Below are 139,910 nucleotides of genomic sequence, written 5' to 3'. Positions count from 1 at the left end.
AGTGTTTAAGAACAACCATTTTGCTGGTTTTGGGATATTTCTTCTGGGCAGATTGCTGGGTATGGAAAAAAACAAAATACATATTCAAACTGATTATTTGTGGTCTAAAATAAATGCAGCCCAATGATGATGTAGTCTAAAATACCCTGAGGACTATGATTATGTCTACATGTAATGTCTTTACCCTTTAAAGAAAAGCATGAACAAAACCCTGTTTCTATCAATATGTGAAGATGTACTTTTTCAATTTTTCCAAAATATTCAGGGGCTGCTGGGATCAGTGAGCTCTCCAATACAAATACTCAAACCATGGAGCCGCAAAATTGTTGTTGTTCATGGAAAAGCTCTATGCCTTGTTGAGTTACATCTAAAACCAGTGAACAATTCAATTTAGTCAGAAAGGAACAATTTTCTGCAATCCCTCTATTTCTGTAGAAATCTCTGTGCTCTTCTCTCTTCCTATTGAGTGCACACTCCCTCGGCTATCAAAAGAAAACAGGAACATATACATTTGAAGGGGTAGACCACTTAAGGAGATCTTATTAATGTATTTCTCTAATACTACTCTCTCATCTAGAATCCACATTAGTGAAGACACGAAACAACAAGGAACAGGTTTTCTGGTTATTGGATCAAAATGAGTCGACAGGTTGAAACTACAACGCATACTCTCAGACACTTATGCAACCAGCTGTGTAGTTCAGACAAAAAGGAATAAATGTGTGCATCTGTCATATCAGATTCAAAGCAAGAACTGGTGGAAAAAAACATTCTGTACACAGGTGATTTCATCCAGCTTTGCTGCATTGCTCATCCGCACACTGGCTGTCTGATAATCAATTATTTGTAACACCGGAGGAGTTGATGGAGGCCCCTACAGATATTAAGTAACACATGCTAAATCAATACCAACCGAGCAGGTACACAATACAGGTACATAGTGCTTCCTTAAGGTGCTTTGGCACATTCATTTTTGCACTTTTATTACAAGAGAAGGAACACTTTTTTTATCTGAGGACCTACATCAGGCTGACAGTCTGACAGGCAGGCAGGAGATATCCATCAGTGCCAGATTGAAAGAGGGAAATGTTGTCAGCAGCACATAACTAAAGCTGTGAGTAGGGTCCAGGGGGTAATATGTGTGATCACAGCAATGACTGTTGTTCCCATGTTCAGGAAAAAGTAAAGCGATGATAAAACTGGGAGAGCAATAGAAATAGCGCCTATACGTAAACACATAATATCTAACATCTGCTTGACTCTTTCTCAACAGATGTCTGCCGCTTCTGCAGAACTTGTTTACAGGTTGCAGCTTGATTGGATAACTAGGTCAAATAAACTTACTTTACTATGGGTACATAACAGTCTCCTTTTCTTTGGACAATTAACATATATGACACGGCTTATATTCATAACCAAGTATACAGATTAAGATGTAGAAGCTTATCATATTCCTTAACATATTTGTCATAGACACACTCAAAGGAGAAATGCAAATCTATCATCTATGAGAGCGACGACGTTCTGTTTGAGAGGAAATCCAATGTTCTGCCACTGGAGCTTCAACCTCCAGGCCAAGCTTAGACTGCATGTGTTGGCAGCATCAGTGGAGTTATGTTGATACGACAAAAGCATTATAATAATAAACAACGTTTTGAAACACATTTGGGAGGCATTTTAAATGTGACTGCTGCAGCAATCCTGCAAAAAAAATTAAATGTGTTTGATGACGTCATCATAAATATTAAAATCACAGAGAAAGACGTGTGCTCGGACCTGTGACTAGTATGGTGACAGTTATTGTTAGAAAGATAATAAGTGATTAAAAGATTTTCAGTACACCTAATTTGATATTACCATCCGCTAAGTGTACAGTGGAAGAGTCTAAGAATAGACACATGTTTTCTGTCACTTCCTTCAAGGACATCACCAGAAATACAGAGTCTCACAAGTATTCATCCACATCCCTTAGCTGTTTAAGTATATTAAACAGACAAATGTCAAACGTGCATCAAGATACTTTTTATTGATGTCAAGGATGGTTTTTCACCACTGGAAGAGTCCACCAAAGCCTGATTTAGATTTTCTTACTGTTCTTTTTTTTTTTTTAAAGTCTGATACATCTTACTTATTTCCACCAGAGAGCCCTGTTGTTTTATAATGGAGTACAAATATGCCAAATTGTTAAACATGGTAATATTATCTTTTGTTACGATGAACATGGGCGATGTCTACATAGTCAATGTCAATTTTGATTCCCTTAAAAACTGTCCTCAGGTTGCAAATATGAACCAACGCATTACAGGTCTATTAATCCACAGCTGAATATAGTCCCTAATAAGTGCGCTAGTGTTCTTTAGTTTAAGTGAATTAAATATGATTTGGTCTCTTCTAATGTTATGATAAGGATGTGGTGCCTAACTTTCCTGATAATTGTATGTTTATTATTTGAATATTTGATCTATTAGCTCCTCTGCCCAGATTGTCCAGAATAGTGCTGTTTGTTATCGTTAATGTTGTCTTTTGTCATATTTGTTGGAAATGTTCATTAAAAACACATCTATTTATATGTAATGAAAATCACAACATTTGAGAAATAGTTGTCACGTCCATCATTATTTCTGTAAGAAAGCAGCGCCCGAGACTTCAGAGGGTTTCCTGAGTCACCCAGATGACAACATGGTGCTCGGTATTCTCAAACAAAGTCCTGACTGTCACAGAGAAACCTTTAACTGTGCGTCAATCTTGGCCATTAAAGCAGAACACTCAGGAGTCTGCAACCAGAAACCACTTGAGTATTGACTGAGATTCTATATAAGCTGCCTTTCTGATGCACTGCAGGGGATCCAAGTGAGAGAGTCCAAGAGAGTCTCTCACTTGGATCCCCTGCAGTGCATCAGAAAGGCAGCTTTTCTCCGTCAGATATTCCTGCGGCTGGTGGGGGAACCAGTGACCTGCCTGACTGATGGTGAAGCGACATTGATCACTAAAGTACTCCTGCAGCCCTGAAGTCATCACTTATGCACTGTTGTGTTTTACCAGTAGTGAAAACTGTAGTGTAATAACTTTAATCTCGGCTAAGAGCTCATTATATGTGAAGTGGGAGCAGGTAGGAATCAGTATGTGAGATTGTTGCAAGGAGGAACAGCTTGGTGGAAATGGCAGGAGGTTTAGTGTAATGTGGAAGCATCTTCTTCATAATTTCAACTGGATCAAGTGGATTAGATGGAGGCAAGACTGAAAAGCACAAGGGAAATGTTGTCAATTTGTATTTCACTCTTAGAGAGGCTGCCAGGTGGGAAGCAATGTGAGCATTAAATGACCTGTGAAGATGTTGCCTAGCTGTAAATAATTCTCTCGCTGAGTGAGGTTGATGACGACAGCGTCACAGGTGGTTGGAAGAATTGCACTCAGTACATTCCTGTTTTACCACGAAGAACAGATCACACTGACAGCTGACATTTAAACAATGCTGCAGTCAATCAGGAAAGTTTTGTCTGGAAATGTAAAGGTCACATCATGCAGGGTAGGCAGAAAATACCAAAGATATTCCAGATTGTATTTTTAAAGGAGATAACGATAACCAGACTCTGGGGATTTATTTAGTTGAATCTTAGTTTAAAGGGACAGTACACCATCAAATCTAAAACGTTGTGCTTAGCTCTTAACAAAATATAAGATGTTAAAGGTCACCTATTATGCAAAATCCACTTTTTCATGTCTTTTATACATCAACATGTGTCCCCTCTGTGTAAAGAGATTCTGAAAGTTTCAGGAAAAAAGATTCCCTCTCTTTTTGTCCTGATCCATTTATATAAAAACCTGAAAATGAGCTGATCAGATTTTGGCCACGTTATGATGTCATAACGATTTTTTGGCTTGTGTAACCATTAGCCAATAACCAACCAAGGTAACCCCCCCCACCTTATCACCTGAATCTCCTCCTATAGCACCATTGTGTTCTTTTTAACCAAATATCTCTCAGAGGGGCGTGGGGAGTGGCTCCTTATTTTCATCTAAAGTAACAGACAGAGAATCAGCACTTTTGAAACAGGGCTGAAACAGAGGGGATTATGGGATGCTACAATGATCTGTTTGGTGTTTGGAGCCAAACACTTCAGAGACATGTTTTGTACATACAGTATCTGAGACCTATAATATATTGGTGAAAAACAGTATAATAGGGGACCTTTAATCAGAATCAGAATACCTGTATTAGTCCCACAGAGGGGAAATTTGCACTAAGACAGTCGAAGACAGTCTAAGGCACTAAGACAGTCTCATTTCTTAATCACTTACATCTGGCCTGCTGTATGTTCTTGCCTTTGTTGTTCCAGTCAATATGATGGACATAGAGATCCACTGATGGCTGGGAAACATCCTCCCTGCTCCCAGAGAGGAGCGTCATGGTCCTGAGGGACGGATACAGGCGGCGCTCAGGTGGATCCATGCATGTAATTACAGGAAACAATCACTTAATGTACATTTTATGCTTCATGGTAGACAGGACAGCTGTGAGCTATGGGAAGCCTGAGGTGAAGAAGACATTTGTATACAGGGAACAACAGGAAGTTAGTTATTACTACGGCCTGTTGATCAACACTGACAGCAGCAGCAACAAATATATGGAGGCAGTTAGCTTAAGGTAATTATAAAACTCTGCTTCTGATTGCAGGATTTTTCCAAGCATTTTACGATGATATCATTAAATCCAATACCCTGCTGTGATAAAAATGTATAAATCATAGAAAAGATACGCTCTTTACTCCAATTATGGCCATAAAAATCCTCACATTTGAAGTGATTTTCAGTAATGAAGTAATATTTTGAAAGCTGTCTGTATATACATGGATACTTTGCAAACAGAAACTGCTAAGAGCTAATTCTGCATGCTTTTAATTTGCCAAAATGTACCAAATCCAGGCAAAAAAAAGCTGCAGCCTACTATGTGTCTTTCTGTATTAATTAGCAACATTATATTTCCTGTTTACATCCCCCAGAGCATTATAGAAACTGCAGTTGTGGATGTTGTCTCGAGGGGGATGGGACTTAATGAACCTCTGACTCAATTTAACCAGTGCTTTTTTTTTACTACACTTTGCTTTTAAGTTTTAACAGGATATTTTGAAATATCTTTTTACAAAATCAGGACATGAAATAATACTGTATCTTTTTTAGCCAAGAGCAAATGAGACAAAGTGCCAACATTTGATATGGACTGGTTTAAAAGCTTGCAAAAAGATAAAGTGATCAGCACTTTTAGTTTTTGTGTCTTTATCTGGAACTAGAATATGAAGCTGCTGTCGGCGCCTGGCACTGTTTCAATGCTGACAACAGCTAGAGGAGACAGTTGGTGATGAATACCCTCTGTAGGACTGACCCATGTTCTGTGTTGTTCAACCCTAACAATGAATGCTGGCTTGAATTAATGAGGGAGTCAATTGAATTTACTGGGACCTAATTACCGGCCTCTGTTTCCGAGTACAATTCTCTGAGAGTGTTGGTTCATTTCCTCTCTTTCTTTCTTCAAACTGCTATATTCAGATCACATTTCTGAAAATAGTGCTGTTACAGGCCATGTTTTGTTGGTATTGTAGCCATGATTCAAAGAGCTTTTGCATTATAGAAGTGAAAATCTATTTTCTTTCATCTAGACGTGTTCAACCAGGATATCCTTTGGTCATATCGTTTCAACTAGAGGAAGTCTTGATCCTTCATACCTTTCAACCATGAAATATTGATTGAAAGTGGCAGAGTGATAAGCCATTGATATAACTTTGAAATGCAGAGGTGGCTTAAGATTCATTACAGTGAATCATCCAGGACCAAATCCTGTTTCGGCTCCATGATTATCAGCAATGTGCCATGATGTCAGACCTTTTTTAATTTCATCACGGTAGGTTATTTATGCTGATTTAAATTACAGGTATAATAAGAGCTGCCTGGTGCTTGGCTGTCTGCTTGGCTCCCACTCTTATGATACCATTAGAGCACAAGAACAATTACATAATATAGAAATTATGTAATGACCTAATGGCATCAGCCAGCAAATAAGGAGACCAATTGACAATCTCATCAGCGCCTAAGAGCAGTTAAAGTGCAGTTTGGGCACATCTACATTCATACTGGATATTGATTAATATACAAAGCCATTGTTTATGAACATGACTGATTAATTTATTGACGTCATTGAGGTCTAAAGATAAAAGAAGAGTATTTTGCCGCTACAGGTGAATAAAAGGAACCCCACTTTAGGTTAATCTAATGTGCCTCTCTCTCTCATAACAGAGAGCAGATGTGTCTGTTCACTCAAACTCCAGCTGTGGTCTAATCTCTTATGGTAGAAGGCGAGCAGGGCAGCAGGTTTTCCCATCAGCCCTTACAGGTCTGAGCTAATCAGAATAAGATTTCTTGTTATTGTAAGTCAGTGAGTGAACACAGGAATTTGCTTTGGTGTATATGAGGCTTACATACACACAGTGAGTGATTAAGTTGTAAGAAAAGGACAACAAATAGAGCACATTTTAAATACATAATACTTACTAGAAAACGTACACAACTTTTTGTACGATCAAACAGTAAAATATATATAATATACAGTAAAAATATGACATGATGCTCTGAATAATAAAACATGTATGTAAGTGTAATATCAATAATTATTATGTGTCTATAGTGGAAAGCTGTGCAGAACATATATGTATTGCTATTCTCTACATCCATATTATACTTAAACCCATATTACACATTAATTCATTCCTTTAACATCCCTATTACATAGTCATTACACCCATATTATACTCAAGTTACACCAATGCTACACTGTTATTAGGCCCATAACCCCCCCCCCCCCCTCCCAACACCAATATTACACCCATTTTCTATATGGACAATGCCTGTGAAAGGACTGTATCAACCTATTATGCAAAATCCACTTTTTCATGTCTTTTATATACACGTGTCCCCTCTGTGTGAAGAGATTCTGAAAGTTTCAGGGAAAAAGATTTGCTCACTTTTTGTCCTGATCCATTTATATAAAAACCTGTCTGAAAATGAGCTGATTAGATAACGTTTTTTTGGCTTGTGTAACCATTAGCCAATCACCAACCAAGGTAACCCCCCCCCACCTTATCACCTGAATCTCCTCCTAGAGCACCATTGTGTTCTTTTTAACCAAATATCGCTCAGAGGGGCGTGGGGAGTGGCTCCTTATTTCCATCTAAAGTAACAGACAGAGAATCAGCACTTTTGAAACAGGGCTGAAACAGAGGGGATTATGGGATGCTGCAATGATCTGTTTGGTGTTTGGAGCCAAACACTTCAGAGACATGTTTTGTATCTGAGACCTATCATATATTGATGAAAAACAGTATAATAGGGGACCATTAAGGGTTAATGTAATGCATGGTGTCCATGGAGGGGTTAGGAATCAGTGTCAGTGGGGGTACCAGGTCTTGTTGATGAGGCCACTAACAGATGGGAAGAAACTGTGCCACCATCTTCACCCAGGGAGGGTCTTCTGCCTCAACCTGCTCACTTAGCCAGCTAATATCCCCCTACCTGGGCAGCCATTGACCCAATGCCAGTCGTTATTTAGGCAGGATAAGGCCAGTGGGATAGCATATTATTGGTATTGATTACCTTTAAGATTGGTTTGTCAGGAAGACGGAGGGTGGTGTTTTGAAGGAAAGGCAGCCTACAGCAGCTGTGATCCAGCTGGTGAATCACTGGCAGGTCTCTGCTTTGACATGACCTACAGTTGAGAAGAAAAAAAATCATTCCTGTCAAATCAGAGTTAAATCTATTTCCATAGTAGAGGTCAACAGCTGCCACTCTTCACTCAGGAAATCGAGCTGGCTGGGAGAGATTACAAAAGGGCACAGGAGGATTAATGAGCACACAAAAAAGATGTGAGATAAACCAATATTCAAACAGGAGAAACACACTTTCTTTCTTTCTTTATACCACCTTACATTTTTAAGCTTTGCTAGTATAGGCACGTTTATTACTTTAACTAATTATTATGGAGTAAATGTTTGATTGCAAATGTAATGGCTATAATGACACCATCATAATTTAAATTGGTCTCCTATATAAGCCTCACTTTCACTGTGCAAGTCTGACACTGGGCGGTCTCCAGGAAAGGGCTTGATTAGGGGCACAACACCGCTAAAAACAGGTGCTGCCAACTTTTTCCCAATAGAAATAGCTAGCAATAGTTAGCTGTGGGTTGAAAGTTCCCTATTGCCACTTCAAAGGGATAGTCTTGCTGCATAATACCTTACTTAGTAACCTTCAGTTGATGGCAGCTGGCACAACCCGAGTTTGGAGAAACAGACAGCAGCAAATAAGTGGTTGACCAATCACAACAGAGCTGGCCAGCTAACCAATCAGAGCAGACTGGGCTCTGGTTTCAGACAGAGGGTGAAAAGAGGTGCTGCAGCACAGGCAGTATGAGACAAATAAAGACCTCATTGAACATTTAAGCATTTCAACATGTCACAGTTGAGGCACACAATACAATAAACCTGAATATGAGCATAAAAGGCCCAAAAGTTACTCAAACTACAGTAAGGCAGAAAATGATGTGTGATCTGTGAATAAGAGTTTTAGAGAGTGTTTAGTCTTTTATTGTTTTAAAATATGAGAAAAACATGCTGGAAATGTAACTACTGTAAAGTGAGGTTTAAAAGCTTGAATTCATTCACGGTATGATTCATGTGAAGCCATGTAGAGCCGAAGCCCTTGGAAATCAATCAGTGGTTTAGAGAAACACACTCTGTCTCACATCCTCAAGAGGCTTGCATTACAATGAGAAGCGGGTGTTTATCAAAAAATAGATGCCTGGCTTAGTGGCGTTGTTAATTAAGAAAAGGGATTATTCTCCAAAATAATTTGAGCAGAGCCATGGGAAAGTCGCACTAATATCCCAAGAAGAGAATTGATTGGCAGCTGGAAGATGTTTGGGTTTCCAGATTGTCAGACGACTAGGTTTGTGATTACTGAAGATGGTGTTATTGCAACAAAAAAGAAGACAAATCTAATCGGCTTCCAAGAATAAAACGTTTAATCTGTGGTTACCATGGCAACAATATGGAGCAAAATGAGTGTTAAAGCCTCATAGACACGAGTAATGACAAGAAGAAGAGAAAATACCTTTAGGTCACTATCAGTGTCAAGGAAAAAAAGAACATAATGAAATGTGTCAAAAGTGACATAGGCCTACATGTGTGAAATGTAACACGGATAAATTCAACGCAGAATGAGAAAATGCGTCCATCCAGCAACCGGTATGGCAACAGAAATGAGTATTACTTATTTTATCCGAGCCTATATGGAGAGATCAGCTTATCAAATCAACAAAAAGTGTAATGAAACAAGAGCCTTCAACTCAATGCAAAATAAATATCAAAGACGTAAAATGTCACCGAAACCTATTGATCGCCACTTAAAATCCTATTTGTTTAAGTGGGCAGGACACAGTTAGTACAGAACATAATGTGCAGTTTTACTAAATATAGCCACTGGAATACTTTATTCTGTTTAAATTGTTAAGGATATTAAAGAAAGAAGTGACATGGATACCCCAGCAGCAGATCTCTTTTAGGCTCTAAATGGTCTTAAACCCCTGACAGTGAGATTTCCATTGTTTTTTGTTTCCTGAAATAGTTTTCTCTGGAAAGACACAGTATAAAGACACATGTATGATGTGTGACGCATGGACGATCCACTCTGCACAAACTGCCTCATATCTTCTCTTCCCCGGGACATAAAGCATCAGCTCAGGAGAGCATGAAATTGGGTTTAAAAACAAATGGGTATAAGTGACTTTTTTTTGTAATGATAACCCAAAGCAAACACCCAGGCCATTAGCAAGTTAACAAGACAAACACTCCAATAAACTCGCATTTTTCTCTTTGCTCTGTGTTCAACTCGGTATAGCACTCACAGGTTTAAGGATGAACAGAGATAATGGCTGGATTGCAAACAGACAAGAGAACAGCCAACTGGTGTCTGAACTCTGTTTCCCCACAGAGGCATTTGTGTTGAATCCACAAACAGGAAAGCAAAAGGGAACATGGTAGAGAGGTTTGTACGTTAATCAATGTTTCATTAGGATATTTCCATATGAGGGACCTGAGTTCACCCAAGAGTATAGTTTGAATATGCACAGTCAGACTTTAATTTAGAGAAAGAAAGACATTTGGCTAATAAAATACAATGTAAAGCAAATCATTTACCTTTGCCTCTAAGGTGGAAAGTCTTTCATTTAGCCACGGGCGATGGCAAAGGTTTTGTATTTATAATAAATTAACAAGAAAATGAGAGGAAATTGGAATTTAATTTCCTATATCCACAGAGAGCCTTAGAAATGTGAATACAAATGACGTGCAGTCATCCAAAACAAACAAATAGTCAAACGTGAAGACTCAGGCTGGACTCCCTGAGGGTCGCCCTGCTCCAGCTCGGCTTCATTCCCCCCAGACCGTCAGTCAACTATGAAAAAAGATAACAGCTGGCGTATCAAAACCCCCGTATGCCCGGGACTTCAGGGCAAAAGCCTTAGTAAGTAAAACCAACCCATTTGCATCCTTAACATCCAAATGTAATTATTAAAATTCTGACAGTGATGAATCTGGAGAATACTTGAACACTTACTTGTTTTAAATAATGTGTTAAGGCTTACTTCCATCCCATGGTACAGCGTGCAGCTGATATCTGCTCTTTCTCAGCCTCATCGTCACACTGAGTGCAATGTCGATTCTTCAATATGTCAGAAAATGAAAGGACTCTTTTCCTATCCAGAAGTCGTATTGATATCAATTCTCAGCCTTTGTATATACATGGCACAGGGACAAAACCTTCTTCAGCGTTGCTATCATGAAAATGGTTAATATCAATATATTGACAATAGCTCAGCTCCTCTGTTGAAGCACGAACAAAACAAGGAGCTAACAGTGCAGGAAATGATGGGTTCTGGAAAGCTATTCACCATACAGTAATTACAGCTCTGCAAGGGAGATAATGATGTTGAATGGACATCGAACAAAAGATTGGACTTTTAGCTTCACGTTCTAGTGCTGCTTTTCCGATGAAATATTGCCCGCTTGCTTCAGTGGCGACAATAAAGTCCCATTTTCACTGGTTCAGGAATCAATTCACTCCACAGTTGCATGTTTTTCGAGGACACACAAAGTCAGAGGGATACATTCTTCACCTAAAGAGGTTGAGGATGAGGAAGAATCTGTGCTTTTATCTGCACTGACATGTTTATGAATGTAAATCTGAACCTGGCAAATGTCCATACAACTTTTATCAATCACATAATGGCATGACAGATGTTTGAAATTCAAACTGCACTTATAATAACAGCATATATGTATGTCAAGATGCAATACAACTGTGTAGGCCAGCACTAAGAGGACACTAACGATAACAACAATAGTTAAAATGGCTTTACAAGAGTTTAGCTTGTTTCCTTTTTTGGTGGTTGGATCTTTCCGCAAGATAGACAGGCAACAGGAAAAAATAAAACTGTTATTTGAAACAGGAAATTATTATTATTTGTCAGAGGAAAGAATACTCGAACCAGGAGGGTATCAAAAAATTCACACCATGACCAACCATGAGTCAAAACACACACTTTGAGAGCATTAATATGTTTTACAAATGTCTGACACAGAAAAGCAGATAACTGACATCAGTCAAAGTCAACACCTGATATACTATAAGTTTCAAAGTTTCATGTCAGTCTATGGGAGAACTTTATGTTGCTGTCTAAAACATACACACACATGGAGAAGACATCCCATCAAGCAGCAGAGTCGCTGTCAGCCACATAAAGTGCTGCTTTGTCTAAGTGACGTCTGCTGCTCGGGGAAGATGCACTGACAAAAATATGCTTCAAACTGATGTGTCATGAGTTTCGTCTTCTCACACCATCAAAGAGACGTTCCACACAAACTAGAAGCCTAAAAAACAAGTTATTTCAATCCCGATTTAGGAGCCAGAGACAAGAAGAAATGCAATCTGATCTATTTTCTGCTTCAACAGCAAATCCAAAATATAACAAGACCCTCTATTTAGTATTTTTTGTACGTCGTCCAATGTACTGAATTATCTTTCACAGAGAGTGGCTGCAGGGATAATCCTAAATGCTGGTCTAACTGAGCTGTTGAAAGAGGCATCTGACTCAGGATTGAGGGATTGTTCTTATGTGGAAAGGGCAGCCAACTCCACATAAATATGTTTTTATTATGGCAGTTAAAAAAAATTGAGAGACATTAAAGAAGATACGTTTGGTTTGTGCTTGTATTAATGAATGTGGCTATACAGTATGTTGAGCCTCTGAAACATAACATTGAGGTATGATGGCATTTTCAGCTGATATGGCGAGTCAGCTAAATGTTTATGTACACATCCAGCTGTAAGAGAGCGAGTGAACTGTGAGTACAAAAGAGTAAAGTTGCCAGCTGGAAACAGTAAGCCGAAAACTTGCTTCCAAGCTCTGTAAAGCTGAACACATTTATCACAGCTGATTTAACATGTGGATATAAAAAGACTCTCCCTCTCTGTGTTTTTGTGTGTAAGTCTGCAGCTCTTTATATCTGTATCAAAGGATATTTCTGCAGTAACATGACCTATACTGCATTATCTGTGCTGTCAAAACTTGCCAACCGAATCCTGTGATACATTGAACTCAACATGAACCATAACATAATCTGCAAAACGCTGTTCTGCCAGAAATGGTTAGGGATCAACAAAACGGTCCTATTTTAGGCAAAAATAAATCGAAGCAAATATAAGAAAAAAATTATCTGGATAGGGAACAATTACAACAGCTTGCTTTTTAATTGGCACTAAATTAATCTAAAAAAGAACATCCTTAAACATATCAAAATGAGCAAAACACCATACTTCACTCACTGTCATGATTCATGCTCATGTGTTGCATAATCAGATGAAACAAAGACAGTGAGAGGTTTTGCTGTCAGTGTGTGTTAATCTGGCTGTTATAGTCTCAGGTTGGCTTTAGTCTTTCCAGAGGATTACTGTGTCGCCCATATAGGACACTAAATGACAAAGAGACAGAGAGACAGATGAGAGACAGAGAGAGAGAGACAGAAGCACGGCTGGGTCCTGGCATTATTTCATCCAATGGAGAATGAGCAGCACTCATGCAAACACAAACTCTCTCCACAGCTCCCTTTAGACACATAGTGACACTGTCCTCCAAGATATTTGTTTAACACGCAGACCTACGCACATAATCGAACTGCACAGTTTCCAAACAGACATTTTGTCTTGTACATCCTGTTTCCTGTGTCACTGTTAGACTCCACTTTTCACGCTGCAGAATGAATGACAATATGTCAAGGACTCTGAAGGTCTCACATTTATTCAGTAAATCTTCCTGCAGTTTCTTTTTTGCAATACACATTTTATTTTGACCATGTCTCTATTCATTGTGATGAAGTGTGAAACCATGCCTCAGTACCTACAGTATATTATCCAAGCTTTCAAATTAGGACATTATTATAAGCAACTTGAGATTGCATTGTAACCAGCGGGCTGCTGACATCATGCAGTTTAACTTTCTCTTCTTCAGACACGGTCAGGACAATTTCATTTAAAAAACTTGTATTAATTACAATTTTCATTCTTTGTATACATGGTATAGGGACAAAACCCTCTTCAGTGATGCTATAATGAAAATTATTATTATTATTATTATTATTAAATGTTACTTGTTAGACGCTTTTATCCAAAGCGACTTACATACTCAATACTGTGGCCAATCCCCACAGGAGCAATTTGGGGTGAAGTGTCTTGCCCAGGGACACAACGACATGCTGACTGCAGTGGGGTTTGAACCTGTGACCCCCCTGATCCGAACACCAACGCACAATCCACTGCGCCACACACCTCCAAAATGTTGAATATCAATAAAATGACATTCAAATGTGGACATGATGGGTTTGATAAGCAACCTAAGATTAACTCACATGTAGTCTACCCACTCATGTGTTTTCATTTACGTCGCCTTACCTCTCATTGGGATGTAAAAACACGTCTTGATTGACATCTCACTGACTCTCCTGTTCCTGATAGGGCGGGACAAATTGCTCTGTTATCTTTGTTATTGGTCAATAGAGATTTGTGTTAAAGAATACAAACAGGAGGGAAGAAGTGAACATGCTTACCTTTTGATAATACATGTAGAACACATGGAAATAAAGGAGCTGTGAGTTTTGAAGAGTAGAACTAGGAAGTAATTAATATGCAACGAAATCTCTAATGTCACAATTTAATGCTGGCACATTTTTTTGTATCCTAATTGGATCTTCTTAAGGGCACAGTGTTTAAATAAAAGGAAACCAAATTGATATTGTAATCATGCAGTAACATGCTGATCAGGTTTGTGATGGCAAGTGGAGTTTATCCCAAAACCACCAAAAAATAATTGACAATTAACATTTTAATACTAGATGATTTAATTCACATCCACCAGTTAACGCTGATCCTGGGTCTGGATGCAGCTCCTGCGTTTGTCTCTCCTGGTTTTTGCTGCTCTTTTGTTTTTCCTAAGCTAAACCACATGGGGATATGATAAGATAGATTACATTTCTCATGGAACAATATATAGGGCTTCTTACTTTCATTGTTTTCCATTCTTCCCTGTCCATTGTAATCTATTTGATCAAATGCCCCTGTGGTTTGGGATTTAAATTAAACACAAAGAGCAGTAAAATGAGGATAGCAGAGCTCAGAAGTGAAATCCTAAAAGATGAGAGCATCCCAGTAGCAGAGCATTTCATAGTTGGATCACTCTGTGTCCGATCAGATACATTGGCATTGAGCATGTTAGATTTCAGAAAGAAGGAGCAGATTTAAATACATTCTTATTTCAAAGAGAACATTTTTATATTTTCACTTTTCAGATCCACACACCGAGGTTCTGAATCAAGAGTGTAAGATCAATAAGCTAAGGATCAGAGAGTGGGAGTTTGTAGACACAATTTCATGACAAGAAATCAAGAATCCTTCATTCCTCTTTTAATCTAATTCAATAAAATGTAGTTGATGAAGATTCTGATGAATGTGATGATGAATCAGATACATGTTTGAATGGCTTTCTGCACCACAACCATCATACAGCTTGTCTCTAAATGTCACTTTTGTGGCATTGAGTAAGTGTGCAAACGTACCTTTATCCATTGACACTGTTTTCTGATAACCTTGCTCGCAGGTGACGCGTGTCCTGTTATAACTCTCCTTTAACTATTTGATTTAGTTTTATTTCTCACGTGTTATGTAAGATTGGTGTATTCAGTGCTTCTTGTGCCAATGTTGTAAAATCAAAAGATAACAATATAATGACATTTAAAAGCCATTTTTTCCTCGGCTAATGTATGAAGGTGGCAGGTTCAAACAGAGCCTTCATCATACCTCCCTCTCTGTCTTTGTAGAGATGTGTGCACAGTGCAAACATCAAAATGAATCACCTGACATCAAATGAAGGGCAGGTTTGAGAGTGTAACACCCTCTCTTTTAAGTTTTCCTCTGATAAAATTCCAATTAACACCAATCCTGGGTGACAAGTGAGCAGAGGCTAGGGTAAATGGGGTGACATATGAGGTGATGAACTTCAATAGACACCTCTGTCAGTTTGTGACGGACAAGCATTGCTTTTCCCATCTGTGGACTTTCCAAGCCGACCACTGTGCCTGCTGCTGCAACTCATAAAGTAAATTCCACTTTGCTTAGTGTGACTGAGCTAAACTGGAAGTGACATATGCAACCATTTGGTCCCTGCGTCCGCCTTTGTCACACATCTGTCTGCATGTTGGGATGTTTGATGTAGCAGACTGCCAGGTACTGCTGCTAAAATGAATTGCTAACGCTGCAGATTGAAATGATGAGCATCAGGCGGCGTGTGGATACATCTGAAAGTATTCAGCCTCAGGAAATGACTGCTCTCATCCTATTCACCTTCCCTTGTTTGAAACACATAGCAACATCCGCTAAAGAGTGCTTAACTGAGAATCAGTATTCCAGCTCATGCTCTGCATATACGACTGAAGCAGGATGAATTCAAATGAGGACAGAAAATGTGGTCCCATGTCACCCCGGGTATAATGCAGTCTCAAGCATATCAGGGTGCCCCAGCTGTGACCATGCAGTCTTATCAATTCAAAGCCATGTAACCCTTTCTACACACTTTTGCTCTTCCCCACAAACTGGAAAAATAAATGCCAGCGATACTTTTCCTTCCTCAGACACTAAGTAGAGAAACGAAAATAAATCGCAGTTATCTTTAAGGTCACAGCAAGAAATCACAGATGTTCCTGTTCCTGATTGTAACATGGCTGCATGGAGTCTTCTTGCACACACAGATAAAAAAAGATTTTTTTTTCTGCACTTGGATAAACATTCTCTTGGTTGTTGGACCTTTTTCCTGCAGACACGCAGTTCTTTTGAAAACATAGGAGAGAAATGTCCTCCTTTGTCAAAATGTTATTATTTGAGTCGGAGAAAGGAGGACGGCATTACTCATGATGACTCATGTTTAATGATTGTAGAACAAATCTCTTGTGAATATGTCATTACTTTAAGCCTCCAGTCTCCAAATGAATCCAGCGTTATTTAACAAACACACCTCTGCTCCAGAGTAGAATCCTTTCGGCTTTGCCCTTTCATGAGTCAAGGATTAGAGTCAGCATTCATAATGAGAACAAGTAGGGATCCAGGCGGATCATTTCCTCATTGCACAAAAGGTCACAGATCAATATCTCTGTACAAGTTTGAAAAAGGGATTTTACCTCTGCGGAAGAGAGGGGTGATTATCTGTTGATAATCAATAATGGATAACCACCTGTGCCATGCAGCCATAAAGGACACTTTTAACAGCAAGCAGAGATGAAACAGGTGACCCTGACATTGTTTCACAGCGCACCCTCTGAAAATCAAAGGAGCTCGTGCATAAACAGAACACCTGCAAAGACCATCTTAAATTGAAAACCTTTTAGTTTTAAAATTGGCAATAAGATACAGAATTCAAACTAATGCTCGAACTGTGAGAATGCATATGGATAACATGCTGTGAGCAAACATCTTTACACTTAATGACCACCTTAAACTCCCTATATTGCATGTGAGCTGCATTACATTTACATTCACAGCATATTCAGCTCCACCTATTACATTTTTTATTAGAATTTGAATAAGCATGTGAAGAATTAAATTAATCATGCACCTCATAATTTACTGTAATTGCCAAAGTAATTACAGTTTACCTGAATACAATTACTATTCCAGTTCTAATATCATGTTAAATGTCTCCATATATGTGACAGCACTGCCTGACCATACTTTTATGGACGTCTGGATATAAGGGATTTCTTACAAATGTGCACCTTTTCCAGGATAAAGGTTCTCCATTTAATTCTCCATTTAATTTAATACTATGCTTTCCATAAAGGGAAAATCCACTCACAGGTTCGTCCTAATCTTCTGGGAATTCACAGGTTTATTTAAAGTCAATTTTCTTTAATCCCTGTAGGTAATTGAAGGTATAACAGCTCTTTAAAATGTACGCATGTTGCCTGCAAGCCATGGCAACAGGTCTGGTGAGACGGTATCTGCAATTACATGACTAATTATAGCATCAGTTGGAGCTGGAGGTGAATTAATGCCTGGTGGCTTTCTCTAAGGGTGAAAAGCCGTTCCTGTGCTGTAGGAAGTCTTTTAAATCAAAAATAAAATCCTTCTAGGTCAAAAGTGAGTCAAAAATGTGGTTTAAACTTTCTACTGAACAATTCGACTTAATTAAGAAAAATCTATGTCACTTATATTTAATTTTCAAATGTAACCACACAACCGTTTGGCATATTCCATAGGACAATAAGCTTATAAACTACTAAAGCTTAATTCAGAGGATAAAGCATATCTACTTCTCATAAAGATTAGTGTGCAAACAGTAGCTGTTACCATCCAGCTGCAGCTGAAGCATCATATCAGCGCATCTTCGTAAATAATGTTAGATCACAGCGCCCCCCTCTGGTCAAAGCTTAGTGTGTGGACATGGAGAATGACGATTGGACTTTGTGTGTTGATTGTAAAATGACAAATCATCCACAAGAGTCTGACTGTAAATCTCCGGGAACATTTCATATATGTTCTTCTATAGGGAGAGAAAAAGCTGACAGTGTGTTGTTTGAGTTGCAAATGAGTTTTTGATGGAGGGATGAGCATGCATATCTAAACTCCTTGTTCCATCTTTATATACAGAACATATTCTTCTGAGCATCCAAGTGTAAATACACACCCAAGTAATCTGATTATCCACGCCAAAGCCTTCTATAAAAACAGTTGTGGCCCAGGTTTTGGAGGGAAAAAATGGCACATTTATCCCGGAAGGTTTTATGTTTCTCAGCTTTCTGCCATTCAGGCCGCACTTGTTTTCAGGCATAAGGATTAAAATCTCTCTCTCCCACGTGGGTGCCGAAAAAAGAAAAAAAAAAAAAAAAAAAAGGGATCTAGGAATCTGAGATGTCTGCCTCCCGGGGCTGTTCGTGCCAATTTATTCCGGGTCCATCTTATTTCCATATATTGCTTCAATTGAGCCTATTTCCAATTTTTGGGGAAATGAGGACAATTTCTTACCTGGCTGCTGAAATCCATTTGGGAGCTGCAGACTGAACAACCAACAAACCCTGCTCGTATGAATATTCAATATATGTTTATGCAGATATGATTTCATGGAACAGCCGAAATGACAGAATACATTCAGAAAATAGCTTATCAAAGTGTACTCAAATGTGCATGTGCAACGAATGAAATATGCATGACAAATTGGCTTCAGAGCACACAAAGCAGGCAGGTCCTCTGAACCTTTGCACAAAAGCTCATTGAAATTCCTTTCATTATGACTGTGGCACTACAGAGAAACAGAGAATGAGAGGGACGGACAGAGAGAGATGAGTATAATGATTTCTGATTACAGAAGCAGGGAAAGCTTTGCACCATGTACCGGAATATCATTACAAATAATCATGCGATTTCACAGCTGAAAAAAGTAAACAAAAACACCGGAAATGAGCATATAGTCATTTTATTTACAAATGTTACGGTTTGCCTCAATGCCATTCAGTATTATATATTCTTTACACGAAAACCTGCTTGTGTGTACAATCCTCTATCTATCAGTGAAAACTCCAGACAAGTGCTATCCAAGCAGACGGTTTTAAATAGGTTTTGCAAGAATGCTAATCGAGTCATCTTAATTACTTTTCCCTGTTACAAACAAAACAAACATGTTAATACCACAAGACTGAGCGGAAATAAAAGCATGTGTAAGAGGAAATTGAAACCTTTAAAACTCTCTCAAGATCTCTAATATCTTTATAAGCGAAGGTCATAACAAAGATCATAAACAATCTTACAATTGAACGTATTGACTAGTTTTGTGGCTTAAACATTTAATAACTCTGGCGCATGCGGAACCCTTTCATTTTGTAATACTTAATATGATATAAACATTAAAGTAGATAACTTCTTTGCAAGCTTACCCTCTCCATCACACACGAATATAATTCTCATCAGCGAGGCAACTGAGATTTTCATTAATGGAAATATGTCCATACCAAGTGTCCCAGCTATTTGCAATGGCTTCAATGTTCACTTAAATGTTCATGGGTTGTTGTCACAAGTAGTCTCTTCATCGATCTGCTGGAGGACAGTCACGTCACATAGAGGTTGGCTGGCCTGAAAGGAAACAGGGATATTACACGTAAAGGAAGCGGAAAATAAAACGTCATGATGTCGATCAGATTGATGCTGGACTCACCTTTATGCCGGATGTAGCAGGAGTTACAGTGGAGCTGTTTGTTTCGTATTCTGACTTCAGCCCCAGCCTCCGATCCCCCGAGTTCAGACTTACAGTCGATGCACTGAGGGAGTTCAGGAAAGGCAAAAGTTTAAGAGCTATTCAATAGATTTAAAGCTAGACCAAAGTGACCAAGTCCAAAGGCGGAGGGATGACAGAAGCCCCTTGATTTCATGTATAGAAAGAGAAGAATTGAGGAAAAAGAAGAAATGACAGTCACAGATTTGCAGGAGGGATCTCTGGAGACCAAACGCAAGAGAAGACCAGCGTTCTGGGAAGAATCAACAATCAAAGGTTGGTAGTAAGAGACAAAGTGAGGGAGGGGTTGATTAGTTTGGCTTGCAGGATTTGGCACAGACAATCTACTTTGCTCAGCTGAAAACGGATCAAGACCTTGAGGATCACCAGGTTAGTCATAAAAGGAAAAGAGTGATCATGTTAGCGCTTGAGGATCAGCCGAGGAACCCAGCTCTCACCTTAAAACAGGTCAAATGATAACAGAGCCCGAGGGACTCGATGATCATGGCTGCTCCCTTTCCCAGCGGGGAGTCACAGAACGTACAGATTTTCTTGCCACTCACTGACCTGGATTACAGAACGCACAGCTGTGATTTGAGAGCGTTCCACACATGCATGACGCATGTATGTATGCAGACACACACGCAAAACTCATGTTTACACATGACACGGCACACAAAAGGGTTACAATGAGAATTCATCTGTTTGCTTTTGATGAATATTGATGTTGATGTTGAGGGCCAATCATGTCCCCCGCTAGAGGAAACAGCTGCTCGTTGACAACAGCTCCATTTGAAACATTGTAAAGAAATACGTAGATATGTTTTTCATTAAATAGATTGTTCAGTCACCTATTAAAATGCATCAATTATGTGTCCTATTCTTGTTTACAGGAATAAAACTATGATGAAGTTATTATTTCAAATGTTGATATTTAAAGATCTGGCAACCAAACATTGGATAGTATGAGCCGCTGATGCTATGCAACACATGAACACAAACTCAAATTATTACTGTACTGTAAGTATGAACGGAGTTTCTGTAAATAAAAACAGGATTGTAAATGATTGTCAACCTGTCAACTGTAAAATGGAGGGTAAATGTAAGAAGGACATGAAACATTAAAAAAAACATAATATTGTAATACATTAAAAAGTAGAACAAGTGAAATCAGATGAAGTTCAGTTCCCCTTTCCCACCAATTACTTCCCCATACACAGTTATGTTTTCACAACACCACCTGGAGTATGAATATGGAACCCAGAATACCAGTGAGAGTTTAGAGGCAGCTGTTGGGGGGGGTTAGGCGAAGCAGAATTGTTAATTTTACCTGCTGCGCTGCTGAGGGGCGCCTGCCTCTGACGTGGGCTCTGGAGAAGTGGCAGGTGACGGAGAGGAAGGAGAAGGGGAAGAAGACTGCCGGGACCAAGGGGACGAGGGGGGTCCTGCCCCACCTCGGAGGGAGCCCATGGAGTAGGAGGAAGGCAGGGTGGAGGAGACAGGACGCTGGGCCCCAAGACCACCACCATAAAGGGAAGGGCCACCAGAGTACGGCGCAGAGTAGTTTGGGACGTGGGAGGCGCTTCTGGGAGTCCATGAGGAGCGCCAGGAGTTGTAGGAGGTGTCCAAATTGTCAAGAGACTCACCTCTGCAAAGCCAACCCACACCACACCCACGTTAGCCCATAAGAGGCATTTAAAATGTCTGGCTACAAACTTTGGAATTTATTTGAATGTTTATATATTTTAGTAATGGTCAAATTTGCCAAATGAGTTGTAGCCAGACTTCTAAATGTTTTCATCCTCACACATTATCAGGACATTAGTGAAAGGCCAACCACCATCATAACACAACAGGGTTACTTTACTCTCATACACGGTGGGGAGACTTTACCTGCGCATTGAGGGTGCGTCGGACTCCTGGGTGGTGCCGATGGCGGCTGAGTTCTGGCGGATCCAGCTTTTGTCCCTCAGCATCGGAGTCTTCTTCTTCATCTCGTTCAGGATCTGCTGGCGCTCCAGCTCCGACTGGGACTGGTTTCCCATCCTGTCCCCCACAACACCGCCTGTCACTGCACCCAGAGAGGAGAGATACACTTTAGAAACTGAAAAATAAATCATCACTGGTGGAGAAATTGGAGAAGGAACAAGATTGTGATGATGTTGATACGATTTCCCCAGTCTTGATTTGACCTTTTTTTTTATTAAGTGCAATGAAATTATGGAAGCAGGCTGAGAGAAATTACCCTGCAATCAATGAGTTAATTTTTTTCGCTGCCTGTAATTTTCTTGTTGGCCGAACAATTGATCTACCAAATGATTGTTAATCAAACCGTTTTGATTCGGTGAGATTTCATAATTGACTGGTCATGATAATGAGACCTTTCTCCGGCTCTCTGTATCTCATGGCATTGAGGATGTTCCTCCTCTCCATCTCCAGCTCTGATGCAGCCCGCTGACTCTGGGCCTGTTGACTCGCATTCCTCGCCTGCTCGTCCAGCAGCCAGTGAGCCATGCCCCCCCGCTGCATATAAACACCTACAGCAGATTACAGCCCACATATACTGTATAATATGTACACGTATGTGCAACAACATGCATACATCGAGTCCTTTTTATAACAACCAGCATAAAGAGAAACACATTTGAAACCAACATTTTAATGTTCTTATATTCCTGGTCTCATGTTGTTGTTGCATTTACATGGAATTCATCAGTTTATAACTAATGGAGAGTATATTAAATCAAGAAAAGGTACCTTTTTTCTGAGGTTTTTCCTCTTCATCGAGCTGGGGAGATGATTGAGATTTCGTCCTGTCAAACAAAGGAAAATACCAGTTGGAGCCAGATTTTAATAAATAAATAACAAATAAATCATTTTGTAAGAAGCCATATATTTTCCAAAATGTTTGTTGCCTCAAGTTCCCAAGTGTTTATGAGAAATAGCACAGTTAATAATGGTTATATAAAGAAACTGCAGACCAATCACAGGCAATTTTCATCTCAGCTGGAGACCCAACCACTTACTAGGGGACTTTGAAATGTAAGAAAGTCTACACAGAGACATGTTTTTGAATGATTTGGTTCAAATAGAGCCAGAAATAGAGTGTGGTAAATACTTTGACACATCAGCTATGCAGTAAATAGTTGCCAATTTGTATATGTACTGAGAAACGTTTTGTAAATATAACAGACGAGAAACAGGATTTACTACCTGTGATGTTAAATGATGGACCTGCTTTATGTGTTTGTCCGACTTGTTCTTGTTTGACGTTTTGCAGTATCGAATGCTTGTGAGAAACCGTTTTGGTATACAGAACTTAAAAAAGGTGAACCTGGAGCTAAAAATGTGGACATTCTAACATGAAGGCAACATGAATTAGTTTAGATATCAAATACAACTATTAACATTGAATCACCCCTATCAAGCAGAATACAGACATTTATTAATTGGGTTATAAAGTAGTTGTAAGCAGATTTAGAGAATTGTATGTATAATATAGATAAGACAAGATAACTCTATCCTATGGTATGAAGACATATTTGTATGTATAAATTACAACTGTGTTTTACCAGATCGTTATACATTATACAGCAGCCTCCAGTGTCCACAGAAGGGGTTTTGGTTGGTGACAAATACATTAAATAACACTTATATCTGCTTAAAACTACCATTTATTAAAGTATCATATACTGTAGTGCTCATAAATACTAAACTTGAGGACCTAAATTAAAGTGTTGCCAATACAACCTGTTAAAGTCATTATTCAGACATGTTATAATACAATGTAAGAGATAGTTGTTATGCATTTTTTATTATAAAACAGACAAGTCAAATCAAGCAATCTGATTGGTTCTTAGCCGTGATATACTGAGCGTATACCACGGGTAGAATTGTAAGTTACTTTTCACAACAAGTCAGTATCCCTCCGCGTCTGAGAAAAACAGTATACAGTTGGGCTGAAAAGCAAACTGCTTCGCGTCGGGCCGAACCACGCCCCTTAACTGTGATATAATGGCCATATACCACAGCCTGTCGTGAGCTATTGCTTAATTATAATATGGTATGAAGCAAGCAGGTAATATTAGCACAAATAGCTGAATACAGAAAGTAGCATTATGTTATGACTGCAGATGCACTTTGACAAAGGCAAACACAGTCCGTCCTGTACAGTACTGACCTGTCTGTAAAGGACAGAGACGGCTGGACATTGGCAAAGCCATGGGAGTCACCAGCCCTTTGGTAGTGTGAGGGAGGGGTGAGACGAGGGTTACAACACAAAGCACATGCAAACACATTAGTTGCACTTATGTTAATGCACAGACAGAAAGCAGGTTATGTTTTCTACTTAAATGTGTTATTATCAACATGATGGACAGACGAGTGTTAGTGTTTCCAGGAGGAGCGGTGTCTCTACTGACCACTGCTGCTGCTGCTGCTGCTGCTGCAGGGCTCTCTCCCGCTCTCTGCGCTGATGCTCTGCAACTTCCTGCCGCCTCCTGTCCTCCTCCCTCTCCTCCTCTCTCCTCTTCTGCCATCTCAGCTCTTCCTCCTCCCTCATCTTTCTCTCCTCTTCCTCCTGTCTTTCTTTCTGCTTTCTCTCCTCCTGAAGACGCAGCAGCTCACGCTCCTCCTCATCCCTCTTCCTCCTCTCCTCCGCCTGCCTTTGGCGCTCCTGCTCCTCCGCCTGTCTTTGGCGTTCCCGCTCTTCCTCCAGCCTTTGGCGCTCCTGTTCTGCTTTCCTCGTTCTCCCTTCCTCCTCCCATGAAAGAAAGGCTGGCTGGTTGAAGGGGGAGACGGGTGAGTGTGGGCTGAGGCTGTGTCTGTCCACCACCAGGCTCTCTGGCTCCTAGGGAGAAGGAAGGACGGAAAGAGGAAGCACATGAAGTCGTTTAACCTCCAGGAGGAACTGCAACAACAGCGGAGAAACTCATGTCACCTCTTGAGGTGACAAACCAGCCTGTTTTGAAATTCAAATTTAGGGGGATTTTTGTTGCAAAACTATCAGCGGGAAATCTTTTTACCATTTTGGGAAGTATAGCCAGATATGTTGTAAGTTGAATCCACATGACTATACATTGTTCTGCTATTTATTGACTTGTCTTGACAAAAAGGACATTTTCAGGTTTTGTTAATTGTGGCTCCACTGTGACGTGCGTTAATGTTCAAAAAGTGCTATATTTTTCTGAAATAAACAAAGGAGACCAATCGAGGCGTCTGGTGCTTTTGGATTTTAGCCTTTGCAGGCCATTTACATGCACACAAACCTATATAAGATTATACAGGAAAGGGAAAACCCCAAAATGCATAATAGGGCCTCTTTGATGTGAAATCAACATGCTATTTACAAGCCAAAAATAATTGCTTTAGAAACCCCTCTGTGGTTTTTGATGTTAGGCCGTCATTTATACACGATAACATGTTTTCCTTACCTCTTCTTCTTCTACGCTGTCGGCCACCTCCTGCTGAGCCTTCATCCACTCCTCCTGCATCTTCTCCTGGTCGCGCTTATATTTCTCCTGGATAGGAAGAGCAGGAAGGGAGGTCAAAGGTCATCCACATTGAATATACATGAATAGTCGCACACACAATAAATAAAGATAATTATGGCCATATTGTACAGCAGGAAGAAACAGTCATACAATAGAAACTAAAAATACTGTAGCTGTATTAAATTCAAAATATTCCAAGCTACATGTTATGTAACCACACTAACAAGTTATAAACCTAGTGAAGCTTGCCCAGGGCAGGAAGTCTCCCTGGCTTCATGAAATCAGGCCGTGTATTCAACAGGGATTTAGATCGGAGGAGTAACAAGCCTTCCCGGCTACAGCGCTCTGTTTGGACAACTTTGATCTCCATCCAGAAATAGACCCTCCGAAAATGTTTTGACAGTATTGTACTACATAGAAGTTGGATACTCTACAGATGCTTTACTTTCAGCTGCCAAAGCCCCGTAGGGTTTTCTGTTTTGTGCCTATTAGGAGCCGCCAGCTTTGATTGTGAGGACTTCCTAGCATTTCAAGCTCTGTGTCTCGTCCCTTTTTGTCGGATAAAGGGTTTGATCAACTTCAGTGTCATTTAAGTGGGTGTCGTTTTTGGTGCTGCTAAATTGCAGTCCCACAGACTCGATATAGTGCTGTCCTTGTAATCAGAAAAAGATTCTTGCAAAATGCAAAGAAATGATAATGTGTCTTACACGGGTATACATAAAATAAAACTAAAAAAGTTATTTATTTGATTGTTTAGTTGTTTTGGCTTTAATTGGGGGTAGTGGTGGTCTAATGGATAGTGAGGTGGGCTGAAGATCGCGAGGTGAGGTGGGCTGAAGATCGCTGAAGATCGGAAGGTTGTGAGTTCAAATCCCGCCTGGAACACCACCACTAGTGTGCCCTTGAGTAAGGCACTTAGCCCTTAGTTACTCCACGGAGAATGTCCCTGTAATTGGTAATTGTAAGTCGCTTTGGATAAAAGCGTCAGCTAAATGTAATGTAATGTAATTGTATTTTATTCCAAATATTCACCTTGAGTATTTTTATTTCATTGTTTGGGGATTTTACACAACTTTTAAGTGTCTCTCCCTCAGTATAACACATTACATTCATTGCCCTGCATTCATTTTTTAGCAAGTTGTCACATATAAAGTGGCAGCTGAGTGCACATTGTAACATACAATGATGTCGTTCTATACGAGTCTGTCTTTGTGTACCTGAAGGAGGCGCTCCTGCTCCTTCTGCCATTTCTCCTGTCTTTTGCGCTCCTCTTCGGGGTCCCAGGACCAGCGGCTGGAAGGAATGATTGGGGGAACAAGAATCTGCAGACACAGAAAATAAACATGCAGTATAAATGCACTTGCTTGTATTATCAATAGGGCATCAATCATTGAGGCTTGTGACGTCATCAAACGTATCTATGCAACTGACCACGGATACAAACCGGGTGTATACTAGATGTTTCCTAAAACCTCTAACTATAACCTGATTATGGCTTTAAAGCAAAGAAAATATTCCTGTTATTTTAATACAACTGCATCCAGTGGTGAAATGTATTTACTTATGTACTGCCCATTAGAACAATTTTGAGATACTTGTACTTTACTTATCTCCATTTGATTAAAGCTTATACTTCTACTTCACTACATTTTGTCAAAAACATATTGTAATTGCATCTTCACTACATTTTCTGAAAGCTTTAGTTGCAAGTTCTTTGCAGATTTATACTGTTATTTCAAAATCTAACATCAAATAATATATTAGTATGACATTTTAAGGGTTAGGGTACCACACAGTATACAAAGTAATCATATGATATATTTAGATCTCAAGTAATTCTGTAAATTGGATACTTTTGCTTTTTGTTAAATGTATGGTTCTTTAGATGATTACGTGTAGCAGAGTATTGTTAAACTGTAGTAGTAATTTTTACTAATGTATACGATCTGACCCCCTAACTGACTTTGCATTATTGTCAAATCTATGGGATCAATTCAGCTTGAAAAGGCTTTACAACATACTTCACAACATATTTTGTTCTCAGACATTTGAGTATTCAAGCTTCCTGCAATCCAAGATGATTATTGGCTGACTTAAACGCTTGAGAAGCAAAGTGAACCAGAAGCAAAGTGGTGCACATGAGATTATAAATAATAGGTCTCGAATTTGAAATAACTGTGGGTTTAAGGATAGTGTTCTGCTATAACAGAAAGCAAATCAAAAGAGACAAAACTTCCATTCATGCACTGATAATACTACTCACATCTGGCATTGCAGACTCTGATCCTCCTTGAAAAGAGAACAATCATGCGATCAATACTTCTGACATGGACAGACAGAACAAAAACGATAAGGTTCACCTGAAGGTCAAATACTGTAGCAACACAGAGTTGACAGGCCTATGAAAAGTTTCTTGATTTGTAAGTCAATTCAACATTTAAAATCAAATGTAAAACAACACAATTGATGTTTTCAAAAGGCATCATTTCACCCACTTCAAGTTATTGATTTTCTAAATTCAAGATCAACCACTTGTTGACATTGAGATTGAATTTCAGCCCATACTTGCACATATAGGAACAAGAGCAAACTAACTGGAAGAAAAACACACACACATGAGCAGCATGCATACTTAGGATGCATACAAGTACAGCGCAGACAGTCTGAAAGGCTAACAAACAGTTCAATACATGCATGCTGAAAGAGCAACAGGAATGCTTTTAACTTCATGCGCAGCAGAGTGAAAAGTGTAACCATGTGTTAAACCTGGACACCATCATAAAAACACCACAAACACTAGAGCATTCAAAGAATGGTATTTGTGGTTGGTACGCTGGCCTGATGTCTGACATGCTGTCCAACTTTTGGAGCTGCATATGTTGTTGTTGCATAGTGTTTTATATTTTCTTCTATACGAAACAAAAACGTAATGAACTGATGGTTTTATACCTTCATCTTGAAACAAATAAAGCTAAGCAAAGTGTGTTTGGTTTGTAAGGAGAAAATTGCCCCAAATATCACTAGACTCCCTTGGTTTGAAAAGCATGTCAGTGTCCCAGATTGTACAAAGCGAAGGTGAGGAAGTCACTGCACACTACACCCTTTTTACCACAGAGGTAGACCAGCGCACTGACACTGGACCCTGAGCCACCTGAAGGAGGGAAGTGGCACAGCACAATGGTTAAGCTCTGGCACCAAACAGAGCCATAGAGGAACCTATTTTAATCCCGACAGCTCATGATCAATTGATAATACTTATCAATTGATCATGAAGCTGTTACTGATAAAATACATGCAAAACTTCCCTGAGAATCAGAAGAATTTGAGACAGTGAGACAAAAGCACAGAGAACCCAGCCACCAGATTACACAGATTACCCATTATCATTATTATTAAGAGCCACCCGCCCCCAATCTTTTTTTCTTTTTTTTTTTACCTTTTTCAAAAAACTCTGACCTCCGTTTTAAGTTTTTCAAAGATATGGGTTCTGACTCTAAATGAGAGATGGAAAACAGTGAGGAGAAAAAAATGTTTTACCAGGGGATAACATCTTATCTTACTAATAAATAGATTATACAAGTGTTGCTCAAGATGTCAAATAATACATTTCAGTTTATGGTGCATCATGTTGTTACACAACACAGTAAATGTCATCATTTCTATCTATTATAATCCAGTGTCTGCAAAAAGTTTCTCCCCGAACTTAGTCAACAAGATTACATCAATATGTGTTCTTGTATTCAGGTCAGAAATAGAAATCCATTTCTGACCTTTCAGATTGTGTGCTCTGCTCTTTACCTTTGTTCCTCATGGTCACCGGCTGCTCACGGAAACCTCCATTAACTCTGTTTGAAGCCACATCCTGCAGGGAGACATGGCAGGGCGCACGCTCATTAAAGGGGCACGACACAGAAATAAAACTTGATCAAACCTGAGTTCATTCTGGGTCACTCACGATGACGGGGTAGGCGGGGGCCTCTTTGGTTGCCAGCTTTTCCATGGAAGTGCGTGAGGTGAAATCCAGGCTGGAGCTGACAGTGTTTGAGTCAGAGGAACCTAGAAGTGTCGGATGATCCATACTGGTCAGATTGATGATCTTATGGCTTTTATATGGCAGGGAAGGTTGATCTGTGTCCCAGTCTGCATGCAGACAATGCAAGAGCGAAAAATAGCATGTGTTTGTTTGCACCTAAAACAAACTTTTCTGGGAGTGCAGAAGTCGTTTGTATATGTGAAACTTTGACACAGAATTGTCTATTTACATAAAAAGTCTATAAAGCAAAGGACAAGGTTGTTGTTATGGTGTTATTATAGAGAGCAGCAGGGTGTGACAGAGAAACCTTCCCCAACCATGCAGCCTATTAAAGCTTCCATAAACCCACACAGTGTTTCTAACAGGCTCACAACCACTGGGCTTCACTAAAGTATTTTAACAAGTACAGTGTGTTAGTGCAAGTGAGCTACTCCGGTGGTTTATTATTATTTGGAAAGTGACACTGACGTAGTTGGATAAGTAAGCCTGTTATACTAACACTGTGAAAACAGAACACTCAGAGGACCTAAACTGGGTTAGTTCTCAATAGGGAAAACACCACAAGAGGAACGTTGATGAAACGGTAGAAGTAGGAGAAAAGGAAAAACATGACAAGAAAAACACACACAGGGAAAAAATGGGAATAAGAACCGCTGAAGTCAACACAATAACAGCCTTCTCTCGTCAGATGAGAAAAAAAAGTTACAGGTCCTTCTCCACTTAGCTGTCAAGAAATCATTCATGGATGATTTCACAATGGTTTACGGACCAATTTAAAATGTCAAAACTGTTTAGCAACGCTCAAAGCATAAGCAGTACTGTCATTCCAGGAATTCAACCCTTAAAGTGGTTCAATAGATTCTCACACCAACAAACACCACACCCACTCACACACTCAGACAGACAGTGTTAATAGGACTCACTGTTCTTGCCATGATGGCGTATATCCATGACCAGACTGCCCTCCTGAAGAGCCTCCTCCATGCTGGACTTCCACGCTCTGTAGCTCATTTCTGCCACCTGCTGCCCGTTCACCGCCAACACCTCGTCTCCCACCTGAAGCGGGCACATCTCCGCAGGACTGCCTGCACGAGACAGAGCAAAATGGTATCAGCAACAAAGAAAGTGCACAGTTTTATCATTTATAAGAGGTCAATGTTCGTGCATAAAACAGTGCTTTACAAAATATTACAGTTTTCAGTCTCACCAGAGTAATCCTTCACATATAGAATTGACAGTTAAAAAATGCGATTCTATATCCACAACAAACATATTTGACCTGACATGAAGGTCTTTAGAGATTCACTTGTGTAAAAATAATTCGGATCACTTCAATACAACAAGAAATGTAATGCAAATAAAAATGTTTTGTTATTTAAGATGATGTAAGATGGACATGTGTGGTCCTCTTCTGCCTTGACCAACATTACTATATTTACTTTTTTATTGACAGCCGTCAATGTTTTGTTTCTTACTAATGCTATTTTGATCTTATTCGTGCATATGTTACATATTTTGTTGTCTTTTAAGTGTCTTATAGCATGTTTTCTCTTAACCTCTACATCACAACACTGGCACACTTAGAGAAATTGTGATAAAAGTGCTTCGTCCTTATGGATAAAGACATGAAAATGAAATGAAACATAACACAATAGCGGGTTTTTCAATGTACATACATCTGTAGTGAACAAATTGACGCTTCAGTACGGTCTAGGTTCAAACAGGTGTCACACAGCTACTGTTGTGTTCATGCATTATTGTTTGGTGTTACAAGTATTAGTGGAACGTAACTAGATTACATGAGATACTGTGAAGGTGGTGCAATCTCAGTAGAAAGAGAGGCTCAGGCCCTGCAGATCTGACCCAGATAGATGCTGCCCTACATAGGTCTGGCGACGCCACTAAAACAGACCTACAAACCTGCTGACAACTACCCAGCAGGGATATAAAGTATAACAGATCCAACATTATATATATCCTATCTGTGTTTACCATTATCAGTCAGATAAGACTAATGCCTGCTTCATCTCGCCTTTGTATCACTGGGAATGTTGGTTGCCAGTTTGGCTGACCAGTACTCGTAATACTGCCTGTGAATAAAGCTCTACACTTAAAATAAAACGTGTTTGTTTGACTGTTTTTCTTTCAAATATCTCTGTTGTTACCTGGCTGGATGGTGGTGACACGAGCTCCTGTCGAGTCCCACACTGCCTGGAAGCCAAAGTCTTTGCTGCTGTTAGGCTTCTGGTTCAGGCTGATCCGCATCTCAGAGTAGTTCTCCTAGAAACCAAACACCAACACAGATGAGAAGAGATGGACAACAACGTTCACACATAGTGTAGAAATGTGGTCCAGACTTTCCATCTCTGGATAGCAGCATGTCAGGTTGTGTGTCTTTGTGTGAACCTGGCCAGCGTTGGCAAGAAAGCCTTGTATTAATCATTTATGGCTGTTCATCAAATGCCTACCTGTTGCTATTTTTTTTTACAGAAATTACCTGGCTAGTTTCTTTGGCAGGAGCAGGACTGACTGGAGTTTCACTCTTGAATTGAGGAGGGACAGGTGAGACACTCTTAGTAGAGGTCATGCTCTTCGCTGTGGTCTTCTCCTCTTCTTCTTCCTCGTCCTCCTCGTCCTCACTGCTGTGGACTGAGCTGGACTGAGATTGAGCCTCGTCCTCAGAGGTCATGAACTGTTGATAGCGGCTCGGCACCGACGGCTTCTTAGAAACATCTGCGCTGCCGTTGACACGCTTCTGAGCGGTGTCCGTCTGTCCGGCCTGAATGCAGATTTTCAAAAAAAGAAAGGAATGATACAATATTGTAAAAATATATATTTGATTAACTCACGGCTTTTAAGTGCAAAATAAACAATTCAAATATGAAATAGATCAGAAAACTGGGAGAATATATTTTTTTTTAAATAGATTTCCACAATCGTCACCTGCGGTCACTAGCTGACCTGAAAGCGCAGTAACAGTAATGAATGTGAGGAAGGATGAACATAGCAGCTCTGTCAGTCGAGTTAGCCTTACACTAGCTTCATCCATTATTCACCAGGTAATCAGATCGGACTCTTGGATAACATTGATGCACTCAAAACAAATAACACCGTACCTGACGAACAACATTTAATCCTGCCAAACAAACACTGTCCCCTCAAGCCCTCAAATGTCATCCAGCCCTTTCTCCTGTACTGGTAGTTTGTTTTTAGTTGTATAAATGTCTAGTACTCACTATGAATGGACGGGACAGGGAGCTGAGGCGGGACGACTGGGTCCCGAAGGGCCTTGCGGTGACAACTGAGGTTATACGTGCGCTATCCGATTTCTGGTAGCTCCTGGGGAGGGAGGCGGAAACATGAGACACCCCGGGAGGCTTGGGTTCCATCGAGCTGGTCTGTGGTTGTTGTTTGTACAGAAAACCAGAGGAGGGGGCCCCCACCTCAGTCTGTATGCGCGACAATGGGCGCCTAGGCTCCGGCACCTTTTGTACGGAGCTAGAAGAGGAGATGACTGTGGTTGTGGTCTCCTCTGTCTCGACTCTGCCTTTGCGTTCTGTGACTGGACTCCACTTTAAAGGTGCAAAAGTTGGAGAATGCGATCTGCGGATACTGGGAGTGATGCTGGGAATCAAAGAGGGGATGAAGGTGGTTGTGGTCTCCTCTGTCTTGACTGTGCTTTTGCGTTCTGTGACTGGACTCCTCTCTAAAGGTGCTGGAGAAGGAGATCTGCGGCTGCTGGGAGTGAAGGAGGGGGTGAAGTTGGTGGTGGTCTCCTCTGTCTTGACTGTGCTTTTGCGTTCTGTGACTGGACTCCTCTCTAAAGGTGCTGGAGAAGGAGATCTGCGGCTTCTGGGAGTGAAGGTGGGAGTATTGGTGGTTGTGGCGTAGCTGCCTGCAGATCTATCCACAATGTCAACTTCCCGTGAGGTGGGAGGGGAGGCGGCCCTGCCAGTAGCTGGGGAGGCAGCGGGGGGTTCGACCTCTTTCAGAGAAGGCTCAGAGGAATGGTAAGGAGTGTCAATAGTGTAGCTCCTGGCAGGAAGGGCTCGGGTACGTGGGGAAGTGACAGGTTTATCAAAGACTTCGTCGTCGTCCAGGTAAGACAGAGATGATATGCGGCTGCCGATGCTGTTCCTTTTATTTCCTCTGTGGCCCAGACAGAGGAGGAGAAAGGAGAAGAGGTAAATAGGAAAAAAGTGGACAGTGATGGGTGAAATAAAGATGAGAAGGGATAGAATTTAGAAAATAAAGAGAAAACGTGACATGAAAATTGAAAAGAGGAGAGGTGGGGCAAAAAGAAAAAAATAAGACTGGTTATAAACCATGATTAAATTACACTTTCACACCGACTGAAGGCACAACGACAGTCTCCTCCATCACTCCTGCACAATAATACTGTGGTCTCTATCTTATACCACAAAAGCTATAATACAAACCTTTTTATTTTATTACCTTAGCAAAGGATCCCCCTCCGAGGGTAAACAAATAAATATTGGAACAAGTTATTTAATACAAATGTAAATTCTAAAGCATTACATCTATCAATAACATATCCTTGCCCTCAATAGCCCCTATGAAGGAGTGCTTTCTCTTACCTCTCCTCTTGCATCTCCTTGAGGGTCTTGGACCTTCTGTTGCCGCTGCTGCTGCCGCTGCTGTACGTAGTCTCCTCTACCTTCTCCCTTTCCTCTTTCTTCTTCACGATATCAGAGTTGACACTCCTGCGTCGGTTCTTCCATTTGCTCAGGTCCTGCAGAAAAAGTAAGCCCAGATCACCTCATGCACCATTTTGTAACAATTCAGCGTCAGAGTCAAGTTAAAAACAGACTTGTTGTGTTGCATGGCTGACTGTACAGCAGGAGGGAGTAAAGTTAAGAAGGAGAGAGAAAGACAAAAAAAACAGAAAGGGCTTCATTTGAAGGTGTTCTATTTGTGTGCTTTAGGCTCCTCCCGGCTCACTTCCCCTGTGTATTCGGGACTGTGTGACCTAAATGCTGCTTAAAGACTCTATTATTTAGCCATGACACTTATTGGACAGTTGAAAGACACACCACTGTCAAAGCAAGTCACATAAATATAAATAACTTTATGTTTCTTTGAATTCATATACCTAGAAATGATCAAATGTGATGGAACACTGCTGTTTAAAACTGGAGCACCACTTGCCCTTTAAAATGTTTTTTTTCCCAGGACTAACTTTCACTGTCAGGTCAAATTAAAATGGATTAATATATTTATTTAATTATTTTGAGGTGTCTGTCTTACATCATCCGTCTGTATAACATCTTAACACTATTTCACATGAATTACATTATTAGTATTTACAGGACGTGGCGTTTCCTGCCTCAGACACTGATTTGGAAATGAGGGCAGTCCAGAGCCAGAGGGCAGTGCTGCACCAATCACTGTCTATCTCCGTCTCTGGCTTCTATCTAAACGGCTCTCTTTTCCCCCTGCAAAGAGAGCTGCAGCACAACACCTGCTCTCTGATCAGCGCACAGATCCTTTCAGATCATGTATCTTTCACTAACAACAAAACTTTCTTTCTGCCAGAGTCAGCTTGTCTTGATTCAGATAAACACAATGGCGGAAACATAAAAGGTAATACTCACATCCTGCCACTTATCATCACTTTCCTTTGTCTTCTCACGAACCTGCTGAAGCTCTTCGTATCGAACCTGCCTGTTGACGCTGGGCTCAACCTGGATATCACTTGTTGATTTACTCCTGTTGAAAGAAAGAGTTGAAACGTTTTTAAAAACAACTAGGATATCAGCAGCTCAAGAGAGAAGCGATAGGGATGTTTAGTATGGATATCCTGGCACAAGCTTCACAAACGGTTAAATAAAAGTTAGCAAAATTCAATAAAATATCCAAATGTCCAGGTTGAGTATGCATGCACCTTGTCTAACCATCACATCAAACTGTACCAAAAAGAGAACACCATTTGAAACAGAAATAATCAAAATAATTCCCACCTTGTACCTCCCATCCATATTTTTGGATAGTGATAATTAGACATTTAACCTGTAACCAAGTGTTAGTTGAAAACACAGCACACGGGTCAACCACAACAAACTGTGGAGGGATGTAAGCTCAGTGGGTTAGTAACATATCGCAGCCCTTCCCCGTCAAGCAAAGATAGCAAAGTCACTCACTGCCGTAAAAAAAAAATGCTCTTTGTCCCAACTCACCTAATAAGGCCTTTTATAATTTGTTATCAGGGTGCTCAGACCAGTGCTCAGTCATAACTCTGAGTGGGACACACTAGTCTAGGTAGATGACCCTGCGTATTGCTATTGTACGCATCTTTTCACTTGATTGTGTTGTCAATAGATCCCTGCAGAGCAATGAATCCCGCCCCCCCGCCCCACCCTGAACTTGGCCTTGTGCCATACAATACCCTGTGTTGTGTGTCAGCATTTAGCAGCTAGTGAGTGAGAACAGCAGCACAAAAGCAGGGGGCAGCGAGGTGCGACTGTAAGAGGCCAGAGCAAATGCAAACGTGCCACATTCCTGGGAGCCCGTATCAACTCACCCGTCGATACTCTCTTGCATTTGGTGCTGTCTAGGGAACCAGAAAGAACCACACACAACAAAGTCACATTTTTGCAAAAGAGGCTAAGTCTGAGAGGGGTCTGGTCAAGAGCTTTAGACAATTACTGACTTTAATATCAACTTGTTCCTAGCTGGTGTGATACAAATTAATATAAAGCCAGCTAAAACATGACTCAGCAGTTTTTTTTTACATTATACACTGAAGGGATTACAGTTTAAGGTGTGTAGAGTAGGCGTGCAGCACAGTATTACCTTTCCTTTTCCTGACATTCAGTGTATAGACACTTATATTTCCTTAAACAAAGCTGTCTTTCTGCAGACTGCGACATGATGTCACTGGAAACATGGCTTTACATATGGAAGTGAAGTAAATCCAGATGGCGTTGACTCCAGGTTAAATGGTTGCTTTGTGTGTGCTTGTGTGTGTCTGTTCATAAGCAAACACTAGAGTACAGACTTGTGTTCAGGTTACTATGGAGTCCATGAGTCACGTCTTCATATCAGAGCTGTGGGGAATTTCTATAGGCTTTCATGCCGGCTTAACAGGCAGGACTACATTAGTTTGCCCCGCTTGGTGCTGTCAGTGTGTCCAGGAAGTTATGTTTGGATATTACTCAGGATTGAACGCTTCCACACTCTCGTGCTGCTGCACTTTGAGCTTTACATATCAGTGTGAAGTTCCCTCTGCTGAGGAAATCGACATCGAACTCTGATCAGATCTGTGTTACTGTATGTGTTCAATGAGGTTAACAAAGGGCCAATTCAATCCATCACAAGATCATGAAGTCTAAGATTTTCTTTATTAAGCTTGCAATATTTTTTCATTCACAGAAACTCGGTCTGATAGGAAAACAAAACCAAAGATACAATTCTGATTTCAGAAGACAATTCTGAATTCTCTTCAACAGTTCTCTCGATGAACCAATCACATTTTGATTCATGATGTTGTAGATTTCTGTTCTAAAATCACACTTCAAAAACACAGTACCAGTAGGTATAATTTCCACGTTAAAGTCAAATGAAGCTTTTGCCATCATGCAGAAAGCTACACCAATGGCCCCATGCTTACAATGTCATAGGGACTTTATTACAGTTTATTTCTGACTGGAAACATTTTAAACATGAAATAACAACCAAACATTTAAAACACAAAAAGTCTGAGCTGTTGCTGCTCCTTCATTGCAGTTTATTTGACAGACCCAGTGAAGTCTAAATGCACCTATCAGATTTTACAATGAAGACTTGTTATTGATATCCTATCTATGACAGCCTTCAAACCAATCGTTTAACAAGTGGGATCAACATGGAGGCGTGTGGTGCAGTGGGTAGTGCGTTGGTGTCCGGATCAGGGGGTCACAGGTTCAAACCCCACTGCAGTCAGCATGTCGTTGTGTCCCTGGGCAAGACACTTCACCCCAAATTGCTCCTGTGGGGATTGTCCACAGTATTGAGTATGCAAGTCGCTTTGGATAAAAGCGTCTAACAAGTGACATGTAATGTAATAATGTAACATGCAGTCTAGACCACTTCACTATCAGACAGGGTAAACAAATCAAGCCCCTTTCACGGTCTCCAAGGTGAGGAGAAACCAACAGGCACTGTTACAGAAATCTTCTCCTTCAACCTCAGAGCAGCCAGCCTCTCCACCATGAGCCTCTTCCTATGTCTCAGCTGACTGGCTTCCCTGATCGCCTTCCATTTCTGCAGGTCACCTTCACTACAGAAAGAAGGCACTGAGGGCATCATCAGAGAGCTCTGGCTCTGATCAGAACAAACTCCACATTTCCTGACCAGCATGTCATCCGTTTTAGGACGCATCTCATTCGCATCCTCATTCTGTTTGTTTGCTGCTACCTCCTGGATCAGAGGACATGGGGGGCACAGGAGACGGGCTTTGAGCTCAGGAGGCAGATCCCATGGCTCTGGGATGGACATAGGGGCGTAGTTGTCAGGGGCTCCGGAGAGGGGCCGCTGTTCCTGCTGAGATTTCTCCTTACGGTAAACAACATCGTCCAGCTCGATATCAGGGAACTCTCTCTCCTCTGTGATGCCGTGTCGCTGGGTGATGATGTTGAGTTGCGGCTCAGAGGTGTAGAGACGACGGTGAGCAGACAGCTGCGTCTTCATCAAAGCCATGTCTGTGTTGGACTGGAAGGTAAGGGTTCGCCTGGTAAACATGTCATCATTCTCCAAATCAGGGATTAGGCTCTCATAATCAAAGATATCCGGGGGCTCCCTGGGGTCTTGGCGCCCTAAGAGGGGCCACCTCTCACATTTGACCAGCCTGGGACCCGAGGTAGGGTCCACTGGGGCAAACACCAGAGGGGGGGTCTCTAACAGAGGGGACTGTATCTTGGGGAGCTGAGGGAGAGTGTGTGCTTGAATATGAGGACTGCAGGTTGGGCAGAAGAAGAGAAAAAGGACAGAGAGGTGATGAGTGCATGCATGTGAAATGGATCAAAGAGCAAGAATAGGAGGAAGAGATACATTAAGCAGCCACAGTAGTGATATTTGATTCAAACTGATTTTGATCACTCTGCTAAGAAGTCAAACTGCGATGCGTGTCAAGTCTTCACTAGAATAGATTGTCATAAAAATAGGGTAATGCTGAGAAGGATTATTTTCTATTTTAGTGCTATAAAGCGTGTTAGGGCAATTTCAAGTAGCTTTAAAAAAAATCATTAGTACATTAGAAAGCAGCTCATCCTAAATTCAGCGTCAAAAGGAGCACAGTATAGTTCTCCTAGAAATTCTGGATGATCTAAATCATTCCTTCATTGTCACAATCATGCAGCTTTATCGACCTTTTCCCCACAACGAGGGTGGTGTGAGCCGAGGCCTCGTGTGTGTGGGAGTGAGAGGGGGAGGGGCCGGAGTGAGAGGGGGCGGAGGAGAGCCAAGGACTGGTGTCACAGTCCGAATCATCTGACGAAGAGCCCGACTTCTTATGGCTACAGCCGGGTTGGACGGAGGATAGAGAAGGAGCAGAGAGAGGGGAAAAAGGGAGGTGAAAGATAAGAGAGCAATAGCAGGGGAAAAGAAAAAGAAGTAAGTGGGAGGAATCTTTAAAGAAAATGCAGTGAATGACAGAAAACCCATTTCTGAATTAAAGGATTTTAAAGGTTAAATTGGCATGCAATCATTATTTAAAGATTGCAAAGTGTCTGGCAGAACAGTAAGAAAAGATTATGCAAGAAGCAAGGAATTAACTTTATCCATGATATTGCTACTGAATATATTTGAAATATTTGTTTAAATATATATGAGATAATTCCACTGGATTTGAACGCCCCACACACCTGAAGCCTTGTATCTTCTTGTACCAGGGTCTCCTCTGAGAGCCCATTTTAATCTTCTGTATGTGAAGGTCTTCTTCAGGGCTCCAGAACTTTGGTAAAAACTTGTCATAAGACACTTTGGCAACAGGCTGAGGTTTGATGCCCATCTTGCGGGAGTAGAGGTCATCTTGGACGGGGTCAGCATAGCCCTCCTCCTCGTCAGAGTCGCCAGAGTCACCGTAAATCTCCCTGAACAGGCTGTCGGTGGACACGGGCCGGCGGTGGTCCTCCCTCTCGGAGCCCTGCCGGGGGGGCTGCATTTCCCCGCTGTTGACGCCGCTGCTGCTCAAGAGAGACAGCCGAACACACGTGTCAAAAGAATTTTTTCAGCAGCAGCACAGCACGCCAGTCACGCAAAGAGTAGCATAATGAGATGACGCAAGGATTAGCAAACCAATGCAAGCTTGAAAACAAACTATCAAGGAGGCAAAACTTGATTTGAGGAGTTACTGTATGTTGCCAACTCAAATCACTCCTCCAAGCTCAAATACGTGCTGCAGATAAAATCTCAAACCAAACCAAACAGAAACCAACAAACGACTTTAGAGCACTGTTAGAGGCAGCATACTAGAACCAAGGAGGTTGATCATGGTTACAAATAACCATGCAAACTGAGGGTAAGAGAAGCGTTTTGGTTGGCTCTCATCAGGCAGGCACATTAAAGTCACACGGTTGCTTCATGTTCTCTGACCTGAGGCAGGTCACATTCTGTGGAGGGGCAACATTGGGGGTCATATTGACCTTAGGCCAGGGGCCCCCGCTACCGGCAGGCGCCCTTCCTGCTGCCAGGGGGGTGGCGGGCAAGGCGAAGTTGGTTGGAGGAGCCGGGGAGGGGCTGTGGAAGCGTCTGCTGGCCAGGTCGTCCAGAACAAGGTCGGGGTCCGGTCGTTCTGCGTCAGAGTCGCTGCCGCTTTCATACTCGTAGGCCAACGGTACATGAGCCGCAGGCAAGGCACTCTGGGATACTTGACCTTGGCCATGGCAGTCGCTGAGGACGTCATTCCACAGCAAATGAAACACAACACCAGGACACAACAACATCGACCATATGAGACAATACAACCGCAACACAATGGGAGAGGAGACAATGTACATTTTAGGCAATTTAAGCACAACTGGGTTAACTTGATTTCTATATTTGTTATGGTACGTTGCTCTTAAGAAAGAAAAGAGAAAAACCTTCAATCAAATCAAAGTGTTTACTGTTGTGTGTGACAGTACCTGGTCAGTGCGCCTTCATCCTCTGTGTATATGGGGTTGGCCCAGCTGCGCCGGTGGTCCTCATTGCGCTCGGCCCGTTTCTTCCTCAGCGGAGCCGGCACGTAGGCTGACGCTTTGTCTTTACTGGGAAGGAACTGGTTGAACTGGGCGGTGGCCTTGGGTTTGATGACTACTGACCGCCGGTAACTAAGACCGTCCTTGTTCTCAGCCATCCTGAAGGCAGAGTCTACCTCGGTGTCACTGCAAAAACCTGGAGCTAGAGGAGGGAGGACAAACAGTTTTAAAAAAAATGTGGGAGATAATAAAGAAAAGTGTGAGAATAGAAGAGAAGAAGGAGGTTTGATAAGTGTAATGAAGTAGCAAAAAGGAATAACTATGTGAAAGAAGAGAAAAGAGCGAGGAGAGTGTGTTGTGTGTTCTGGCGTGACTTTAGAGGACTAACAGAGGGGTGCAGGGTGGGGAGCGGAGGCCTCCTCATTTACAAGCTAGTGTGGATGGCTGAGGAATGTCTCACTGCCTTTTCCTACAGGGGGGACAACACTCTGCGCTCACTGACCAGCACCTGACCCTCTCTCATGCATACCACACTTTGGTCATGAAACAAGATCACATACTGACTTCAGCATTGATATATAATGTCTCCTTCGTGGGGGACCTTTCAGTGAAAACATTCACTTTTAAAAGCACACCACTAGATGGCAATAGGCATTTGTTTTCACAGATGGGAGGCAACTTCTTTCTGGCTCAAAAGCTGCATATTTCTCTGTTCACAAATATTTGAAGTTCGTGACAGATGAACCTAATTGTAAATATTCATGCAGAGAAAAGATGTGAGAAAGTCTGGACACTTTATTGATCAAAAACCAGGCTGTGAAGAGGATTAAACATAAAACAATATAAAGAAAGCATGCTCTGAACTCTTATATGGCATAAAGTCAGCATTAGAAGGGTGAAAAGAAACAGCAGTCAAGAACAGCAGGTTTTACACGTTTTGTCAGATTAGCACATTATATTTGGGTATAGATGCAAATGACATGATGTCTCCTACCCTCGACGCTGCCTTTAAGAGTGATCTCAGATGAGATGCTCTGGGGTCGGGAGCCCAAAGAGTCCAAGCTGTCCAGGGAGTCGTCTCTCCGGTGTCCGTCTCGTCGTCCTCCTCCTCCTCCTCCTCCTCCTCCTTCTCTCAGTTGGAAGAGCTCCTCTCTCTCTGAGTACCAGCTATCTCCAAAACCGCTGTCTCTGACACTGCTGCCTTTCTGACTGGGCGATTCCTGCAGAGCCTTTCATACACACACAAACACACACAGTCAGATAATAGGGTAACACATTATATTATTTAGCTCCACTGTGTGTGTGGTGCGCCAAAGAACACCCAGGTAGAGTGGGAAGTCTGTATCTGTTGGCCCTTTTTTCTTACACTCAGTTACTGAGAACACACACACCTATACTGTGTATCAGGGACGGTGCATCACATTTAAAACAGATTTAATGAACTGCCATCTGTGTCAAAACAAACAGTGCCATCGTTCATGTACCCTTGATGACAGTTTACTGCATTAATTTTTGTTTTATTATGTGTAAACACAAAGGCTAGCTCCAGAGGCACTTTAAAGAGCGTGGTTAAAAACAAGAAAAAACTTGTCAGCCACTTAAAAAGAAAATTATTTTCAGATCTGTAATCCAGCAAATCCTACCAGACAATACAAGTCCACAAACTAAATCCAACATCACCCCCGCGCCAGTGCACTTGGATTATCATAGCTAAATGTACAAAACGAGCACAACCCAACTGCTATTATTTAAAATCCCTTTAGTCTTTTGAATTACAGAGGACTTGCACACCACCACCTATAAATCTATGTGAAAACAAAGTGCCACACTCAACACTTAAACGACTTAAGGCCTATTCAAGAAACAGAGCATCTATTTGATTTGTTCACTATGCGAACTTGGTGCCGTGCTGTAAACAAGATTAGAATAGTTGTATCAAGGAATCAGGTCATTTATGACTTAACGTAGCTTTGGTTTTAGTGGCCGGCAATCTGAGGCCCCCCAGTGTTTAACAGCCATTCTTCTGCACATAGTCTACATACCAGGGAGGAAACAGAACCTTACTGTGCAGTAAGGATTTCTTTCATGCCATTTCTGGTTTCCCCAAGAAAATTAAGCTTTTGTTACATGACGACACAGGTTAGACAGCTCAGAGTGCACAATGGGATAATTATCCACTTTGAGGGTTTACCTTGTATAGCGCTGTGCCCAATAAGCCCTCGAATGCCTTGAAATTCAGGTAAGGTCCATCATAGATACGGTCACACTGAGCTCTTCTTCCCAACCAGTATATGGTGATCAAAACCTGGAGAGAAGACAACATATAACTCATTAGACAAACCATAGAATATATGTGAGAATAAATTATTGTTTCCACATCAGATGACAGCTATACTTCGACCCTAGCAGATGAATGTTCTATGCCGTGCTAAGCAGGTTATTGTTATAATAGTGACAGTGAAAGAAGGTGATATCCGCTGGTGGCCTGCTTTTGTTTCCAGCCTCATCCAGAATACTCTGTTGTTGTTTGTGTGTGCATTATCAGACTGGGCAGGTAAATGTGCTGCACCAAAGCAAACAATCATCGCCACATGGACGATGCTGGTCCCCCATTACGTGATACGCAAACTGACACGTCAGCTGTTTGGTTTAATATCACGAGCCACATGCACAACAACAATGCCGAAATAATATACACGATGAAGTTGTGATGACAAATACTATGCTTTAACTTGCAATAAACCTAAATCCACAAAAATATGACTAGCAATGTTATACATAACATGTCAATGCAAAAGTCTTGTTTGTTTCTGGTCGCTGTGCTGTTCCTTTCATCATCCCCTATCCCTCTCCTTATTTTCATTCGGAAAAACGCCTCAAATAAAAACTGTTCAAACTATTTAGCGAAAACGTAATATAACATGTTGGTTGTTTCACCTCAAACAGTTAGATATTACCTTTAATATCATCTTAAAAATTATTTTAAAAAGGTTAGGTGTCTGATGTCTTAAAACATCAGACACATTCTTCTTCCTTGTCAAAACCTGGTATCACATTACCCACAATGCTCAGTACATATAGCCTCCAGCAGCTTGCCTCAAGTTGAGGAGCTCACTTTTTAAATGGTACTGCAATTTATTCGATTTTTAACAGAAGTCAATACAACAACACATACTAACATACTTTAAAGTTTTAATCCCTTTATAAAAATGCTAATCTCCAGTCATTTCGAATAACTGAAGCTAAATCAAGTTATATTATTGTCAAATGACATACAAAGAAATATTTCTTATATTTTTCCACTTACATTTTTCAGTCTCCTGTTGGTCTCTTGATGCCTGCGAGAGAAAGAGCAGAACACAGAGGTGTATGTGTGAGAGAAATGACAATAAAAGAACAGAGGGCATGCTTGTTGGGTCTGTGTGTTGGGCAGTGAAAGAGCTGGAAAGAGAGCACAATCCCGACTACTGCCAGCCCTTCACTCTCTCACTAACAATACAGAGGCTGAGAGAAAAACAAACACACTTTTCTGGAAAATATAATTGTACGCCAAAAAGTAAAGTGTTTAAGGTGTGTCTTATTTTTTAACTCTAATCACACAATCAAGCAGCTGTAAAAACATCTAGTTAAAGTTGAGGGGCACAAAAGGGGTTTTTGTTTCTGATTTCAAATAATGATAATACTAATAACTGATGATTGATCATCCAACAAGGCTCTACTGTTGGAGCTACAAAGCCCCTCACATGCCGCACAGGTCATCGGGAATTTCAGTCATATTTCTGGGGTTTGACAGTTGACCTGGCAGTTAGTAAATCACTTTCACAGGAAAATGTCAGCTCCCTCTCGCTCCTGTGAAACCAAACAAAGCCCACAGTGTCAGCCTGCACGCCAGATATTACCCTTTTTCACATGTACCTGTCACCTATGTAGCGTCTATTTAGGGAGCTCAATAAACCGTTATAAACCGCCAAAGTACGGTAACCATAACAGTGAATATGGGAGATATACAATCTGCTTCACATCCCATGTACATGCTACACATTCCTGCTATCATGTGGTAATACAATAGTCACACATGCCTTTCAAGCCACGAACACTTGGATTCCTTAAAGCCCCTTCCCAGCATGCAATGTAACAAATGCACCTGCTGAGCATTAATGCATGTGTGACGTTCACACCTGAGATGCCTGTCAATCAAACGTGGTCAGGCCCATATGGTAAGGGGAGGAAATTGAGTAAACATTTTTGATTAAACACATAATTCACACATAATTTAAATGCATTAAAATCAGGGGACCTAGCTATATGGGGAAAACTGAACTGACACATTAGCATTAAATTATATAACATTCAGTGGTACAAGTATTTCAATTTGAGGTTTTTGTGCTTGATCATTTCCATCTTCTTTTACTGTGTTTACATTTTATTGCATTACAAAGAGACTTCTATTCAGAGAGAAGAATGTTTTTACTACACAACATTTATCTGAGATCTACAAACAGTCTTAGCTTTTACTTTCAAAATAATTAGATTTGATCAAACTGTTGAAGATTAAACCATTGGGAAGAACGTCAGTGGAACTTTCTCAGCCTCATGTCACACCAGGGGAATTCAACAAGCTAATTCGCCAACAGTGAAATCTGAAATGGACGTTTACCAATTTGGCATAATGCACATTTATAGGCCCAATAAAAAGGGAAAGAAATCCCTCTCATGGGTGGCTTGGAACAAAGTCACAAAGGCTCAGATTATAGCAGTGAAAGACAGCAAAAAAAGAGCTTTGTACCAAAACTACCACCAGACTGCCTCTCGCAACGCTTATGTATGCCTTGTGGTGATAGCTGAATAGAAGAGAAAATATATAAGGGCTATTTTCAGGCCACTGTAGCCTCAGGACTTTTAGAATCAGCTGAGTTCTCATATGATGGAGCACAATAATGGAGAGAACGTCATTAAATCTGATACATGCGATATTACAGAATAGAAATAGCTTTTGTGAGGTAGTTTGATCAGGAATCATGTTGGGTTTTTATACTTTATGTGCCAAAAAGAGTAAGTGTTTGTGTATCTTTCACACAAGCAAGCAGTTAAGGCAGAATTTTCCTCACACTTCATTCCACTCAGATTAAAGTCAAAATATATCATTAGGGCTGCGAAATATATTCTATTTGATTGTTTCCATCTTTAAAAAATGTAAACAGATTAATGTTCATGTTTTGTTTAATTTCACAAGCAATTAAGATTATACTAAAAGCAGCAAAAAAGCCAAACTCATTCCATTTTAATATTGTTTTCTTTTTGCAAGTTATATTACTTTGATATAACATATGTTCCTAATATAGTAGCAGCCCTATATATACTTTTTGCCTTGTTAATATGTGATAAGCTTTTGTTAGGTTTTTCTCCAATGTTACAGGTAAATGAAAATCAGTGAAATATCTTGTTTCGGAAGTAAAAGAGGACACTTTCCAGACAACGTATACGTGCTAAAGAGTGAGTAAACAGAGAACTTGCCAAATTAACAGGGCACTCTCAACACTTCCAGCCGTTTCAGTCTCAACCTTTGCATGTTTACACAGACACTCACATGACCACTCTCTTGCAAAGGTCAAAAAGTGAGACATCCTTTCTCTTTTATCTTCCAGTGGAGATGCAAAGATTTCAGACACGATTACCTGTTAGCCCATTATTACTAACAATTATCAACCACACAGTGCAAAAGTTATAGCTACATCAAATATTACACTCACAAAATTAATTAATTCAAACAAATTATTCATTATTTGTATTCAGGTGATTTCTTTCTTTCAAACAGCAATATTGCATGACATTGTTTTGCCAAAACACACAACTATTTCCATTTGATTTTCATTCAGCTAATACAAATCATAAACAAAGAAAGAAACACACACAACTGAAGAAACATTAGCCACTATTCAAATCTTACACAAATAACTTCTAGACATAAGCCAAGGTAAATTATCCTTCCAATTTAGTCAATCACTTCCCTGTCTTGTAACAAAGACAAAAGTATGTCTCGATCTTTAGGTAAACAGAAACCTGAAGGTGAAAACTGACCAATCACAGCCACAGGATGTGTGTCAATCCATGTAAAGCCACAAACAAGATCAAGGCAGCTCCGCTTGTTACAGACAACAACATCCCAAAGACAAACAAACAGAGAACCCAAGCCTTAAATTACTGGGTGTGCACGGGTAATCATAAGCATACCTCTGCAATGAAGATCACTTGCTCTGCAGCATTCAACAACACCAAGTCACATCCTTCGTCTAAAATCTCTCATTCTAATGAAATGTTTTTAGATTTAAAGACACACCCAGACGCTCTCATGCATTATGAGTCCTGAAAAATGCAGACACAAGGAGAGTTTGAATAGAGGAATCAGCTGTGGGTAAGACAGTGTCGGGCATCATTGTGTTCTTATTGGAGACACTGCAGGCTCTGTGAGGGAGGTAGCAGGGTGAGGCTGGCATTTCTCTCTCCAAGTCAACTACAGAGCACAAATATAACCCTTGTGTTAGCCTTTTACAGCCAGAGCCATGGCCATGGTGTAGAAACTTTATTGGCCTTTTACCATCATCGCTCGTTTGGTTTCACAATCTGCCCACAGTTCACACAACATTGCAACAAGAAGGGAAGGCAGTGCCATGTATTCAACTACAAAACCAGAACATGCAGTGCCAGCCCAGTGTACCACACCCAGAACACTAACACATAGGGCAGTTTCTCCTTTATGCATGAGGCACTTCACTTAGACTTTGTCACTGAGAGTTATAAACTACATGAAAAGCAGTACACACATGGTATGAGGTTCCATATATGTTGGTGTTGAATACATTCTGATAACAGGCTGTCAAGTCAGTCCAAATGTGTCTGTGAAACGGCGCATTCCTTCAGGTAATTCAACTTTTGGTTTGATTCAGAGCCAGGGATGCCATTGCATAATCGAATTCATAAAATGAAAAACACAACCACTCCTCTTTATCCATTGTTTAAAAAGGGTAATTGACATTCCTCAAAGGACAATGTCTTTCGATGTACCTGTTGAACCAGTGCAAGTTCTTTTTTTGGTTTGGAAAGTAGTCAACCCTTGTCAATAATTTGCTTAATCAAATGGCGGCAAAGACTGAGACTTTGGACTCATCTCAGCGGGGGGTATGTTCTGTCACTCAATCAAGGTCACAAAGGAGAAGCTGAGGGTGTCGTTTTTTCTCATACTGATATTCTGATCAAACTGTGCTGTTGTATTAGCTGTAAAATGTCTTTATTGTAGGGTATTTTTATTATTTGTACAGCACTTTGGCTCGACCAAAAATCGTTTATAAATGTGCTATATAAATAAAACTTCTTTACTTTAGTATAAGTAATTATACACAAAATAACGGGTAGTAATCAATGTGTTTTTTATTTATTTAACATCTTTTCATCACTACTCATAGCTTGTTCTCTAAGGCATTTGAGTGTTACAACATACACAGTAGATCCGAAATGCTGTTATTCCTCTTAGACTTGCTCTGATAGAAAAGTACAGTACAGTAGATACAATAAGGGTTAGCCTGAGGTTCATGTCGGTTATAGACTGAAAACAAGCATGAGAGTCCCTTAGCAACTACAGTACAACAGCACAGTGTGTAATGTGACTGTACATCCTTGGTTCCACATGCAATTCCCATCTCCTGAGGCAGATTTATGTATCTCTAGGACAAATGGAACTTGTTAAAACATTCACAAAGGGTCAAGCATACAGTACTCAGCTGACATTAAGTGTCATTAGGGAAATCACGGCATGTTCTAGCCTTTTGCTTTAAGTCAACTCAAAGTGGTGGTTCTAGTCCAAGCATGCTGCCAAATCTCCAAATGGCAGCTACAGTATGGGTTTAAAGGAAGTGGCTGGAGTTGAATAAAATAGAGCAGTTTCGGATGCCATGATTCATGAAGCACTTTATAGCCCTCACCCTTAGCCTCATTTCCTGGGCAGCTGTTAGAAAACTAGACAAACGTTGAATCATAGCCGCCAATGACGAATCAGATCGCGTCTGGTCAGTATTAGACCTCCGAGTGTTTGCATTTGGTTATAGTTCAACGTCACATAGATGATGCGAGTAAAACCTAGAGAACACATCACCCACCAACGCACATTCTTCTCTTATCAAATGTTGATATTGAATGAGTTTCTGGCTAATAAAACGTCTTTTTATCAGAAAGCAAGTTACACAACAGGAGGAAATAAAGCGACATGCACTCCAGATGGTGGCAAGTCTATGACTACAACAACCGCCAAGCTCAAAGGTCAAAGTAGACATCTATAATAATCTTTTATGGCTGTCGTGACAAAGCAGACCTGTATGAATTCAACTGTGTTCTCAACACACCTTGCTTGAGTCAATATCTGACTCGAGCTTCATGCCAAATGAAAGACACTGGCCATGTTAACACCTTGATTTCAAGGACAATCTATCAATGTGTGAAATCCAACATTTCTCCTTGAGCTGGAGGACGGTAATGCTAATCTAGCTAAATGAACTGTGAACTAGTGTTGAATAATAACAACAAATATTCAAATATCCTTAAAATATACAATCAATTGTAATAAAAAATGTATATAAATCATGTCTTTTTCAGCCCAAGCAACATTGAAAATAAAATAAAGTCATTTGAGAAGCTGAAGCCATTAAATGTTGGATAGATACGTGATTAAAGGATTATTCATTCATCAAAATAGCTGACTAATACATTTCTACCAACTCCAATTCATTATCTAACTGCTTTTATGCAGATTCAAAAATATAGTAACACACGTACACACACAGGTTAAATATCATACTCTGTGTGTAAAAATGACTTTCTCTATAAGAGGTTAAAGTCATAACAGTAAAATAGTTACATTTTAACATTATAATGTATTAAAGTTAATGGAATAGAAAAGAAAGGAAAATGAAAGGCCAATTGTTTTATGTTTTAGCTTCTGCCTGGTATAAGTGAATGGAAACGTACAGTACCTACAGGATAACAAGCTCTCTGCTGCTGAAACAGGGAACAGGGAAGCTGAGCGAAGCACCTGTCAGACTGGGTTTAAGGGAGTGGAGGTTGGACACACACCAGGGATAAAGACAGCTGATAGAGACAACTTTCCCTCTCTCCCTCTGTGCTCTGCTCTCTGTGGCACATTTGACTATAGACTCTGATAAGCAACAGTACAATAAAGCCATTGGTTGCTAGTCTGCAGCCTTGTTTGGGATTATCTCCTCCTGTTACTCTCTGTGCCATCTCTATCAGCACGAGTTATAAATACTGCAGCTCGGGAACCACATAATTGGGCCCACAAATTCAAATATATATATTTTTTTGTCCAATTAAATAATGCTACAGTTAATACAAAAGGGACACATAAATAAATCATTGAAGAGGAAATTCCCTTTTGTACAAAACACTTCAGCTGAATCAGTCGGAACAGATACAGGTTCATATAAAAGAAGAGAACCTGCTTTTTTTTAAGCATGTTTGAGGTGAAACAACAGTGCGCTTCAGCAACACAAAAACTATTGATGTTTCTCCACTGGATGAATCATTTGGGATACGGTGACCAAACCAAGAAACCAGAACAACTGCAAACCACATTCAATATTTCACACACGTGAACAAAACACACACAGGTGTACCTTTAAGACCCCATGCAGGAGAATGTACTGGGAGGTGACAAAACACTATTTAAAGCTCATCTCCTGAGTCCTGATACCATTCCAATCAATCCTGCTTGTTAAAGGGACCCACAGGTCCTACAAATAGAAAGTGAGCCCCTCTCTGAACAACCCCCGCACGCAGGCAGACAGACATAGTGGCAAAAAGCTGAGCTTCAGGGCAATCTGGTACTGGGACAGTCAAAGGATTTATTGAAAAAAAAGTGAGTGTTTTTCTCACTTCATAAACGTGGGTATCATTTTCTCCGACATCGAGAATCTCATTTTGAAAGAAAAGTAATTTATAGTACCGTCAACTTCATGGGAAAAAGTTATGCAAGAGGGGAAATGTCTGATAACGCGTGGGCACTAAAAGAATATCTCTACATTTATGACAGTGAATCAGACGTTCAGTGAATCATATTTCTGTATCTAAGGGCAGCATATCCTCTGCTGTGGGAATAGGGTGTGTCTTGATAAAAGGCAGGCCGATATGTTTATTTAGAGTTCATATTCCAGTGAGCAGTCTCTGTGTTTTTGTGACGGCTGTTGTTTCGACACAATTGTATGTGATACTGAAAACTGAATGACAGATTCTTGGGTGGATCATGGGTACAAAATGTTCCTAGACGTTGTGGCAACTTCTCGAAGGAACATCCGAACTGAGATTAATTGCCCAATTAAGTGACACGGAGTTGGAGAAAAAAAAAATGAAAGCTCCACTGGTGCGGAGTGTTTTGGAAAAGATCACAACTCCATAACATCCCCTTGCATTTGTTGACACCTATTAGCTATAGGGTGCCGATCTACATCGAGTTTTACAACCTGCAGCTATTGTTGCCAAAGCACTTTATTTGCTTGTACAGCATTGCTGTAGATGGACTCTGCTCTGATCTCTCCCTTGTTTCACTCTGTCCTGAAGGCACACCTGTGTAAAAGCTGAACAGGTTATTCAACATAACACATGTGTCTCTGCCTAGCACGAAACTGACACAAGAGCAACTGTCTGAATGGAAAAAAACATAAACACTGTGGCAGAGTCTTGAAATGTTTTCGTCCCATTGTCGCCATTCTCCACTTAAGCTTCCTGCTGTTCACACTATAAGCAAGACATTTCTTGAATATCTACAACCTTTACCCGACTTCACCACAAATATGTCGTGATTATTATCTAGACCTGCACCAAAGGGAAATCCATTTGATACAAAACCCTTTGCTTTGTTTTTCTGACCTTTGTAGTTTCACAATTGTTCCCTGCATCATAATTTAAAGAAACACATAGAGCTGTGCTTTAACAGGTGCTTACAAACACAAGCATACTCACACACTGAAAATAGCACTGACCTTTTTTAACTGCACTTTGAATCATGCCTCACATGAGGAGACACATGCTCCAAAACACTATGTGGTGTGTAAGTCACATTTAAACATTGTGAGTATGTGCATATGAAAAAAACATGAATAGAAGCATGTATAAAGAAAATACCAGTTGGTCTCAGCTTACAGGACCATTTTAACTCAGTTATTGGCAGGGACGCATATCAACATGTCACCAGTACAAATATTGAACAACGCTCATATTATTAGAACTTACTTGACTGTTACTCTTGTTGATAAATCTTGAAGATCTCCTGGGTGAAAGAGCTGCGCTTCCTTTAGTCCTAACTTCCCGCAGGCCTTGAGGAAGACGTTCAGGTTGTCCTGGACACAGAACAAAGCAGGGATCAGGGTTGTCCGCCTTCAGAGGCAAAGAATAAACGCTCAAAAAATACTCTGGCAGGGACACAGCCTACAACTCATTGCTTCCAAAGTTCATATCACTCGGGAACAGAGCGGACAGGGAGGAGCATGTGTGTGGCAAATAAGAAGTGACCTAGTGCAGAACACACACAAACACACATGCAGGGGGAGAGGCTGCGTGACAGCAGCTGAGTGACAGCAGCAAAGCTACCTGTGGGCAGGGTTAGGGTGGAGAGAAAACCAAAACCAGGAAGGATGACATCAGAGTTTTGCACAAGTCCCACCCAACCGGCCATGCAAGTGCAAAACTGACGCACACTGGAGCACAATGCTGCTGCGCTCTCCTGCTCCTCACACCCTGAAACTGTCCACTCCCCTCCCTGCCAAGCCTTTTTATTCGAGAATACCTGCGGAATCTGCGGGGCGGTGGATTCTTTTGGAGACATTTGGTTGCTATGAAACAAGAGGTTGGGTGACAGATACTGAGAAATATTCTTCCTGAAGAAACTCAAGAGGACATGGGAGTGTCCCGCACTATGTCAATCATGTCATGTGGCATGAAGTTTATATGTGGGCACATTCATTGCACAGAGTGTAGTGCACAAAGCAGAAAGACATTCTGTTCTATAGATATAAACACATCCCATGCGTTCTCAACTAATCTTCTACCACAAAAACACCATTCCTTTCCGGGGTTATGACTTTAACAGTTGTAATCCCAAGGGAAGTGTTTGTAAAGTCTTCATTTCCCATTGGGTCTACTGTCTTCTTAAGAGGGTTTCATGTAATAACACATGGTCTCAACATGGGCTGGGATAATTAAGGGGTAGCTAGTTCTATATTTAAATTTGAAACATGCTTATTAGCAAATGGTAGGACAGAGCTGACCTTTCAGTGGAGGAATCCCTTACTAACAGCTTTGCTTGTCCCTTAACAGCCCTTTACGGGGCCACACAGGTCACTGTGGGCCCCTACAGGCCAAGGATCAGACCCCCCTACTGTAAATAATGAACACAGTTGGTTCCCTCTTTATTCATTATAACACAGAAGAGATGTTTTCTTCGTCTTAATAGTCATGATAATGCAATTTTCCAGATTGCAACAGAATACCTTTTGAAGATATTTTCCTGTTTCTCATCTCTCGTCCGTGTGACATACTGTAGTTCACATGTACATTTCTAAGTGACACATTTATGACCTTGTTTTTCAATGATTAGCACATGAGCAGTCAGAAAAAACAAAGTATACCTCGCATCACCTCAGCATGTTAGCTCACAAGACCACACTAAGGGCATTACATGTAATAATCAACTAGATACATTAAATATGATTATAACCTGACTGATGGGGGATTTCTAGGGTGGCATTGCTCTTTTTTTAAATAGTTTAACTTGAAAACAATGTGTTACAATTTGCGTAAGAGATAGGGAAAGTTCTCAAACTATGCAACTGATAATAATCGTTGATAAAACTGCATCAAACTGCATCACTGAAATAAATTCCTGGCTCCAACTCAACTTCCTGAAACTCAACTGCGATAAATCTGAGATAATAATCATTGGACCAAAAAAGCTCACCACACCTATCCATAACTTCACCCTCAACATAGACGGCTTCCCAGTTCAAACCTCCCCTCACATCACATCCGGGAACCTAGGCATCATATTTGACCAAACCCTCTCCTACAACAAATACATCAAACAGATCACAAAGACAGCCTTCTTCCACTTCAAAAAACATCGCCCGTCTACGTCCATCCCTCTCCCCCATTGCTGCCGAAACCCTCATCCACGCCTTCATCACCTCCCGTCTGGACTATTGATACAGTATCCTCTATGGTTCACCTGCAAAAATCCTCAACAAACTTCAATATATCCAGAACTCCGCCGCCCGTCTACTCACCCACACCCGAATCCGTGAACACATTACCCCCGTCCTCATCAAGCTCCACTGGCTCCATAACCTGGCCCCATCCTACCTGACTGACCTCCTCCAGAGACACACTCCCACTCGCTCCCTCCGCTCTGCTACTGCCAACCTCCTGTCCCTCCCCACCGGGACCAACCTCAAGTCCTGGGGCGGCAGAGCCTTCTCCGTTGCTGCACCCACCCTCTGGAACTCACTACCCCAATCCATCAGCGATTCTTCCTCCCTCACAGCATTCAAAACATCACTCAAAACCCATCTGTTCAACACTGCATTCAACCACTGACCCCCCCGCCCTATTTTTTGTTTTGTTTATCTCTTTTTGTTTTTTTAATTTTTATTTTTATTCTCTGTCAAAGCATCTTTGAGTTTCTTGAAAAGCGCTATACAAGTCCCATGTATTATTATTATTATTATTATTATTATTATAATTGCCTACAGTAATCTTGTTACTTCTCGACCAACATAATCGAATAAAGCTAATAACGTGCAATATCTTGTATACATTTACCTGTCTAGCTCTACATAATATTCTCTGAAAGCATGCAGGCCATTAAAGACAACAGAGCCTATTTGCATCAATGTAAATACAAATCTAAATGTCACAGCTAAAATTGTTTTACTTTATGCCCTGGTCTTCTCCTTATGAACGAATAGGCATACTCTTACTGTACCTTAGGCCAATGTATTAAAGGTTTACATGAAAGGAAAATTAATATCACTTTGGTAAATGTCATTTCACCTCAAAGAGAATTATGAACACACTAAAAGCCCCCCTACAACCAGCCCCAGAACATGCAGAGATAATGATGTTGAAGGAATGTTATGCTGACTTGTGCCTGCACATAATCCTGCTAAATATGCTGTACCCATCCAGCAGCCTCTAATCCTCTCAGACCCGAGGACTCAGTATTCACACTGAGAGAGGGAAATATTTGACTCATAAGGTGTCTGATTTGGTATAAAAGGGTCTCTGTCCATACTGGTCACATTGTGGTCACTCTATTCTTTCACTGCATTCTTTGTCTAAAATGGGCATGCTCTACAATTACCCTCCACTGACCCTTGGCAATGCTTCAAACACCAAGCAAAGCTATGGTTAAAATATCAGGCTACACATTTCCAAGTCCTGTGACAATAAACCAAGAGGAGATTAAATACTTGAAATGTTGGCTCCCGTGAAACAGACCAAATAAAAGACCCTCCTTTCTCAACAGACAGATCCAGTCATAACATGCACCCATACAACACAAACACAGTAACAAAACATGGTCAAATGCCTGTCATTGCACGGATAATTAAACAGACATTTAGATGAGTAAAGACACCCTCAGGACCATTGAAACTGTCTGTCTCCTCCCACTGCTCCCTCAACCCGCCAAGGAGTTGGTGTATGTGGGAACATCCAGCATCATGTCAATTACAGTGTGTTTACGGTGGGCAGAGGCAGATGGAGTCATCTTTAACTTTGTCCCTCTGGATTCAGCCCAATGGGCCTCAAATCCACTCACGTAGCTGGCTGCCTCACCACAATTGTGGGCTTCCTGCCCAGCACTAGTAAAAGCAGAACCGGCCCCGAACCAGTAGGTGCCATCCAACCCACAGCTGAGTGCTCAGCAACAGGCAGAGAAGTGTGCTGACATGGGAAACATTCCCTTGGACACAAGTGAAGCCAAAGAATAGGCCCGGTCTGGAGTCAATGTTTGCTAAATATTCCACAAAACCATATATTTCCGTTTATTCCCCTTTTCCCTCCCTGGGCTTTTTATTCTGCCAGAGCTGAAGCCTGGTATCCATTTCAGAGCTGAAATCTTTCGGATAGCAAACTAAAACGATAATTATGACCATAATGGTAGAAAATATTTAGATTTGAGCGCTAATGATGCGTGTGAGTCGCAAAGACCCTTGCATTCAGCGGTCATTAAAGTTCAACCGTTTATCTTCATCTCAAATAAAAAGGCATCAACATTACTCTTGTTCTTTGTTTACTGTAACTTTGTTACACATTCCAATTGCAAGGTTAACATACCGGAAAACTGCATTTTCCAGTTTCTTATTTTCTGACAACTTTCAGTGGAAAAGAATAGCAGCATACATGAAGACAAACCCAGTGCAAACATCCTCACTACTGTATGTGGAAACAGGTGTCTAAGCATAAGGATTTAATGCTTCAATTATTTTACTTTCCAAACCCTTATTTCTAACACTTAAAGAACAGACATGTTTTCTATTTAAAGAGAGGAGAGATACAGGACATTCTTAGCAACACTACTTGACTGCTTTGGGAGAAAAGATACTCTCACAACGGAGTGAGAGTGAGTAATGTTTGTTTGGAGAGCTCTCCACTTTTCCCCATGTGGTTGGCAGTAACTGATAGCTGCAGGCCAACCAGGAGCTTTCACGTTTTCTGGGGAATTTATTATCAGGTGGTTTGAGGTTGGTGCCCAAGTATCGGAAATACCAAACCAGTGCTACTGATGGAAGAGATACCATAGCTCAATTACCTCAGCAGGTGCCCAGCCAGTTGTTCTACTAACTGTCCAAAACAAACTGGCAATTTGATTTATGTCATAACATAGATATGATGGTAAAGTGTTTGGTACTGCAAAAACCATGTTTACTGTTTACATATACAGCATGAATACTAGTCTGTTTCTTCTACCGCAAACTTGTCATTGTCTTGCCAAACATGTTAAAAGTCACCTAGCCCACCGACGTGCACTCAGACTGGATGGTTAAGCTTGGGGTTCTCTATAATTCCCCCAGACAGCTGGACTCAATTACTCCCACAAGAGAGCTTTGTGAGGGATGGGTTTAAGGTAGGGTTTTCAACCCTCTACTTCCCGAGCACTTGTAGTCAGACACTCCCAAAACATTTATATCAACTGAGCCACTGTCTCCAAAACGGCCTGTGCCACAATTTAAAGACATTGCCAGGTCTAAAAAGGTGAAAAGATTGAGCAACACTGATTCAATAACGGGTTATTATGTAACCAAACTCTGCCCCCTTCTGACCTCGCGTCACTCAATCAAAAACCTAATTATCATACCAGCACAAAGACTTTTTGTCTTAAAGGACTTTGACTGAAAGCAGCCTCAAGCATGGCAGACATCATATTTAGGGTGCAGTCATATGCGGCCAGTGGCCTTTCAAGCATCTCCACTTTCACTGAACTTATTAGTGTGGATGGATATGAGGAGCGACAAGTCACTGAGGCAAACACCTTCCTCTCACTGGCAGCCGTGCTTCAGAACTGTCACCAGCTTAACTGCTGCCGCTTCACCTCACACTGTGTCCTTACATCTCAGAATATACTCTCGACAAAAGACGTTAGTTGCTACAACAGTAATAACAGGAGCCGTTACCTTGTTGAAACAAAACTAGAATGAGCTGGTGAGGCTATGAGTTAAGATATATTTTCAAATGTGCATGCAATGACTGATATTTAAGATGAAAGACTTACCAGTCCAGCTATAGGTGTAGGCAGCCTGTTAACTCTCTTGATGATTCCAGGCTTGATGTTGTTGATCAAACTGCGAGCAGAAGACAGAGACAAGAGGCAAAGGGAGAGGGTAAGTGAAAGGACTTGGTCATTGGCTGGGCTGGTTTAAATAACAAGGAATGAACAAAAAAGTGTTGCAAAGTCTCGGTGTTGTGTGTTTACGACTTTGTTTGATGGGGGCCACCTGGCTTTAGTTTAGTAAATGACCAGTGCTGCACCGTGATGTAAACACAACATGGGTCCTCTGCGCTGTAAACATACCCTCTACTACTGGGACAACCCCAAACAAACCAGCAACCACCACGTACAGCTCAGAAAAAAACTGAAATGGTTTTGATACATGCATATTTGGTGTTACTCAAAGGGTTTGGAAAGGGTTTCTTAAATCTAAATGATACCCCAAAAAAGAACAACACCAGAAAAGTCAAAAATGCCTGTTGCAATTCTCTAGATCTAAAGGGAATGTCATCAAACGCCTTCCCAAATCCTAAAGTTATACAAATGACTATAAGACAAGAAAAAGCAGGGAAATCTTCCACTTGAGAAACTGAAATGATGCAAAGTTTGCAATTTTTGCTTGAGATGTTGATAAAATTATGAATCAATTAACAAGATAGTTGTGGATTGATCAATGTATCCGTGAAGCTCTGATTCTAATCCTCAAAATGAATGCGCTCATATGCAGAATGGCTCTTTTCTGAGTTTTATTTTATCTTTTATATTTGAGAATTGTTATCGTAGATGACAACAAGTAAACAACATTTAATGACGTAATTGGTTAAGATAATATGAACTCATTCATACACTGTTGTAGTAGTTTAATCTGTGCAACACGCTTGAAAAAGTCACTTGTTCTGAATGTAAAATCTTAATCTGCATGTTAAAAAGTGCAAATCTCGCCCTTTTGTTTAATGAAAGAAAGTAAAAACGTGTGAATGTGGATATTTTTTTTGCAGGTGCTTCCTCGGCTCTCTCAGCACTGGGGGTAGATGTAAGACTTTGATTAGGTTGACAATAGATGTAGAGAAAGACTGCTAAAGGAATTTGTTTTAAAGTCAGTCATTTAGCAGTGAAACAATAGAAAGCTGTACTATTTGATCAGATAACACACATTGTAATCTAAGTAGGATGTAATCATGTGTGAGACCCACACCGAACATTCCCTTCCAAGCAGTTGTGATAACCAGAAAACAATGGGAATGGAGGCTGAGCTTCTAGGTGAAGGCGATTTAATCTCTTGTCTTCCTCTTCCTCACGCTGAGAAAACATGGACAGCTCCCAGAATGAAAGTGTCTCTGTTGTTCCCTGAGAGTGAGCAAACAGTGGAGTCAGGCTCAAATCAGCAGAACGAGGGGCTTCTTCTTTGAAACGAAGCCAATAGAGGTTTGGAAGATTCTGCATGGGCTGCTGGTAATTACAGCTTCTTGCTGATTCGTGCAAATCACATCACTGTGTCCATGCTGCTCACATACACATGTAAAAAGGGACATGATGCAAACCTTAAGCACACACACACACACTAACACATCCCTGATCTGAGAGAAGCCACAACTCCACAAGTCAATGCACATATTAGAAGAGCAGTTGATGAATCAATGCAAAAGCCAATTCTGTGGAGATAAATGTGTTCCTCAACTCATCAAAACTCTTGATGCATCTGACTAATGAGAAAGCAGGGTGCCCTTGCTTTCCGATGTGGTTTCAGCTGGAGGCTTTCCGTTCTCTACACCGCTTCTCATAGCTCTTATTAAAGTAAAGGATGGCACTCTGCCCGTCCACAGATCTGTAACATCTGTCAGACGGGCGACACAACTTCCTGAAATAGATGACAATTCATATCCCCAAATAAAACCACAGAGGGCGGATCTAACACTGGAAACATTTAAATAACTCCACAATGCATCCTCTATTGTGCTGTCTGGAAACACTGGCTCACTTTATGTGGCTGACAAACAAACAGTTGACCCTGCAGGGGGTCCGCCTGGGAAATATCAGTAACACTTATGTTGGAGTGCAGACCTGGAGGGGAGCAGAAGGCTTCCATCTGAATGAGTGGCTTAAGAGAGGTGCCTGGGAAAAGCAGTGTACTTACTCACACAGCAGAACTCCATTCTCCAGCGCTGATCGGAAGTCGTCGCTCCCAAGTGTTTTCTTGGTTACTGCCTGGAAAAATGGATAGAAAAACAGTGAGCAAAATAGCAAGAAGGGTTGGGTGAGGAGAGGAGGCGGGGGTTAGTGTGTGTGTGGTGGGGTGGGGAGGTTGGAGAAGAAAGGTAGGATGTTGAGAACAGTAGCAGAGGAAGTCAGAGGTATTTCCTCCAGAGTTCCTACAGTGTCTCTGGGACAGAGTTGAGTACAGTTGTGCAGGTATTCCTCTGGGCTCTCCAGTGGCTCTGTTCTTCTCACTTTAATGTTAAAAGCTGCTGGTAAACGGGAGAGCTGTGCTAAAACTGTGCTGGAGCCAGGCTGCCCAAGCCGCAAGGCTCTGGGAGCATCTGGAGCGCTGGAGGAACACAGCGCTGTGTTAGAGCCTCATGCCTTTCCCATGATCTCAAACCACCATTGTGGGAACACCAAGAGTCGCATGACGTCCAGCCTCACTTAAACACATGCACATACTGTTATTGCACAGAAACAAAACGCTCATCAGTGTTTGTTTTTTACTACACATTTTTGCCTTGAATATCAGCAATCTATATTCTCCTAAAGGCAATATAGCTATTGTTTTCTAGGTTTTGGTGTGAAACTTCATCTCTGTTTTAGGATATCAAATTCATGGTAATGGCCACTCCTTAAAGAGCTTCCTGTTCTGTTTTTGTTGGAATGTTTCCATCATCAACATCTTAAGCCACTCAATCCAACCAAAATCATTACTTCAGAAAACATTAGAATGTTTACTTCCAGCAATTCTGCACAATCCTGGATATTTATTATTTTAGAAAAAGTGAATAGCTTTTTGCAATCCTACTTGGAGGCATTGAAATCTTGCATTTAAGATCAGTTCCTTGTGAGAAAAAACCCCACAAATGCTCTGGCACCATCTTGGATCTGTTCCTATACCAAACACTAATCAAATGTTATTTGGCCCATGGCCTTACTTTCTAACATATTTCACTAACACTAGTTTGTTATATATATATTCTGCTAGTCAAATAAACAAACTGGGACTGTTTCTGTGGGGAACATGTGTGAATAAACGAACAAAAATACAATTATTGGAAGCTGAAGTTTGTCTTGCTTTTAAATTGCAATTCATTACAATGTCATACATCACCACACACTACTTCCTCACAAAGTTGAATCAACAAAGCTTGAATATTATAACCTTCATAAAGATAGGATTTATTGCAGGACTGTTGCTTTAGACAGCAATAATTGTATCTAAATGAACCTAATAAACTGGAAACTGAGAGTATGTTATGAAATATGAAAACACTGACCTTACTTAATTGCAATGCGTTTGATTTTAAGTCTGCATGTAATTTAATTAGTTGACTGTCTCCAAAAGGGCAGATGAGCACACATAATCCACTGCACATATACAGTGAGATAAGACACCTGCCATAAACCAAAGTGCAAACACCAAACAAACACCACACACTCACGCACAAGGCAAAACAAGTCCAACTGGTCTTACTAACCAAATTGGTCGGTTGTTTCTTGTTCTTTTAAGAGAGAGGGACAAAAGCTGGGACAATTACTGGCATTGGTACAAGCACTGGTACAAGCCATTATTTGGTGGAAGACAGGAGACACCGGAGCAATTAGAAAGACTGCCTGGAGGACACTGTTATTATTTTCATAAAATACTTGTGTTACACCTAAGACCACACCCTACTGTAACCTTCCAGAACCTTCCATTAAAAAGAAAATGAGACAATTCTGTAATAGATGAATTACAATAGTTTCAATAGAAGCCATTGCTAGGAGTTTTGTTGAGAAAACATACAGAGATCTTGGCCTGCTTATCATCCATTGACAAAAATACAATGATAACTAGACAGTGACAACACTCAACAGTAACACACTGGCAGAAATGCAAAGCTGCCCCCACACACATTATCACACAGAGGCAACGAACTTCACAGTACAGTGTATAATCAGTCATGCTCTGCAGTTGGTATATGAAATCCTGACCCCTGCTGTTCTATGTATGCTGGGCCATCAGCTGGAATTCAAGTATGCAAACAAACAATACAGGTGGGAACAGCACAATCATTTAGGCACTCTTTCAGTGGTGTATTGAGATGTTTGATAAGAAGAAGGAACATAATAAACGTGATAATTAAGATATTATCTCCTAATCCTTGTGTAGAAGGTGGGACCCACCCCTATTGAAGCTTGCACTAAGCTGGCTGTAACAGAATATTTTCCTCCTCTCTAGAGGTATTAACTCCCCTCAGATCCAGCCTGCTGTGCCCTCTCTCTCCTGTTGAACCTGCCATGTGGGATAACTACTCTAATCTGCAACAACATACTGCTGCTCTGATTTAACAGGGGAGATTTAAGGCAGGAGGAGAGATTTCAAAAACAGCTTGCCTTCCTACAAACCCACCCTCAAGAATGTGCTGCTGAATGTGTTGAAGAACTGAGCCTTGTAACTACTTTTATTCCTGATATTAAAACACAGAAATGTGACCCTCGGAATGCAAAACAGGCTCTTAAAAGTGTTTTGACACGTGTGAAATAAAATGTGTCTTTTGACTGCAGTAAAACCCAAATAATCAGAGGGATTGAGGAGTCTCTGGGTCCGTGACCACAGCTATTGTTTATTCATGCCGGGCATTGAGGCAAATCAGTATTCAAGGTTTGTGTGGATGCAGCCCACCCCCCTCCTGCTCCACTAATTGTTCCTACAATTCTTATACAAAGGACAGGGACATGTGCCATCAGAGGACAATTGGCATGTTTTCCAATTATTTCACCAATCAGACAAAAATATACCGATGTAGAAGCCATTAATATCAACACCATCAACATATCAGAATAATGGACCTATATTAACATGCAACAGCAAATGAATGGCTTCTTGTGCGAGGTCCTGCTTTACATGAGTGCATCTGAATGCATGTGACCCAGTTTCTAATTGCTCGCAATCAATATAGATAAAAACCCAAAATGGCGCTACAGTGAGATGACTAATGATCTGGTATGGAAAACAACACAGCAACACAGGTCACGGAAGGCATGTGTTGGCTGATGGACCACCACAAATTAGTGGATGGATGAGCTGGAAAAACAAATTAAAAACAATTCATTTAAGGTGGAACATTTGACTGGTTCCAGTTTATCAAACATGGAGGTTTGCCAAATTCCTCCGTTTCATTTTATTGCAAATTGAGTATATTATTGAGTTTTGGATTATTGATGAGAGAAATTAAACACCATGAGTTATTTGAATGGGCATTTTCTACTATCTTTGGCCAAAAACAATTAATAAATACTGAGAAAATAGTCAGCAAATTGATTGATAATGAAACTAACTCTTGATTGAAGTCCTGAATTCAACACTCAAAACCATAAGGAAGCTTGAAATAGTTTCAGTGTTACAAGACTTCAACCGGATAAGTAACAAACCTCAAGAAATCCACAGGATTGTGTTCCCTTTGATTAGCTGCTTTTATTCTAGAGGATGTACGAAACACAATACGGCCCTTTTCAACCAGCCACACCTTTCAAAGTGGCTTTGAGGAAATAAATTCTTGGCCGTAGCAATCTAAACAAAGGAAAACCGGCATAATGGGCCTCACACTGTTGCAGTACCCAAGTGATTTATTAAAAAAAAGAAACTCAACATGCTTAAACACCATCAGGGAACCATTAAAAGCACCACAACTGATCTAATAAAAGAGCTCTGATCAAATTAATAAGATACTGTGTCTGTGTGTACAGTAGGTCATACAGTACTCGTGATCTTTTGACCTGTAGGTTGCATAAACTCTTGTTCTTGATTGTCACGACAGTCACACTTACTGCCTTTCTATTCAATTAACAAGGGTCTCCATTATTCTAGCGGGCTCTGCGGTTGTAGTGCTCGCTGCCCTGTGCTGACAGCTGGCCAGCTCTGAGGGAGCTATGCTCACAGCCATGGCAGCTAATGCAGGAATGTGTCCATGTGACAAGCTCCAGACCATTTAGTCTAGTTTTTAACAATACCACCAACCTCGCCACGCACACATGCATCTGTTTAAAGTGCTATGAAGCCAAGCAGCTTGTTAATCATTCAGAGGCAGATTCCAATACCCACAAAACTTTGTCTTTGAGGGGAAAGAGCTCGCCCCGTAAAATAACTTGGTCCCCGCCAAAACCTCACATACCTACACTGTTAGTATACTCGTCCCATTGCCTGTACCCCAGAAGAATATCATTTCTTTGCTGCACCTTTACCTATTCAACTCGTTCAGCTTCCTGCTAACCCTCCCTAATCTTCCTGTCCCTGCCTGATAGCATGCCCGCTCCACCGCCCTGCACGAGGTAACCCACAACAATGGGCCAGTGTGCAAGTGTGAGAGACAATGATGTCACATCAGAAGAATTTAGATTCACCCCCTCATGAAAATAGAACAATATTTGTTTAGTTAAAACCGTGTAGCAGCTCCAAGCCACCCTGCTGAGAAGAGAATTTGCGAGATGAGGAAACATAATTTAACTCGCTTGTAAAAACAAAAAGAAAGAACGAAAGACTGGCTGAAGGTTGAATGGAAACTTTAAATAAGTTGACATTTTGGAAATTAAAAGAGACTGTTTTTGATAGTGCTGGTGGATAGTTATTTTTAGTTGGTAGCTGTTTTGCAATTTAAAAAAACTGTATATTATGAGGAAAATCTTTTAAAACCTTTATTCTATATTTTACGCATTTTTCATACATATATTTATCACAAAAGACAAACTGTGTGACTGCTTTTTTAGTTTTTGAATCATCAGTACTTGTAATAGCAATTTACAATAATATACAGTATAGGCTAAGAATGACTAATTACTTATAAATAGCGTGTCATTAAAAAGGTGGAACATCTTGCCCTACTTCAGGTTATTATCCAGGCTTGAACTGTGCTTACAGGAGGTGTGGTAAAATAGCTGAGATTTATGGATCAATCATAGATTCTCTTTTCTTAATTGCTCTGCCAATTCTCTCACGACATGTTTCAAAACTGTAGCCTCAAAGAAACCCTGGGAACATCTAAGAACAGCAGGTTTAGACAAGCAGCGAGTAAACAACAATGATGAATACATTCAAATCCATACCTGTATTCTCAAGAGACAGACAGATAAGATAAAGGGAATAACTAATGTTCGGAGGAAAGTACAGCTACATTATTCCCAAAGACAGAAACAATATACTTGATCATCAGTTGCTTGAGACTATAACCAGGGTGTAACATTATTCATCTGTTGGTCCAATTTAATATCTGAGATTTAGGGGTAAGCCACTAGATTACACCCAAACAACATAAATCAAGAATGTATTAGACAAAACCCCTCAGCTTTACACCTTTATAGGCTCATGTCAGTCTTATAGTAGCTAATATAAGAAATAATTCACACAAAAATACCACTTTCCAGTTTTGCCAAATAGTGAAGACAAGCTTTTACTAATTAGATTTAACCTTCTCTATGATTAGTGCTTACCCCCTGTCAGTGCCTTTGAATAAAAGTGTTTTGTAAAAGGTTTACAACTTAATAGTCTTGTGTTGGTCTTACAGTGAGGAAAAAGTAATCACACAAAAATACCACTTTCCTGTGATCACAAGCATTTAGCAATTAGATTGAACCTTGTCTATGGTTATTGCTTACCTCCTGTCATTGACTGTGATGAAAAGTGTTTTTGTAAAAGGTTTTCAACTGTATAGTCTTTTGCCAGTCTTATATTAGCTGAATGAGGAAAAATAAATCACACAAAATAACACTTTCCTGTTTTGCCATATGGTGATCACAAGCATTTACCAATTCTATGTAACCTTTTCTTTGATTATTGCTTACGTCCTGTCAGTAGTTTTAAAGAAAAATGTTTCTTGTAATGTTTTTGACTCACCTCAATCCATCTCTGTGCCTCCAAGTACGCCTCGTCGCAGCTGACCTCGGACTGCTCGCGCCACTCCATCACAAAACCGTATTATCCGAGCTGCACCGAAGGGACAAATCTGTGTGTGTAGATGTCCGCATTTAAGGTCCAGTGACATCAAATGTGGGCCGGTCCAAACAAAGCAGAGACAATGAAGGCACTCTAAACTATTCAAGCAATGTAGAGCATCACAGATAAACTTGAAAATCAAACTACTCAGTCATGAAATATGCTTCCTTTTGTTCATTTCCAGTAGGTTATTACTGTATGAATGCAAGGTGTAACAGTGATACACTCCCTTAGCATCAGCCTGCTTACCTGTTCTTTCATCCGACACACCTGTGGATCGCTTGTTTTGGTATTTTCACACACTATTTACTCCACCTTTTCAGCGACCAAGCCTCCCTCACAGTCCAACCCTGGCTCTCCTCCTAGACAGGAGATGTTATCTTCTCATGGAGTTCAAACTGCATGAGGCTGAGGCAGGAGGGTTTCCAAAGTGAGGTCTGAGGACCACCCACGGGTCCTTTGAGAGGCTTCAAGTTCCAGGTGAACACAAGTTGGCTGATATTTCCCTCTCCCTCGGAGGTTGTTCTGATCCCAGGTTTCCACTACTGTAAGTATAGTGTAACTCTACACCAATTCATATCCAGCTACAACATATTCTCACATTACAGCTTGATAAGTAAAAGCCGTGTCCATTTGAAGTTGTTGGGCTGCTTAGTATCAAATGTTAAAGCAAAAGTTAAAAAGTTTGAGTAAACTTTTCTACTTGCGGGAGATCTGCAAATCCTTTTCCTGCAGCGCCCTCCAGCGGCCATCAGGGTGAAATGCAGGGCAGGAAATCAGCACGCAAGGTACATTAACGTATTTTGAACACGAGTTGAATTTATACCTTGCAGGTTTCTTTGCTACATTTATTTGACAGCTATAGTTACTTTACATATAAAATTAAAATAATTCACATACAATACTATGATCATCTTACATTACCACGTAAAAATGCATGGTCATAGATTAAAATACCCAACAGTATAAAGAGTTTTTAAAATATGATCTATCTTGACCAGTGACATTAAAATCCATGTTAATCCAAATATATTAATATAACAGAATGAGTACTTTGATGATTTTTTAAGTTTAAGTTTAAGTTTGACTATTTTCCATTGAATTAATTCAGTAGTAGAGTGACTACTTTGTAAGTACAGGTTACTTTGGATTCAAAGAAATAGCTTTTGTATTTTCAGTGTAGAGGCCTGATAAAATTTTTAATATTTTATTTTCCTATTGTAGTGTGCTAATAAAAAAGATACATATTTTCAGCAGGCCTAATCAAGTTCATTACATTTGACAATAAACCCATCAAATACTAAATCATACAATGATAAACAGATACCTTTCTAACATGTTTGTGCTACAGAAAAGATCAACAAGAGAAATGTGTAGTAAATTTGCCTTTTATTTGACAGAATTTGTAATTCATATTACAAAAATGTGGGCACCTTCCCCACTAATGTACAGTCACATTTCAGCCTTTCTTCCAGAAGACTTATATTTTTCTGCTTTTTATAACATTACTGTATTAGGCCTATCTTTTTTGAAAGCTATGACTGAAATTAAAGCCTTGCCAAACATATCTCTGCAGCCGGTTTTGACCATGTGTTAGACACATCATCTTAAACAAATCATTACATACAGTATGAATCATTGAACCCAAGGTAAAAAAGTTAAGTTGTGCTCCCTCACATATGTGGAAATCTTGTGAAATATCTTTCTTAATTGAAAGTCAAAGACGCCATGTAAACAAAATGTAGTGCAGTGTCAGGGTAGTACAGTTGATATTTGTATTACAGCTCTCACGATGTTTCAGCAGTGTGGATCTGGAAGAGTTTGATCTTAACAAGAAATACTTTTGTTTTCACAGGAGCACTCTGATTTCCTTCGAATTTCACCATAACAAGTGATGCATAACAAGATGTTATTAGTTTAAATGATATCCCTGACTTTTTTTTCTTACCTTTGCCACAAAAATGAAAAATAATTAAAGAAAAATCTAACTCTCCAATTGAGCAAGCACTTGAGAATGTTTGGCAGTAATATTTTCTTCTTTCTCTGGGATCACAAAGGAGTTTCCTCAATATGAATCTTTGGAGAGGGCAATGATGGTGAAACGAACCTCCTGAGGGTCGCGAGCCATGAAGACCTTACAAACCTCTACAGCATCCTGCGGTGCAATTGAACACATCAGGAAATGATGACTTAGAACTCAACTTCAGAAATGTTTTTTATAGCAATTGTCTGTTTTATTCTGTGGGGTCTTACCTCAAGTAAAGTGTCTTCGGAAGTTTTGCCGTGGACAATAGGGAAAGGCTTGCGGCCATCTAGGTTAAAAAAAAAAAAACAGTTTACCAGGAAGTTTGCCTGAAATGTGTATATAAAGTAATTACTATCTACAATGACACAAATGCAATGCAATATTTTGGACGTACAAGCACACTTCAGTTGGTAACTCACCCAGTTCATATAACTGTCCCCCAACATTCACAAAAGCTATAAAATGCAGATTCACTTTCTCATCTACACTTGGGGCCTAAAGCAGACAACAAAATAAAAACAGAGTATGTTTAAGATACATATTCTTTGAGATGAAAGACAAAACAATTGGTGGTATTTCTGCCAGAAGCATACACAGAACATTTAAAACGCAATACAAACCTCAGTCTGTCCCTCCTGCGCACTGGATTCATGTGTCACACGTATACTCTGAAACAAAGTAGAAATAAAGCCAATGATTTGCAGTGTTTCGTACTTCATGGTAATTGTACCTACATGTTAGGATAAACTAACATGCAATATGTTCATGTACACAAGGCCAGTATTATTATGTTATAAGTGACAGATAGAGAGCAGTTACATAAAATGTAGAAGGCTACAGTTACCAGGAAAATAGTTACAAAGAGTGTCCATGTTGTTATGACTCAAAAAGAGGATATTCTATAAAAGGGTACTGTATAAGTTGTTGTGATATTGATAATTGTTTGGGGCCGAAACAGTTTTTTGATTCATCCTGTGATTAACTAAAATAATGGGGAAATATTTAATAAGTGCATACTCGTGGTTCTTCTTTTGTAAAAAAAAAAGTTGACAAAAAAACAAAAATCTTAACTGATTACTTAAAGGTAGGGTAGGTAAGAATGGAGAAACCAGCTCGAGTGCGCTAGAATTTGAAAGTAAGCCCTTCCTTCAGACTTCCTTACAGAGCCCCTCCTCCAACACACACGAACGCTCACATGACCAATGAGGGCACGAGATAAGTTTGTGCACGAGATGGAAGGCTGACAGGCAGGTAGGCCATCCAGTTATTTTAGCCGGGCCGGCTCAGATGATTGGTCGTGCTTTTTACAGTACTACGGCTTCCACAGATGACATTTTTGTATGTATTTATTGTCAAAGTATTTAATATATTCATTGCTATCGGGATGTTAAGAGCATTCCATGGAATATAACAAGTGTTTCTGAAGTGAATTACCTACCCTACCTTTAATCACAACATAATTAAGCAAAGATTTTCTTTTCAGTTTTTTCTTACCTCATCTTTTTCCAGGAAGGCGGCCTTTTCCTCTGAGGCCATTTTAGAGGTTTGTACGATAAACTTCTTAAGAGGAGAATCAGGCTCTGAGGAGAGAGGACAACATGAAGTAAAATCTATAAAAAACTGTCTGCAGGCAGAAATGTTTTAGGATTTGAACTGGGTGATTTTCAACACTGATATTGCAACCCCTAAAGATTAATTTAAAGTGGACCTATCATGCTATATTTGAATAATATATTGTAGGGCCATACCTATATAAAACATGTCTGTGACGTTTTTTTTTCAAAATACCAAACAGATCATGCATTTTAGCCATGCCTCATTTCGCTCTATTTGCTCTTTTCCAGCCCTGTTTTTGCAAGGGCTGATTCTGTGAGAAGTCTTCTTCGCTGCTTTTGTGGCAGCAAGTGAACCGTATTGAGTTGATGCTTTCAAATTGTAAACATGGAAATATTTCACATCTCTACCATTGGATATGACGAGAACAGAATAAATACTCACCAAACTCCAGGTGTTTTTGGTTGTTTGCCACTGCATGAATTAATCCTATTGTTCCACAGGCGTTTCCAATAGTCTGCTTCATGAAGTAGACGTCAGCAGACACGTCCTGTGGCTGACCCTTGAGTTTCTCTTCCTCTTCATGCTTGAAAGCCTCATACTGGACAGAAGAAGGAGAGAGGAGAAATATCGGTTGAGAATTGTTTTTGAATGGCATGGAAATGAGTCTCTACAACATGTAATGAAAACACAGTTAATACATCTGACAGTACAAGTACCTTCTCTGTCACTGGGAAGAGAAGCAGCACCGCACACACTGGTCGTGGCACCATGCTGAGAAGCTCTGGATCCAATCCGTACACATCTCCAAATTGCCAGGTTGGTCTCATACCTAAGCAATTGACAAACTGCACAAACGCTGAGAGTAAATGTGTATGCATAAAGTACAAAGACATTACAATTAACCTTACAAAATCTCACAGCGAACTTCCAACTCAAATGTAAGTTGTATGTAATAGCTGGCTCCTTATTACCAACACAAACATCTGATAATTACCTAAACCTCACAAGGCTAGAATACACATGATTGACAGGATACAACCAAAAATAGTCATTACTTTCTTATAAATATGTGCTTTGTACCAGCTTACTAAACATATCTAACGTACAAGGACTTCTAAGTAAGTAATGCACTTTGGTACCTCAATAGAAAAGTTATATTAAACTATTCTGAGCAAGTATCGATTAATTACTGATATTTTATTAGAAACTTTAAATGTGATTATACTATTTTATGCTTTTCTATCTTCTCATGTACAGCTGATAGACTGATGCACTCAACATCTTGTCATTGTTAAATATAGACAGCAGTTAGTTTGGTTATTAACATAGGACAATATCAATAACTTTACTTACTAAGTAGGAACATATTTACTGTAGGTTTAACTAACCAGTTTATGTGTATGAAGCTCGAGAAAAACACGTAAGATAACTTCGTAAAATATATTCTCTTTAGGGTGCAATTGCAGCATGCTACTAGCAATCAGTTAAAGCTTTTGTCATATTATTCGCAGTCTGTTTTCTAACATAACTTTTAAAAGGCAGCATTTTTTACTTCTACGCTTCACTGAGAGCATCACGTATAAAACAGTAGCATTGTTGATGAGTAACGTCAGGCCTTGTTCCTCAGAAGTCACGTTGCAGGTGATTATTGGGGTGTTAAATTAAATCAGAAGGAAATACTCACCTTTGTCATGACCTGAAATAAAAAGAGACATATACAAATGTTAATAATACTTCTTTTGTAATTAACAAAGAAGCCACACCGGCTCCAGCTTTTGTTCTAAGGGTTAGCCACAAGTTAGCTAGCCCTCACATGCTTGTGAATGAATGACTACGACAGATCACCATTTTGAAGAAATAACAACAACACATACTTCTGGATTTGACTCCAAAGGCAACCATCGTGGACTGTCCATTTTGAAGTAACGTTAACTTTTATTTTCCTTTCAACTGAGAGCTAGCCGATTTACCCAAATCTGTCTGACAGCTGGATATAGCTTCCGAGTCAGGGAAATGGAACGTGGCATTCACGTAATGCGTAGGGGTACACACTTTTTTATAAACAACATATATATCATACCCGGTACTTTCCGACATTATAACATGAGTAATATATATTGATTTGTGAATTTTAATATGTTTCCAACCTAGGGAGTCGTGTCATATTTCTTAATCGGCAAAATGAAGGATAGATGAATGTACTACTCACACCCTCCACCCAACAGTGGACCATTCCATGATCATGGGCGTGATTGAGATTCCCAGCGGTTGGGGCTGTGGAGCACTATTTTATACAGTCGCTGTATGTATTGTCATCTCTTTTTTGTATTTTTGCAATATAAATATTTGTGTATACATGGGCGTCACTTTGTTAGAAAAAGTGGTGTGGACAATTTCTCCAGATTTAACATCAGCATAGGAAGGAAGACACAATATTTCCTTCTCTTGAGTAGTGTACCTCAAGTACCTGCATGAAAAACCAATGCATAGATCTCTGGACCACCAATGTGTTTCCAAAACTATGAACGCCCAATTATAGGTCTTGCTGTGATGTGATTTAGATTGAATTTGTACCTTTTTGCACACAACGAGCACACAGGTATGGAGGAAAGAACATAACACAAGTTAAAAAATAAATAAATGCATAAATCCAGGAATAAATCAAGGAATAACAATTTTTAAGAATAAATAAATGTGAAAAAACACAAATGTGGAAATAAAAACAGGAATAAATAAATGTGAAAATAAATACAGGAATAAATAAACACACACAAATAAATACATACAGGACATTTTTTATAAATGTGGAAATAAATATAGGAATAAATAAGCGTCTCCTGAAAAGCGCTATACAAGTCCCATGTATTATTATTATTATTATTAAATAATCACAAGAAAAAATTTATAAATACAGGAGTAAAGAAATAAATGTGGAAATGAATACAGGAATAAATAAACACAAGAACAAATTAATGAATATGGAAATAAAGAAATGAATAGCTGCTATCACCCCTATTCTGAAAAAACCCGGACTCAACCCTGACAACCCTAATAACTTCAGACCAATCTCGAACCTACCCTTTCTGTCAAAAGTTCTGGAACGCGCTGTAGCATCACAACTCAAGCATCATCTCTCTGCCAATAACCTCTATGAAACTTTTCAATCCGGATTCCGCTCAAACCACAGTAAAAACTAACTTGAAAAAAATATATAAAGATATTTAATATGAACATTTTTTTTTACTAAAACTAATAAAATATATATATAAAATATAAAACTTAATGTAAAAAATATTGCATTAAAAGATGTTTGGCAACAACAACAAATTAAAATAACAATTACATTTTTTTTGTAAATGGGGACAAAGATTTCTGTTTGCTGCTTTAAGAAATAAACATACACAAAGGTACAGGACTTCTTATGTTTCAATCTGGCAGACCAGGTGTTGGTGCTGCCGGATTTGGCACCCCCCCTATAACTTTGTCCAGGAGGATAGTCATACTTCCACCTAAATCACACTGGTGTTTGCTGTTCCCTTCTAATTTCAGAAGGTTTTCCATCTCTGGCAGAGCAGATTTTCTATCGTGAGGATAATTAAGACCTGGTATTTGCATGCTGACCAAGTCCTTTCTCTGTTTCTGTTGTACTATCTGAATAAAACGACCCTTTTTTCCTGGCAATGAGAAATCCCTGCATTTATAAGTTCAAGTGTTTAAAAGTCTTTCAACAGCACATATTCTTTATTCAGATTGTACACCAGAGAAAGGACTTGGTCAGCATTGAAATACAAGGTCTTAATTATCTTCACGATAGTATTATTATATGTCTGGCCATGGGAAAATTATTCAAGAAACTAATTATCTCAATTTTTTTTTTCTTTTAACATGTAAACTACGCATTCTGGTACCCTCTGACAAGAAAATTAAACAAAAAGACAACATTTAATTCAGGCAAACAGGCCAAACCACATGTCCAAATTGCACATCTTGACACTAAACCAATGTTCTTGTTTATTACATTTCTTTGTGCACGCTGTTTTTCAAAAAATGTATAAGTTATACTTTTAAAAAGTGGTGGGGACATGTCTGCTGCGTCCCCAGCGCAAATGACGCCTATGTTTGTATATAACATAATCAAATAAATAATAATACATATTTATTTCAAGAAGAAGAAGAAGAAGAAGAAGAAGAAGAAGCCGCCAGACGATGGCGCTGCTGTCTTAGTAAAATCCTAGAAGAAGAAACTGACACTTCACCAGTAGGTGGCGGTATACACATTTTACGATGATTTTTGATCCATTGAGAAACAGAAAAGAAGAAGAACATTCTCAATCCTCTTCAATGGAGAATAGTTTTCTCTAGCCAAAAGCTCGCTGTCCTTGTTAATATAATAACAGCAAGGTCCTCAAATTGCCAAGCGAGAAAGTCACTAAAGTGGCAAAATTATCACGACGGTGTATCCTGCAACCTGACTGTGAGAGGAGATGCCAGCATTAGAGGAGTCTCAGGGTGGGTCTTCAACTTCATGTAGCATCACAATCTTTTCAGTAAATTGTAGTTTGACTAAAAAGGGGAAGAAGATGGTACATCACCCAGGCAATGTATTGGTTTTTGTCATTAGCGTGTGCTTAACTATGTAGCTAACTGGTGGTGTGTAAACCGGTAAACCCATAGACTGTATAAAGTGTAAACCATGTTATTATGAGTTCTCCTTAACGTCAGGGGACCATAACCCAAAACACTTAATTCATAACCTGACCCAACCTTACCCTAACCGAAAACGGGTAGTTATTTTGCTACACTAAACCAAATCTATTGACTTTTGCCTGTACAATTTCGTGCTTCCCATTAATACAATTAGCTGCATCTGTTTTGAAAACACATGAGTAAGTAAAGCTCGGAAACGGCATAATATATACAAGATCATCCTGCAGACGGTTAATATTTTGGCACAGTAAGTGTTTATACGTTAGCTTAAAAGTGGTCCGAGCACACAAAAATAGATTACTTTTTTGCATTGTTTTTTTTACCTACTAGCCTAGTTAAAGAGACCACTGAATCGCTGCAAACAACCTAGAATTGTAATCAAATACCAATGCAGTCTGATGTTCAGGGTGATCTGGGGAATATATGGGATGCACTGGTTATGCACATCACAGGAGATTTCTACTGAGAGCATAACAGAAGAATCTGAATACATGATATTGTCTCTGTAATTTATCTGAAAAATACTTTATATAATTAAGTTAAATACATCTCCTTAAAGTGCTTACATACATGTTAGCCATTGGCATTGGAAGATATTTAATGACATGAATGATAACCTTTTGTGCCTTGGCTGTTGAAAGTAATTTTTTTCTTTATTTTTCTATATTAAAAAATCACAATTACTATTCGTATGTATTGAACCTTATTATACCTTGGTGTCTGCTCTATTTTCCTGTCCTGAATATTTTACACTCTGTCTGTTTACTGAATAAACATCTAAGAAAAGAAAGATGTCTAATGAGGATTTTCAAGTAAAAGAAATGATAACGGATATATTTGCTCCTAATTTTTATAATTGTATATCATAAATAAAGACATTGTATCATTAATGTATTGCAGATATGACAGAGGCACCAGAATTAACATATTTAGACTCAGGTGACACAGTGACTTCACTCCTGTGTTTCAGGTGTCAACAAAGTTGTGGACAGCATCTGTAAACTTTCTCCAGATCTGTTGGCGGAAACAGTGAGTATGATGCATGTTTGATTATTTATATCCCTGTACAGTTTGCAAACAAGTTTAAATCTACAAAAAGGTAAATTAGAATACAACATCATCTTAAATTAATACTAAATACAAATGTGCTTAGAATAGAAGCACCAGTAGTCACATAAATACCGCTTAGGCACATTTGTGATATTGGGTTGTATACAAATTATTGACTCAGCATCATGTTGCCCTGTAGTATTTACTCAGGCACAGAATGGGTTTCTCAATTGACAATACATTAAACCAAGTTGTAGTGGAGCAAATCTCTCAGTGTGATTAACAATCAGATGCTAAATAATGCAATATAGTGTGTTTTGCTAATAGGAGCCGCACTCTGCACAAGTCGAACAGGATGTGGTGTGGTTGTCATAGAGCTCATGCTACACTTCTGATAACCAATCTGTTAATCTCCACAGTGTCGCCATATTCTGTTTTACCTTCAAGGGCAAACTAAAGGAGTAGACTCAGCTGAAATTTCTGATGTGAGTCAATGTTTACTTCAAATATGTTTTAACCTACAGTAACCCATCTTCCCAAGTTCCTCTTTCATAAGTTGTTTTGTTTTTCTTTTCTGTGCAGGAATTCCAGAGAGCTGGAGTCAGATGTGACCATGAGGCTCTGCAGAACATTATCAGATTTCTCTTGTTAACATTCAGGTATCTTTTGTCCAATTATTATTATTTTTTGCCTCTGAATTTGCATGTTAAAATGTATGCTGGTGAATGTGTGTGTCTAGCTATCATGTATTACTTATATTATTTTTAAAGGCCCACATGTTGATTTTTGTTTGCCCCTTTTGAAGTATATTGTTTTAATAGGATTCAAGGATTCATTCAAGGATTCAAGGTTTTTATTGTCATTTGTGCATAAATTGCAAACAGATGAGTAATATCCCTTGGATCAGAGCAAGCCTTGTCATTGGCTCTTAATTGTGTATCGTAGCTTTACAATCATCTTCATTAATTTGCCAGACAAAAGGCAAAATCATGTGTAAATATTTACATTTATCGTAAAGTGTGATAGTTAGCCTTTGTATCTTCAGGTCTGCTGGGAAGAGTAACCTCTCTGGGGACGACCTTGTGAAGAGGCTGGAAGAAGGCAGCAGTAAATGGCCCAAAGCTTCCCTTCAGGTGTTGCACAGGTTGTGGAGTGAACACGGTGCATCAGTCCGTGCTCAGCAGGAGGTCGAGTCAGCGCTTAGCATCGGTCAGGTATGTCCTTATCTCATTTTCAAAACATTACTGGTGACCTGAACACACTTTTGTCTAATTGAAGGCTAATGAGACGTTGTTTTTTTTCAGTTAGTGGACATGCAGTGGAAGCTCGGCATGGCAGTGAGCTCCGACACCTGCCGCTCTCTCAACTCCCCATACGTGTCTCTTCTGTTAAAAATCGTTGAACCCTCTGGACAGATCTGTCAGAAGTCTTTTGAAATGACCATTCCTCAGTTCCAGGTCTGTATTTATTGATGTGAATGTAGTGTTGTTGGTAACATTTATTACATGCTTGATTTTTATGATTCTTCTTTTTCCTTTGCAGAACTTCCACAAGCAGTTCAAGGAGATGGCAGCTGTTATGGAGACTGTGTGATGGATGCAAGCACACATCGGAGCTTAGGAGCTGGTTGAAATGACAACCCAGTTTACATTAAACCATTGGTAGAACAGCTTGGCACAGGTGTGTGTCTTCTGTCTCATATTGTGGATAAATATTAGGGCAAATGTCTGCTTTGCACTTTAAATGTTTTGTATATTACTTAAGCTTCTACATTATTTATCATTAGGAAGTCCAGCTGTTTAAAATAGTAAAATAAATGCTTGTCATCACTTTTTTTCATTGCAAAGACGTAAGTTTACTTTCTCCCATTAACTAATGTACAATGAATGCTAATGCAGTCTAATACACGTCAATCTGTAATACTATATATACTGTAATATGATTTTTTTTGTTCTGGTCAAGAGAGGTACTGTTAAACTGTATTGCAATATACAGAGAGATGCAATACAATTCAACAGCAACACAAATTACATCCTCCAAAATGACCAAATAGTTACATCAACACCCCTCTAATACAGAAGAAAAACATATATACCATATAACCTATGCGAATGTAGGATGCCTTTGCAGGATTGTTGTATCAATAAGTGTTGTATTTTTATTTTTAACTAGGTGTACCTAATAAACTTGCCACTAAGTGCATATCTACACTGATAATACTGCAAACCCTGTCAAACAAACAATATGAATAGTGTGCCTCTTTTTTACATAATGGTTAACAATGATATGGTTTTCCGTTTGGTTTTGTTCTTTTAGACTGCACAGAATTTAATTACATTTCCATAGTGATACAATGATTTTTTTTTCTTTGCCATATTGCTGTATTGTTTACCTGAGGTTAGAGATTGGTGGATATGTACTGTATAGTTTTACTTGTTGGCTATTTCTGTTTGGAAGGGAAATCATCCACGTGACATTTTTACAGGGCTTTTTCTATATATCTAAATTATGAAAACTTACTTTGTTGTGTTATTTTCTTGGTAATGCTGAAATGGCTATTGTTCGTTACCGTGGAAACCTTTGCTTTTTTTGTTCTGTGGTTAGTCCTCTCTTCATGCCAAACAACAACAATGAAAACAACGATTAAATGTAATCATTCATTGCATGGTTATTTGTTGCCAACTTCACAAATCAGAGTCCATGTGAGGTACTTATTAACAAATGCACTATTAGCAGTAGTTCCTCTGCCATTCCTTATTTGCTCCATGGTAACTACTCAACATTATGTGAACCATATAGCAAAGGGTTACCATCTAATTTCTAATGTATCTGCAATGCATTGTAACCTGTACATTAAATGCAATGTCAACACTCAGAAAAAAAAAAAAACAACCATATTATTTCATCAACTGGGGGTATACAGTTATATTTTTAATATGTACACACATCATCCTGAAAGTCTTGTTATGTGAGGTGTGGGTAGCAGAGCTCTAGTGGCTCCTGCCTGAGTGATGAGGTTATATATGGCACAGATACTATTTTGGGGATAGGCGGAGTGCTTAAAATGATTGCATTGGGTAGATGGGAACCTCTTAGGATATCAGATGTGAGTACAGTTTTCCAAGACTGTGCTTGTAAACATTTAGTTGAGAACTGCTTAAGTAGAGTACTGCAAATACTTCTGCCAACATATTATTTGGCCAAGTCTGGTCTTAAAAACGTGTGCTTAATGTACCAGTTAGCAGTGTTGAAAAGTAACTAAGTACATATTCTAAACTACTGTTCTTAAGTACAATTTTGAGGAACTTTACTTGAGTATTTCAATTTATTTCTACTTTGCACTTCTACCCCACTTGACTCAGAGGTAAATAGTGTACTTTTATTCCACTAAATGTATTTAATACCTTTAGTTACTTTGTGGATTTTGAATAATAATGTGACACAAACATCACTTAAATAAGACTTTAATCACACCTGGAGTAAATTCACAAGCTACCCTACAGCATACAAAGTAATTACATCTATCTGCACCTTTACCAGCTTTAATAAACACATTAATGCATCAGTAATTGTAACCAAAACATAGAATATATTATCCTGAAATGGGCCAATTTGCATAATGAGAGTACTTTTACGTTAGGTATTCTAGGTATATTTTGATGCTAATGCTTTTGTACTTTTTTTTACTCGAGTAACATTTTGAATGCAGGACTTTTACTTGGAACAGAGTATTTCGAGACTCTGGTACTTTAACTTAATGAGTAGGCTACTTCTTCCACCTCTGGCAGTTAGGTAGCTACAATTCACAGATTTATGGTCCTGCTGGGGGCTGCAAAAACTTTCCAAACACTACCATGAAAGAGGCTTTCCAATTATTCTGCACAGGAGGGAAAGGTGGAGCTTGGTCCTGTCACGTTTCACACCGCGCTGCGCCCTGCCCACTCCCCCAGCACATGGGCTGGATGGGCGGGTCGTCAACGCGCAACAGCCGCTCCGCCTCCAAGGCGTTGTGGAAGAAAGGATCACATTTGGAAGACTGCATCTAAAGGCGATAAACAAGCATCAATGTATGTATGTTAGATATATGCAACCTCGCCGTCATGGCTTATAGGATTTAAGGGCTGGGTCTATATTAATGCACCCCCCTCAGGAGCAACGTTAAAATAAATCAGATCTCTCTGAGCGACTTGTGTTTACACAGGAGCAATCCACAGCCACGTTTTAGCAAGCAAGCTGGGTTGGGACAGTACAGTACAGTACGGGACTGTTTAGCTTTTTGAGTCACTGCCCATGCAAACAGTGGAGCGCCAGAGCAGGGAAGCAAGGTACAAAATACATGATCTTATAAGTTAATTTACCTGAAGTCCAAGAAGGAAAAACTGTGCATCGGAGATATTTTGATAACATGGATTTTGCAGCTGATCGGCAGGGCGAGCACATGTTGTTGTGCATGTAGCAAATCGCTTGGTTGTAGGAACTTTCACTGTGGATGTGGACAAGGAAACTGTTGCAAACTAACCACAACTACTGCGATCTTGGTTGCAGGGAATGGTAGGATACATCGACATCCTTTTTTGAAAATAGTCTTTAGTCCCACATCGCTGTCAACGAGCTGAAAGTCGACATGGAGAGTCAGGATGAGAGGGAGAGCAGCCCCCCGAAGTCGGACAGGACGTTCTCCCTGACTTACATCGGCTGGTCCTCGCTTGACAGGCGGTCCACCCTGCCCATGCTGCCGTGGCTGGTGGCGGAGATCCGGAGGAAATGTGAGAAAGGCGACTGCGGCCCCGTGGTGCAGCCGAGAGAGGTCCAGCTGGCCCTCAACCCCCCCTTCATCCGATGTGTGCCCTCCAACAGCAACAACTCTTCAGTCTTTATATTTGAACACAAAGCACAGCTCATCTCTCGCTTCATCCACAACAGCAATGACCTCACCTACTTTGCCTATCTCCTGCGGGGCCAGCCTGACAACCCAGAGTCTGAGATGTCCTGTCACGTCTTCAAGGCCGGAGACCCCAACCAGGTAGGCCTGTCCAGGTGTCAAAAACACCTTTACACGTGTCACAGCAGCAACTAGACCAGGAAGAGAGCAGTACGCCTAAATTCCTGGTAAAGAACAAGACACTTAAACAAAAATAATAAAGGGATCTGTAAATAACTCAAATGATACATATATGTAGTATTGCTATAGGCACTTGACCTCACAAAACTTCCATCTATTTTTGTCATACTTATTTCCAAAGGGATTATAATTTAACGTGTCCTGAAGGTCCTCCATTTTAAATCCACTTTGATGTCAGACTTTACAGTTATGCCCACCTGTTTTCTTTCAATGACCAATATGAATTATGTAAACAGAAGACAAAGGAAGGTCCTGCCAAGCCTGATTTGAAATCTCCTTTAGGTGACAACAATGTAATTTAATCTCAAACAGACAATAGATTAGTAAATGGTCCAAACATGTTTGCCTTGGTATTAAGTATTTAGGCCACTGGTCGGTGGAAATGATAAACGGAGCACACTGGATTTTGGGCAAAGTTAATCCATCTCTGTGCTTTCCTCTTTAGGGGATCAGACATCTCTCTGGAAAGGTTTCAACTAATGATTACTTTCATGGTCGATACATATGCAGATTATCTTCTATAATAATCATTCTGTCTATAGCCTACTAATGTTCAAGTCCAGATCCAAAAAATATTAAATTTAATATTAGATGTTTTATTTTTTCTGTTTTTGAGAAGGGACAATGCACAAAGAGCATACAATGAGATATGTATTTGTCATTGGAGTAAGGAAGAAACACATCAAAACAGTTCAAAAAGGCACGCAATCTCCATATATGAGAGGCTCAAAATAGCATTTACGATTAATTGATTACCAAGATGGTTTGGGATATTTTTCTTCTGTTGATGCCATGGACTGCTAATTGTTTCAGATGTTCTCCCTGGTAAACATAGTGTGACAACAACTGAATCGGCACAATATTGAGTCAGCGACATTTATGCTGACCAGTATGCCACTGTTGAGTAATACACCAAAAAATGTGGTAAACATTCCAAAATCAGGAACGTGGGAGTTTGAAATCATTTTTTTAGGTCTTTGCTGAAATGCAGTCATAGTGTATTTCTGAGACATTGCACTCAAGAGCTCATCCCATTAGCGCTGATGTGTTTGTGTGTCTGTATACGTGTGTGTCTGTATGTGTTTGTGTGTGTGTCTGTATGTTTGCTTGCATGCCACTCAGAGTATGCAGCAGTGAATAAGAAGTGCACATGTTTTGTGTGTTTACGAATTATTGAGTTCAGGGTTGGGCCAATTATTCACCTGCTGTAAGACAAACTGAAGTCTGTATTATTACTGTTTTTTTCAATGGACAAGGAAACCTTCACAAATAATGTTCTCTAACAGGTAGCCAGCTCACGTTTGCTCACATTTCTGCATTGATCTAAAATACGGCCTTGTTGTATCATGTTTCCTGTGGTATGTGCCGGGCTCGCAGGCTGTTTGTCTGCTGGTGAAAGCTGAGAGTAGAGGCAACACATTCATGGCAGACGCACTCTCAAGGTGTCTGGTGTTTCGAGGTGTTTCCAGCAGTCAGAAAGCCATCCTGAACATACCTCATTGAACATTATTACGCACCAAAAACTGGTTTGGCAGCCAGTGAGCTAGCAACCAGTACAAGGTGAACAAGGTGGAATGCATGGCTTATTCTACCAGTACACTGCTGCCATGTAAACAACCTCTTGCAGTTAATGATTTATATTTGTAAATCCTTTTTTATTTTAAATACATATATTATCATCGTGCTACTGTGAATTTTTCCTTTGTCCAAACTGAGTTTGAAGACATAATTAGTCTTTGGCTTGTTGTGGACTGACAGGCATATTTTTAAATCTATTTTTAGCTGTAGACATGACATGGGTACATTGTGTAAAGCCTAAGAAAAGGCTGGCATCCACCAATACAATGTGAAAGGTTAAAATAAAATGCGATCATGATGTCTTAAAGAGCAGAGAAGCTTAGTTTGCTCATCTTGATTTAGGTTGAAGACAAAGAAAGTGTAATAAATCACAGTCTAAAGATAAAGATGGAATGCCTCCTTATGACTGTTCTTTTGTTTGAAAGATTGGGTGCTTCAAATCAAGTTTGACTTCCTCAAATTGAAATACAACTTCTGTTCTCACATGTATTTATGATTAAAATGAATCAGTTATGCATTAGGTGCAGCCATTCTGTCATTAAGGGCTCACTCAGTCATGTCTTGACTGTTCATTGGTGTATCCATGACAGCAGGTTGTACATAATAGTTTACCAGACACTGTCATTTTGATCTTCACTTGGCTCTGAGATTGGGATACTCCTATCTGTCTTCAGGGAGACTCTCATTGCACAAATTTAACACTGACCTAACATGTGTCAATTGTGCCATTATCAAGCCAGGATTGACATTCCCAGCCTGCACAGTGTTAACCTCACAGTGTAAACCACAGACCACCTCTGCTCTCACTTGGAAATGGGCCACAGTGGAATCTCTCACTGGGTGACCCTCTGCTGTCTTGTAAGTGCCGGTCATCATTCAGCTACACGATGCACTCATGAGTCAAGGCCAAGGCAATAGTGGCATGCTGGACTGCAATACAAAACTCTCTTTTAGCATTAAGGGAATTTAAATGTACATTTTATATTCCACCTGTTATGGAACATAAAACAAAGACATTTTCCATTTGCTGCTATTGTGAGAGGATGGTGTTAATACACTTGCTGAGTCACACCTGTGCTAGCTTTGGTTAGCTAGGGAATGTGAAGTGGACGTGCACATGATCCGATTTCTTGCCAAATGAGAAGCTAAGGATCCTGGATTCTTATCTGGTTTTCATGAGATGATAAAGTACTCGATCGGCTCTGGAAAACGTGCCTTGAGAACAAATTGACTTTAGCAGTACAATACATTGGTAACAGTGCAAATTGAAAGGATTTTTTTTTGTTGACTGTAGACACAATATGAAGGTTAAGTTTTATAACCAACACATATTGTTTTTGTTAGACGTTGTGTAATGACATACCAACTTAAAGACACACCACATAGATCCTCCATGGACATATCACGTGTTATTTAATGTAACATAGTGTAAAGATGGATGTTAAGCTTGCTTCATCTCTCAGCTGTCTTGATACATTATGATTTTCAGTTATACAAGTTAATACAAGCTTGTTGGCCCATGCCAAGGTGACATGTGATCCTTTGTCCTGCTTTGTTTTGCTTTGAGACATGAACTTTCACTTGTTAAACTACAGAGACTAGTTTGTCCTCAGGCTGATGGAAAAGCACTGGGATGACGTCACAGCTGTGCCGAGAACAGTAAGGTCCTCTAGAACCAATAAAGTTCCAGTCACACAAAGACAGTTATGTTTATAAAACTTTATTCATCCAGATTTCAAATGATATTCTCAAATGACACAGTTCTTCTCAGTTGACTATATTTTGGTTTCTGGATGATTTCTTTTCTTTTTTTGTTTGTTGGGTTCAACTGTTGAAATTTGACATTTGAAGTTTGGAAAACTAAGTTAATCTCTAACTTGATGCTCTTGTTTTCTATTTATTTAAGAGTAAGTTTACAACAACTTACATTGATTACTTTTATGTTTAATTTAGGAAATATAGTTTTTCTACCTGCACTCTATAGTACAGTCAAAGGCTAGACATACAGGAGAAGGGGAGAGAGAAGAGATGGCTTGCAGCAAAGCAGCACAGGTTGGATCTGAACCCTGGGTTCTGCGCTAGGGCCATAGGTTACATATTATAGTACATAGGTTACCTGCTTTACCATGTTAACTACCGTGGTGCCCCATATTGATTTCTGTCAAAGTGAAAATCATGTAATCTTGGATTGCTCCTGTTCTGACATGGGGTATTATCTTCAATGCCACCGTTTCTGTCTGATTCCATCCTTATCTGGTGCTGACACAATGATAACCTGTGTGTCTAATTAGGCCTAATTGTGGATGGTGTGAGCCGGTGTGTTGGGTTCCAACGTGGTTAGGTTAAACCGTGGCAATAAGGGCAACACAACTATCTGCAGGCTAGCCTATTGTTTGACCAGATATTATTAGGGTCTACTGGGAGGTTTGACATGACATGAGCCATGAACTGAGTGCTCAGGACTCCTCCAGCTCACAGGGGGAAATCCTCCTGTTTGTTTTCACCTAAGCTCTAAAGCTGCCAGAGTTTATATAGGCATTGGATCACAGCCAGTGTCACTAATATTGTTTGATAGAGCCAGGCAATGATGGGTGAAGGTTAGATTTAATAACCAGTTTGAAAAACCGTCAGAGGGGGAGTGTTTGAATACATGGAAAAAAAACTCAAGGCTCTTCCCAACAGCTTTTGGCCTGTCTGTGCCTGTCCCTAACCAAGAAATTAGGTCCCTTACTGGCTCTGTATTGGATTAACTACAAATAATTAATCAGAGGAAATGGTGCTCTGGCTTCATCTTACACATGTATAATCTAGCATTGCCTTTAAATGTTAAGTCAGCGCTGTAATTTTTTCCTACACGGGCCTAGTTGCGTGACGGATCAGATACTGCAGCTGTGATCCTCAGACACCAAGGCCTCTGCATTACCTTGATGTCATGGTGCCAGCACGGCTTTTTCCAATGCTTTTTTAAATCTAATTTTGTTTTTCGAACACTAAATAAGGTTGACATATTTCAGGATTTGTGTGTACTCATGTGTAGACATTTGTCTCCGCACCTTGAAGTTAGCTGTTCTCTCAAAAGATTCTTAGAAAGTTCTTAACCTCTTAAGCCCCGAGCCTGTTTTTCAGGTCTCAGGCTCGAAAATGACATTCCCAGAACAAATGACCATATCTTCCCTTCTAAAAGGGGTAAATTAATAATCTTTATTCTCAAAGTAATGATAAACCTGTGAGTTGGATGTAGAAAAGTCAGAATCAATATAGATGTTTTTTATTTTAAAGAAAATTCAGATTTTACATAGTAAAAAACTGTAAATTATAGTGTCCGTCCAAAGATTCTTTTTTACTTATAGTGAAAACTACCCTTTAATGATGGGTTAGTAGACTAAAAGCTTTAGGAATCCAAAGTACAACATATAATAAGTACCCTGTATCAAGATTGATGCAAAACAAGTGCAATTTGACCTTTTTAGAGAGATTTAGCTAAAAAAACCCACTTCTGGGGTCATTTGGATGGATTTGACCTCTCTGGCCCCCCTTGGTCGATTTTGATGAATGAAATCTCACACGTTAACAAATAAGGAGTGAGAGTGACCCGGAAGCTGCATACACTCTGGTGGCTACCATTAGCAGCTAACTTTTCTGCTCCGATTTTTACATAAAAATGGAATTATGGATTATAAATAATTTCTTCAAAGGCACAGGTACATTATCAACCTATGGATCAACAGTTGTAGCATTTTTTGTTTTTGTTTTAATGCCATTGAACACGTCTGTTGACCTAATTGACAGCTACGGTGAGACGATCTGCCGTAAATGCTCCGTAAAGGTACGTGTTGTGATGTCTGTGTTTGCTTCCCCTGTCGCAAGTTCGGATCGCTCAGTGATGATACTATATCTAAATAATCTGTGGAGTCTCAGCTTTAATCGGCTGTATTGTATGTGCAGCTACGATAAGTAATAAGGGTATCTTTATCTTGAATTGTGTGCCGCAGTGCGTTAGAATTTTTTCGCTTAGGGGTCATTTAGACGCTGCTTATGAGACTTGTGTTTTGTTTTGGTAAAAATGGTTCATATCTTCAGTTAGCTGAGATTCTTCCCGTTAATCTGGTGCTACACATTAATAGTTTCATAAATGTTAAGAAGCCCTGAGACATTGTCTAGAAGAAAAAAACGGTGGGAGGGGTCCAATGGGGGGACCGCCGTGCTTAAGAGGTTAAGGATTTGAGAAAAGTAAACCAGCTGTTACAAACTGTTACCAAATCAATTACACAGGTCAGTTTGGTTCCAGTTGAACAGATGGCTGTGTATGTATGAACAACCAAACACCACCTGCCCTATTCCTCATCTCAATGCAGCCCTCTGTCACCAGCCACGCACAGCTCCATGCGTTGGAAGGCAGGCCCTTGGTAAATGAGACTTTAAAATAGCCACAGAAGCAATATGGCAGACACATACTTGATCTCTGTGTCTCAAACATAAACAGGACTCCACGAGAGGCAGGGATACACTTTCTCAGGATATTTTACTATATTCACAATTATTATTTTACTGTTTGTTTACCCTCCAGCTTCGATCCTGTTGTTCTGGTCACACCTATAAAGAAGGACCAATTTTGTTACATAACTTCCCTCCCTTGTCTACAATATAAGCATATTTGCTCAACAGTCAGTAGGGGACTCTTATCAGATAGACACTGTTTGTTTAGCGCTCATTCTTTTGATAAACACAGTATTTGTGGACTGCGGTTTGGTTCTTCTTGTTAGCACTTTTGCTTTTTAGAGATGTGGAACTCATAGGCTGTCAGTCCGGTTGTGTCTGCTTATTGGTTGTAATGTCAATAAGTCTCTGATGACTGAATGATGGATTGGCTTCAAATTCCCAAGTATTGCTTAAGAATGTGCATTGAAAGACTTGTGTTTTTACTTTCAACTTGCTTTTTTACTGGTTGCCATTTACCAAAATTAATTTCCTGTTGGATGGAACAAGCCGTCCCTGCAGGAGGTCAAACGAGGTGCAGTGCCCAAATGAGTGTAGCAGAAACGGGCTGAGTGACCTTCAAGTCTCTAGTTCTTTCCAGTGCTTTTGTTTTTGTCTTCTGCACGATAGAGTGTGGGCGTTTCCTGTCTCCATGCCTGTTTCTATACCAATGCAGTGTTTGGTCTGTCTGTTCTGACTAGATTTAGTTAGTTCATATGTAGTTCTGTTGTTTTTTTAGCCTTGAGTTATTTCAAGTCGCAGCATGAGGTCAGGCCATGTTATTTGTTTATCAAAACAAAAGAGTTGTTGGGTGAACTGCAACTGTCAGCTAAACACAGTTAGACTTCAGCTTGAGCATTGGGTCTACATGTATGTTAGAAAACAGCTGCATTGATATGATTTGATTTTTAATATAACTTTAAACTAGTCATAAACTGTTGATTATTGTTGAGCTATGTTATTTATCCAGGTGTAAGAAGAGCTGCAGGGAAAAGCTCCTCTGGCATGTGGTTCCTGTTCACTTCCTTTTCCCTATTGTTATGCTTTTTCTTGTTAATGTCTTCCTATTCATTATGTGTCTTTGTTCCACTCTCCTTTCTTACAGGTCCCCGAGGTGATCAGCAGAATTCGCCAAGTGTCCAAATCGGCGCTAAAGGGAGACACCAAGCCCAAACAGGAAGCTGAAGAGGCCTTCTACAACTCCCAGAAGTTTGAAGTGCTTTATTGTGGCAAGGTACAAAATAATTCTCAAAAAACAAGTCTTTCCATTTCATTAGGCAATTATATTAATGCGGTTACATTTCCGAAACAACTCCAGGTGACAGTTCTGCACAAAAAGGCTCCATCCACACTCGTTGATGACTGCATTGATAAGTTTCGTCTGCATGAGGTCGAGCGAAAGCGCCTGCGCCTGCTAAATGGCCAACGGGGGTCCACGGAGAATGCCCCTGTGGAGTTCCTTATTGGGGAAGATGGAGACCCCCTCTCCTCTGTTCTGAATGAGAGTGTACAAGCCCCGGAAAGCCCAGGAGTGGAGGAAGTGAATGTAGGTGGAGGTAAGAGTCTCATACAGATCGAGGATTAGCTTTAGCTCATATATCAAAATCGGTTTGTGCACACAACTACAGTAAGAGGTCAAAGCTGAATCTGCAGGTAGCTGGTTTTTTGTCAATTGCGTGTGATACGATAAACTGTGATTGAGAAGGCAGTCAGGCTAGTTTGTACTGTTGTCGTTGTCTAAAAATGTTTTATTTAAAATAAGAAGTGATAGTCCTTCTTGCTAAATAAGCCATCAATAGCTCTCTGAATTGGTTGAAAACAAAGCTTTACTTACCAGGCAATAAATCAGCCTCCTCACCAGTTGATAATTCATGTAGAAGATCTGATGCAAAATAGCAATATAAGAAATGGCATATTTGTTGTGTTGAAGGTTAGACCTAGACAGTATATATTATTACCAATTGTAGTTTTTTCCTTGATATAATATTTAATAAAAACGTGTAAGACAAGTTGATGATTTGGTTAAGCTGGAAACATTGGCACACGTGATGTCATGTGTTGACCCTGTACACCAAAAAGATGGTGGCTATAAATACCAGAAATCTAAAATAAACAGAAACATTTATTATTGCTCTATGTGTTTCAGGTAAAGGCCTGTCTAACAGCAGCAGTCAGAGCAGTCTGCGAGGAGCGTTCCCCGAGTGCATCCTGGAGGATTCTGGGTTTGAGGAGCCTCAGGAGTTTCGAACCCGCTGCAGCAGCCTGGCAGGGAGTCTGCAGAGGAAGCCGGGGGAGGGGGTCATCATGGGTCCCACCCGCCGCAGACACTCGAGCGCACCAAACCATGTCCAACCATCCGATTCAGACAAGAACCGCACCATGCTGTTCCAGGTAAATGGAAATGTATAAATGCTGTGGATTGACTTCCATGAAAAGTTAAGATATACTGTGGTTTTTTTCTGATATCTTGGTTTCAGTAGCAGCTCAGATGTTTCTTATCTCTGTGTCCAGTTAACTGTGGACCCACAGTCCGTTGGCAGAGCACAGCACTATTAGCAATGTTATCTCATTAAAACCTGCTTAGTTTGCACCCAGAACCAAGGGTCTTTTGTATTTGAATTATAGCCATTTTCAATGATTGCTTTGATTTGCAATGATTTTGGTATAGAAGTGCAGTTGTACTGAATTGTAGTACATATTTGGTTTATGTGTGGTTCACTCCTCAATCATTTGAACTAAGCAATGTCATATAATATGCTACATCAGGTGACTTTTTAGAAAATATTACTGGGTACCAAGGGCGGACTGGCCATCGGGACGAATCCGGTACTGAAGTGGGCCGGTCGGCGGTAATTACTTGCGGTACCGAGGTGGGCCGGCGGTACCGAAGTGGGCTAGAGTCGAGAGTCCCAGTCCGCCCCTGCTGGGTACACTACAGAAAATATCAGATCAGAACATTAAATACCAAGGAATTCACATTCAAGAATCTGCGCACGATAGCTGTAACAATTTGCCCTCATTAAAGCACATCGACCATACGCCATAGGTTTCCATCTTGTTTCACTTGAGTCCCATCTGTCACACCAGAAAACCAAATGCTTGCTTGCTTCACGCTATATGTCATTGAAACCCTCCCTGCATTTAGTTCTGAGCTTCTTGCCACAGCAAATCATTTTTATGTACCCGTGGCTGGCAGTGGTGATGTATGGACTAGCTCCGCCGTGTGTTGCCGCTCCAGATAAAGAGGCTGTAACTCCTGAGTAGAATTTGTGAGTGCCGCTCTACTCCTGTTTAAATGAAAAGCCAACACTTCATGAAAAGCTTGCGGGCTTCAGAGTGAGCCAGCTGCCATTCCTCACACATCATGGCCATTTCCTCATGAAGCTAATTTAAGAATCTGGAGCACAACGTTCAATATGATACTCCACATTGCAGTCAATTATGGGAAAAATCGTTGTTGCAGACTTGTTGACCTCGATTTTAAGTTGGCTAGTGTGTTTAGCATGTTATTCAAAGTGTCTCAGGACAGTCATAGCCCTTGTCATGGGATGCTCAGATTATATTAAGTTTCCATAAACCACAATCAAAATAAACGTATTATTGTTTTGCATTTGTACTTTTTAATGAATCGGTATGTGTTTTTCGCATGAATTTGAGCATAATACCCTTCTGTGTTTTTCAGGTTGGGCGTTTTGAAGTAAATCTCATAAGTCCGGAGAGTAAGACGGTGGTGCTGGAGAAGAACTTCAAAGACATCTCATCCTGCTGTCAGGTTGGTTTATTTTTACCTCCTGTATTCACACTAAAAGCCTCTCTTTTCTGTCTCTGATGCATTCCTAGTGATAAGATAAGCTCAGACTCATTTCAGGCATTTCTTTTCTAGACATCTAATGCATTACTTTCTGTCTTTATAGCAAAGTAGGTCTTTAATTTAATCGTATAATACATCTCTATCAGTGCTGTTGAACAATTCTTTTTTTTACTGCCTGATGTCCTATCTCTTTAAATAGACATCCTGCATAGAGATAATGCTCTGTGTAGTGTGAATTTAATAATCTCAGGAGCCATTATGGTGTCAGTGAAAACTTCTGAGTTGCAGTTTTTTGATTTATGTTGCTCGTCCCTCGCTGTGATTCATTCTAATATCCTGTTTGTCTTGAATTTGTTGCAGGGTGTCAAGCAGTCCGACCATTTTGGATTCATCTGTCGGGACCCAGTAGAGTCTGGTCCCAGTCAGTATGTGTGCTACGTGTTCCAGTGTGCCAGTGAGTCCTTGGTAAGCCACACCAAACATGAGCATTCAAATGACTGAAGCTTTTGTTCTTGACCTCATGGTTTTATTGTAATCTTTATTGACGGTTTGTGTGTTTGTGTGTCCTTTTTTCATCCTGAATGTGTCAGGTGGATGAGGTGATGCTGACCCTGAAGCAGGCCTTCAGTACGGCCGCAACCCTGCAAAGCAACAAGACCCCCATCCAGCTCTGTGAAGCCTGCCCCATGCATGACCTGCACAAGCTCTGCGAGAGGATCGAAGGTAAGTCAACTCAGTCGCTCTCTCTGGCTTTACTTATGATTATATTCATGGACTGTCTTTTTTTCTCCGAGTTAAAGCCACAAAAAAGAAGATTCTTATATCCCTTTTCTGTTTCGAGGTCTCTACCCACCCAGGGCAAAGCTAGCCATCCAAAAATATCTCTCCCAGCTGACTGACACTGAGCAGGTTGACATTTTTGAGCGAGTTCAGGTAAGGTTGGCTCTGCTTAGAGAACACTTTATTATCTGACAAATGAGTGACAAATTGACAGTATTTTAGCGATCAAGACAGTTGAATTTCTTTCACAAATACTGCTTCAAAGCAGTGTTGTTTTTACATCTTAAGTTACGAGTGTGTGTGTGTTGTGTCTGCAGAGGTTGAAGCCCGGGTCAGACCAAGAGGAGAACGAGCTGGTGATTCTCCATCTGAGACAGCTCTGTGGAACCAAACAGAAGACCCATCTCCACATTGGAGAAACCCCCCAGGTGAATAATTAACACTGTATATGCTGAATAAAATCATTGTCAGATGTAGATTTAATTACAGAGATTTGACTTTAAAATGACTGATATCTAAAGGAAAGGCATTGTTTCTCTCAAATCAAAATCAAATGGTTGAGGGTGACTGCCCTTTGAAATCCTTGAAATGTAGTGAATGTAGACAAAAAGTAAATTGCTTTTTTTTTTTGCCTCTCTCAACCTCTCTTTTTTCCTGGAATTCTTACTAACGTTTCCTGTTATACTTTTTGTTGATGTAGCATCAGTTTTAAACAGACAAGGCCACAGAAAAAACAAGACACTTTGAATACTTGAATTCCAACAAACCGGTCGAACTGGGTTTTCTATTGGCGATGCAACTCTTCTGTGAACACTTGAAGGGTTGCTTGGAATGTTTTAGAATTTAAGTATTTTGTGATCGCTTCTACTGATGCTAACACCTCAATAAAATAAAGTTCATTACCTCCCATCTGAAAGCAATAGGTTCCTTTAAGAAATCTAAGTTGGTTATCAATTGACTCACCGTAACCTTCCATTTGTTCATAAATAATGAGTTGTTGATTCTTATTTTAGCATGATCTTGATCTAATCATACAATATTATTCTTCCCCAAGTGGTTTGCTACTGTTTGCTTGCAGAGTTTGTGTACTAAACTCTCACATTGAAAGTCACATTTGTATTAATTATGTCTGTTTTCTTTCTGCCCATTGCTATCATCTGACAGAATGCACCAAACAGCCCCTCAGCAGCAGACGGCTCATCCACCAGCAGCCGCTTCAAACTCGATGTTCTGAAGAATAAAGCCCGCACCTCCCTCACCAGCTCCCTGGAGAACATTTTTGCAAGGGTGGGTCACAAAAGAGAGTTTATTTTATACCACTTCTTCTTTTCTGCCCCCGCCACATTCTAAATGTAATCCCTCACTGTCCCCAGACAGAATTTAACCCCTGTGCTTTGTACCTTTTATGTGTCTCTCTGCACTCTCAGTTTATGTGTCATTGTCATCCAGGGGATTTGGATTGACCCATATCTGCCAGTGAGACAGCAGAATAATTCCTTAGTAGCAGGATCCAGGCAATCTTAGGCAAACCTCTGCTGCCATCTGTTATTGTCTTAGAGATTTAGCTGAACAGTGAGCCTATAATTGTTAAATTACGGAAGTCAGGAAATGTTCCTAGCTAATTTAGATTTTCTGATTAATTTGTCCCATGTTTTACTACATTTTTGACATTACATTCACAACTATTGACTTGAGCAATTTTACTTGTGAAAAAAGGTTGTGTTTACATGGTTTTCATTTATATATATCTTTTGTTTTTAAACCTGTTCAGGGTGCCAGCCGGATGCGGGGCCGTTTGGGGAGCATGGGAAGCCTCAGCAGTTTTGAAAGGGTAAGTGACCTTGAGGGAGAACACGAGAATTCCCAGAACTTCGCTCCAGGGACTCTGGGAATTCTCACTTTTAACCCAGTGGCCCAGTGGTCCTTCTCAGAAAATAACAAGTGAGATAGCCATGCTTTCACTTTGATCAATGTCACGTGGCGACATTATTCTGCTCTGCATTATTCCCACAAAGTGTCATGATGCAGCTGCTTTGGCCTTAAGTCAGAAGAATACAGCAGGGAGTGTGTGTACAGAGCTGTCAGGGAACCATTTGGTGTTGTTGGTTCCACTCTGTCACTGCTCTGCAGAATGTGAAGTGAGTGTGTGATGTAGTCCCCCTGACTCCCCATCAGTCATCATGTAGTGAAGAGCACTCCACCGATTCTAGCATTGCACTCCTGAAACATTGTCTGACTTACCAAGTCAGACAATGTTTCAGGAGTGCAATGCAGGGCAGCTTAAAAGAAACATGATCAAAATCAATGCAGCAGATCCAAAGATATTGTCTCTTTTTGTTCCACACACACATCTTCCTTATAAAAAAATATGCCTACATTGCCCATAATGCAATTGTGATGACGTAGACATTAGCTGTTGACCTAAAGTCATTTTATGTAAAGCGTCATTAAGCATTAGGAACAGCGCTATAACAATAGCATGTCATATTATTATTATTAGGGCCTGAGCTCGACTGAGTCGGAGCGAAGATTGAAATCCTTGTGATTATTTTTCTTTTTATTATTATTATTTTTCTCTACATAATTTACTATCTCTTTCTCTGATGTTTTCGACATACTATACTATGTTGTTCTTTTTAGAATGTACAGACTGTTCTAGGTCATTATTTTTTTACATTATTTGACATGCATACTATGTCGTTTTTTTGCATATTTCCATACTATGTCGTTTTTTGCATATTTTCAACATACTATACTATGTGGTATTCTTTCTCATATTTTAGACATACTATACTATTAGGTTTTTTTCTGAGATTACCGACTTACTAGACCAGGAGTCGGCAACCTTTTTGATATGAAGTGCCATTCTAAAAAAAAATGTTTTATCAGCGTGCCGACGATCGTGAATTATCAACGGGGGGGGGTGTTGAAGAGCTCGACGAAAACACTCGTGAAAAGTGATGTTTAAAACTCAGTTAATGGGGCTCATTCACTGGCGCTTCCACAAACAACAACAAACATAATTGTTACATTCAAATGAAGTAGCCTACATTATTCAAGTTTACATTAACTTTGGATAATAACACGGGAGAAATGAGCGGAAGCGCTCTCTTTTCCTCTCTCCCCCTCTCCCTCTCTCTCTCTCTCCTGACAGCCTGTCAGTATCTCATGCAGCTCACTGATCCAGTAATGAGTGACAGTGAAGAATAAATATATTTATAACTAGTTCCAAAGGTAGATCAAATAGCTAAGTGTGTTAGGTCTAACTCTTGTGTGTTCTGCTCCGCTCACCGGTCCGTCACAGCGGGTGGAGCTGCAGAATTTCTGCTTCACACACGTTGCATACCGCTATTTTATTGTCTTTTTCGGACACCTTAAAATACTGCCATACTGGTGAAGCGATTTTGGCGAGCTTGTTTTGCCGCACACAGAGAAAAGTGTCATGTATGTTACGTCTCGCGATCGGCCTTTTTGAGTGGGGCTGCGTTGCGTGCATGGCTTCCTTCTGCAGGTAACGGGGAGACGCGCTCTGGCGGCGGTCTCATTCAGGATCCGAAAATAAAATAAATATTTTGTACACTTATTCCACTTATTCCTAGTGTGCTACTGGTTACGGTGCCGCGTGCCATTGGTGGCACGCGTGCCAGGGGTTGCCGACCCCTGTACTAGACTGTCGTTTTTTCGCACATTTTCGACATTCTTTTTTTCTATTTTTTGTGTGTGTTTGTTTGTGTGCGTGTATATGTTATTGGTTGTGTGTCTGCATTAGTGTGTCAGTGTGTGTAGGTGTCTGAGAGTGTGTAGGTGTGTGAGAGTGTGTGTGTGTGGGAGTGTGTGTGAATGTGTGTATGTTTCTGTGTGTACGTGTGTGTCAGTGTGTGTTTTTGTTTCCAAACTTGTAATCAGACCCATGAAGCCGACTCAAGTAACATCACTTGAGCCCATTCTTTGATTTCACATAGCTCCCTCCCTCGGGCAACAAAAGGCTTTTTTTCACATGTGCAATAGTTATCCCCATTACCTGCAAATAGACCTTGATGTGTAAAATCGGTGAAGTTGTACTTAACACACAGAGATATGAAATGGACCCTCCACATAGCTGTCATACAGCTCACTTTGCCTCTTCTATAATCATGCCATGTCAGATTTATATGAAATATGTAACATCAGATTAGGGGAAATGATTTACAGCAGCCTTCAAATCGCAGCGCCAAGTGATGGGATTTTATTAATAAACTGCCAAATCTGACTTACTATCACCAAATCAACCAATACTTGCTGTTGTAAATGTATGAGGGCCAAGTATAAGTCCTTTCATAATCATATTGTGTTTTATAGATATCATTCTGTTGTTATTCAATAAAAAAGATGTGACAACATGACATGTGTTTATATCTTTTATGTATAAGGACAATCTGGTGTCTGTGCTTTCAAAGCTCCCCTGAGCCCCTCTATTGTTATATTAGTGATGTTCTTTGGCATGTTGTTTGCCTTCTGATAATGTGTAAAAGTACTCATCTGGGGATTGTGTCAGGATGCCAAAACCAAGCAGGAAATTCTAGTCAGGATGTCCAGTTGTGCTGCGCCATGCCGGCCTTGGCTTCCTATTTTCTTAGCCCTCTCATAGGACACGGCTCTAAACAGACATTGATCCACTGAGCCACTTTATCTCCCCAGTGCTTCCTAAAATCTACTAATCACAGTTAAGCTGACATTGACATTTAGCATGATTTACCTTGTGATTAGCAGTGCAAGGTCGTTTGAGTGGGTGGCAAAAACTCTTGTAGACCTTGCATGCCTTGTTTTTCTATGTATTTTGAAAAAGCAGAACAAATATTGCTGAATTTCCCCTGTCATGTCAGATCTTACAGAGGGAGGTCTGTAAAAGCATGAAGGGAGGCTATTGGAAGGTTTTCATGAGGCTTTGAGCCACTGAGGTCCTCCCCACCAATAGTGTGCGACGCTGTGAGTCACAGGACTGTGTCCATTAGAATACAATAGATGGTGGGAGTTGTATTGCATGAGGCAACACTGAGTAAAAGAGTGTTGAGTGGAAAGTTAAACATGGAACAAGTCTTGCTTTGGGGTAACGTTGGCTAGGTGAGTGCAGACCTGCAACTTGAGTAATGAGGTGGTGTTTTATTTGTCTGTGGGCCTCTGGGGTAGAGTTACTAGCTTAGCATGGTTTGACTTCCAAAGACATTCAGTGTGATTACTCTTTGGATTTGCCTGCTTATATGAAGGGTGATTGACCTATGTACTGAAGCTCTAATGAGTATTTAGAGGAAACAGTCATTATTCAGCATTGTTGCTCCCTGTTATAAAGTCAGATATGTCAGAAAATCCAACCATGATAAAACTGCCAGATATGAAATGTCATAAATGTACATTACTATGCAAGTTTTTTACTCACGCACTGACATCTTTCTCTGTTTTACCTTCTTCCTCCTCAGCAGGATGAGGAATCTCCAGGTCATTCCCCTCCAGGTTCCCCTCCTGCTTTCCCTGAAGACGACCCGGATGCTGGTCAGTTCCGTCCACGTGCCCACACCTTCAGCCATCCACCTGTGAAGAAACGCATCTCCTTCGAGGGCCAGCTGAGCAGCCAGAGACAGGCTCCACTGCGCAGACAGCAGTCTGTTAACCCAGAGCTGCTGCAGAGCAGGTAACGTACTCTGCAACCATCAGGCACTGCACTCTGAGTCTGAACCTGTGGAATAAAGGAATGATCAATGCAGAATATAGATGTCTTATGCTCAGTGAATTGAACTGAACTCTGTAGGAGTTTGTGTTTTCTTTAAACATATGGCTGACTTTGCTTTAAAAGGCAGAACCTTTCGCTTCTCTATAATCAGTTTAACACTAACCAAATATTTATTTAACCTTGATGTTCACACAGACAATGTAATCATTTTGCAGCGCTTTGATCAGTCCTATATCTCTCCACCTCCTGCTCCACTATCCTTGAACAATAGCATCACCAGTTTCCTGTCAATGTTTTGATTGCTCACGTGTTCCTCAGTGTTTTTCTGTTTGGTTGTGTTTTTGAATTTTTTCATTTGTGGGCATTTGATGTTTTGCTCGCCTAGTCCCGGGGCGGTCTCGAGAACGCGCAGCGTTTCGGAGAGCGAGTCCACCTTCAGCCTCCCCTCCTCCTTCTCCGCCCCCACTTTCCTGAAAAGCATTTACCAGGGCTCACTGGGCTCCCTGAGCTCCCTGGCAGACAGTGGGAGTCTAAAGAGGTGAGAGGGGGTGCGCAGACGACCCCCCCCAAACTCCTCGACCAGGGTGGGGATGAGATGGGTGGGGGGGGGGGGGGCAAACCGCTCTTTGCTGGGATGGCAGTAGCCATGTACATGTTGGCTGGACAAACCTTTTAACAACTAGCTTTTTCGTCCCTATATCTTTTATACTTTTTCCTGTCTACCCGCAGCAAACGTTTTATTAATAAGGAAAATACTTTCCAGCTGTTTCCATTTTTCCATCATATCTGCAGCTGGTCCAATCCTCTTCCTATTGCTCTCAGAAGTTGAAGGGGATGCTGGTACACCCTTCTCTTTGGCATTTGCATGTGAATGATGCTTTTGCACGGCAAAACTGGATTTAACCTGGGTTTTTTGCCTATATTAACCGCACTTCACCTTTCCTGACCAATGTGATGCCTTAGGAACTCAAAGCATCATGCCTACTTATTTAATTGATGTATTTATTTTTAAAAGTTGCTTTTAATGTTAAGCTGCACCAATTTATCATCTAATGTCTAAGAAAGTGGGACATACCGCTGTGCGCCTGAGTGTCTCCTTTCAGCACGCTCTGTTAGGTGTGTGGATGGCAGAAAGTAAAGGTTAACATTTCCATTATGAATGAGACTCAGCGGAGCAGACGGTGTAAAATGTCATTTCCACGCAATGTTTTTCTCCTCTGACAGCGGCCCAATCCTCTGAGCACATTTGCACAAGGATCATGTTGCCTCTGATGATAAATAATAGTAGGTTTAAAAGTCAACTTATTGAAAAGCCTCCACCTGCTGTGCATATACATCTGAATATGCCAACATATTCACAGCTAGGTCCGCACTATCTGTTGCACTGTGAGATAAGGTGCTGTCTTTTTGTGACTTCTTTATGACTTTACAGGCAGCAAAACATAACAAGAGGTAATATGTCAAGTGAAAATCTTTAAAAGAGGTTATTTGCAGAACAACTGTTAGAGTAGAGTCATGGTCTCATGTTGACATTACAGCTCTCAATAGAGGTCACTTCCTGTTTTTCATACCCACATGATAAACTGGCACTTGCTGGTATGCTGACAAGCTTATAAACTACAGTAACTATCAAGTGATCTTCAACAACTTAGTTAAAAAGCTTGATTCTCTACTGGAGGAAAACTGTTATTTAAACTAGTCATTCATGAAATGTCATCAGTGCTTGCAATTTATTTTTGCGGGCAGAAATTCTAAACATATAACATGTAATTTCACTGGTGCTCATAAACTGCAATGCAGAATGCACTGATATAAAATAATCATAACAACAATAAGACGGTTATCTGCAAGAGAAAACAAAACATGATGAAAATGGTTTAGCAACCTTTACATTTCAGATATTAAATTAATATGTAATCTGATCTAATTGAATGCAGCCTAAGTATTTAAATAAATCAACCTAGCCTGCAAGTGAACGTAGACACTGTCATTGCTTTTTGCTGCTATTTTACAAATGATGTTGTAAATGTGGAAGCAAAATAGGCTGTGCTCCATTTCACCTTCCTCCCATGCTCATATGTTTATTTCTATATGACCATGCACTTTATTTTGGTTGCCAAAATGGGGCCGGCAAAATCACCTGCAAAGTTTGCAGCACATGGTTGTATTGTTGGTGTGAATTCCATGGCCTGGATATTATGATTAAACTTTAAACCTAGTATTAAACAGTGAACATGACATTAGTCATGCTTCTCAGTAATCATGTTTTCTTCTTCACTAACAAAAGCAACTTCTCTTCCAGGAAATGAAAAAACAAGCATCCCTCTAGCTCAGCTGTGGCTGTTTCTGTGGCTGCTGTTTTTTGTCCTTCTGCATAACAACCTTTTGCCTTTGTACATTGGTATCGAGTCAGTGTCTGGTACATGTTTTTAATCCGTTTTTTTTAAGGTTCACACTGACACTTTGTCATCATTTCAGTGAGTTTGTTTATGGGAAGGTTGTATGAGCCAAGAGGTGTGTGTGTTTGTGGACTCAAGGATGTGTATGTGCCTGCATTGGTAAAAGTAGCTGAAAGAGTGTTTGTGCAAGATGATACGTGAGTCATTTATCGGGTGTCTGTGACGCTGCCGTCTTCTCTCGTAGCAATGGGGAAGGCAGGAAGAGGACCCTGTCTGCCTGCAGCAATGACTCAGTGAGCGGAGCCCTCCCTCCGACCCCACGCAGGGTCTCCTGGAGACAGAAGATCTTCCTGAGGGTCGCATCGCCCATGAACAAGCCGCCCGCATCGATGCAGCACCCAGGTCTGGTAACACAGTCCCTCGTGCTCACAGTCACACAATGAGTACTCTCTGAATAATCCACAAGTGCATAGACAATGAGGACAAGGCAGGGTGGACATTTGATTCTTGTGCTATTTTGAAGTTTCTGACTTTAAATTGCATGCATATACGGGGAAAGCAGTAAGAGTTCAAAAGAAAAAAAAGAATTTTCCCACTTGTGGAAATTAACCTTCCTACCTGTTTTTATGTCTAGTTGTCTTGCCTTAAACATTGTTATTTGTTAAATAGAGCTAATGGATTATTTGCAGATGTGGGGCATAATAATATCTTCACAATAAAGCACCACAAACCTGAATAGTACACAGACATAATCATTAGATGTATTGTTCATATAAATACTGAGTCATTTTCTTTCTTTATTTCTTGTTTATTGTACTTTCTGTTGACGTTTTTGGATGTTGTGTTTCAGAGCTGTTGCCTCTCTCTCCTTCTGGTTTTGACTTGAGTCTGGATCCTTTGGGCCGTCTGCTGCCAGGGGCCAGGGACCCCATTACCGGGGAGAAGCCTAAGAAGACGGGGGCTGACTACCGGGCCCTCTGGAAGACCGCCATCCATCAGCAGATCTTGCTGCTGCGCATGGAGAAGGAGAACCAGAGGCTAGAGGGTTAGTACATTTACCAATGTGCACATAAAGTATGATAATCGCCCTAGAACAAACCCTTCCTCTGGCATGACGAATGTGCAGAACACGATGTCTGTAGAGATACTGCTGCCATATCATTCAGCACCTCATGATGATTCGTGTATTTGTTTCTTTGCAGACACTGGTGGTATTTATAATGTATCATGGGGCTGATCTAGCTCAAATTGGCTTACACTGAGTCCTATTGTTAAGGTTGCTCAGATATTTATTGGGGAATTTTTCTACTCAAACGCGAGGGGTTAAAATGGAGGTTGTTTCAAAGATTGTAAAGCCCCCTGAGGCAGGTTATGATGCTGGGTTATACAAATAAAATTGGCTCTACTTGACTTCTGTATTCAAAACAGTGGTCATCACGTCCCTTTTACCAACCTCTCATGAAATTGTGACACCCTCATCACACGCTTTTAAACAGAAAGACTTGTTCCTAAGCGCTATGAGTGTGGACAGGGCTAGGCTAACCCTTACGCTGTCATTTAGTTTATTTTGAGAAGTGAAATGTTCTGGCGCACAGCTATATTCAGAGCAAAATGTTTTGGTGTTGCCCGCGCACACACACGCACACGCACACGCACACACATGCAGATATGCTTAACTACTAAAACTCTCAGTAGGTTAGAGTTCATGCATGAGCATCAGCAAGGGTTACAGCATTTGGACATAGCATTTGGAAATACCGCCCTCTGCTGGCCGAGGTTATTTAGGGTGTATGCCAAAGTTTATTTTAGCACTCCCTTTTTTTCCCCACCTTATACAAACACTATAAACAGGGAGTTAACAATCACGAGCAGGACTGAAGAGAGTGAAGAAGAGGAAGTGCAGGCCATTTTGGATGTATAAAAAATGCATATTTACATTAAAGGGGACCTATCATGCAAAATGCACTTTTGTACGTCTTTTATACATGAATATGTGTCCCCGGTGTTCCAGGGAACTCACCAAGTGTCAGAAAACACAACCCTCTCTATTTTCCTCCATACCCAAATCTCTAAAAAAAGGGGCTGCAACGGATCTGATAAAAACTGATCCAGATTTGAACACTGTCCTGACGTCAGGACGGTGGTGCTACGGCTATTGGGCCAACTCCACCAATCAGGAGGAGACAGCCACGGACATTGCCGTTCGAAAGCGCTGGAGACTCTGTAGTACATATGCCAGGCCTGTAGGTGGTGCTGTTCTCACAGAATCTGCCATTGCTAAAACAGAGCTAGAAATTGTCAAATTGAGCAAAATGAGGCATGGCTAAAATGCATGATCTGTTTGGTATTTTGAAAAAGAAAAAGTATAAATATGCCTTATATAGGTATGGTCCTACACTATATTATTCAAATATAGCATGATAGGTCCACTTTAAATGAAAGAGAACCCATCTTTGATGTTTTTTGAAACTAATTTAAAGTTCAAACTATGGATATCAGAACAGCATTAGCGTCAGTACAAGTATACAAATAATTATATTATATAAAATTATACCAACACATCTCTTTCCCTTTGTTTGTTACTATGACACCAATGCTGGTCTGAGGACCTAACTGTGAATAACCGTTTTCAATAGAAGGTAAGAGATACAAAGCAGCCATTGGGATCACGCTGATAGATGTTTTGCATGATTTCAGGTGTTGGTTATTGTATTCATTCAACTCAGAATCTTTTGTTTGCATGATCAGGGACGATCATTCTCTTACAGTGTTTTTGTTTCTTTTGTCCGCTGTACCTCAACCCACTACCTTGATGTAGTCTCTCCAGCATAATAAAATGGGTCTTTGGTGTTAATGTTGGTATTGTGGCTTGTGTGTATGTGGTAGGCTTTCAATGGTTACTGGTGACAAAAGATGTTAATGGCCCTATCAAATCTGACATCTTTTAATCAGAAATATCTTGTTGTACAAAAGCAAAAAAGAAGGCTTTATCCACCACCCTGCTTTTGCTGGCATTTGGTCTCGATTTTCTGATGCGAGAAGAGAATCTTGATTGACAGAAATGATGTTGAATTTGTTATTTTGTCTCTTTTTATCATGGTGATTGTGCTGCAGCAAGCCGGGATGAATTGCACATTCGCAAGATGAAGCTGAACTACCAGGAAGTGGGCCAGTGCTCCAAAGAAGCGCAGGCATTGTGGGAGAGAAAACTGACAGCCCCGGGCAGAACAACAGTCCCACAAGACAAGGAGGAGCTGTATCGTGCACTCTGCCAAGGTGAGGGATGCATGTATGTTTTTGTGTGTAAGACTGTGGGAGTATGTGGTCATGAAGACATGCTCATGTATATGTGTATCTGGTCAAATACAGCACCATTTTCTCTTCCGCAGGTGTTCCCAAGAGCAGGCGAGGGGAGGTGTGGTTGCTCCTTTCCCATCAGCGCCGGCTGCGTCACAGGCTGCCTCAGCGTCAGCAGGCTCTGGACATCCCATACCAGGACCTGCTGAAGCAGCTCACTGCACAGCAGCACTCTATTCTGGTGGATCTAGGTGTGCACAAATATTCAAAAGGGCTGCCAAAAGTCACAGAGAGCCAAAAAGACGTCATGGATTTGATTTGCCTGGTTTATATATATATTGCATGGGGAAATTATTTATACATTAAGGCAGCGGTTCCAAACCTGGGAAGGCATTGCAAGTGGGCCGCCAAATAATTTGCAAAACATTATGATTTGTGTGGAAACATTTTAATTATTAAAAAAGCGTTTTATTTGAACCTCCTTTCCTTTCTCTTTCTCAATCCTCCTTAGCAACGGTCATTACAGTCTTTGACAGCGGTCTGTACTACTGGATTTACAACGTGTCACATGTTCTGAATTGACCATCAGAACTTTATTTAGCCTCCGTATTGTTTATGGTTGAATGTGGGCCACGAACATTTTTTGATTCTGAAGTGGGCCCTGAGTTGAAAAAGGCTGCATTAAGGCATTTCTGGAGAGCTTCTTGCTTCTCTATAATTACACGCTATTAGTATTATTTTGAGTAGTTGATGTTGTGGTAGTATTAGATCAGTTGTTCTTTTTTCAGAATTATGTAAACATAGGCCATTTAAAAAGAATGCAAAATTATCCCTATGCTTCTGTTATGTTGAAAGCTTAAAAAAAACAATGAAAATGTAATAATTCAGATGTAAATCTTATCTATTCCTCCCTGTTTAGGCCGGACCTTCCCCAACCACCAGTACTTCTCAGCGCAGCTCGGCGCAGGGCAGCTTTCCCTCTACAACCTCCTGAAAGCCTATTCTCTGCTGGATACAGAGGTACATACTGTTATCCTGTTTCTTTTCTCCACAGTGCATCACTGTAATGCCACAGCGGGCTGAAGGTCATGACATTGGTGGTAAATATTGTGTTCTCTATTTACTGTGCCACACAGGTTGGCTACTGCCAGGGTATCAGCTTTGTGGCTGGAGTGCTGCTGCTTCACATGAGCGAGGAACAGGCCTTTGACATGCTGAAGTACTTCATGTATGACCTGGGCATCAGGCAGCAGTTCAGACCGGACATGGTCTCTCTGCAGGTCAGTACAGGAACGGGTGGAACATGTCATTGGAATATAAGGAACGTCTTACCATGTGGTAGCGGTATTAACTTCAGAATAGTTTATATTTATTTCCTGTAAGATCAGTGAGGGATCAGCTTTAGACATAATTACCTGTTGTGCCAACATTCAATTTCCAAAAGTGTCAAATTAGAGCCGAGTTACTACTTTTTCTAGACGTTTAAATTAGGTGGTGTTCAATTGAACATTTGGTAAATTAAACTAGCTCAACAAAAAAGCCACTATGAAAATAATTTAGCTTTTTTGGTGTTTCCACTGGTAATATAGAACATTTTAATTTAAGCTTTGATTTAAGTATTATAATTTGGAAATTAAAAGAGCTTTAATTTTACACAAACTGGCTATAAATATACATTCCATAACATATGTACAGTACGTGTCTAGTCTATTGGAAAATGTGTGTAAGTAACAAGCACACTAGACTTTAACGTTCATGTTCGAGCTGGCCTTACCTGCAGTAAAAGGCCTTGTGTGGGTTTTGAGTAAACACCAGCAAACAGTAGTAAAGTGTCTCCACCTCTTACTCAGACCACACCTGCATGCCTGTTGGCTTCTGTTAAACATCAGCTGACTTCACGAGAGCATCAGCAGGCGTGGTAATGTTTAATCTGCATCAGGTAACTTTGTAGCCAAGCAGCCCTCTGCGTTCTCCCTACACAGCAGTTCTCTTCTTTTAAGACTAATCCAAAGGTTGTAAAGCAAAGAGGAACTCATTTTCTCTGTGCAGCTGCTCAGCTCGAGGAGGTAAGAAGGTATTACTTGTCTTCTTTGTAACGGTCAGGATATTGTAAGACTGATAACGGTGTAATTTTAGCTTGAGCTAACTTCTGCTTCTCTTTTCTGACTGCTGTGCTTTTCACTGTAGCACTTGTCAGGATCACTGTGATACATTGTTGAAGAGTTTGTACTGTACAGCTCTTTTAAGGCTTGGCCTTCATACGTGTCTGAACAAGTGTGTAAGACGACACTCATAATACTTAAGGAGCTTTCAGCTTGGGTAAATGTTCACTTGCTTGCTGATTTTTCTCAGATCTATTTGTGGTACTCAGCAGATCCAGATAAACCAGTTTGTTCTGCACAGAGTGTTTTCCCTGTCTGTTTATAATGTGTTAAATGTGTGTGTTTATACCTGTGCGCACTGTCTGTGTTATCCCAGGTTCAGATGTACCAGCTCTCCAGGCTGTTGCACGACTACCATCGCGAGTTGTACAATCACTTTGAAGAGCACGAGATCTGCCCCAGCCTCTACGCAGCACCGTGGTTCCTCACTCTCTTCGCCTCACAGTTCCCCCTCAACTTTGTGTCCCGCGTCTTTGGTATATATTATTAGAATAATGGCCCCTGTCATTTTAAATGTTGAAGAGGATGACCTTTAAACAGCCACTTAATGCAGCTTAAAGGATAAGTGTGTTTAAACATTTGGTGTTTTTTTAATGCTGTGTTTGTTTTGTATTTTCAGATTTTGTATTTGTCCAAGGGACCGGGGTGATCTTTAAGGTGGCCCTCTGTCTGCTGGGCAGCCATGAGGGGGAGATAGTGGAGTGTGATAGCTTTGAGAGCATTGTGGACTTTCTGAAAACTACACTTCCTGCTCTCACTCAGACACAAATGGAGCAGACCATGGCAAAGGTACAATGTGTGATGTTGACAGTTCCAAGTTTCCAGAAAGTTGTCTCAATGACGCAATTTAATACTCTGGCATTCGTGGCCACTTTACCCACGTTTACCTGCATTGTAGTGGTCAGGCAACAGGTTTTTCAATCCTGAAATCCTCACATTGTAAGACACATTCTTAGATACATCTGGATAAGAAACCAAATCAAAAATACATATTTAAAAAGTGGCTTTTAAAACAAAATACATGTAATATTTTCTTTGTTGCCATTTTTAACCTTATTGACGAACACATGTTACTGGTTGTTTGCTAGGTAATGGAGATAGACATCTCCAAGCAGCTGCATGCATACGAGGTGGAGTACCATGTCCTGCAGGATGAGATGTTGGAGTCCGGCACGCTGCCTGATGACTCTGACCGGCTCGACAAACTAGAGAAGACAAATGTGCAGTTGAAGAAACAGAACATGGAGCTGCTGGAAAAACTTCAGGTAAGCAAGCGAATAGCCACACTGCTTCATTATTCCCTCTCATCTTGAGCAGTCGGAATACAATTGGGACATATATCAAATGCTTGGTATAAAATGTGTAAGGATATTCATTATTGTAATGCTTAATCATTGATGGAACTCACTGTCATAAATGTTTAAAGATCCACCCTGATAGTGCCTCAGATGACCAATAGATGGCACTAAAACACAAGTTAAACTCAATGAAAATGATAGCAAGACAAAGAGACTCAACGCTACAGTATGTTCTCCAAATGCTCTTAACATTTTGACAAGTAGTTTGTGAATCTGTGAAGCCGGACTGGTAAAGTCCAGCCTGATGGTCCTCATATTAATGAGGGTCAAAGAGGGATTGTACGGCTCTCATATCTGATGTGACAGAGGAAAAGGTGCAGACTCTTATACTTATGGTTTAAGAGAACTGTTAGTTAAACACAAACAAGTGTATAACAGAAAGCTTGGAGTCTGTATGAACTACAATCATATTTCATTGCACTTTAGTTGATATTTTGTTCTACGGTCCTGGTTTAAAAGTCAAACTAGTGCTGACTCTTGTGGAGTTCTCAGAGTGTGTAGCTGCTTCACTTTTTGTTAACCCTCCGCCCAAATGTCTGTGCTTGTGGTGTGCCTTGTATTTACTGATGTCTCCGTCCTCCAGGCTGCACGGCAGAAGATTCAGACACTGGAGACGAGCGTAGAGAACTTCCTTTCTCGAGAGAGCAAAATGAAGCACATGATTCGCTCTCTGGAGCAGGAGAGGGCATCTCACCAGAAGACCATTGAACGCATGCGCTCATGCCTTCCCCCTGACGCCCTGACAGATGTGGAGATGACCCAGATCAAAACAGGACCCAACGGGAAAGCCAAAACTGCAGCCAAGAAACCCTGATGGCAACCAGGGGGCTGCTGCTGCTGTGGGCAGATGCACAGGCAGAGACTGAAGTGAACAAATGCAGTGGAAATGTAGTGCAAGGCTGCTGAGCTTCACAGCTATTGTTGAACTGCTGTAAGAGTAGCAGGCTTTTGTAAATGTGTGTCTGGACGTGCAGTATGGGAAATATCTTCATGGTATTTGTCAGCATATAATAGAGCAGTGGGAGGATGGTTTCATTTATACTAGCAGACAGACTTTTCCATCAAAGCGTCTCATCTGTTTCACTGCCGGTTTGGTATCAACATGCACACCACCCTTTTCTTATTCAGATATTTTTGGCAATCACCGGGGAATTCATTAGATTGACGTGAGAAATCTTTTTTAGCACTGCCTTGATGTATTTACTATCAACCTAAGTAGCACCGCAGAAGCAGTAAGCAGAAGTTGCCTGGAGACAAACAATGTTTTGGACCTCAGGTTTAACTTTTAGCCATTAGCGGTGTGTATCATGGAGTTGATGCCCTGTTGTTTCTGATCTTGTGTCTGTGATGGAAACTCTGCCAGTTATCACAGTGCTTTGTCATTTCCTTGTATTCTCTCAAATGTGTGAATGTAATTTCCCTCCAAAGATACTTTTGATAACATTCTGTTTCTTACAACAGAGAGTGCAAATCTGCAATATTAGGCTTTACATTTCAGACATACTGTATATGGTATGTTTCTCAGCCGTGAGAGATCTTTAGTTCTTCTTGCTGCTTTAAAGGAGGAAGTGTTTCTTCCAAAGCTCAGGCAGGATGTGAGGTCGTCTGCCTTCTCAGTTTCCTGTGTGACTGACCGCGGTGTCGCCTCGTTTTAGAAACACGTTCAGACACTGAGGCAGAGTTCACGCTCCCAGGAGGCACAGAAAAACAGACCACGGTGGAGGAGTGGTCTCGATGTACATCACAAGCTTCTCTTCTAAATGTCTGTACGAAATGTTGTGCTCAGGCTGAAGTTTGACAAAACTAGCAACACTCCTCCGTAGTTCTTGAAGCTGGGTCTAAAAGGAGCTATTGTTGCTTGGCTCAAGATTTCATGACAACACATATCTGCAGTTGCATTGCTGTTGTTCACATGCCCAGTTTTATGTTTGCAGTGAAACTGAAATGTTTATGTCAGTAGAGGGGCCACACAGGAAATAAGAACTTAATGCCAGTTTCATTTTGAGTGTGGACAAGTCTCTCCTGATACTTGGCATTATAAACAGTATATGTACACACACTTGCATATACACACACACAATGTGCAGTGAGCTGTCTGACTGTATGGGCAGACAGTTCAAATGAGCACAAAGAGTGTCCTTGGCTCTCTCCTCAGTTTTGTTTTATCCCACCTCCACGTCTGACTCACCATTGCCATTTCTGATTGCAAGCAAAACAGTCCTGGGCTCGGCTTCGCTTTCATAAAACACCTTTACATTGAAACCAAGGTGATGTTTATCAAGTGAAAAGCACTTGCTAACAGTGTCTTCCTGTCCTTGGTTGTTTTGGGGAAACATTTGTGTCTGTTTCATTATAAAGTTTTTACTTTCACATTGAAGTCCAAGCAGACTTGTTCTTTGGCATACAATGCAATATGTGTATGTGAAGCAATCCTGTGTGTTTGCATATACTCAGAGCACTTGTTTACTTGCGCTAATTGACAGGAGCAACAGTTATTCACAAATAGTTTGTGGATAAATCCGTCCAGACACTCTTTGTCATGGTGTCTTGTGGTAATTGAGGTGAAGTTGTAAAGGTTTACACCAAATATCTCATACATATAAGAAATCACCTCTGAAAAGCAGGGGTTCTCTCAACAGTTCAGAAAGTAAAACATACCAAACATCTCTTTTTGAAATTTGTCAAAGGGTATGGATGCTGTCTGACAGCTTTATGGCTTTCCTTCCTCTTTTTGCCTGTAGTCCACTCATCTTCAGTATTTGTGCATAACATAAGTTGACTGTTGAACCAAAGAAGTGGTTGCTTTTCAAAAATGTATGAATGCAAAATGAATGACTTTATCCAAAATGCTGTGATGTATCATGTATGCTTATGTTTTGTCACTACATCTTTTCAGCTTTCTTTAAAGGTGGGGTAGGTAAGTTTGAGAAACCGGCTCGAGATACACTTTTTGTTATATTCCATGGAATGCTCTTAACATCCCGATAGCAATGAATATCTTAAATGCTTTGACAAAAAATCCATTAAAAAATGTCATCTGTGGAAGCCGTAATACTGTAAAAAGCACGACCAATCATTTTAGCCGGCCCGGCTAAAATAACTGGATGGCCTACCTGCCTGACAGCCTTCCATCTGTGCACAAACTTATCTCGTGCCCTCATTGGTCATGTGCGCGTTTGTGTGTGTTGGAGGAGGGGCTCTGTAAGGAAGTGGCAGATTTGTTCCGGCTGTGTATTTTCAAAGCGCACTCGAGCTGGTTTCTCCAAAATTACCTACCCCACCTTTAAGTTTGTTCTAGGACAAAAGCTTGAAAAAATACCAAAATATAGCAGTAAAAACTTGACCCTGGAAAAAAAAGAGACCATTGGCAGATTTGTTTACACATCATTTTCATTGTATTCCTTCGTGCCAAAAGTAGATAATGGCCTTTACTCTCCATTAATCGGAGATAAGAGACCATTATTTTATATCAGGTGCTCAGACTCCTGACTACTACATAGGTCCTTGTATCACTGTGTTTGAAATCAAAGATATTTAATCATGCTTTTCTGTCAACATGAGGGCTACACAAAAACAAAAGACACTGTCATGATTTCTTCAATAAACACCTTGCCTTGTTTTTGGTCTACTCATGTCTGAATGTCTTTCTGGCCCGGTGAGCTTTCATGTTCCTTTGCTGCTAGGTAGCACTTCAAGTGTTGGATGTAGCCTCAAGCACGAATGGTAACCGTGTGTAGACGTATTATTGCGTAAAAGGCCAAGGTAGGCTTAGACAGTTATAGAGAGTCTATTTAAAGGCCTTTTCAAGAGTTGTACTTTTGTTAACGCCTTGGGCAAAGAGAACTAAGGTCTCCAGTGTGGAGAGAAATCCTGTGAAATGGTACCCTTTACAGAGTCTTTAACACATTCAACCACTTGTGCAGTTCTGAATTAGCCATACAGTAGTGAATGAAAACATATCATGCTTGACACCCAACAAAAAGAAAGGGAAAAATTAAGTGTCGTTTCATTTGATTAAATAAAGATAGCTCTTTAATGAAACCACTTTGATGTAGGTCAGTGATTCCCAACCAGGGGTACTTGACTTGACATGTATAGTGATTTCAAGTGTGTGACATTGAGTAAGCGAGGGAGTTGGCAAGTCTCAACGGTAAGCGGAATAGATAGTAACCTAAATGGATAAATCATTAGATGAAAGTATTTGATAAACTGTTAAAAATAGTGAGCTAATATTCATGAATTAATTATTGAAATATAAAAAATTGACTTGATTGAACAAATAAAAAAGGTTTACAGTAAAACATTTCAAAAAGTCATTTAGGCAATGGTAATAAAAGATAAACAGTTGAAATGGTAAGCTAACTTTATAAAAAGTGAAAAAGCTAAATGGCTATAGCAAAAACGAATGGATAAACAGTTGAAAAAGCTAGCTTGTGTTTGCAAAAACATGGCTACTGGATAAACGTGAAAGAAGCTAAGAGTAATACTTTGAAATAGATGGCTAACATTAAAAGTAATGGATAACAAAAAAGTAATGAGTAATTGTTAAAATGGCTAGCTTCACCAATAGGTTTCGGATTTAACCTATTGGTGGCCACAGATGCCTTTTAAGCCCTTTCTTCAATCTGTTGTCCATGAATATGAACCACAGAAGGAGCCCAGCAAGAGCTCCATCAGCTGAGGAGGGGCTTTGAAAGATAGCAGCCATAAGACCAGTCATTGTTTTCCTAGGAGGGTCTTACCCAGAAAGGTCTGTTGAGTGTTGCTCTGATCAGCCTCTGCCAAGCCTGGAGCTTGTCACACATACTGTAAGACACACAAATGACTGCCAACCAGGAGCCTATCGCACACCAAACAAAGGGGGCCACATTCCTTGTGTATTCCCACACGAGGACACATCCTGCAGCAGAGGGGAAGAGTGGGATACTGGAAATCCACCGGGGATTGGCTGAGAACGACACTTCCTCTGCCCAAGGTCTTATCAGCTCTGTTTGTGCTTTTCTTCCTCTCTCTTCGTCTTCACTGTCTTCATCTTTCAGTCCATCTCTACCTCCCACATTGCTTCCCTCTCTCCTCATCCCTCCCATTGGTATTGTGAGGCTGGATCTGAATCTTTGGTACAATATTTACTGTTTTGTGAAGCTTACAGAAGTAAACGTAGAAATGCAAATGTCCAGAGAAGTAAATGGCAGCCTGAAAACTTTAGTTGTCAAACAGACCGAACCACCAGGGTTTGAAATAGGAGTGTTGTGTTAAGGCAGTCCTACAGGATAGGTGTGTGTGTGTGTGTGTGTGTGTGTGTGTGTGTGTGGTGTGTGTGTGTGGTGTGTGTGGTGTGTGTGTGTGTGTGTGTGTGTGTGTGTGTGTGTGTGTGTGTGGTGTGTGTGTGTGTGTGTGTGTGTGTGTGTGTGTGTGTGTGGTGTGTGTGTGTGTGTGTGTGTGTGTGTGTGTGTGTGTGTGTGTGTTTAAGTGTTTAAAGGGCATTAGATCATTGCAGAAAGTGAGCTGACAGTGCTAGCAGGTTGCTGCTCTGAAGGGGTAGAAGAAGGAACATGAAGGAGGAGGAAGAGGAGGGAGGAGGTTAGAAAGGGTCCTTTTTCCTTATATGGGAATTCCTACTGCTCCGCTTGTGGCACAGTCTACAATCTGGAGTTGTTTCAGTAGAAAACACTGGGCTACAGCTGTCAGAACAAAGTATTACAGATCATGGAATATCTATGCAACACCTCACGTTTTTAATTTGCACCGTGGATATCCACAATTCCAATCAATAATGTGGTTCAAAGGCAAATCATTCGAAACTGCAGAACTACATCAGCACTGAACCGGCACTGGGGTTGTAGTTGCAGAAAGAGATTTGGAGTTAGTGAATCTGGAAGATGGAGAAAAGGGCGATGAGGGGGAAGGTTTAGAGGTGGAGAGGGAAACAGCTGGAGGGGTGGGGGAGAGACTCAGGTGGGCTCAGTCTAGTCCAGAGAGACGAATTGGCTCCCTAGAGGCCAGGAACACACACACACACACACACACACACACACACACACACACACACACACACACACACACACACACACACACACACACACACACACACACACATTTCACTGCATCTCATAGTTTAGCTATGCCTTGATTTCTCTCCCCATCTCTCCCCTTATCCCCCTACTTTGCACATACTCCGACTGCTCCAGCTCTTTCAAAGCTCCTTCCTGTCTCTTCCTTCTCTAAAGCTATGCAATAAACTCTTCACTGCGGCAGCCTTGGATTCCAATCACCTATCCACACTGCACAGGCACACACAATCGTGCACATAGACACACAGCACCACCGTCTGACGTGTTTTAGTTAGCATGGTGACAGATTTGCCAGAGTGCTTTTCTCTCTCTGTACCTGTCAGAGATGCAGCTGCCAGAGGGGCTCATGGTAAAAGGCCAGAGAATTTGGCATTAATGAAGCTACTAAAAAAAATAGATCTCAACACACACACTCACACACACACACAGTCTTCCTGTTCCCATGACTAGTCCAGCTCATTCCTCTAGTCCCCTCCATCGGGTGCAGGTAGATCCACTATCACTGCCCGGAGAATCTTGTGATTAATGACACACATGTCATGTCTAAAGCCTCTTCATGTTTTTCCAGCAGGAGCCCCTCTTCCTCTCCTCACCTCCCCCCCCCCCCCCCAGCGGTCTGGCAGACACACTGCTCTCCCCGGGGGCCAGCTGCAGCACATGCTGGGGAGTATCGCCCGGCTTACCTGATCCAATGCTTCATTCATCTGTGTTGCCTCTGGAGGCCCTGGAAAACACACTCAGTATCCTTCGACACACACACACCTGGGAATAACAAATATATGTTGTGTGTGCACAGACATCCACAGACGTGCTGCCCAAACCCTCTATTCCCACTGGCCTCAATATACTCCATGACCGTGCTCACAAACATCTCGGGCTGGGCTGGTGCAAACACACTTTCCAAAACAAGGCCAAAAAAGAGGTGAGGCTCAAACACCGTGAGTAACAAGAAGATCTTATTGAGGCCATCCTCCGCCTAGAGATTCCCGACAAATGTGACTGAAGTCCCAGGTGACTGCGATGATCAGACTAGAGACTTTGCGGCTGAGACCCTTCTAATCACATTATCCACTGGCTCTGCCCGGCCCTCATAACCTCAGCAATGATTAAGACAAACACTTGCGAGAGAGGAGGAGAAAGAAACAGTGAGAGACACAAAGAGAGTGCTGGCAGGCTGGAAGGAGGGGGTGGTCAGACAGACAAGGAGTGAGTCAGACAGGCAGATATCCTCCTACATATAGGTTCGGCCAATAAAAGTGCAAATAATATGTCAAGATCAAGTACGGTACAGACAGTCTTTGAGCTGACTTTATCTGCTTGTGTATTCAGGGTTAAGCCCTGTAAAACCTGATGTCAGCGATAAGGGACTCTCGTGCGAGGTTAGGTTGGAAATGTTCTTCTGACATCATGCAATGTGTGTACGCACATCCTTTGCACAAGGCCACTAAGGGCACAATCACAGAGATGAGGTGGTGGGCAGAGCCTGCATGTTCGTGACTCAGTGCGCTCTGAACACATCCTGACGTCAGCCTCTGGAAACTCGATGAAAGCGAAGTGATTTGTCCAAGCAGAGGCTGCCAGAGGTTTAAGTGTCCACCAGCACTAGCTCCATTTCTAAACCTCCCTGAGCAGCACTGGGTTTTGTTCAAGAAACTCTCCAAGCTCAAGGCAGAGATGATAGGATTTGGTGATTCACAATTCTCCTCCCCTCTTCACCAAGCCACCCAGCTGTTCCTGTGAGCACTGAGTAACACACTGGGTTTTATTATGCTGATCTGACATTGCTGGAGTTGGGAGGGAAGACAGCTGTACTTGTGTGGCCCTGGGCACCCGTCATTAGTGCCAGCCTCACAGCACTCTTGCTCCATCCCTCCCTTGTTCCAGATCTCCCTCCCTCCCTCCATCCCTCCCTCCATCACTCCTACATTGTTTCCAAAACAACACCACACCCTTTGATAATATTCGCTGACCTGATATATGCCCAACGACATTTCCTCCCACCTGTACGTCCTTCTTAACAAGACACTACACCCTCGCACATCTTCACCTCCACACTATGTCGCCAAGATGACACAAAGTAAATCTGCATTGTGCTGCTAAAAGGCTGAGTGCTGGTTGCTTGCCACTCAAGAGTTTTCCTGAATAGATAATTTCCAAATTGATTCAAGCTGGGCTCACATCTAATGGTCTGTGTGGGCTCGTATGTGAACAGGAGATAATCAACACCCTGCGCTTCAAGAGCCCTGTTTGTCAATCATTTATATTTCTATGACTGTGTCTTTCTGCACATACCTCTTTGCCTTCCTTCATTTTTCTCTCAGGATCTCATCATCGCATTTCTACCCGTTCTTTTTCCAGCCCTATAGCTCTCCATCACATTTCTTGTGATACTATCTGTGATACTTAGAGGATGATTTCCCACTGTGCGTCATTAACCTTTTCTCTCTCCTCTATGTTAAACCAAGCGAGAACATTCGGCTGTTTAAGACGCAGGAGACTCTGGGTGCATGCTGCGCTCACTCAAGTGGGATTGGAGTTTCACCACCATTACTACATTCTTATTAGCCACTGATTTGATACTCAAACGGCACTTCTCTCTCTTATCAAATACCAATATTTCCTGCTCTATGTTACATAATTTCTCTCAAACCTTTGCGTTTAGAAGAGATACTGTAGAGATGTCAAAGGAAATTACTCTATAGATGCCAATCTCACCTCTGCTATGTGACATAACACCCGTGGAGCACAAGAATGCACATGTCATATTGTCACCTTGGATGCAGTCAGATAACATGGCCCAGTACAGCGCTTTGTCATTGATTGGATGCCTGCGGGGAAAGAGAAAGGTAATCTTTATGGATGAAATAACGAGTCTTGCGACTTCCTCTCAAAGTGTGTCTAATCACAACAAGTGAGGTGCAATTAATGCTTCGCTGGTGCGCCTTGTATGTGCAGTCCAGGCCCGTGGGTGAGAGGATGTAGTGTGCGGTCTCTCTAACAAGCTCCCACTCACCCCAGTGGAGGCAGGCAGGCAAGGCTGGAGTGACTGCGAGGCTGTTAGAGCAAGTGGGTTGCGTTGGACGTGTCCATGTCTGTGTGTGTGTGTGTGTGTGTGTGTGTGTGTGTATTTGTGTGAGTGTGTGTGTGTGTGAATCCGTGTGAGTGTGTGCTTGTCAGTTGGTGTGTGTTAGTGTGTGAAAAAGTGTGCATGTGTGTCCTTTTGTGTGTGCTGTACTGGGATGTGGAAATTGAATGGAGCCTTTCAGTTCTACTGCTCGTCTCCCCGGGGGTGAGAGACTGGTTGCCATGGTTATCCTGGAATCCTGCCGCTAATGGGTGGGAGTTTGTGTAGCTCTGGCAACCTGGCCTGTCTAGGGTGGAATACGTGTGTGTGAGTGTGTGTGTGAGTGTGTGTGTGTCCAGTGTGTGTGAGTGTGTGTGTACCAGGGGGGTGTGGTAGGGTGGAGGCAACATTCTAGGACACAGGAGGTCACATATGTGAGAACACAAGCTTCAATTCCTGTACGCTCCTGCAAACACAGACTCTTGTCATTTATTAAGCCACTTCACAGTATACTGTATATACTCTGCTTGCAAACATATCAAATGAAACCTCCATGTCCACTGACAAATCTCAGTAAAGCTCTAAATCAATAGTGCAGTACTGCTTGATGTCATAGTTTCAGAATTAATTCACTGTATCCCCCAATAGACAGCCACCATTGCAGAAATCTCTGATTCACTCAGCCAACAAAGTCAAATTACCAGCGTGGTGGATATTACAATCATGCGGTGATGAAATAATCTTGTACTTTTACTGCATTATTGCAAGTGTAAAACATAATGCAGTGAAATAGTTAAGCCCCACTCTCCTGTCATCCCAATTACCATCCTTTTAGCCTCAGGCTAGTAGGACTCTTAACTGGGCACAGAGACCCCACTGAACAGGAAGACAGTGGATAATGAAAACCTCCACACACAGTAGATAAGTGCGAAAATATATATTCTCTCTTAGTGTTTACCTTGCTACACAATTTCAGATTATGATTATAAATGCTTGTCCAAAGAAGAGTCACAAATATGTGCGCACGTCTAACAGTACATGCTAATTGGGATGTATCATTCAAATTGCATTGTACATTTGACACAGAGCACTTAATGAATAGCAGTAAAGCTGGCCATGTGCTATTGTGCAGAGAATATATGCCTGTGATATGCAGTATGACCAGATAATCCTGGTTTCCCTTTTCCTCGTGTTCTGGTAGAGGGGATCAGACCCTGCTTGTCACAGATGTGCTGGCTCCTGCTCCTCTTGGAAGACTGATCCATACGTTGTGTGAACCCCTGTGGATTTAAAGGAACTTGGCTTAGGAATTTTCTCTCCTCCCTTCCAGTCATTATGTATGGCCAAATCAGTGTGGCCTGGAAACATTAGGAAAAGGTTTCTCTTGTACAGGATCCAACATGCATAAAAATAGAAAATAAAAGCAAATGCTATGTTGTGATTACAATCATGCATGATGCTTTCAGTGTGTGCTCCGGGTGAGGGACCAGGGGCCCGGGGATGAAATCATCTGTAATGAAACTTGCTGCTGACAGGTTTGATGTGGTTTGATTCATTTTTGTATCAGACTCTTTTCAGGGTACGGCTTGTGAAAAGCGCACAGACGCCCTCAAAACGCAGTGAATAGAGGGAGAAGAATGTGGGCCGGGCTTGTGGTCAAACCCAGCAAGTCATGGGGGGTAGAAGGACCTTGTAGATCCACCCCCTTGCTCCTTAGCCCGGATTTGTGCCAAGCTGTTATATAATTCAATAAACACTTCCAACTCTGTGGCTGAAGTCCAGCCACAGGCCTTCTAACCTTCAGACAACCACATGATCAGCATTTTCAGCTGCATTTGTACCAACTAATTATAGAAAAAATAGGCAATTATTACATATTTTGGATGATGATATGTTTTATATGGCAGATGGTTAACATAGGATTGAACATATGCTATTACATTTTCTTTTACAAATATCTTTCAGCCTCTCTCTTTCCATTTAGATGGCCCTGAACATGCTAACAGTAACTCTGTAAATGTTCTGTTGAGGGAGTATCTTATCTTATGTAATGCATTCCTTCCCAGTGGGCTACGAAACTAGCAGGCAAAGGAGCAGTGACAGTACACTTAGTGCATTTGCTAGCTTCCCTTCTCAACATTATCCCAGAAACCTTCTAACCAGGTCACTTTAAGAATGTCCTTTAATCCTTTATTTTGTATGTACCCTCTCTCCTCCCCAACCCTTAGCCCTTTTTTGAGATTTCCACTCACTAGCCCAGACAGCCTTAGCCTTGACTCGGGGCCACCCCATGCTCTCACTGTCCAACTATTTAACTAACCGCAGTGAAACAGCTTTAATTTCAGCTTACTGCTCAGCCTGGCTGAATGCTGCATCGCTTGGGGGTCTTTCTGGAAAGCCCTGTTATGGGGCCCAGCAGGCCAGGCAGGCAGACAGGGGAGAACAACAGCCCTGTGCAGTCAGATCTCAGAGACCCCAGAGACACATACGTCAGTCAGAGTGCCTCTCTCAGGAGTCGTTCGGTTAGTTATGGCTCTTTTAAATGCTTCTCTGCACCTCTGCTTGACACACAAAGGTGAAAGTTATTGGATAGCCAGTAGTCAACGCCTGGATAAAAAACCTATTAAAGACTCAACATCATTGAGGTGTATTGCCTGCTGTATTTTCTTGCACATGTATGACCATTTTGTGTTGCCCAGTTCTGTTGTAGTGCAGTTAAAAATTATTTAGTTAATGGCCATAAAAGGAAGAAAATAAGACCTGGGTCTATTTTCCTCTGTCTGTTTTAACTATGGTCATCATTACAATAATTTACGATGACATTTTAGTCACTATATTTTATTGCATGGACATGGGGATGTGTTGACAACCCTAGACCGGCCTTGATAAGATAACACGTGTTTTCTGAAAACTAGGCAGGTTTTAAACAAATCTCCAGTTTAACCAAATAAGCGAAAATGAAATGTTTGAATATACAATATCTTACATTTCTTCATCTTTATTGTGAAACTATAGTTACACTTCTTGGAAGTGCAATAGGGTCAAAGAGAAAACAGGAAGTAGTTTTGCAAGTTAAAATAAAAAGTGACATTCATTGTTGCTTTCACTTACAACATGAAAGAGTAACTTAAAGGAATATTTTGAAATGTTGAGTTAGAAAAGAGGAGTTTTACTTGTTCATGTCTGTACAATAAATGTGCAGCTTTAGTCAGCATTTGTTTAGCCTAGTTTAGCATAAATACTAAAAACAGCTAGCCTGGCCCTGTCCAAAGATAAATAAATAAAATAGTCTGCCTCTCAGTACCTTTGTTTGTTAGCCAGGACCAGTGACTTCCTGGAGGCCTGCTGGTTGCCTGGCAACTAACTCCAGCCAAGAAATAGTTTGGCCCTTTTTGACTGTGAATTTAATTTTTTAGACTCTTTGTACTAATTTAATAGGAGACATACAGTTTAACGTGTGTGCTAGCTTTAGAGATGCTGCACACTAAGTGGATAATGTTTCCTTTGGACAGAGCCAGGCTAAGCTAAGCTAACTGGCGGCTAGGATTGATGTCACGGTACTGACTGTGAATCTCTACACTTCTACATCACCGCGATATGGTCGAAAGCTTTAGATGTCAGCGAAAGAAAGGTTTGTGCTACATGATACGGTGTGTTTGAAAACATATGTGGATGCCCTGTAAAAGTTTGGAGTGTTACTGGATCGGATTGGAAGCCAAAAAAGAAAAGAAACCAGGTTGTTAAATATTTCCTTATCCTATATTTCATGTTATGACCAAAGTATAGGGTAAAACAAAAAGTGAATAGTATATGTTCCAACAAAAGGTGGATATGTGTGTGTGTATATTTTTGCTGATGCTGTGGATTCGTCTGGATGAAGAGGAATACATTTATGGTTTTTGAGGAGTGAGGGCCCACACCAGCCACCCTAGGGTCTTGTTATCCTCTCGTATGCCTATGCTCCTGGGGCGACTTTAATGAACACTCCTGTTCCAGCCCTCTTCTGGCTCCAGTCAGGCTATCTACAGGGCTGCCCCTATCCTCCCTGTCTGCGCCTGTACGGCAAAGCAGGTCCCTCTACAGCAAAAATGAAGTCTAAAACATAGACAGCAAGGAGGCTAGGTGATCGAATTGAATAATTGATGTGCAGAGTTCACTCGGGACCACCTCAAGAGTTTGTCTTAACTCACTGACCACCATATGTGCACTTGGATTTTGGGAGAAAATCTAAAATGGTGTACAGTATGAGTTAAAAACTTTTACGTAGCAGGCACTTTGCCAGACTTACTTTACCTTATATAAAAGAAATGTGCTCATTAGAAAATGTCAGTGATTACCAAATATAAAATTGCCACCGGCATGAGATTAGAATATGCAGGTAATTAAAGTAAACAGCACAACAGGGGGCCAAATCATTCCACTGCCTAGACTGATAAGAGACACCAAGACAAATGTCTCAAATGTGTATTACTAACAGGGCCAAGCAACAAGTGCTGGGGCACCTCCCATTACCTCATTGGTAATAAGAGTTCACAGTGTAGAGCCGCCAAGAAACATGAGGTACTAACATAAAGTTTAGAAATGTTTCAACACAATATCTCCTTTTTATGATGAAAAAGGTCAAAAGCCACTTTACAAATGTTCTCAATGAAAGTTGTGTACACTTGAGCTGAACTGATTCGAGGAAACATGCATCATTTATGAAGCCAAGTAAAGGTGAAGCAACAGCTGTTGGTAAATGTGACGTTATAGAATATATGAATGGTCTTTTTTCTCAATAGTTTCTTGGGCTTAAAAAGATCATGGACACATTGATAGTAGACCTCCAAGCAGGGGTGGACTGGGACTAAAAATCAGCCCGGCCCACTTCGGTACCGCCGGCCCACCTCGGTACCGCAAGTAAATACCGCTAGTAAATTGTCGACGGGGGGGGGTGCTAGTGACTTATCCGACCGGCCCACATCGTCCGACCGGCCCACTTCAGTACCGGTGTTGTGTCAAATGATGCACCCCCATCATGAAATGCCCCCCCTTGTCACGGGAACGCGCATTTCTAAATGACACGTTTACACCTTAAAACGATGTTTAAAACGAAAAGTAAACGTTCAGGGTTTTTATTAATGGTAATTTTAAGACTGTGAGTTGTTTAGTGGTAGCTCATATAGTCTTGATTCTTGTGGTTAAACTTTTCGCTCCGTATTTGATGGTAGTGGTGTCGAAATTCATTCGTCACTTCCTTTTCAGTTTTTGTTTTTTTTAATCTTTTTATTTTTTATTATTGTTACGTCCTGTCTGTATACACGTGCTTTAAAATGTATTGTTTAATTTTACATATTTGTCATATAATAATCAAAATATATGTTTACAAATGTTACATATAGTACAGCGGATAAGCTCTCATATTATAACAATTGTGCATTTTATGAGAAAAGCATGACATTTCTTACATAGTTAGTGCATACCATAAGGTTTATTTTCAGATGTGGAGGGAAGTCAGATTTGACCTGTGAGGACCGTGAGAGGCCAAATCCAAGATGGCCGCCAGTCTCTCGGGTCAAATGTTCAAACACGCTTAATTTTGGAACCAAACATTGTAGAAAAACATTTAAGGTGTCATATCCAACTAAAATAGGGATGCCCAATCATTTGGTGATACTTTTGAGATCGCCAGAATTCAAGAAAATGCATTTAGGTGAAGATAAAGTTAGAAATTGACCAAAAATAAGCTGTCAATCAGTTGAAATGTGCTGTGTGTGTGCGTGTGTGTGCGTGTGTGTGTGTGTATTTTTTATACAAAATATTGGAATATTTAGCATTTTTTTGTTGTTTACTCTCTCATGATTTTAAGATATATCCCAAAGTAAAAAGGGCTTTGGTACAGGATTAGTGTAGCATCAGTGTGGACATTTATCATGTCTCTGCTGTTATGTATGGGTTGTAGATCTTAAGAGGATGACTACAAGGGATCCAAATTAAGTTTATTATCAGAGATATTTAAGTGAATTGATTTTCTACATAAAAGGAAGGCTCCTTGCACATTTGCTTGAGCTTGAATTTAGTTCACCTTATAGTATAGTCCCTGTTCATCCCTTTATAACCATTTATTGCCACCATGACAACGAAATGGTGTGCATAATATATATTTTAAAAGTAATAATTCCAATATTATGTTCTGCTCGGATAAAACCTGTTATATCCTTAGAGTCATTTAAAATGATTTTTTTTCTCCATACCATGGAGACTAAATGGGTAAACCTTTGTATTTGTAATTGTACAGCCATGCTAGGACAAACAAATCCCCTTTGTCCATGTTCTCTCTGCACTCTCTGTCACACACACAACATACATAACCCTTTCTTTGCATGACCTCTAAGTGTCCATGTGAGCCACTAAAGAACAGAAAAAAAGCTGCGCTACCTTGGGCGTTTTATAGGTGGACAGGCAGGAAATCGAACCCCATCCCTCTATAAGTGGAAAGGGACAGCGGTGAACCTTATAGTTGAGTGCAGCCCTTTGTTATAACAGCGAGGGTTAAGAAAAAAGTGCTCTACATGGAACTGTTTTCCATCTCCCTCTTTCGTTTACATTCTTTCAGCATTTTGTCCCTCTCTAAACCTCTCTGTTCCCCATTCTTCTTTCTCCAATAAGAGGTACATCATTATTTTTCTATTAAATATGGCATTGGGGAATAAAACGCTGTTGTTGTTTTGTTGATAGTTCCATCCATTTATACATACTTCATCCTCCTGTCACGGAGTTCAAGCACTTAGACTTAGAGAGTTGGGCGGGGAACAAATATTATGCTCGTCACAATCATGTAAGTATTTGAAGACAAAAAAAAAACAAAAAAAAATGTTTTCTTCAGCATGCAGACTGTGCCAAGTAAAGCCATATTCCTCCAGTATTCCTCTCTGTATTAATGCTAGCGCTGGGTGACCATAAATCCACTGTAATATACTATACCACATCACTCACATACACACACACACACACATTTAGCAAATTTCAACTGATTGACAGCTTATTTTTGGTCAATTTCTACCTTTATCTTCACCTAAATTCATTTTCTTGAATTCTGGCGATCTCAAAAGTATCACCAAATGATTGGGCATCCCTAATTTAGTTGGATATGACACCTTAAATGTTTTTCTACAATGTTTGGTTCCAAAATTAAGCGTGTTTGAACATTTGACCCGAGAGACTGGCGGCCATCTTGGATTTGACCTCTCACGGTCCTCACAGGTCAAATCTGACTTCCCTCCACATCTGAAAATAAACCTTATGGTATGCACTAACTATGTTAGAAATGTCATGCTTTTCTCATAAAATGCACAATTGTTGTGCTTATCCGCTGTACTAATAGTCTTTGTCAGCATATTTTTGCCACCTTATGCACCCCTTGCTATTTTACATAATAAAAATGTCACATTCATGAAACTTGCTCCATTCATTGGTACTAGTCCTACAACTATACCCTAAAAAATGCTTGAGGGTGGGATTAATACAAACATCGTAAGATATTAAGGGGGGGCATATTGTGATAACCAGGCCTGTCATAAAATGCACCCCACCCAAAAAGATGTTTGTATTAATCCCACCCTCAAGCATTTTTCAGGGTATAGTTGTAGGACTAGTACCAATGAATGGAGTAAGTTTTGTGTATGTGACCCTTTTATTTTGTAAGATATTAAGGGGGGGCATATTGTGATAACCAGGCCTGTCATAAAATGCACCCCACCCAAAAAGATGTTTGTATTAATCCCACCCTCAAGCATTTTTCAGGGTATAGTTGTAGGACTAGTACCAATGAATGGAGCAAGTTTCATGTATGTGACCTTTTTATTTTGTAAGATATTAAGGGGGGGCATATTGTGATAACCAGGCCTGTCATAAAATGCACCCCACCCAAAAAGATGTTTGTATTAATCCCACCCTCAAGCATTTTTCAGGGTATAGTTGTAGGACTAGTACCAATGAATGGAGTAAGTTTCGTGTATGTGACCCTTTTATTTTGTAAGATATTAAGGGGGGGCATATTGTGATAACCAGGCCTGTCATAAAATGCACCCCACCCAAAAATATGTTTCTATTAATCCCACCCTCAAGCATTTTTTAGGTTATAGTTGTAGGACTAGTACCAATGAATGGAGCAAGTTTCATGAATGTGACACTTTTATTATGTAAGATAGCAAGGGGTGCATAACGTGGCAAAAATATGCTGACAAAGACTATGTAACATTTGTAAACATATATTTTGATTATTATATGACAAATATGTAAAATTAAACAATACATTTTAAAGCACGTGTATACTGAAAAGGAAGTGACGAATGAATTTCGACACCACTACCATCAAATACGGAGTGAAAAGTTTAACCACAAGAATCAAGACTATATGAGCTACCACTAAACAACTCACAGTCTGAAAATTACCATTAATAAAAACCCTGAACGTTTACTTTTCGTTTTAAACATCGTTTTAAGGTGTAAACGTGTCATTTCGAAATGCGCGTTCCCGTGACAAGGGGGGTATTTCATGATGGGGGTGCATCATTTGACACAACACCGGCCCATCGGAATTCGTCCCGAACGTCCCGATGGCCAGTCCACCACTGCCTCCAAGTGATAAACATTTCTCAAAGCTGAAAACATACAGCATTAGGTAGTGCTAAGTGATATAAGTACAATCAAATGAGTAACAGTAGTGTATGATTCCTATTTTGTGGAGTATTTTCTTGTGTTTTTAGGGCAAGGGTAACGTCACAGTGTGTGTGCATGTACCATAAGTGTACATGTGTGTCTTTGAATGTGTAGAGAGACTCGGAAAACGAACACTTCTGGAATGCCCCCTGCAAAGTGAGGACTTCGGGGTTGGATGTGTGTTTATGGGAGCGTTTTGGCAGGAAGAGGCAGGAACCCGGTCCAGAATAACGGAACAACAGTGGAATGTGGTACAGCGGGGAATATCCTGAGTCAAACACAAGGCAGTGGGTTTTAGGGAGAAGCAGTTTGTGGCAAGACTTTCAAAAGCAGAATTTTTATATTAAGATTGATGACACCCCGCAAACCATTCTCTTGTGCAGCTGACAACACGACATGGCTCCTTGCAATCGGTTTTCATTTGACTCTTTTCATTTCACACCACAACTAAATTAGAAGATCATGTCCCATGGAATATCTTTCAAACCTGTGACTCATTCACTGAAAATCTCTATCCAAATGTGAGAGCCTCAACTGTGGCAGTGTTGAAGTCACAGTGAATATGAAGTGTTAGTATTTCTCTTCAGGCTGTGCATTAGGCCGGATGCCACGCACCTTCGCCCACATGCCTCCCACGACCCAGCGCCCGTATATAGAGGGCAGAATCTGAGCCCAAGCTGCAAGCAGGCAGATAAAGACAATCTCATTGATGTGAGAGCTGCTCACTGGTAAAAAGAGACATCTCTGACACAACCCTGCTTGCGTTACCCTTGCTGCAGAATCAGATTAACCACCGCAAAAATATTGTGCTAAGGCTTGAAGGCGTAGAGTCAGCTTTTACATACATATCAAGCAGTTATGGTGGATCTTTACATGTGAGTGTGTGTGCGTGTACATGCCAATAAACCTGGTGGTTGAAGGGAAAGACCTTTAAGCGAAACATTGACAAGCAGCTCAATCCATCAATTCCTTTAGGAACCATGTCTATGCTTGTAATGCCATAAATACGCGCTGTGAATTCAATGAATGCATGTTCCACCCACAATCTACGTCTTAATACTTTATTGTGTATATTTTCATCAGAATTAAACAAAAAAAATGTCAAAATATAAACCAGATAAGCTCTTCTGGTATTTCAAGAGGCATTTTATCCTACCTTAGCTCAGTCACGTTTTTTCTAGCATCTAGTGTGTACTCCAACAATGAACCTATCACCTCCACAGTACCACCCACATTACACCAAAGGACATTTGACAAACACCACCAGCATTCCTGTGTTCTATTTTATAGCCTTAAGCTGTTTTTAGAAGTATCCCACCTGCTTTCTGTGTTTTTTATCATTGTGAACAGGATTTGTGCAGAGTGTGATGAGCTTGCCTGAGCTGGCTTGTCTTTTTTCCCCCCCAACTCATATGCTTTCTCTCTCTCTCTACTCTTTTTCTCCCCTTCTCCCTCCCGGTCTGTTTCCTCTCACTCTCTTTGTCTTTGCCGTTTTCTCTCGCTCTGTCTCTGCCAGACCTCTACTTTACACTCTCCCTCCTCCCTTGCCTCTTCCCTGAAACCAACTCCTTGGCAACCAGTTGCAGCGTCTCCTAGAAAAGGTAGACAGCCCCTCTGTGGTGCCACAGCAACCCAATGCAACATCACACGGCGAGGCATGTTACATTATTAACCAGAAACAGCCAAGAGGGGCTGTAGAGGACGGATTGTGGACATGAGGGAAGGAGCGAGAGGGAGGGGGAATCGGGGGGGTTATAGTGCCAAAGTGCTGGTTGTTACATTTTAAACTTTACAGAGGAAACATCACTTCCAGCTTTGAATATACATGATGCATGAACTACAGAGATATACATATGCAAACAGAGTGAGAAGTGTGAGCATGTCAGAATGAGAGAGAGAGAGAGAAAGAGGGAGAGAGAGGTTACATTCAGCCAAATCCACAGGGGGATCAATAAGGAACATCTGGGTCTGGGGTGGACAGGGCAGCTTTTTTTCTAGGCAGTACTTTGGCCTGACACCTCACCCAGATTCTCTCTGGGTTTATTCATGGGGGGAGGGAGGGAGGGGAGGAGAGTTTGCTGGGGGAGTGCAATCGGGCAGGGAAAGGTGTTTGATTTTCTGCAGTGCCTGTTTCATGGCATATGATTGCTCATTCTATTTGAAAGAAAATTGATTATTTTTGGATACAATCTACTTTTTTGTATCTTCTCTGATTTCAACACTCGTCTACAGCCATGCTAGCGGCTCTGTGAGGCTGTATCTAATCACTATGAAACTACATGCTCAGTGACAATCCTACCATGCCAAGGTTTAGCAATACATTCCATATAATGTTTACAATTGTCCTAATCTAAGTTTAGATTCTAAACAGGCTTACATAAGCTAATTGGCACTAAACATAAAGTACAGGCGAGACTGATGGGAATGTCATTTAAAGTTAGAAATTCACCGGTTTACATTTTATGACAGTATTCATGAACCTATACAATAGATTTCAGGATATGCCATTTTCATTGCAAATGTGGCCTTATGTCAGAGGATCACACTTGTATCATCACGATTCATAATTGGGGAATTCAAAAGTCTGTAAAAACTGAATGAAAATAGTTTAGTCCAACATTGGGATCCCTAAAGTCATGTTTGTGTGGTTGAGAAACGAAAGAATACAATTTAGTCGTAGAAAATGAACATTCCCGTGATGGCCAAAGCCACACAGGGTAAAGCATAACACTGCACCCTCACCTCCACTAGTTTTTGCAAATGTCTTTTGCAGTCAACAATTAACACCACAGTATTGATTTAAAACTCTTTATTTGCTTTAAACCACTCATTATTTAGTTTATTTGCACACATTTGTATTCACATATTTGTTTGTATTAATATGTCTTTGTCTTAAAGTTACCTTGGTGGTTGGGGGAGGTTACTTCCTGGGTCAGTAAAAGGCGTGGCTGAGGGCTGAGGACTCATAAATACTGCAAGCAGCCAATTGGGCCAAATGGGGACAAACCATGTTGATTTGGGTTTTGTCAGTGTCCTTTAGTATTCTGTTAATCTTAATTACCCCTTGTTTTCTATTTGGTTTGGCCAAGCCACTATGTTCCCTTTTATCATTGTTGCAAGTCGGTTTGTTCTGTTAACACCTGTTTAGTTGCTGTTACTTATTAGAGGTATTTTCTGTCCCCCTTTAAATAGGCCTAGTTATTAAAGATTCTTGGTCTATAACTTTTTTTTTCATTTTTAGGTAAATAAAATAACCCAGTTTCATTAAACAACTCCTGGGTCCTGTTGTCTTACTGGTCCCTGATAATCACCAAGCCTGTTTATAAAGGCAAACTGTTAAAGCTCAAACACAACATACAGCTCAACAGTTGGGTAGTTGGAAAATAACCTCTGTAAAAGACCAGGCGTGAATTAACCTGCAAGGGTGCTCCAAGGCAAAATTGAGCTGCGGCCCGCTATAGGCTCCCAAGTTTTCCACACACACTGTGTGTTTAATAAGTATCTTGTTGCCTTGAAGCACACATCAGGTACAGCGCACACGGCAGACTACAAATGGCAGCTTCAGTTTTAGTTTCTCCTGATCCCATAAAACCAATACTTGCCCCACTGCCTCACCTGTGGCATTGTCCAGAATCACAACACTATATAGAGCACTAAACCCTCCTTGTATAAAATAAATGCACAATGCTTTGAAAATGTCCATCAGGGTTTTTGGGCGGCATTAACTGGCTTGTATTCTAGCCTGGGAAGAGAAAAGAAGAAGAATGCCACCTATAGATATTCAAGTAAAGACATCACTGAATTGTATTGTCAGAATATAAAAAGTAAGTTATGTTGTAGTTGAATAAGACAGGGGAACAAATCTTCAAAAAGCCAGACCGATAGAGAGGCTGTTAAAACAATGAACAAATCTATACACATTATGAATCCATTGACATGCTTCTTTGTCAATTCTAAAACAAGTATTTTAGTAAAGGTCTGAATAAAGGACATGCTGAAAAGGGTCTCTCTATTGTATTAGCAGGACATTTCATACATACATATTGAAAATACAGTATCCTTGACTGTGCTGAATAGAGCTCCACAGGCACAGTGACAAAAGAGAAACATTCTCTATTCTTCATCAGGTAGTTGAGTCTCTCTCAGCCCAGCCCACTTTATGTGCCTGGAGATGAATGTACTCTACTCAGTCTGCTCTGCACTTAGAACAGGGAGAAATACACAGATGTTGAACTGGAGAGACAGACAGAGAGAGCGCTAAGGCTGGGGAGGACTGAAATGGAAAAAAAGTAGAGGGGATGAGAGAGGCTGAAGTGGAGAGAGAGGGGGAAACTAAAAAAGTGAGAGAAAGAGAGTTGGAGGGTGGGTTTACTCAGCGAGGGAGAGGGGGAGCACGAGGAGGAGAGAGGAGAGGTAATGAGGCCAGTGACTGGCTTTACACCTCGTCTCTGTGGAAACTAATTGGGAGAGAGCTGGAGGGCACTAATTTGAGCACTCTGCTGGGTAAATGTAGTGCAACGAACTATGAAGGGTAAATCAATGTACTACCTCTCCCTACACCTCGCTTTCTCCACCTCATACCCCCTCCTCCCATTATTGTTTCCTAATAAAAAGTCCATTGACTTCAACTATGCTTGTGGGCAAAAAGGTATCGACCTGGGTAGATATCATGCGTGCTGACAGCTCACCAAATAAGAGTTCAGCTAGTTAGGCGGTAAAAGACATTCTGAATCATCAGGAGTCCAGATTTAATTTCAATCAAACTGGCACCATAAGGAGTCGGCATGTGGCATACTTCCTACTGAGCTCCGCTTTACTGTACATAATGTACTACACTATTGGCAAATACATTAACCATCAGTCTGGAGATACATTTTCTTCCCACAGCAGCTGAGTATCAGAATGATCGAAACACTGAGAAAATATTATGTACAGCATGTGTGTGTTCTCTCCCAGGGCGGTATTCTGTCTGATGGGAGAAAAGGAAACAGAATGTATAGTTACCCCCTGTAGTGAGCCCAAGGGTGGCTGAACAAGGAGCTAGTATTAGGGAGGTCTTAAGGGGAATTATCCTAACCCTGAGGCTCGGGGATAGAGCAGGCTTTTCAGCCTCACATAAGAGAGGAGCCCTGGTCTCATCCACATGCACAGTGAGATTCAACAATGCTGAAAGAAAAAAAGGGAAACAAAGACCGAGCTATGTGCTTTAATAGATGGAGAAGTTCCAGAGCTTGGTTTTTCATCAGATACAGAAGTCCCAACTGGAAATGCATGTATATAATTGATTGACCGTACTGAGTGATTATGTGTGTTTGTCTAACTCCACCTTTCATTGTGGTACTTGGAGGATGCTGATCTGCTCTGTTCAGCGCCATCTGCCCCCCTCTCTGCGACTGTGCCTTGCAGCTCGGCCCCCTGGGAAATAGCTGTGGATAAGTTATTCAATTAGAGGGGCATTATTGGCCTGCTCTCTCAGAGGACAGAGCTGATGATGCTGTGATTATACCGCTCTGCATTCCTTTATGGCCCGGCACCCTCTATGTGTGTGTGTGTGTGTGTGTGTGAGTATACCTCTACACAAATACACACCTTTGCAGTGTGAGTGTGCTCTGCAAATCCACAAATAATGTGTGGACGCTGAATGTATATGTGAGGGGAGAGGAGGTGGGGGTTAAAAATGGGGAGTCTATCGGAGATGCTTGGGTGATTTCAAATGAGCCCATCTAAAATGGAATTGAAATACACACTCGCACAACACATATGGGCTGACCACGCAGCGTCTCGGAGAGGATGGAGACGTGCCCCTTCTGAGTGACTAATCAGTGTGTGATGGAGAGTCTCAACAGCTCCCACTGGCTCACAATTATCAGCTCATTTCAAAATCTTGCATTTACAGTGTGTTACCATACGATGAATTGAAATCGCTGCTACTTGACCGTGAGTTTTTCATTCACCAGAGTCAAGGGATTTCTTTTGTCTCCAGAATTCTGGTCAGAAAAGGAGAAACAACACCGCCTGAGACAAAAAGATGGAAGGAGGGACATATCAGCAGGCCAACACAGAGACCCACACACCCAAATCCAAACACATTCCCTCTCTGCGGACCAGTGAGGTGGTCTTTAAAGTTGTGCCATGATGGGTCTGCCCTATCTGCCCAGTGCAGACCCACAGATGCCCTCCCGAGGGGACAGGCTAGAGGGGAGCAGGGCAGCGGGCCGGGAGCCTCATCTGCTCTGCCCAGAATACAAATAGGTCAGTGTGTGGTGGGAGAGGAGGAGCATGGGGAGGGACCCACACACACACACACAGACACACTGACCATGAACAAGAAGGGGTCCTGCCAGCTGAATTCCTCCATTGGCCATGATGGGAAGGGCCATCTGGTATCAATGTGGGGAAGTCAAGCAAGCTTGTGAAAAGCACACACGTTCACACTCACACACACAAAGCAGACATGATTTTGTGTCTCTGAGAGATTCGGGGCAGCACCTGAACATCGTGTCATGGACCTTACAGTCTGGGTCTCCAATCGCATTCCAATAGTGAAACACTCTGTCACCTTTTGCACCATTCGACTTAGACACGCTGAGCATGCAGCTGTTTGTGCTTGACTAATGCAAGAGTCATGCTCACTTGATGAGAACATCCTGTCGTCCATCCAGTGACGTAATGCTGTTACTTCTGCAGTCTTTTTCTGTTTTTTTATTATGCAGAAATCTCTATAAACAAATATCAGCACAAAAATGTAGAATGTGATACATGACACTGAAATGTTTTGGTTTCCATTTGTAGTTTGTGTAGTATTGACCAATCGAATTTGAGCCTAGTTTGGTTGGTTGCAGATAAACAGTTTGCGTTGAGGGACAAAAAACCTGAAAGCATTGATTGAAAAGCAATCTTAGAACACGTCAGCTTCAGGTTTTATTTATTATTATTTTATTTGTATTGGCTTAACAAAACATATCAATGTTAATTGAGTGGGAACTGGTTACTTCTGAAGAATCTGGTCGTAGATGAACTCCAACTGGACCTCCATTTTCTCTTCTCACGTTGCTAATCGTACTAAACCATAATGTGCACAGAAGAGGAAGTCTTCGCCCGGATATCGCTAGACGAGAATCTCAGAAATGTTGGCTATTGCCCACAGAGGGTGTAAATCATCAACGGACTGAAAGCCTATGGGTGTGGTCATGATTATTGATTAACCATCTTCTTATTAAAACTATAAGACTGTCAAACATAGAAAATATTAAAGTAAGGTTATGTTTTGAACGTTTTCTTACACTTTACAAAGGACCAGATAAGGTTGCAATGCAAGCCAATTCACTATCAATGATGTATGGCATTTCAAGTTAGAATGTTGTTTCAATGTATTAAAGCTTTTTAAACAATAAAAAACCCTCTGAAACAGAAACCTGGATCTAGTTGGCTTTACATAGACGCCTAACCCCCATAGATTATGATTCCAAACAACCCTGAACTTTGTTTAATCCTTACACTGACCCATCTTTTATGACTGCACTTTAATTTAATTTGTGCAGCACTGGACTCAATCGCTCAGATTTCTCCTGTTTTGGAATTTCCTGGAAGTAAGAAAAACTTTAGCTGAGGTAAAAATAGACATTGTTTGGCTGTGATGTAATCCCACGGCTGTATTCTAAAGTTTTTCTTTCTGCTGCTGGTGCAGGCTCAACATATTGCTGAAAAGCGAACCTGATTTATTTTGGCTTAATATCAAAACCACGGCCTGATGAGGGAAGGCTTGCACAGAGTAAATCAAGTAGAAAATAAGCAGAGTAGAATTATTTTCAAAAGCCAGCATGCTTTTATACCAGCGGAGCCCCGTGGCAGCAGCTCATGAAAAGAAAACATTTCTGGGTTTTCCATCATCCAATGTCTTGTTATTAGAATCAGCACCTTTCCATAGATACATATACTTTGAGAAGGACACCAAGAGCTTTACATCAGCTTGCTGCAGGAGTGTATTGAAACATGTACGCCATAAAAAGCGTGTAAGACCTTTGCTGCACAGTATATCTGCCAGCGGCAATGTTTGAGCAAATGAGAGTTGAAGAGGTCTGGATAAGCACTTCTGTTCATCTACTTTGTGCTGATGTTTCAGGAACTAAACTACAAGTTACAGAGATAGATTTGAACCTTCAGCTTGGTACAAGGAATTGATTTGTCTCCCAGACATTCACATCCTCTCACAGAGACACAGCAGTACAAATTATTACGACTTGAGCCTTCCCTCCTGCACTTGCATTAGCGAGATAAGTTCTGCTCCGTGGCTTCGCAAATATCTCAAGCATCCTTGTCTCCACCCACCACAGGTTTATGTCTGGTACAGAAAAAATCATTTGTTGTGCAGCAATCCTCGGTTTTTTGATTAACACCCCCATTCTACTTCCTTTGGCGTGCCCCCGCCTCACCTCTCTTTCTTCCTCCTCCTCCCTCTATGCACATCCATCTCTATGATTATTTAAACGGGTGCCAGAAAAACACTGTGACCCGTCTAATTTGGACAGTGTGAGAGTGTAGAGAGAAGAGAGGGGCCCTGCGATTTTCCACACTCCCTTTTACCGAGCGGGGAAGTGGCGGGTGAGAGAGAAGCTGTTGCCATGGCTACCTGCTGGCAGCTTCTGTCCTTGTGTTTGGAGAGCACTGGCTGTTCCCTCTCTACCCAACGCCTGGGAGGGAAGCGGAGGGAGGTGAGGGAGAGGAGAGGGAGGTGAGGGGAGGAAGGAGGTGATGGGGGAGAGTCTGGGAGGGGTTGAGCTGCCAAAGGGGAACAACACGAGGTCTCGCCGCAACAAAACCAAAGGGCTGCTGGCTGGCAGAAGAGCAACAAAAGAGCAACACTGAGGTCTCTGGTGGCTGATCAGCCTCTGTACACACACACACACATGGACACACACACACACACACACACACACACACACACACACACACACACACACACACACACACACACACACACACACACACACACACACACACACACACACACACACACACACACCATTGATGACAGTCTTGACAGCAGTGGGGGGATGTGGAGGAGTGGCAGTGGATAATTGCTTCAATGCTGCCTTACAATTCAGGTGTCATTACCATTTGCGGAGGTTTATCTTTTAGCCACTGCATCTTAAAACTCATAGCAACATAGAGTGAAGCAGAGGCTTGATATTCCCATCATCACTCCAGTTCACGTTGGGTTCGAGTTGTTTCCACTGTCGCCGTGGTGAACCATCCCCACTCAATTGTCAAGGTGTTACCTTTTCACTCTGTGGTGTTGCCAATATCTAATTTTCAACCTTTTTCATGGTATTCCTTGCAGCACTTCTTCTGTGTTTATTTGTGACCTGGGTATGTCAGGGTGGCTTCAGAGTCGCAGGCCCCACCCTGGGCCTATCCACCCGGTAAGCCGATCCAGGTAATGGATAGCTCTGGAATGGACATAATACGGAGCTTGCCGTTTTAAAACACACAGGTTTCCTTGTTAACTTTCCTAGCTACTCCTTCATCCTCTTAAGCTCAGGAGCTATAGTTACTTTGTCAGCTTATCCGAACTATTTCCGTCTCCTTTTTTGTTTGTCTTATCTTGTTTTTCAGAGTAAAAATGTGAGAGGCTTGTTACAGGCACCCTTCCCTTGAATCTATCCCTGTGTCTGTCAGCGCTTGCTTGTTTGCGACTTTATTCTGTGTCTCTGTATTGGTGTTAAAGTTCATCCTAGGAGTGTGTGCAAGAGCTTTGCCGTTGCTATTAGACACAGCGTGCTGAGGCCCTGGTGGTCATGCTGAAGCGTCCCCCTCCCCACCCCCGCTCCCCCCCCCCCCCTGGCAGGAGGCTGACCTTGGCAGGGCCTGACAGAGAGCTGGCCTGGAGGGGGATCCATGGAGATCCACGCCAGCCCACTGAGCCAACCCACTGAGCCAACCCACTCAGTCTGTGCAGGTGTACTGATGCTTGGACAAACACATGCACGAACACACACATGCATGCATATCTACAAGACCAGCGGAGGCCCCTGAGCAAGCAGATGTCCTTACGCTTCATTTCTTTGTTTTACCTTTCTTCTGGATTTCTCACGATCACTCCTTTTGGATTTTTTATCATATCATTTACTTTTCCATTTCCTCTTCATTATATCTTCACTGTCTTACAGTATTGGTGGCTTCAATACTTTCCCATCTTCACTTATTGCAATGGAACATAGTGGAAGTTCGAGGCGATAGAAACGTGACTAGTCACACCGTCAAACGTGACTAGTCACACCGTGTAAAAGTGTTACAATCCAAAAGTGTGTTTTATATTTAAGATCATTTCCACATATTCAGTCTGTGTTTTCTGTCAAATTAATGAAGTCCATGTCACACACCATACAGCACTGCATGCTTGGAATCTATTAGTCAATGACAGATGCACATGAATAAATAGATGTATAAATGTATGTATGAATCAATAATTTAATGCTTATAGCGCTATTCACTGTGTTCATTTTTATAATATCCATGTATCAGAATATGGTATGACTTGAAAGGCCAATACATCTGGGAAGGTGGATACATCTGACTCGAAGGTCCCAGTGGACGTATAAACCTAAGATCAGCCACACATGTGGAACATTGCATACTCTTGAAATATACTGTGTGCACTGCATCCACTTCCATATCCAAACCCTCAGTTGGCATCAGCCACTGTATGAATTCAGCAATCTGTTGAAAACAAATCATCAAAATGACATTGAATTACTTTGAAGTCACCAAGGCATTGCGTCATGTGAGGAGTGGCTCCTCTGAGTCAGCTGCTGCAGCGGAGAAAACAGAACATGAAAAAGAATTTTAAAAGGAGGCAATACTTATATTTAATTAAATAAAAACATGTTTGGATTGTATGTATTTATCAGTATATAATAGGACAAGACATTATGTGCTGTCCACTTCTTATTAAGAATGCTATGAAGACATCAAGGTTTACATTTATTAAGGTATGGTCATGGAAAATATGTGTCAAACAAGAATATAATAATATCGATGTACATACTTGTAAGAAAGATGGACAGGAGATCACAACTATTTACACAGGAATAAAAAAACAACAATAACAATATAATTATATTAAAGGGGACCTATCATGCAAAAAGCACTTTTTGATGTCTTTTATACATAAATATGTGTCCCCGGTGTGTCAGGGAACTCACGCAGCATCAGAAAATAAAACCCTCTCTCTTTTCCTCCGTACCCAAATCTCTAAAAATGGGGCTACAACGGAGCTGATCCAGATTTGCGTCCGATATGACGTAATATCGGAAATGTAGGCTGGCTTTACACCGACGGCCCTATCAGAAACGTTGCTATCAGAAACAATGCCCGACTGTTTTGGACGTAATATGGTCGGTGCATGTCTACATTGGCATCGCTAACACTCAGAGCTAACCTGTACTGGAGAGAGCATGTGTGTGAAGAAGCAGGAAATAAAAAGGAACTCACCTTGTGGTATAACCGGCAAGAGAGAAAGCCTTTGAGCTCCATACCAACACACTCTCACTCCCTAAGCGTCCAGGAGCGACGCTTCGAGGCTCCTTCAGCTTCATAAACGGACGCAAAGAGCTTTCAACTGATTGCAATGTATTCCCATCGGCGTCGGTATTTGACGCTTAGGGAAGCACGGCATTCGTTTGTGTCGGAGGCTGTTAAAGGCAATGTGAGCGTCCATTCCCATTGGATAACGGAGAATTGTACACCCGGAAGTAAGTATTCCCCTTACTGTCGATTGATTTGACAGTGATATCTCCACTACTCATCAACTCAAAAACACCAGATTATCCTTGTTAATTAAACGACATTGATAGGTTTAGTGTGTGTACAATGCTTTTGTCACGTTTTCCCCTTCAATTCTGAGAAACAAGTCGTTTTCTATGAGTTTTGGATGGCCGAAGACATGACATTACCCACAATCCTCTGTAGCAACCATAGACTGTATACAACAATTAAATAATACATTATTCCGAGTGTGCTTGCTTTTCTTTTTGAAAGTCATCACATAACGGCATTGTAATACACGTTTCGGCTGCATTAAATATGACATATCTGCCGTAGTTAACTCTGCCCTGATGACAAGACTTCTAGACAAACAGGAACTGCCGCCAAAACTGAAAACTTGACGTGGATCTTAAATATATAAGCAATTAAACAACATCTTACATTTCTTTTCACACAATACGTCTCCTTGCAGTATCAACACTAATTCGGCTGACTTTTATATTTGATCCAATTGGTAGATATGCTGTATTTACGCCATAACGGTGCACAGCTGATAGAAATGGACACCTACTGGTTAAAGCACGTTATTGCATTTTATAATTTTATTATAAATATATATTATTATATGAGGCATGGCTAGAATGGGTGATCTGTTTGGTATTTTGAGCAAAACACTTCATAGACATGTTTTTTTATATATTTGTATATATCTGAGACCTATGCTATTGCCTAAAAATAGCATGATAGGTGCACTTTAAATAATTGCAGGATTTAGACATTATCTGAAGCGAAACCACTGACTCCCACTAGATCATTTTACTCATTATTTCTCTCCCTAATGAAGTCTGTGGCTTGTGCCAAAAAGTTGATTCAGAACTCAAACATGTGTTTTGCTTGCTGTTACTTGATGATTTATGTGCAGAGTAAGATAGCTGTTGCTCTATTCTAAATGTAAAACATTTTTTGAGACATCACAACTGTAAGGAAGTCGTGGATACATTTGTACAAATTAAATGTCGAAACATAAAACCTCCAGCACACCTATACTGAGAAGGGACTCACTGAAGGAGACATATTGTAGAACGGACTAGACTCAGAGAACATATTTTAACCATCAGTTACACGAATGTATCATGTGGCTTTCTTAAGTGACACTTTTCTTTTTGTACCGAGCCACATGAGCTCAATTTTTGCTTGAGCAAAGCAGCAGCAAACACGACACCTTGCTATGAATGTGAATTGTGAAGGATTGTTTGCAGCCGTCAGATGCAGCATTAGTTCAGGTTTTGTCAAATTAAAATATCTCTGAAATAGAAAAAGTCCACAGATTTTGGCAAAATCAGGCAGGTAGAAAAATGTCCAAGCATCAAAAATATCGTGTAAGGAAGTAGAATCCTCTTTTGGAAAACCAGTGTCATTTTTAGCACAAAGGAAGAGAGACATGACATGCATCAATCCCCTTAGTTTTGTGAAAATCTTCGAAGATGTTGTGCATGACAGGCGGGCAGACAGACTGGGGGCTGGGGCCAGTCCTTTGTGCTTCTCAGATTTCATTTTGCAGGACAAAAAAACCTTGACTTGTGAAGCTGAGAGTAAGCGCTTCTCGTTTTGTGTATGTGGCCCTATTGTGTCGGGCATTCACATTGGGAACAGAGTGGGACTGCAGGGGATAAAGAGAGGCTCCTGAGGTGAGCACTTCATCGCCTAGAAACCAGTGCTGTCTGACAGTGTGAATAATATTGTCATTCCTACTTTCAAGGTTTCAAGTTGATTCTTCACTTTTCTCACAGCCAATTCACTCATTTGATTTGATTTTTTTTGTTCACGTCCTGTCATTTGTACTCTTTTTTGATTGTATTCAAAGGCTATTTAAAGTACTGGAAAATGAGATATATTATATTCCACAGTGTGTGCCTTTCTTAAGTAGGAAGTAGATTGAAAAGGAAAGACACATAATACAACATGAGTCTTTAGAGAATAGGTTTTATAGTGTCATAACCCTAACTCAACAAATAGTAAGAGACCGTCCTCCGTTTCTTGAGTGTTTTTCTCCCCCTTGTACCCACCCCCTCCCCCCCTCTGTTCAGTAACAGGTTGTGTTTAGTTTCTCTGCTCCCTACTTCCTCGTCTGGCATGTCTGTTCTTTCAGTCCAGAGTCTAAAGTTCAGCCAGAGACAACAGGAAGGGAGCATCACATCGTTCACTCGTAGAATTTCACAACGCACACACATTTGTTTTTCATTTTTTACTTTGACAAACACAGTCTTCCTTTGCTGAATACTCGCCCCCTCGAATTTTGTAGTGTGTGACTAAATGATGAATGGTGTTACAATAATTTGATGAGATTGGGTCAGATGATGCAAGGAGGAAGTGGATAATGATAATGCTCTTGATGATGTCTTACAGCTTATTATGCCGTTCCACAAATGATGCCCCCAGACACCCACACCGTCTTTGAACTACTCCCACCCGTGGGTGACGCATTAGCAACCTATGTGGAGTGGATGTAGCCCTGAGAAAAAGGTACTTGTGTCTCTGGTGTTGAATAAGCCCACCACTATGAAGCTGGGAGTCTGAGTTGAGCATCTGACCCCCCTCAGATCCCTCCCTTCCCGCGCCTGATCCCTCCCCCATGTCCCTCAGACCATCTCCCATCATCCTCTCTCATTCTTCCTCCTCTTTATACCCTCCTCAACAGATTTCTGTAGCTTCCTCCCCTCTCTTTTCCGTCCACACTCCTCCCTCGGAGCGCCTGCTTGCGCTCCACTCTGCCTGCCTTCCTTCAACACATGCCAGGACTCCAGGGGCAGGAGTTACACAGCGAGGATTTCATTTGAAAGAGCTCCTCAGGACGTCATTATAAGGATCATCACCGGGCCTCACGGCTGATGTTACATTAGTGTTCCATCACACACACACACTGAGCCTTTAAAGTGCCTATTAACTAGCCAACCCTCTCATCACGCAAATCTGAATCTTTCTCTGAGATTGGTAATGTCATATTAATCTGCAATTGACTGTTCCTATCTATCAATCCAATCAAGAGCGTGAGATGAGAAACCATATGTCTGTCATTTGAAGTGTCTGTGGTTTTTATGCAATTGTAAAACATTTTGTAGATTAGAAAAACTGATTGCTTGGAACAACTGGTAATTGGACGTGTCAGATTTGGCAGAAACTGACAGTTGAGGAAGTTTGATGGTGTTCTACAAATAAAACAGCATGTTGCATTGGCTTCAATTGAAGCAACACATAGGCTTGATCTTATCATACAGCTCCAGATGCATGCCACCTCCTGTTTTTCAGCAAAATGTATTTTTTTAGCTTTGTCACTATACATTCATCCTTTTTGCTGAATGATTAAGGGTTAACTCCTGTTTTGCAATGTGTTCCTTATTTCGAGAAAGAAAATATTGAGTCCCACCCACCTTGTTATCAAGTCATTTGTACTCTGTACCAGTGCTTATAGGTTTTGTACTAGGTGTCATGGAAACAAACAAAAAAAGCTTTTTTGGAGACTATGAGGATAGAAATTGTTGAACAAATACCTTATTTCAAATACAACTAGGGGTAGTGCTGATTTCACATCCACTTGTATCAGCTATGATGTAGTTTTTCCAAAATTAAAAAATGATGATATCTTAAACCAATGAAAATCAGAAATCTCCAGGCACACTCTTTAGCAACATTTAAAAAAATGCCTTAAAAGCAATATTTGACCAGCCTTCTCCAGCTGATTATCCCTTATCTCCATTTTTCAGTTTATTCATTTAAATAACCTAGCCCCTCTTCACATTGGACACCTATAGCCACTCCAAACCAGGCAGTGACTAAATATACCTCTTATTACACCAGCTTGCAATCCCCCAACCACCCCTCTATCCTGCCTATCCAACCTTATTAATCTCGTCTCCACCCAACAATTGTATCTTCCATTCATTGCAAACATAAGACACAGTATCTGAAGTGAAACAGAATGAATATTAAGTGGGTAGCAGTTGGACCAGGCTCACAGTACTACTGTAAATAGTATCCCCCCCCTCTCTCTATGGCTCTCTCAATCATGCTTCTCCAGCTCCACGATAAAGCACCATGTAGAGTGGTATGAGCTCCATCAGCCATGCAGATGAGTCCTGCTTCTTTTACCTTAATTAGAGCTCCCAGGGGACTGGCTGTGGGCGCGAGCAGCATCAGCCTCTCATTCCACAGAGATACCTTTCATCAAGCCCGAGAACACAAGTAGGAAAACTGACATGCGTACAATGGCTCAGGCACTGCACAGAAGAGATTTTAAAAGCAGTCATTAATGGGAAATGTTCCAGCATGATATTCAAGGCTGGTCATTTTAACAGCAGGGAGAAATTTGACATTTTACAGAAACTGAAATCTAACCAGTAGAATATAAAAGCTCTATTGTTCACACAAACGTATACGGACTGTGAGAAATGAGGAGTTCAGTCAGGCAGAGCTGAAACCATTAGTCAATTCATTGATATTTTGAAGCAAAAATTCCCCAAATTGCATGCAGTTTCTAAAATGTGGTAATTGGCTGCTTTTCATGGATTTCTATAAACATTGAATTTTGTAATTTGTTTGAACAAAACAAGCAAATTGATGCTATACAGCATGTACTATTTCCTGATGAGAAGCAAAGGTTTAATCAAATATTCAAGAAAATA

General features: G+C 40.8%; 4 protein-coding genes across 27 annotated transcripts; 2 read left to right on the top strand and 2 right to left on the bottom strand.

Moving 5' to 3' along the window:
• Positions 1-19,097: 19,097 nt before the first annotated feature.
• Positions 19,098-65,977, bottom strand: lmo7a (LIM domain 7a). Of its 16 annotated transcripts, XM_034128546.1 has the most exons (32): positions 65,853-65,977; positions 65,505-65,613; positions 59,565-59,635; positions 57,434-57,503; positions 51,898-52,004; positions 43,913-43,943; positions 42,797-42,910; positions 41,600-41,834; positions 40,552-40,807; positions 35,973-36,002; positions 35,047-35,161; positions 34,030-34,184; positions 32,668-33,580; positions 31,929-32,210; positions 31,597-31,711; positions 30,355-30,516; positions 29,354-29,538; positions 29,197-29,260; positions 28,835-28,891; positions 28,508-28,549; positions 27,662-27,687; positions 26,616-26,720; positions 25,339-25,425; positions 24,328-24,755; positions 24,087-24,143; positions 22,664-22,719; positions 22,288-22,443; positions 21,800-21,977; positions 21,237-21,554; positions 20,365-20,473; positions 19,850-19,952; positions 19,098-19,767 (listed from the first exon to the last, which is right to left on the bottom strand). In XM_034128546.1, the coding sequence occupies exons 2-32, from the start codon at positions 65,571-65,573 to the stop codon at positions 19,748-19,750; spliced, it is 4,716 nt and encodes a 1,571-aa protein (XP_033984437.1). In that variant the 5' UTR covers positions 65,574-65,613; positions 65,853-65,977; the 3' UTR covers positions 19,098-19,747. The 16 variants fall into 16 exon arrangements, with proteins under 16 accessions (XP_033984437.1, XP_033984451.1, XP_033984438.1 ...); XM_034128560.1 differs by lacking the exon at positions 28,508-28,549 and having other exon boundaries at positions 65,853-65,975; XM_034128547.1 differs by lacking the exon at positions 65,853-65,977 and having other exon boundaries at positions 65,505-65,751.
• A 996-nt stretch (positions 65,978-66,973) lies between these two features.
• uchl3 (ubiquitin carboxyl-terminal esterase L3 (ubiquitin thiolesterase)) lies at positions 66,974-71,195 on the bottom strand. Its single transcript, XM_034128543.1, has 9 exons — positions 71,061-71,195; positions 70,871-70,882; positions 69,903-70,031; positions 69,628-69,784; positions 69,124-69,209; positions 68,250-68,297; positions 68,049-68,124; positions 67,857-67,915; positions 66,974-67,758 (listed from the first exon to the last, which is right to left on the bottom strand). The coding sequence occupies exons 1-9, from the start codon at positions 71,100-71,102 to the stop codon at positions 67,669-67,671; spliced, it is 699 nt and encodes a 232-aa protein (XP_033984434.1). The 5' UTR covers positions 71,103-71,195; the 3' UTR covers positions 66,974-67,668.
• Positions 71,196-73,501: 2,306 nt separating this feature from the next.
• On the top strand, positions 73,502-77,606 carry commd6 (COMM domain containing 6). The gene is made up of 7 exons (XM_034128542.1): positions 73,502-73,695; positions 74,864-74,922; positions 75,363-75,428; positions 75,526-75,602; positions 75,989-76,157; positions 76,248-76,400; positions 76,486-77,606. Exons 1-7 carry the CDS (start codon positions 73,671-73,673, stop codon positions 76,534-76,536), a joined length of 600 nt encoding a protein of 199 aa, XP_033984433.1. The 5' UTR covers positions 73,502-73,670; the 3' UTR covers positions 76,537-77,606.
• A 1,316-nt stretch (positions 77,607-78,922) lies between these two features.
• Positions 78,923-109,249, top strand: tbc1d4 (TBC1 domain family, member 4). 9 transcript variants are annotated; one of them, XM_034128532.1, is made up of 25 exons: positions 78,923-79,010; positions 79,489-79,966; positions 87,225-87,353; positions 87,438-87,675; positions 88,266-88,510; positions 89,802-89,891; positions 90,291-90,395; positions 90,521-90,653; positions 90,772-90,863; positions 91,028-91,138; positions 91,875-91,997; positions 92,482-92,541; positions 96,164-96,375; positions 96,800-96,952; positions 99,058-99,215; positions 99,664-99,858; positions 101,450-101,452; positions 101,928-102,089; positions 102,203-102,361; positions 103,030-103,130; positions 103,247-103,390; positions 104,589-104,748; positions 104,892-105,061; positions 105,361-105,537; positions 106,214-109,249. In XM_034128532.1, the coding sequence occupies exons 2-25, from the start codon at positions 79,568-79,570 to the stop codon at positions 106,442-106,444; spliced, it is 3,750 nt and encodes a 1,249-aa protein (XP_033984423.1). In that variant the 5' UTR covers positions 78,923-79,010; positions 79,489-79,567; the 3' UTR covers positions 106,445-109,249. The 9 variants fall into 9 exon arrangements, with proteins under 9 accessions (XP_033984423.1, XP_033984425.1, XP_033984427.1 ...); XM_034128534.1 differs by having other exon boundaries at positions 78,977-79,966; positions 96,167-96,375; XM_034128536.1 differs by lacking the exon at positions 96,800-96,952 and having other exon boundaries at positions 78,977-79,966; positions 96,167-96,375.
• Positions 109,250-139,910: the final 30,661 nt, after the last annotated feature.

This window comes from Trematomus bernacchii, unplaced genomic scaffold (assembly GCF_902827165.1).
Source record: "Trematomus bernacchii unplaced genomic scaffold, fTreBer1.1, whole genome shotgun sequence".
Taxonomy (NCBI): Eukaryota; Metazoa; Chordata; class Actinopteri; order Perciformes; family Nototheniidae; genus Trematomus; species Trematomus bernacchii.
Note: the sequence above shows the minus strand (reverse complement) of the source record. Positions and strands in the feature narration are given on the sequence as shown.

Excerpts from the sequence above, each read along its gene's own strand:
- lmo7a (XM_034128545.1), bottom strand. The coding sequence starts at position 61,011 with ATGTGCAGTGGATTATGTGTGCTCATCTGCCCTTTTGGAGACAGTCAA. Across the intron at positions 36,003-40,551 it reads GATGAAGGCGCACTGACCAG|ACAGCACCAAATGCAAGAGA; the intron begins GTACTGTCACAC and ends CTGGTTCCCTAG. Across the intron at positions 21,555-21,799 it reads GACGCACCCTCAATGCGCAG|AGGTGAGTCTCTTGACAATT; the intron begins GTAAAGTCTCCC and ends TTGGCTTTGCAG.
- tbc1d4 (XM_034128532.1), top strand. The coding sequence starts at position 79,568 with ATGGAGAGTCAGGATGAGAGGGAGAGCAGCCCCCCGAAGTCGGACAGG. Across the intron at positions 79,967-87,224 it reads AGGCCGGAGACCCCAACCAG|GTCCCCGAGGTGATCAGCAG; the intron begins GTAGGCCTGTCC and ends CCTTTCTTACAG. Across the intron at positions 96,376-96,799 it reads CCAGAGCTGCTGCAGAGCAG|TCCCGGGGCGGTCTCGAGAA; the intron begins GTAACGTACTCT and ends TTGCTCGCCTAG.
- uchl3 (XM_034128543.1), bottom strand. The coding sequence starts at position 71,102 with ATGGACAGTCCACGATGGTTGCCTTTGGAGTCAAATCCAGAA. Across the intron at positions 68,298-69,123 it reads CCTTCCTGGAAAAAGATGAG|AGTATACGTGTGACACATGA; the intron begins GTAAGAAAAAAC and ends ACTTTGTTTCAG. Across the intron at positions 67,916-68,048 it reads GGGACAGTTATATGAACTGG|ATGGCCGCAAGCCTTTCCCT; the intron begins GTGAGTTACCAA and ends TTTTTAACCTAG.
- commd6 (XM_034128542.1), top strand. The coding sequence starts at position 73,671 with ATGCCAGCATTAGAGGAGTCTCAGG. Across the intron at positions 76,158-76,247 it reads CAGCGCTTAGCATCGGTCAG|TTAGTGGACATGCAGTGGAA; the intron begins GTATGTCCTTAT and ends GTTTTTTTTCAG. Across the intron at positions 76,401-76,485 it reads TGACCATTCCTCAGTTCCAG|AACTTCCACAAGCAGTTCAA; the intron begins GTCTGTATTTAT and ends TTTCCTTTGCAG.